The 114,869-nt window shown below is 33.6% G+C and overlaps 9 protein-coding genes across 16 annotated transcripts in view; 6 read left to right on the top strand and 3 right to left on the bottom strand.

Moving 5' to 3' along the window:
- The first annotated feature begins 14,819 nt into the window (after window positions 1-14,819).
- On the top strand, window positions 14,820-18,239 carry LOC133172564 (pantetheinase-like). The gene is made up of 2 exons (XM_061307480.1): window positions 14,820-15,128; window positions 16,819-18,239. The coding sequence occupies exons 1-2, from the start codon at window positions 14,913-14,915 to the stop codon at window positions 18,166-18,168; spliced, it is 1,566 nt and encodes a 521-aa protein (XP_061163464.1). The 5' UTR covers window positions 14,820-14,912; the 3' UTR covers window positions 18,169-18,239.
- A 2,301-nt stretch (window positions 18,240-20,540) lies between these two features.
- On the bottom strand, window positions 20,541-21,533 carry LOC133206206 (uncharacterized). The gene has a single exon (XM_061342149.1). It carries the CDS (start codon window positions 21,528-21,530, stop codon window positions 20,664-20,666), a length of 867 nt encoding a protein of 288 aa, XP_061198133.1. The 5' UTR covers window positions 21,531-21,533; the 3' UTR covers window positions 20,541-20,663.
- A 4,733-nt stretch (window positions 21,534-26,266) lies between these two features.
- On the top strand, window positions 26,267-31,330 carry LOC133172489 (pantetheinase-like). The gene is made up of 2 exons (XM_061307375.1): window positions 26,267-26,502; window positions 29,778-31,330. The coding sequence occupies exons 1-2, from the start codon at window positions 26,287-26,289 to the stop codon at window positions 31,119-31,121; spliced, it is 1,560 nt and encodes a 519-aa protein (XP_061163359.1). The 5' UTR covers window positions 26,267-26,286; the 3' UTR covers window positions 31,122-31,330.
- A 2,778-nt stretch (window positions 31,331-34,108) lies between these two features.
- On the bottom strand, window positions 34,109-57,919 carry LOC133205419 (eukaryotic translation initiation factor 4 gamma 1-like). 4 transcript variants are annotated; one of them, XM_061341230.1, is made up of 31 exons: window positions 57,805-57,919; window positions 55,843-55,991; window positions 53,961-54,001; window positions 53,709-53,761; window positions 53,403-53,576; window positions 53,097-53,285; window positions 52,647-52,976; window positions 51,595-52,222; window positions 47,703-47,788; window positions 47,205-47,412; window positions 46,942-47,075; window positions 45,419-45,520; window positions 44,997-45,182; window positions 44,421-44,558; window positions 44,182-44,241; window positions 41,973-42,116; window positions 41,310-41,392; window positions 40,880-41,036; window positions 40,249-40,353; window positions 39,862-40,015; window positions 38,762-38,880; window positions 38,408-38,544; window positions 38,091-38,264; window positions 37,486-37,681; window positions 37,228-37,400; window positions 36,868-37,072; window positions 36,356-36,451; window positions 36,029-36,169; window positions 35,833-35,914; window positions 35,599-35,745; window positions 34,109-35,467 (listed from the first exon to the last, which is right to left on the bottom strand). In XM_061341230.1, exons 1-31 carry the CDS (start codon window positions 57,832-57,834, stop codon window positions 35,289-35,291), a joined length of 4,800 nt encoding a protein of 1,599 aa, XP_061197214.1. In that variant the 5' UTR covers window positions 57,835-57,919; the 3' UTR covers window positions 34,109-35,288. The 4 variants fall into 4 exon arrangements, with proteins under 4 accessions (XP_061197214.1, XP_061197215.1, XP_061197217.1 ...); XM_061341231.1 differs by lacking the exon at window positions 57,805-57,919 and adding an exon at window positions 56,133-56,171; XM_061341233.1 differs by lacking the exons at window positions 53,961-54,001; window positions 55,843-55,991; window positions 57,805-57,919 and adding an exon at window positions 55,216-55,343 and having other exon boundaries at window positions 53,403-53,573.
- On the top strand, window positions 56,190-71,595 carry LOC133205420 (lysosomal amino acid transporter 1 homolog). Of its 5 annotated transcripts, none has more exons than XM_061341238.1 (9): window positions 56,190-56,285; window positions 61,338-61,469; window positions 62,973-63,183; window positions 65,948-66,077; window positions 66,822-66,912; window positions 68,323-68,519; window positions 68,964-69,050; window positions 69,401-69,571; window positions 70,035-71,595. In XM_061341238.1, the coding sequence occupies exons 3-9, from the start codon at window positions 62,981-62,983 to the stop codon at window positions 70,158-70,160; spliced, it is 1,005 nt and encodes a 334-aa protein (XP_061197222.1). In that variant the 5' UTR covers window positions 56,190-56,285; window positions 61,338-61,469; window positions 62,973-62,980; the 3' UTR covers window positions 70,161-71,595. The 5 variants fall into 5 exon arrangements, with proteins under 5 accessions (XP_061197222.1, XP_061197220.1, XP_061197218.1 ...); XM_061341236.1 differs by having other exon boundaries at window positions 56,191-56,285; window positions 61,338-61,512; window positions 68,314-68,519; XM_061341234.1 differs by having other exon boundaries at window positions 56,192-56,285; window positions 68,314-68,519.
- Window positions 71,596-75,973: 4,378 nt separating this feature from the next.
- On the top strand, window positions 75,974-94,324 carry LOC133206205 (uncharacterized). The gene is made up of 10 exons (XM_061342148.1): window positions 75,974-76,059; window positions 85,598-85,692; window positions 86,738-87,150; window positions 88,303-88,411; window positions 88,922-89,071; window positions 89,383-89,544; window positions 90,985-91,067; window positions 92,316-92,436; window positions 93,008-93,157; window positions 93,416-94,324. The coding sequence occupies exons 3-10, from the start codon at window positions 86,798-86,800 to the stop codon at window positions 93,515-93,517; spliced, it is 1,230 nt and encodes a 409-aa protein (XP_061198132.1). The 5' UTR covers window positions 75,974-76,059; window positions 85,598-85,692; window positions 86,738-86,797; the 3' UTR covers window positions 93,518-94,324.
- Window positions 94,325-95,943: 1,619 nt separating this feature from the next.
- Window positions 95,944-101,002, bottom strand: LOC133172300 (D-2-hydroxyglutarate dehydrogenase, mitochondrial-like). Its single transcript, XM_061307163.1, has 7 exons — window positions 100,677-101,002; window positions 100,157-100,354; window positions 98,673-98,866; window positions 97,906-98,074; window positions 97,095-97,381; window positions 96,508-96,679; window positions 95,944-96,350 (listed from the first exon to the last, which is right to left on the bottom strand). The coding sequence occupies exons 1-7, from the start codon at window positions 100,924-100,926 to the stop codon at window positions 96,100-96,102; spliced, it is 1,521 nt and encodes a 506-aa protein (XP_061163147.1). The 5' UTR covers window positions 100,927-101,002; the 3' UTR covers window positions 95,944-96,099.
- Window positions 101,003-107,169: 6,167 nt separating this feature from the next.
- Window positions 107,170-107,832, top strand: LOC133172298 (uncharacterized). The gene has a single exon (XM_061307160.1). The coding sequence runs from the start codon at window positions 107,170-107,172 to the stop codon at window positions 107,830-107,832; it is 663 nt and encodes a 220-aa protein (XP_061163144.1).
- Window positions 107,833-110,797: 2,965 nt separating this feature from the next.
- Window positions 110,798-114,869, top strand: part of LOC133205763 (E3 ubiquitin-protein ligase E3D-like) — a 10,014-nt gene continuing 5,942 nt past the window's right edge. The window contains exon 1 of the mRNA XM_061341630.1: window positions 110,798-110,960. Within this exon, the coding sequence (XP_061197614.1) occupies window positions 110,857-110,960 (104 nt within the window). The 5' untranslated portion in view covers window positions 110,798-110,856. The remainder of the gene's footprint in view (window positions 110,961-114,869) is intronic.

Raw genomic sequence — 114,869 nt, forward strand, 5'->3', positions numbered from 1 at the left:
TACATGTGAAATATGAAAGCCCTATTTCTTCTCATTCAAAAGTTATGAGCAAGGTAAATGTAATGTTAAAATTTTTTGAAAAGTATGTCAAACTTCAAGGTCATGGGGTCAATAATCATAGTGTATTTAGAAAGGTCTTGTCCCAAGTAATGATATGTCAAATATGAACACCATATCTTTTCTCATTCAAAAATTATGGCCAAGGTTAAAGTTTTTGTGACAAACAGTCAAACAGATTGAGGGACAAATGAGATTTAATGTCCCCACACTTTTGTGAAAGCAGAGGTCAATAACAAGACCAGATTTAGCAAATATGAGCATGAGCTGGATTAAGCAATATATCTTAATATCTGGATTGGATTGAAATAGGAAATATTTATTATATTACTGAGGGAGTTACCAGGACTTCTGTTCCATAGATCTGTTCTATTGACTTGAGGCCTAAGGAAATTGTTCTACTTTCGGAGAACTAGAGCAAGGCTTAATATTAACTTTTTAAAAAAATATCCACTTGTCCATCAGACAAGTTGCCAATAAATGTAACTTTTCTGAATGCCTTTTTTACTTGTCTGACTCAGGACAGTCAAGAGAATAAAAATTGTTTATTTTTATTTTTTTACTTTTCTAATGTGTTATCAATCTATTCTTCTTTAAATTTGTATTTATAGAAAAAAAATTATGATTTGCACACTTTTATAACTTGCTGAGCTACCTGATGGTTTACATGTACTTGTTCTATCCCCATAACCCTCGCAATACATTCAGATTTCCAACTTTCCTGTATAACAATCTTGATTGAATTTTTTACCATTGCCAAAATAACCATTGTTTTTATACATTGTAACTTAAACTTTGATACGTTCTGATGTCTTGATTATGGGACATTACCTGAGAGATGATTTTTGGTAGGTTTCATTCACATGCATTCAGTCTTTTAAGAATGAACATATGGTATGTGTATCTGAAGGACAATATCATTTTAACGATAGAAAATGCTCTCTAGTATTTTTTTTTTTCAAATTCAAACCATTCCTTAATGCTTAAAAAAGTACATGTAACTTGTCCAATCAGACAAATGTTTGTGGATATTGACTTATTGGAAGACAAAATGAACTGAACACGGACAATAAAACAAATCTTAATGTTGGGCCCTGATTAGAGTCTTCTAAATCTTTAAAACTCTCTTGAAGATATACTTTACCTGTAGGTACATATTATAATGTATATAGTACCAATTTATAAATAGAGGAATACATGCACATACGTGTATTTTTTTGTAATACACATCTCCAGGCATATACATGTGATAAGACATTAATGCATTTAATCTCTCTTTATACGTTAAGTACTGGAAAAATTTATGACTCAATTTCTCAATGATAATTCATAATGGGGACATTTTTAAAGTGCAGTGCTGGATTATTGAACTGTGCACAATAATAGAACTGACCATTAAAAAACTACCCAGCTGTCTCCTACCTTTGCTGCAATTTATAATAATCCTTGTGTCTAGACCTGAAGCTAGGCACTGTTTTACTGTTATACAATATCAAAATGGCATCAATATATCTACTCACTACCTAGCTCAGGTATACTGACAATATAAAGGGAATAGGCTGAAACATGACTCAGGCCTTTCTTACCCACTTATCTATATGTAAACCATTTGTTCTTAGTTAATACTCTCACACAAGTTCATCATTAGCTTAATTACAGACTGGAAACAGCTCATTGTTGCAATAAAAACACTGTATTCTCCCACCTTGTTGACAACATCATATTCATTGTTATATTGATTAGTAGCTATTGTTGAAAAATATACCCTCTACTTCGTTAATATTTAAAGTACCCTGTCTAGTAATATAGATGTGTACATTAAAATCAAAACTGTGTTACCATTACCTTTATTCAGCCATGGCATATTAATCATCAAGTTTGTTTAAAACAGGAATGTCTGCAGTATATATACATGTATACAGCAAAAGTATGCTCAGTGCTATTTTACAAAGAAATTTTCAAGTGAAAGGTCTCATTCTTTTGAAAAGTTTACATGGTTAAAAAAAAAAAAATTAACAATGAAGACCTTTAAAGATTGCAATTGTATTGTATGCTGTAGGATTATAGGAGGAGTATGTAAGCTAGTGATTTTAATCTTCAAATAGATAAATGTGAATTAGTAGATTTAGTTTTCAAAATGTAGTTTGTTAAGCCATTTAATATCATTAATCTCTAAAGATATGAAAGCTTGCCCCAGTCCGCTTTTCTACCCTTGAAAAGTCATGGATATCTACCTCTCTCACTCTCTCAAACAACAAAAGACCCTTGGTCCAAAATGCTCACATGAGTTAAAGTTGCTCATTAAGAAAAAATAATTTTAATAAAATTCCCTATCAGCCATTATACATATTGTACATTTATTGACTGGATTCAAGGACAACATGCGTTTTGTCAGACCCAAGAACCAAACTGTTTGCCTGAGGCCGTTGGTTTGAGGGTCAACAAAACGCATTTTGCCTGAGAACACAGACAATAAATGTTTTGTTATACCTTTTATTTTATTTACATACGTGTATCTTGTACTGGTTTTCATAATGTAAATTTCCTTTACCTGCACTTAAGCTCGGTCCCGCCTGCAGTGCAATGTAGCGGTCCAATATCTCATCGACAGGTCCAACATCTCACTCAGTGGTCAAACATCGATTTTCACATCGTCGGTAACCCACGGGTGATTCATATCGATTCTCTCTATCATTTGAGGTAGCTTGTGGACTCAAAACCGTGGTTTGCGACGATGCGATTTTCAATGGACCGCTCAGTAAAACATTGGAAATGTCAAACTTTTTTTAAATATAGATTTATATAGGAAACAAATTTTAAAGGTATAACAATATCTATCATAAAACTTTCCTGACACCTTCCTTGTTTCAACAGTGGTAGTTTGCATAAAACTTGTACCTAAATCACCTGAGGGTGATTTCATATTACTTTAACAAATGAAATTTTTTCCCCAAATTCTCTCTTGGAACTTGAGAAATACTAGCTCATTGACAAGCTTTTGGCTCAGATAAGCTAAAAATTAAAGCCAATCGGTTCAAGAAGCAATAATCTGAAATGCCCCAAATGTGTTTAAAAAGCATAGCAACTTTTTAACTTCATAATGCATTATTCATCTTCAAAGGCTTAGGCTTAAAATGTACAGAAATAAGTTTTCGATCATTTATATTCTTTGAAATGTCTGAAGTTACAAACTTACCTATGGCCTATTAACCTTGGTGAATTTTTCAATGAAAAATTGACCTGTGTCTGACATCACAAAAACTTTGACAGCCCCGTACTTGTACCTATTGTGAAAAGAAAGAACACAAATCCAGAGTATGAAAAATCAATGCTTCTGTTTACGTTTGCTCATTTACTATCAATTATGTACATGCCAAGCTGTGAGAAATAGGTGTTTATTGCTTCATTGATTTTTTTTCCATTTTAGAACCAGGAATCTGTTTACTTTCACATAGCTTGGTGATACCTTTGTTGTGAAAAATGTGAGCTCAGAATTCCTATGCTGATTTTACCTCCTTATTCATTTGCTTTTGCTATGCATTAATGCAAGAACAATAACTCTCAATGTAGTTTCATTTCATTAGTGGCCGATGGTTTTGCTTCTCACTTGATTCATATATATTTTTTTTTTTATCATTAAAGGAATTTTAATAAAAAAAAAAAAAAAAAAAATACTGGAATCTAAATAAAGGAGATTAGGTAAGCACCAGGAGCAGTTTAGTTTTAAACCCTACATCTTATAACTGCTTTCACAGTTTGACAAATTCCAAGTCTAACCATTTCTACATCTATAATACATGTATCTGCTTGCTGAGTTTGACATATTGCTTGTATTTTTTTAATAAAGTAACTAAAGAATATTTAAGAATACCGTAACCATTGTGAGATGCAAACACTCTGTAAAATCATCAATATCAATCAAAGAAACTGATCTTTTAACATTTATTTATTATATATTATAGTATACTGTATTTAGGGTAAATTGAACTTCAAGGGTCAAATTAGTTGTGTACTCACTCCTTTTCAACCCCAAGCAGAACCCTGAATCTCTAGCTGGCACAAAGCATGGTCCGTGTTGCTTTGTAGGGAGGCTGTACTTTTCATTGTTTGATTATGTCTATAAACATTTTATTATAAAGTGATCAGGTTTCTTGTTTTGGCCACAAGGAATTAAATATCTCAGTATAAATTAAATGTAATTTTGAGTGCTATTGTGATTTTTCTAAGGAGTGACTTTTGTCAAGTTTCTGACTAAATAAAATATTCAAAAACATTGTACATTTGCATAACTGTCCTTTACATGTATATTGAGATGTTAAGAATTTGAAATATCATACTTTATTTTTTGAATTTCTTTCCATCTTACTTACAAATGTACAACTTGACATAGAAATGGTAAACTAGCAGGGATTCACTATACTATAGTTTTGGTAGAACAGCAGGGTAGGAAAATATCATGTTCTGCTATTCAAATTTACAGAATAATGAATTTATGTAGCATTTTTAAACAATGATACAATCAAAGTCCTTATGGATATTCTGAACTAAATGAAATTTATATCTAAGGGTCTTATGTTTTAGAATATATCAAATAAATATTATTTTACACACAAACTAAAATCATGTTAGATTTTGTAAGCAATCAATTTATGAACAACTGTGAGTGAAAATTGGTAAAAACTGTTGACTTCTTCCCTTCTTATTAAACAGTCAACATTTTTTTGTTTTGATATACCATTTTGTGTCTCTATATACCTCTTCACCATATAGGAAAATAAGAAAAATTTAAATACATGAAACATAGATAAATAACATACAGTTGAACTTCGGTATCTCAAACACTGATATCTCAAATACCATGGATATGTCAAAGTGATTTGGTAGTCCCAACCACTTATTCTTTAAGTAATTTAATACCCCTGATATCTCGAATCCTTGGATATCGCGAAGTTTTTTCTCAGTCCCATCAAGTTTGAGATAATGAGGTTTGATTGTACTTCTTAAAAATTTAAGAAAAGCAGAGGAAATTTAGATTTGCCAATATCTTTTCATGTTAAATTATTTATTTCAATTTATTTTCAATTTAAAATATTTATTTCAAAAGTAGTATTACCTGATAGATCTTAATGTGTAAAAAACACATATAATTTATCATAAAAATAAGTATAAAGCTATAATAAGATACAGAAAAAAATAGTGACCTTGGCCTGACCTTGCTACTATTAAATTATAACAATCTAAGAAGATGGGCGTATTTGGCATGTAATCTGCAGGAGCTGTGTGTACAAATCATTCATAATTTAAATGTCTAGTCAAGAAGATGGTTTGGTCTTGATGACCACAACTGGACAGATTTTACATTTTAGTTAAGCACATAGGTAAATATTACATTGCACTGAAATACCTTGTCAAAAAATTGTAATATCGAAAACTGCTTAACAGTTACGATAGCATATAATAAACAGCTACATTATTATGTATAAGATTAATAGGGTATAGTTAAATTCAAATGTAACAAAGTTTCAATACTGTAGTGTAGGTGGGAAGAATTGTGTTTGCTCTCAAGGCAACAGAACCAAAATTTGACTTAGTAAATTAAATCAAACTGACAAACAATACTGGATTGTTTGTTTGAACAAAAAAAAATGAATGACATGATGTATATCCATGACATGAATGCCCCACCCAGGGTTCATAAATAATGCAACATGAAAATTTGTATTAGTGTATTAATTTTGATGAAAATATCTTGAAAAGTTTCTTTCAAACTAAGTTTTATACAAAATAAAAAGTAAAATCAAAGGTCATTGGAAAGGTCAAGGTATAGAAAAAGATAAGATAGTCTCACCAAATAATGTATCAGTGCATAACTAAGCTTACATAAAAATATCTAGAATAGTTTCTTGGAAACTGACCTAAACTTTGAGAAAAGTGAGGTCAAGGTCAAAGGAAAGGTCAAGGTCAAAAAATGTTGATGAAGTTGAATACCTATCCCCAATATGAATCAGCATATGAAGTTTGATAAAAAAAAAATCTTGATTTGTTTCTTTGAAATTTAGCAAAATACAAATTTGAGAAAAATGGGGCCAAAGGTAAAAGAAAATGTCAAGGTCAAAATGTTGATGCAATTAAATAGCTCTCATCATGCTCTTCAATATGTATAAGCATATGAAGTTTAATAAAATATCTTGAATAGTTTCTTTGAAATTTAGCTAAACACAAATTAGAAGTCAAGGTCAAAGGAAAGGTCAAAGTAAAAATGCTAATGCAGTTGAATAGCTCTCTTCAATATGTATCAGCAGATTAGGTTTTATGAAAATATCTTGAATAGTTTATTTAAAACTTAGCTTACTAGTAACACTAATTTCAGATAAGTGAGAACAAGGTCATAGGAAAGGTCAAGCTTTCATCAATATGCATAAGCATGTAAGATTTTATTCTAAAGAGTATCAAATGTTTCTTTGAGATAATATTTCATTCAAGAAAAGTTAGGTCAAGGGCAAAGAAAAGGACAAGAATCTGACATAAACACAAATTTCAGAAAAGTGAAGTCAAGGTCAAAGGAAAGGTCAAGGTCAAAAAATGTTGATGAAGTTGAATAGTTCTCATCAGTGTGTATATGCATATATGGTTTGATAAAAATATGTTGAATAATTTCTTTGAACTGAGCTAAACACTAATTGAAGAAAAGTGAGGTCAAGGTCAAAAGAAAAGTCAAGGTCAAAAAAATGTTGATGCAGAACTTTGAATAAATCTTATCAATATGTATCAGCATATGAAATTTGATAAAAATATCTTGAATAATTTCTTTGAAACCGAGCTAAACACTAACTGAAAAAAAGTGAGGTCAAGGTCAAAAGAAAGGTCAAGGTCAAAAAAAGTTGATGCAGTTGAATAGCTCTCATCAATATGTATCAGCATATGAAGTTTGATAAGAATATCTTGAATAGTTTTTTTTTTTTAAACTGAGCTAAACACAAAGTGTGACAGAATGACAGATGGAAGGACAGAATACAGACATGATAAAAACTATTATTCATGGCGGAGCATAAAAATAAATACTCCAGTCAAGGATTCAACTAAAACTTCTCGCTTCCTCGCTGCAATGGACAGGTAACACATACCACTGAGTTATCTTAGCTACATACTGAAAAAGTGGAACACACTGCGGCGGTTTTAATTTTGCTATATTCACGAATAAAGAATTTTCTGCGAACATTAAGCCATCGTGAATATTGTTGACAATGTAGCATTCAAAAGACATATATACAAATACATGCAATATCCTTTTAAACCCGGTTTCCTATACACTGTTTCATGGTAACTGCGGTACTGCTCTTTTGCAGGGCAAAATGATATAGTTTGTCGAAATATGACATAAAAGTAATTGTTAAATATATGTCATTCAATTATCTGTCAACGAAAACTTCACCAAATGTTATTATTTTGCCCTGCAAAAAGAGTAGTACCGCAGTTACCGTGAAGTGGCTAATTCCATAATGAGTAAATCATAAAATCCATAAGAAAAAATGAGGTTAATAACAACCGCATGTATATTTATTTTAATAATCTTATATTCTACCAAAACTTTGGTTGTTTTTAAAGAATAATCCTAAAATTGCAAATTTTCAAAAATGAGAAATTCAGTGACCGTGTTAGAATTTAAAACATACAATGGCCAATACATGTAATTAGACTCCCTGTCCAAGTATTTATCTGAACGCCTTATATCACGTGCCTAATTCTGAAAAAAAAGCTTAGGCCATTCTAGGTCCAAGGACTTTAAACAGGCAATGTTGTTTTGAAACAGACGCGGAGAGAGAGAGAGAGAGAGAGAGAGGGAGAGAGAGAGAGAAGAATAAAACATATTTTTTAACAACTACAGGATTTTTTTAAGACAAAAAGCATAATGAATTACGTTACATGTGGGCGTGCTTAACAGTAACACCACATCATGGCACATGCCACATCCTCTCCGACTTCTGCATCCTTTTCGTACAATCCGCCAATTTTTTGCATACCGAACCCGATAATTTTTTTTCTTGGACAGCTGACAAACGCTTTTTTCCCCAGATAATCCTTTGATAATCTGGAATCTACAATACGTATTAGTCATGAGGATATTTTCTTATATGTTTCACAATCGGTAGCGTTGCAGTTACTGAGATGATTTTTTCTTGAATTGAAATTATTGGTCTGGTGGTTTTTGCAAAGAAGTCTGGCTTTCCAGAAAGCCAAAAATGTCATCCCCTTGGCTTCATTAATGTCACAGAATAGACAGTGGAATGTAACAATTTTTCTCAGCTATTACAGGCAGAAGTTTTTTCAAGGGGGGGGGGGGGTAGTCAGAAAAGAATTACAACTTACCTGAATAATCTTTGACTTCGAAAAAAGGGGGTGTCAAAACTCGAAAATCTTATTTCGTGGATGGGGAGGGAAGATTTAAACTTTTTGACTTTCTCGAAAAACACACTGGGGGGATGTATATATACTTGCATTTAGGTAATGATCTTATAAATAGATACATATTTTGAAATGAATAAATATAAAAGTGCGCCTTAAAAATTTATCGTGCACAGTAAATTATTGAATTGTTTCAAAACGATTCTATCAAAAGAAATACATTTAACATTTAAGAGGTCATTACTCGTGGACTCTTGGAGTTTGCCTATGTTTACCAGCATGGAGAATGCATTATATACAATTTAGTATAGACGCATACTTGTAACAGTAACGTACATTTTTCATTCAGTTATCTCACATCAATACATGCAAGCACATGTCATCCCAAAATTATTTTTGGCTATCAAACTGTTGAAACGCTATTAAGATGGTTAAATAATTAATTAATGGAGAACTTTTATTCAAATACTGAAAATATTTGTATAGAAAAATATTGTTTTACAATGAAAAAAGAAATATTCCAGAAACTACATTTGAGGGGAGGTCTCACCATGAAGGGGGGTGGGAAGAGAATGGATATATAGTGAGACTTCCCCGGGAGATCTCACTCTATTGCCAGTCGATCTTCCGAAGGGAAGTCTCACTATATAGCCAGTCTTCCCGGCTGGGGGATACCTCACTATATAGCCAGCCTTCCGGGGGAAGTCTCACTATACGACACCGGCCCTCAATTGATTTCCAAAAATTTTCCACTTTTAAATATATGGTTTATCTAAAGATATAACCCTCACATGCATTTAGATATAGGTCAGTAATAAAATTTAAACGTTTTCAGCTAATATCAAGCATTTACAAATTATTTGAAAGAGTCCCAATTTACCAACCCTGATATTTAGGCTGTTCCAGGAAACAATCATTTTATATAATAATGTAGGATTTATTTCAAGAATAAGAGAAGTGATTTGATTACTTTTTTGCTAATGGCCAATAATGCAATTTAAAATTACACAAAGAAAATGATTGCAGGTGCTTTAATTATAAATCCTTAAAATACGAGTCGGATAAAGAATTGCGTCTTTTATGCAGAGGTAGCAATATTGTATTTCTGACATTTGTTTTTATAGAACAAAAAAGAATAGTGCAGACATGCGTGAAAATACTCACAATGATCTTTATGATCTTTCTTGCAATGTCTGCAGTTTCCTAAATCAGAGACATTTTTGTCTCTGCTTAACTTGTGCTTTTATTTCAGTTTTTTTCCTTTGGATAACATTCGCTGATTCAGAATAAGATTTGTTTTAAAAAATTATTTTTAAAATGGCACCAAGTTATTGAATGACTAGAGTACACATAAATGTAAAATTTTCGACATCAATTCATTTACACCAGTTGTATTTAAACTTAGTTAAAAGTATTTACTCTGATTTCGTTTTTCTGTAAATTTTAGGATCCACGCCTTGGCTGATCTAATCGATGTCATGTTTAGTGCATTTTAATACACACACACTGACAATCATTTACGCAATGGGTAGATTACTTCATGTTAAGAACCCCCCCCCCCCCACTTTGTTTTTCTGTAAATTCTTTGATCCACGCCTCGGCTGATCTAATCGATGCCATGTTTAGAGCATTCTGATACACACGCGCTGACCATTTCATTTACGCAATAGCCTAGATAACTGCATGTATTTTGAAGACCCACCATTACCCAAGTGATTCTGTCTCAGTCTGTGACTCTCTCTGATTCATGGGTAGTTTTTCTTTAAGACGGTCTGTTTTGTTTAACATCAAGACAGTCGCCCATTCTTTGAGCAGTATCTCTGTATTTAGAAATTGTGTCATCTGCCAGACCACCAGCTTATCAATGGCAGCTTACACTGGGACTTCATATCCGGGTAACAAACTTAATGTGTCATCTCTCGAGAGAGATGACAAAAAACAAGTTAATCACACTGAATACCAGAGTGCACCAGACAGACCGGACACGTGTATTTCACGGGGGTTCGGAATTATTTCAGATCGAATTTTAACATTCAAATTAAAATTTCAAAACTGTAAATCTATAGGGTTTAGTCTTAGTTGTTTTTGCTTTCTTTCCGAAAATTTGACAACTTGTATTATTCGTGTCTTTGGTGCCTTGTGTATATATACTTACTCAAATTTATTCGTTAAAAATGTCATACATTTGTTACATTCAATACATGGATACACTCTAGTAAAATATATACTTAAAATGGACAGAAAAGGAAAAGTCGGTGGTCTTTGAAACAAGGGATCCCTAAGCTAGAGGTGACCCTTACATCTCATTTATAATTAATTGTAGATGCAAAACTTTCCAGGTGCCTGTCCTACCCACAGTTTGCCTATATTATCTAAACAGATTCCTTGTGGGGGAAAAAGGTGAAAATAAAGAACAGTCATCAAACTCATAAATCCAGCAAAGAAGGATAACGAACAGTGATCCGTTGATCTAAAAACAAAAATCTACCAACAATACAAATCTGAGAACAGGACATAAAACATGAATTCCCGGAAATTCCAGGGGTGGGATCAGGTACCTATTATACGATCAATTTTTGAACCAAGGCAGACAACTGACAGATAAGTTGATGATACATGAATTTCAACAACTTCGTTTAAAGTCAGCATTTCGTAAATTCTATTGTTGTTATAAGGACCTTGTTAGCAAATATAACCTATTGTCCTTTATTTTGCATAGAAATATCAAGATTTTTGTAAAGGACACTATCATTGGGTCGTATTTCGGCTGTTGTTTTTATACTAAATTTGACTACGGAATATTCCGTCTATCTTATCAATGCATAGGGCTCACGGCGGGTATGTACGGTTGACAGGGGGTGCTTACTCCTCCTAGGCACATGATCCCACCCCTGGAATTTCCGGGGGTTCATGTTTTATGCCCTGTTCACAGATTTGTATTATTTGTAGATTTTTTTGAGATCAATCACTGTTCGTTATCCTCACCTTTTTCGCATTCTTTGATGGATTTATGAGTTTGATCACTTGTTTTCACTTTTTTTTGTTTTATGCCCTGATCACAAAGAGCTAGGTTCACTTTATGCATAAAATGGCCCTGTCCTTAGATCAATTAATTGACTATCACCCTCTGTCCCATATCATATATCAAAATAAAATAGAGACTTTGTTCTTTCATTTCCTATAACAAAATTTCCTTTTGAGGATCCAGGTATTGGATAACAGGCTTTGAGAAAATGCAATGTTCTTGAATTTTGCAGAAAACATGCGTATTTGACTATCTTCAGCAAAGAATTAAAATATGAGCACAGCCCACGATCCAAAAATTAAACATGTTTTATAATCTTCAGAAACAGATCTTTCTGTATGTAATTGCATATTTTGGATCAAAGGTTGTGCTCTATATGAAATATTGAAAAAAATAATTCAATTTTGGGCCATTTTTAAAGGAATTTACAGGATATGGGGAAAATGACGCATTTTATGACGTCATAATGCATTGACTAGAGAGAAAATTACGTCATGTTCAATAGATACACGGTCACCAAGGGTCCAAGTGATAAATACTGTATTTTCAACCAAAACTGAGCAGTTTTGATTTTTCAGAAATTCTCAGAGCCAAAAAAGGCCCTAAGTGGCTCTTGCTCTTTGTTTGTAGATTTTTTTTTACACCGGTCAATACTGTACGTGTACATAAATTGGCGTATTCAAAATTTAGCGCAATCACTGGGTATGGTGTTGTTTGCGAATTCATGAATTAGCGCTATACATCTCCTTGCCGTATATTGTATTTATAAATGATTTCTTAGCGGTATTCATGAATTAGCGCATCGTTGTCTGCACCAAAGCCGCTAAAATATGAAGCCCGCTTTTTAAAGTACACATACAGTATTCGTTCGTTTGCTTATCGCCCCTTTGGAGAATTTTTCATTCATATTGAGACGTCACCACTTGCTGGTTTAGGGATGCAAATTTAGACCTATACTCGACACTCAAGGCCATTGAGGAGTAAGGAATTTTTTCGTGCCAGCACCTGCTGCGACACGGGACCTCGGTTTATACGGTCTCATCAGAAGAACCGGTCTCCACGTCCCGCAGTGAGATTCGAACCCGCGAGGTAAAGATCACAAAGACCTAAAGACCTTACTACGCGACAGTGGACCGAACGCTCTAACCACTGCGCCATGCGGGCGTTAAATCACTGTTCGTTATCTCCGCCTTTTTCATATAACGGGTACCCCAAATATTATAGTAAACTGGTAGTGTCCATGTTTTGCTAATAGAAAACCCTGAATATGTGTCTCGTCAAACTCTAAATAGAAGATGAACAATGGCGCTATAGCTGTTCGATCAAATCGAAAATAGGAGGTTCACAATGAAATCAAGGTTCTGTGAAAGTCTCATTAAATTTTATCTAGTGGTATAGGAGGAGTTGCGGATAAGATATGGGTACCCCAAGCGTAACGGAATGACGTACGGACGGACATCCCCATCACTCTATACCCCCGCTTTTGAAGCGGGGGATATAAAAATTCTGTAAATTACAAGCGACATGAAATATGAAGATATCTTGATTGGTTCCCAAACTAGAATCATAATTGACAAGGCCAAAGGACAATAACAAACAATTATGTGTCAGTACCAAGTGTCAACTTGAGAGGGGTTCACATGACTAACAATGAAGTGTTACAAAGTATATACTACTTCGAGAATCTCCATAATTAATAAATGAATAGAGAACAAACAAAAACTATATGTACTATTTTGTGGTTTATTATTTATAATATCATTCATTTTTTTATCTTATCTCTGTCTTGTGTCTGTTCTTATTATACCCTGCTTGAAAAGTGGGGGCATATAGTGATGGGGTGTCCGTCTTGTCGTCTGGCTGTCCACCTGACAGTCTGTCTGTCACAAAAACTTTAACCTTGGTCATAACTTTTGAATGAGAAAAGATAAGGCTTTCATATTTCACATGTACATTACCTGTGACAAGACTTTTTTTAACTTTACTATGATTTTTGACAACATGACCTTGACCTTGAAGTTTGACATAATTTTTAAAAATTTTAAACATTACTTTTACCTGGTCATAACTTTTGAATAAGAAGAGATAGGACTTTCATGATTCACATTACTTGTGACAAGACCTTTCCAAATATATTATAATTTTTGATCCCATGACCTTGAAGTTTGACCTACTTTTCAAACTTTTTATTTTGGTTATAACTTTTGAATACAAGAAGATAGGGTGTTCATATTTGACACGTGCATTACCTGTGACAAGACGTTTCCGAACATGCTATGACTTTTTACCCCTTGACCTTGATCTTAAATTTACAGAGAACCTAGTCTTTTCATTTCTTTTTTTACATTGATAATAATTTGAATGAGAGAAGATAGGGATTTCATATTTTACAAGAACATTACCTATGACAACATCTATCTAAAAGATATATCATATCACTTTATTACCTTGACGTAGAAGTTTGACCTACTTATCAAAAAAACATTTGATATTGGTTATAACTTTTGAATAAGAGAAGACAGGGTGTTCATATTTGACACATACATTACCTATGACAAGAAGTTTCCGAATGTGCAATGATATTTGATCCCGTGACCTTGAAGTTTGACCATTTATATTTGACATTGCATTATCTGTTTCAAGACCTTTCCAGATGTACTCTGGTTTTTGACTTCGTGAAGTTTAACCTACTGTCTTTTTTCATTTTTTTTTTACATTGGAAACAATTTGAATGAGAGAAGTTAGGGCTTTCTTATTTTACACGTACATTACCTATGGCAACACCTTTCTGAAAGATATATCACTTCATCACCTTGACCTAGAAGTTTGACTTACTTATCAAAAATTTTAACTTTGGGCATAACATTTGCTCCAGAAGAGACAGGGCTTTCATTTTTTTTTTCACATGTGCATTACTTTTGACGACCTTTCGGATTGTATTATGATATATTTGACCTCATGACCTTGACCTTGAAGTTTGATGCCGTTTTGAGAAAGCTTTAATCTTTGCCATAAGTTTTATTAATTCAATAATTTATAACTTTCTGTATGATAGGACACTAAAACAAGACAGTTACAATATGCCATAAATAATTGCATCCCAACCACTTAGACCGAAAGCGGGGGACATTTCTTGTTGCTTTAAAAATACCAGTCTTTCTATGTCTTGAATCTCTCTAATAAACAAAACAGGTTGACAAGAAATTTAGTTTTACTGGATGCACATCTTTTTTTGTACAAATATTAAAGCGGCGCATCAAGGACAAACTGTATGAAAAACTGAGTCATGCTGTAGATAAAAAGCAGTTTATCGTCGCAGTGCTTATATAATCCATCACATCACTGGGGGTGAGAAAACAAATATTATTGATAAGAGCAAAGTACCTTATACGCTATAAAATTTGGCTACATAATTCTCAACAAAACGATGCTGCAGAGATCTTGGACGTTCGTCTTGGTTACTTTTTCGTTCCTGTATGTGAATACTGGAGGTTACGACGACAAAACATTTCGAGCAGCTGTATATGAACATGCTACTGTTCCACCTAACAGAGAAGTCGTGGTAACACGACAGGAGGCGCTAGAGTACATGACAAAAAACCTGGAGGTCTACAGAAAAGTTACGGAGGAGGCTCGTCTTCAGGTAAGCTGCGATGTTCAATTTCTTTTTCTAAAGCCTAAAAACTCTAAAATAAAACACAACCTCAATGTGAATACTTATTAATAAGATGATGGACAGATAAGATCAGTTACATATCAATTTTTTTCTGCTAAACTACTAGTATCATTTTCAAGTGATAAGCTTGCAGTTTTTTCAGCACGAATTAAATGAACCACCAATGACCAGCAATCTCACCACCAATGACCAGCAATCTCATCTCCTAAAACGTCGCGCACGTTATTGGTGTAAAAAGTTTTAGATACCATTGTGAAAGCATTTCCGCTATTTATATATTTCTGAATGAGAGAAGCAGGCCCGAAAATAATCTCGAATGAAGTTTGTCAAGGGTCCCACGGTTATGAGTCGACTCAGAACCCTTGACGTTTTAAGGATGCAAATTGGATGTGGATTGTTGCTTCATGTGCAAAGTGAGAAAGTATTTCCAGATTTATCTCGCAATTATATACCAATCAGAATCTTGGGGGAAAATCTTACAAAAGATACCACATGATTTTAAAAAAAGAATTTTAACTATTATAGGGTTCTCCATCGTTTCAAATTTAACTGTGGCGCAAGACTTAAGCGAAGTATTAATATTCGCGGTCATTTTGCGACCTAATTCGCCAAGGAACCACGAAATAAATGAAAAACTCACAACCCCATTAAATTAAAAGTTTAATACACAAATTGCATTTATTGTTTAGCAAATTGATTAATAAGTTTGATAATAAAAGCAATTAATCGATATCGATTTAACATAGTGTAAAACAAAGATTAGGATGTTTCCAAAATATACGCATCCTGTGAAAAAGACCCCCCCCCCCCCCGAAAAAAAAACAAAAACAAAAACACCAACGTAATTTTAAATTAACAAATATTAGCTTATAGGATCTGAAAATAAAGGTACCAGTAACAACACGTTTTGAGCATTAAACCTTTTCTTTAAAAAAATAATAATGATTTTGTTTACAAAAGGCAAATTATACAATGTACATTAAAAGACAGAGAAAATTCTGGTAAGACACCCAATCACGCTAACATTTAAATGCATATATATTTGTAGTTATCGCTCTGAAGACTGAAATATCTTAAAACTTGTGAATTTCAAAATACTTAAACAGTTTAGAGTCATAAAATAATATTTTGGTGGATCTATCGTTAATTTTTCAACATTACAAATATACATGATTGCGATACACGTACGATGTTTGACTCGCAGTGCCAATGCAAGTTTAGAGACTTGGTTATCTGAAAAACTATAAAAGCATGAATTAATGTTAAAAAAAAACATCATTTGCAATCATCGTGAAGTGTGAAAAAATGGCTTAATTCTCTCTTTTCATTCAACTGTCCAGCGAGGTTTAGAAGAATTGCTTGTGCAAGCCAAACATTGGGCCCTAATTAGAGTAAATTAACGGTTTAGCATTAGAAACTGAAAAATGGTACATAATTTGGAGGTTCATTTTGTTTATAAATTTATATATTTCTCTTACTGACGACGACGATCTTACTGTGGCGCTAATATTTTAACTGTGGCGGAACTATGGCGCTGATTTTTTAACTGTGGCGCAAAGAAATTTACTAGTAACTGTGGCGGGGCCGCCACGTTAAACGACCCATGGAGAACCCTGTATTACTAGTAAACCTGTAAACTTGTTCTATACCATTTCAGAGCGTTGACATAATTGTGTTTCCAGAGGATGGACTAACTTACTTGGGTCACTCAAGAAAATCCATTCAACCATATCTTGAATACATACCGGACCCTAATCGAGAACTATGGAATCCATGTGAGAACCCTAAAAAATATCCGAATACAGAGGTGCAGCACACTCTCAGCTGTCTGGCAAAGAACAACTCTCTATACATTGTCGCCAATATGGGAGACATTCAACCCTGTGATGCTGCAAACGACACTTGCCCGCCAGACCACCATTACCAATTCAATACGGACGTAGTGTACGACAGCTTTGGAACACTTATCGCCAAGTATCACAAAATCAACCTGTACTTTGAATTTAATTTCGACCCATCAACATCCAAAGAGGCTGTCACGTTCGAAACACCATTCGGAACCTTTGGTGTGTTCACTTGTTTCGATATTCTTTTTTGGAACCCAGTGGTTGTTTTGATGAAGGAGAGAGGGGTGAGTAACATTGCATTTCCCACTGCCTGGATAGACACTCCTCCATTTCTTGCGGCAGTCCAGTTCCATTCTGCGGTAGCTGCTGGTTTTGGAGTTAATTTTCTATCAGCCAATATGCATATTCCTCAAGACCGTTTCTTAGGAAGTGGAATATATTCACCAGAAGGAGCTAGAACCTATTACTATAACAACAGTGTTTCGAGTGGCGGGAAGCTACTAGTGTCAGACCTTAACATTTTGCCTAGAAAATCGCCTTGGAATACAATTTCCTTAAACAATGGAGAAACGTATAATGACCAACTAAACAATAGTTCTGGAAATCAAGAAGTGTTTCAAGCTGAAACCTTTGGAGACATGTTTAATTACGTCGCTCTTTCAAAGTCAAGTGGAAAAGCTCGAGTCTGTCATAATAAACTTTGTTGTACTGCATCTTATACTTCACGAGAAAATATCACAGAATTGTATGCCCTTGGAGCGTTTGATGGTTTGCATACAAAACAAGGGACTTTTTATATCCAGGTCTGCGGAATCGTTAGGTGCAAAACCAACAACAAATCATCGTGTGGTGAAGGGTCCGTTGTTTCGAACACGTATTTTACTCAACTCAAGCTTTTTGGTACTTTCAGGTCACCGTACATATTTCCAGAAATTCTTTTATTCGGCGATGACACTTATCAGCTGGCGCCACCAAACAACTGGTCGTACGCCAATGGGACGTTAGAAGCAAAGAGACTGGAACAGCCGCTGTTGGCATTCTCACTTTTCTCTCGCGATTACGACTATGATCCGACAAACTCATCCGCCGGACGAAGAGTTACAATTATTACATTTTCTTTGATTTTACTAACTTTTCTGTTGAAATACATGTATAAGTAGATTTCAGTATGTGACCAATGCCTTTGGCAACTCACCGTGACTATGCAATAAAATAACTGTTCCATTGTTAATTTAACATGCAATTTTATGTCTAAGTAATTAGCTCACCTGAGCTACAAGCTCAAGTGAGCTATTCTGATCACCCGTCCGTTGTCCAGCGCTGTTCCAAAGGGTTGTCATGTTCCTTTCCAAATGGAGAAAATCAAGAAAAATCAAACCATTTAAAACCAAGAGGTCATTGGACTTTACGGTCACCTGAATATCATGAGTTTTTCTTGGGTCCACCTCATGGAACGGGTTTGGACCTGTACGACACAAAGCTTTCCATATGGCGAAGACTCTATAATCACTATCATATTCAGGCAACTTTCCTCTTAGAAGTTCAGGAGTAAAGAAGATAAAACTAAAAGTACACTTTAAGTTATTTTTTTCAATATATCTCTAACTTGGCACCACCCTGAGCCTATTCCCTATTCTCAGGAGGCATCAATTTTAAATTTTGTAGATGGCTAGCTGCTCATTGTAATCATGCTAACAATTTGCCTGCTTCGAGTCTGCAAGTAAATATGATTTAAGATGTAATTTTTTTTTCAAAATATATCTAATATCTAATCTTAGTCTCATCTGATAGATAAGAAACCAGGGCCATGAATGCATAAAATTAAAATTTTGATAGAGGGTATATGTTAATTATAAACAAGCAAACAGTTTGCCAGATGTTCATGTGTAGATAAGATTTTCAATGGTATTATGCTGCCACAAAAGTCGAGGATACGACAGCTTGTTTAACATTTAACTGTAGATGCAGGCCCGTAAGAAGCAATTTCAGTTGGGGAGCACATTGTTTCACGGGGGGGGGGGATATGTTTACAGACAAAAACAGCAAAACTGGTCATTTTTTACCAATTTCGAATGAGATTACAAATTTAAAAAATGTACTTATCAATCATATATGTTGAATTTTACATAAGTCAAACATACGGGGAGATTTAAGGGTCATTTATCCATTTTCATGAGTATCTAAAAATCTGGTGATGTTAAAAAGCCCGATTTTAATGGATAAAATTTTCTACCCCCTTCTGAAAAGACTTGTAAATAAGAGCAATTAACTTTTTGACAGTTTTGAAAATTATTAATCAATTACTAATGAACTCTTCTTTGCATTCAAATAAGTTTTAAGGACCAAATTGCCATTTATATTGAATTAAATGGGTTTAAAATGTAGGCGGGAATCGAGAGTTAGCGTCCGTAGTTCTTTTACAAATATTCAAATTTTGCACCTAAGTGTATTTTAGCGTATGCGAACGGGGGGTTAGCAAGATTTGCCTGTGAATATTTTTACTCCTAGTGCAAAATTTACATCTAATGAGACTAGGTGCAAATAAGTAAATGTAAAGTGAACGCGTAGCAAAATTTACACAAGGATAGAAATATTGAAATTGTCCATAGATAAAATATTGCATCATCGATTTCACTAAAAAATCCATCTTTTTTTATATATAGACAGAACAGTGACTTTCTGTTGTATTAAGATTTTTTCTTATAATCACAAGTATTACAACACAAAATTGATATAATAAATACTAATGCAACGTTCTACAATCTATACTAAAAGTCATGAAATAGAGTTTGGTATCATTAGATGGTGAGCACAGAAAGAATCCCCCCATCTCTATATATCCCCTGCTTTTCAAGCGGGGGATATCACTAGAGGTACTGTGAGCAATGAGCTCACAAAATGATACCCCCGCTCTCATATGAGTATAATCGCAAAGTACATTTTTTGCTAGGGGAAACCCCAAATATCTGTCTGATCAGAACATAAAATAGGAGGTGCACAATGACACTATGTATAATAAAGATTCTGTGAAAGTCTCATTAAATTTTATTCACTGGTACAGGAGGAGTTCCAGATAAGAGATGACCCCGAACTATTACGGGCGGACGGACAACCCATTACTTTAAATCCCCTGCTTTTTTTAAGTGGGAATACAAAAATATACAACACGACTTATTATCCACAAAGGGGCACCACACATACTAATGGACAATTTATAAAGCATATAAGCCAATACACTATCACAGAGATGCAAGTAGGTTATAGTGAAACTCTGCAAAACCAATTTTTTGTTCTTCCCGAGTCGAATTTTATACCCTTGAGATACTAAAACTATAGCCTAGTTTTAAACGATTTTTTTTTCTACACAAGTACAATCTATTGATACGTACATATATATTTCAGTGGAATACTTATATATATTATAAGATTACACTCTAGTCTAAGGACCATTTCCCTGGACTTATGAATTGTATGACTTGAAATGATATATCTGAAGATACGCAAATTTATTTTTTTTTAAAGCATACATTTGTTTAAAATAAATAATAATGAATCAAGCATTTACTGCAGTAATACATTGTATTCTTAAAATCGCCAGAAAAAGAAAATAGTTGTAGTCTTTGAAACAAGGGATCGCTAAGCTATAAAGTGACCCTCAGCTCTCATTCAAATAATTGTAGATGCAAACCTTTCCAGATGCCTGTCCCACCCAGAGTTTTCCCTCACTATCTACACAAATTCCTAGTGGATTAGATATACCATCTATTTTAGTCACTACATACATTAAAAATAACCCGTCCTTGCTAAGAACATCAATGGTGTTCGGCTTAGTGTTTGATACGATAATTTCTTCTTTTGAATTTGCTGCAAGATCCCAGGGATCGAATTCGATCCCATTTTTTCGGCTTTCGAGGGATCCTTTGTAAATCCAGCGAAGGTTTCCCTCTTTGTTGACGCAGATGACAGATCTGAACATGATGTCTACGACTATGAGATCTTCATTTAGGTTATCCACGACTCTTCGAGGGAATTTAAAGAGAGGGTGACCACGTTCATCCTTTTGATACGTCTTCGTTCGGGATTTTCCATCATGCGTGTAACGCACAACTTTCCCACCACTGGTGCCTACCATGCAGACGACAAATCCTTGATCATTTGAAAATACTCGGATGCCATTAGGACTAAAAGGAGAGGTACTGACAAGTTTCGTAAGTTCTCCTTCATGCGACAATTTATAGATACACTTTCCACTGTAATCACTCAAAATGAAGTTCTTTCTATCAAAGACACCAAAACACTGGACTTTAAAACTAACTTCAATGTCTCTAACGCTCTCGCCATTGTCATTGTACAGAACTACCTTTCGGGCTGCGACAGGGGCGACCCAGGACTCGAATGGATTAACTGAGACGATTTCCGATGCTGATTCCTCGGCCTTGAATTCTGAAAACAGTTTGGCATGTTTTGACTTATCTTCTTCATCTAAACTGCTAGATCTCCGCACATCTTTTTGTTGTGCCATATCAAACCTAAAAAACAAATGGAAGAAATTGCATATGTTTGTTCAAATCCCTACGTTACATTTTTAACATGAATGACGCGAAGATTAGAACCTTTAGTATACAAATGATTTATTTGCATTTCTGATTGTCTTCTGCACAGCGCACACTTGGTGGTTAAATTTGATCCATCTATATTTACAATCCATTGATCAAGTGTATTGAGACCTGTGTTAAAAAAGCTAATTGAACATCGAATAAAGTTGTCAAGCTTATCTCTGGCAACACACTCGGTTAATAAATTCTGGCTCTTCAGACAATTCACACTGCAGAATCTCATGTATTTTAATAAAATTGCATAAATGACGTATTTGTTAGGTTTTTTTTTCAATAATAATAATAATAAAAATAATCACTGATTTATATTTGCTTGCATTTTATGCATGTTTATCATTATGGTGGTGGTGATGAGAGAGAGAGAGAGAGAGAGAAAGAAAGAACTTGAACTATTAGCATTAAGAATGAAAACTACTGAAATATTATAAAAAGCATATACTGAAACATGCGCACATGCACATCTAATCAATGCGAATATGTATGACTTCTCACTATCATACTGAAACCCCATTAAAACAATTCAAGATTAACTTATAAGCAGAGGAACAGTTGTTCAGCAAAAAAGTGCAGCATTATCAACGCAAAAAAATGTCGATTCAAAAGAGCCATGTACTAATAGCACATTAAAAATATTGAAACATATTGTAATTTTCCCTTTACCTTTTGTCGTGCTATGTATCCATTATGAGGGCCTCGAGAACTTTCGATCACGACATGACAGTCTCTGAAATAAGAATTTTGACAGTTTTGTCCAAAAGTTTCTATACTAACATAGCAAGGAACTGATAGCAGTAGTCGAAGGATTTCAAGAGGTGTGGATTTAAAGACCTTAATCTCATTTTTTGTTTTGTTTTAAATTTCCACTTTTCTTTATCACTGTCATGGGTCCCCGAACAGGCAATATAGGTGCTCAAAGCTGCGCTGTTGTTCTTCTAACATAACCTGAGTATTGGGCTAGATCAACACTGCGGATCAATCGTTCCATGAAGAATTTCCCTACCGGATTACTTACTCTCAATGACTATTCGGGACTTGATACTATTTGTTCAGCCACAAAGCTATTGTTGTTCATTCATATATGTGACAGTCACTTTGTAATGTAATTTACTAACTTATGTCATGGACTTTTAAACCAATTTGTAAAAAAAAAAAATGCAAGTTAATTTAACACAACAATTCATTTTTTTTTTTTATCGAAAGCTCCCCTATACTATGCAGTCAAATGCTGCGTTAGGTTCAAATTACAGGTCAACAGTGAAAAAAAAAAAACAGAGAAGAATTAATTTTGTTAATCAATGCATACCCGTTTGTAAGAAAAGTATCAGAATGTATTCAAAATCAGGACTTTTGGCGACTCCTGTAGGCTGTCCGTGCATGATAAGGAGAGTTAATAAATTTAGACTTAGTGGACTTTAATTTGGTAATGTTTGTGTACCTAACTCTTCATATTTCTGATAAAATCTCATTAAGTATCAATTTCAATCTCTTGATAACAACGGGCCAAATATTGCTTCAAAATTCTTATTACCTGTATAACTCTCTAGAATCAAACAAATGTTGTAAGAACGTCAAAAGTCAATAGTACTTTAAGGAGCTAATTCCGGTCAAAGGTCCATAAATTACGAGACGACACGAAATATGAAAACAATGTAAAACTTGTTGTCAATTCCCAGTGTATGAAATTTCGAATGTTTTGTCATTACACGTTTAGAGGGACCGTTAGTGTTCTATGCATACAATGTAATACATGTACATGTATTACCGTTTGACCACAATTTTTGACAAAACATTCCTTAATGATTTGTTAAAATTGCATTATTAACTATACGAAATGAAGTCCAATGTAATAAAGATAAACATCACTTAAGGTCTGACGACTGACACGTTGCTCGAATATCCGTGTTGTGTCTATTTGTAGTATACAACACATTAATCATAATTATAATTAGCTTGTGATTTTTATACTGTTTTCAAAATGTCTAAGTAGATAAAGACACCAAAAATTGTGATTTTGGCAATGCCAGTGATTTCCAATAGGATTATTTAAGTAAAGAACATCCCCCTGTATTTTGCACAAATGCCTGGTAAGGTACTTTAACTTTTTGTGAGGAAACTTGTTAAAGAAGCAATAGTTCAATGACAAATTCTTGGAAAAAATATATATTATTATTGAGGAACGCGTCGTCTGACCTTAAGGAGGGATTCTTGTCTGGTTTCTGACTAGATGAAATATTCGAAGTATATTTGCTTATATGCCTTATATATTTACATGTAAGTGATTTAAAAAATCATATTTTTCTTTCCTCATCATAGTTATACAACTTTAAATAGAAATGGTAAACTGAGTTTGAAATCTAGCAGGGACTATATTTTTGACGGAATGACGGCGTATGAAAAAATCTCCTTTTCTGCTTCTCAAAATTACTTATAGAACTACGAATTGAATTAAAATTTTCAAACAATCAAAGACTTAAAAAAATTCAAATGTAGGTAAAATTAATAATGGACTGAAGTTTTAAAATATATCAAATAAATATGATTTTGCAGACAAGCTACAATTTTATTAGCTTTTAAAAGCTTTCAATCTAATAAAGACTTGAGCAAAAAATCTGTAAAAAGTTTTTTTTCTCCCTTAGTAAACGGTTAAAACATTTTGTTTTTGTATCAGTCTGTATCTTTATATGACTGCTTTATCATATGTAAAAAAAAGAAAAAGAAAAAACTAAATATACGAAGCATATAAAATTGAATGAAATATCCTAAAAATTTAGGAAAAAATCGAGGAAATTCGGATTAGCCAATATCTATTTTAGTTGAATTATGCATGTCGATTTGGTAGTATCGTCTGAAAGACCCTTTATGGTAGTATCTTTTTACGCAAAAAGAAAAACATTTCAATTTTTGAAATAGAAGTAGGCATCGCATGATTGGAAAAAGTATTTTCTTTATTGTTAAGGTGAAGGAAAAAGATATGAGCTTGACCTGACCTTGGTTCTAAAATAAAACGGTCAAATTTAATCTTACTGATACCATTACTTAGTGATGATGTCTTCTTGATTCTATGAATTTCATAAATTTTTAAATACAAGAAATATGAGAAGAATCCCTCCTTAATTATGCGTGTTTTATCTACCACATTCTCAAATAGCACCATAACAATTAAAATGGACAAGGAGTATTGTGCGTCATTATTAAAGTTATTATGACTAACTAGGATGTTTCTGCAAAATATAATTATGTAAAATTTATTTCCCTACATCAAATCACTACGAATTATAGTCTGAAGGTAAGTACGTATTTACTTTTCCCCTTCTTTAACTCCTTTTCGCACAGACATTACCACTCCATATATGTCCGTAATCTTTCTGAAAACAATTTTTAAAATAACAAGATGTGTTTGTGAAACACTGATGCCCCCGTATGGCAGCTTATGGCGAAGGTTAAAGTTTCTTCAAATGCAAGTCAAAATCCAGGCCAAAAGATAAGAAATGTTGATACCCAAAGAAAGGTCTTGTCTCGAGGAATACATCTATGAAATTTGAAAGACCTAGATACAACTGTTCAGAAGTTATGGCGAAGGTTAAAGTTTTTTGAATAAAAGTCAAACGTCAAAGTCAAGGTCAAAGTGGTTGGTATCCAAAGGAAGATCTTGTCACAAGGATTACATATGTGAAGTATGGAAGCCCTAGCACCAACCATTCAAAAGTTATGGCCAAGGTTAAAGTTTTTCAAAAGTAGGTCAAACTCCTAGGTCAAGGTCAAAGGGTCAAATAGGTTGGTATCCAAAGGAAGGTCTTGTCACAAGGATTACATATGTGAAGTATGAAAGCCCTAGCATCAATCATTCAAAAGTTATGGCCAAGGTTAAAGTTTTTCAAAAGTAGGTCAAACTCCTAGGTCAAGGTCAAAGGGTCAAAGTGGTTGATATCCAGAGGAAGGTCTTGTCACAAGGAATACACATGTGAAGTTTGAAACCCTAAGCACCAACTGTTCAAAAGCTATGGCCAAGGTTAAAGTTTTTCAAAAGTAGGTCAAACTCCAAGGTCAAGGTCAAAAGGTCAAAGTTGTTGGTATCCAAAGGAAGGCCTTGTCACAAAGAATACACATGTGAAGTTTGAAACCCCAAGCACCAAGTGTTCAGAAGTTATGGCTAAGGTTAAAGTCTCATAAAATTTTGCAAAAGTAGGTCAAACTCCAAGGTCAAGGTCAAAAGGTCAAATATGATGGTACCCAAAGAAAGGTCTTGTCACAAGAAATACACATGTGAAATATGAAAGTCATAGCTCCAACCAATCAAAAGTTATGGGCAAGGTTAAAGTTGACAACAGACAGACAGACAAACAGACAAACGGACAAACAGACAAACGGACAAACAGACAAACAGACAGATAGGACAAAAACAATATACCCCCGGGATCTTTCGATCCGGGGGCATAAAAAAAGGTTGTCATGATAGTTAATCCTTGTTATTTACAAAATATTGCAGACGTGCTTCAAGGACGAGTTTCACGAAGACGTTAAGATAGCCAACATACAGGTCATCCCTGGCACTTGTTTATGATAGCAATTACTCATAGCAGCGCTTATGAAATCATTATCGCAGTATGGCTTTTGGGGAGCAAAGTCCAGAAACTGAAACGTTGCCTACAGAAAAACGGAACGATGTTGTCGAGATTTTTGAAGTTTGTCTTGGTTACTTTTTCGTTCCTGTATGTGAATACTGGAGGTTACGACGACAAAACATTTCGAGCAGCTGTATATGAACATGCTACTGTTCCACCTAACAGAGAAGTCGTGGTAACACGACAGGAGGCGCTAGAGTACATGACAAAAAACCTGGAGGTCTACAGAAAAGTTACAGAGGAGGCTCGTCTTCAGGTAAGCCGCGATATCAAACAACTTATCCACGACGTCAAAGTGATTAATAAATATTTACATATCAGAAATAAACTACAAATAAGGAAATAGCTTTATATCTTCAGAAAGCCATTTGCTCGTCACGTGACTACCTCCTCGCTGTGTGTGGCATAATGATACACTGGGCGGGGCTTGTAGCCTTAGATTTTGAATTATTGACTAAAAGAAAGCAAATATTTCATTTTTTCAAGGAACAATTAAAAATGTTAATATAAGGAAAATCTGTCTGTTTTAGCTCACCTGAGCCGAAGGCTCAATTAAGGGGATGAAGGACACATGGTCACATGACTCTGTTTAACTACATCATAGTCTCCGTTTATATAAGTGCAGAATGTGTAAAGCATCAGTTCTTGCATAATTTTTTGACAATTTTTTAACTTTAATTACCATCTTATATAAAAAAAAATTAAAAAGTTTTAACATTCTTGTAAACATCAACAAATTATGAAAAAGATTGATCCACTCCTCTGTTTCCCTAAACTGCGCGTCCAACAAGTCGGTGACGTCATACACGATCTGTTAGTACAAGATCATACTCGGTGAACACAGGGGCGGTATTATTATGTAAAAACAGGTCATAATCAGTATAAGATGAAATATTTTGAGAAACGGAACACAAAAATTATTTTTGCATGGCTGATGACGGAAATCTTATGTAGGTATATCTTATTTCGCTTATTTAGCTTTCGTGTGACGTCATAGTTGGTTTTTCCCGTACTCGAGAAATGTAACATGACACGTTTTTTGTCATGCTTATGTCCTCTTTAACGATGTCCTGTGCAATATTGAGGTCAGCTTCGCCATTCGAAATTTTTACAGTTAATCAATAATTTGAAGGATTTGCATTTCAACGTAAATTAAAAAATATTGAATGATAGAATTTTTTGTAAATTACGTTTTTTATTGTCTAAGTTGTCTTAAAAAGTGTGTAATTTTCCCTATCCAGATGTAGTGTGATAGACAAAACTTCCTTTTTCGAATTTTAAATCTTAGTTATACTCTGGAATATTTTAAAAGATACATGTCCACTTTGATATTTTTTATATATGCTTAAAAAATCCCATTATGGACAGAGTAATGAGCCCGGAAACATGGAGAATTAAAACTCCACTTAGATACTGTAGGGCATAGAATTTGTCAATCAATATCTCCAAAATAAGGTAAGAAACCTAATGATATAACTGCTTTAAGATATGTGGGACATACTTAATTAGATATATACAAAATATGAAAAAAATTGAATGACAAGTATTTTTTCAGCTCAAGGTCCTTCTCCTCCTTAAGTGAGCTTTTCTGATCAAAACTTTCTCCGTTTTCTGTCATCGTCGGCCGCGGCAGCGTTGTCCAAACTTGGCACAGGACAGCCCTTGGGTGAATAGGATTTAAGTTTGTTCAAATGAAGGGCCACACCCTTTTTCAAGGGGAGATTAATTAAGAATTAGTGAAAATATAATGGCATCTTTTTAAAATCTTCCTCTCAAGAACCACTGGGCTAGAAGCTGAAACTTATGCGAAAGTTTTATTACATAGCGTAGATTCAAAACTCAAATCCTGACACCCGGCATTGGATGGGGTCACAACAGGGGATCAAAGTTTTACATATAAATATATAGGGAAATCTTTTTTTAAAAATCGTCTTCTCAAGAATCAGTGGACCAGAAAAGATGAAATTTATGTGAAAGCTTCCTGACATAATGTAGATTCATTTTTATTTTTTTTTTTTTTTCAAATCTTGGTCCGAGAGGGTAGGGTGGAGCCACAATAGGAGATTTTTCTTAATGGGAAAATGTAGAAAAAACAATTTTAAAAACTTCTTGTCAAGAACAGCAAGGTCATGATTATATTCATATTAATATAGAAGCATCCTCAGGTGGTAGTGTAGAATCAAATTTGTTAAAATCATGTCCTACGGGGTTGGGCGGGGCCACGATAGGAGACCAAACTTTTACATCGGGTCATCATCAGTCAAATTAACAAGGAGGCATCCCCGGGTAGTGTATATAGATTCAAATTTGTTCAAGTTTTGTCACCCATCCCCACCCCCCAGAGATAGGACAAGTCCAAATTAGGAGATTAAACTTTTACATAGGAATATATAGAGAACAATCTTTAAAAATCTTCTTAAGAACAACAAATCCATGATTAATCATATTAATAGAGAAGCATCCTTATGTAGTGTAGATTCAATTTTGTTCAAATCATGACTCCCTGGGTGTAAGGTGAGGCCATAATAAGGTGATCAAAGTTTAACATAGGAATCTATAGGGAAAATATTTAATTTTTTTTTCTCAAGAACAGCAAAGCCATGATTAGTAATATTAAACATCCCCAGGTAGTGTACAAATCATGAAACACTGGAGATAGGATGGGGCATGTTGGGTGATCAAAGTTGCGCATAGGTATTTCTAAGAAAAAAATCTCTAAAAATGTTCTTCTCATGAAGGGCAAAGGGATGATTAGTTATATTTATATGGAAGTATCCTCAGGTAGTGTAGGTTAAAGTTTGTCAAAATCATGACTCTCAGGAGAAGAATGGGGCCACAATAAGTTATCAAATTTTTAAATAGGAATATGTAGGAACCAAATCTGCTGCTGAAGAACAGCAAAGCCTTAGTGACTCAGGTGAGCTTTGTGGCCCATGGGCCTGTTGTTTGGTTTTATGATGATGTTCAACAGTTTGCACTCGTGATTATTTTATGCATAAACGCCGAAGTTTATGCAAGCTATCAATGTTTGATCACATCAAAACCAAAAACAATTCCTTAAAAGAAGCAGATACATTGTGTCTACCGGTATTATCAACGTTTTTGTTAACTATTATTTTAGTTTTATTAACTATTATTATTTTACCATCTTCTGGTATGGATATGTACAATAGAGATGAACCGTCATGTTACAATGAAAATTCTGAAAAATTGTACACCGTATCTAGATAATGAATGAAAAAAAATGTGAAGTCAAAGTTACGTCATCTTAAATCTGAAAATGCCACAATTAAACATAAATTACTATGCTAAGTGTACAAAAACTGTTGGATATTTACTGTATTTAAGTAATACACTAGTTGTGCATAAAATTTATAATAAATTACTTCCAGATTACATTGCTAAGTTATTCTTCAACCAGAATCTTGCAAGAAAAAAAAACGTACCCTACGAATTAAAAGCAAAAATAATTATAAAATGCTTAAATTAACATGTAAGCTTGTACAAGCTAAATATTCTGTATCATTTCAGAGCGTTGACATAATTGTGTTTCCAGAGGATGGACTAACATATATGGGTCACACAAGAAAATCCATTCGACCATATCTGGAATACATACCAGACCCTAAAAGAGAACAGTGGAACCCATGCGAGAACCCCCAAAAATATCCAAACACGGAGGTGCAGCACACTCTCAGTTGTCTGGCAAAGAACAACTCTCTATACATTGTCGCGAATATGGGAGACATCCAACCCTGTGCTTCAAACGACACTTGCCCGCCAGACCACCATTACCAATTTAATACTGACGTAGTGTACGATAGCAGTGGAACACTTATCGCCAAGTATCACAAAATCAACTTGTTCTTTGAATTCATGTTCGACCCATCAACATCCGAAGAGGCCGTCTCGTTCGAAACACCATTCGGAACCTTTGGTGTGTTCACTTGTTTCGATATTCTTTTTCGGAACCCTGTGGTAGTTTTGATGAAAGAGAGAGGGGTGAGTAACATTGCATTTCCCACTGCCTGGATGGACACTCCTCCATTTCTTGCGGCAGTGCAGTTCCATTCCGCGGTAGCTGCTGCTTTTGGCGTTAATTTTCTGGCAGCCAACATGCACAATCCTCGATATCGTTTCCAAGGAAGTGGAATTTATTCACCAGAAGGAGCTAGAGCCTATTACTATAACAACAGTGTTTCGAGCGGCGGGAAGCTATTGGTGTCAGATCTTAATATTCTGCGCACAAATCTGCTGTCGGAAAAACATACTCTTAACGATGAAGCATCAGTTGTGGACCCGCTTATCAACGATTCTGAACAACAAGTGTTTCAAGATGAAACTTTTGGAGACGTGTTTAATTACGTCGTTCTTTCAAAGTCCAGTGGAAAAGCTCGGGTCTGTCATAATAAACTTTGTTGCACAGCATCTTACAAATCATTAGAAAATATTAAGGAATTGTTTGCTCTTGGTGCATTTGATGGTTTGCATACAAAAGAGGGGACTTACTATATCCAAGTCTGTGGAATCGTTAGGTGCAAAACCAACAATAAATCATCATGCGGTGAAGGTTCCGTTGTTTCGAACACGTATTTTACTCAACTCACACTTTCTGGTACTTTTAGGTCACCGTACATATTTCCAGAAATTCTTTTATTCGGCGAGGACACTTTTCAGCTGGCGCCACCAAACAACTGGTCGTACGCCAATGGGGTGTTAGAAGCAATGAATGGATTGGAACAGCCGCTGTTATCATTCTCACTTTTCTCTCGCGATTACGACTATGATCTTCTCCTGACGAGCTCATCCGCTAAACAGAAAGTCACAGAGATTGCATTTTCTTTGCTTTTACTAACTTTCCTGTTAAAATGCTAGGATTAACAGATTTCAATGTATGGCTATCGTCTCCATAGCAGCTCACCTTGACTGTGTAATTAAATAGTCAGTGTTCATTTATCATGCAAGTTGAAATCTATGTAGTTGTTTTATTACTTATGTACATGTAATTTTTTTACTAGTTTTTTGTAGTTGACATTATTGTGTTTCGTGAATACATGTATAAATAAATGTATCGCATTGAAAAAGTTCTTCAATTATTACAAACCAATCCTAACTGTTAGTCGATCATCACAACTTTTTTACTTCCACAGTCGCTCTCCCCGCAATTTGGGCGTATTCATTGGCTTCCCATCTTTAAAAGACTCAAGCTAACAAAACACGTCACTTCACAGTCTCAAACTTATACCAGCCAATCTGACAGATACTTTTAGTGCTGATTCTCTTGAAGACCGGAGCATCTGTGGTCGGTGTGATTCTATAGGTTCAGTTAATAATGTATAGAAGGCAGTGAATAATCTTAACCTGTATTTCTCTTTGTATAACTAGTCAGTCCACCTATAGATATAGCTAAGTCAACCTCTAGGTATATCTAACCAGTCCACCTCTAGGTATAGCTATGTCCGTCTCTAAGCTATTCAGTCAACGTCTAGGAATAGTTATTTACTCCTCCTCTATGTATAGCTATTCAGTCCACCTTTAGGCATAACTTATCAGTCCACCACTAGGTATAGCTAATCAGTCCACCTCTACGTATAGCTAGTTAATCAGTCCACCCCTAGGTATAGTTAATCAGTCAACCTCTAGGTATAGTTAATCAGTCAACCTCTAGGTATAGTTAATCCGTCCACCTCTAGGTATAGTTAATCAGTCAACCTCTAGGTATAGCTAATCCGTCGATCTCTAGGTATAGTTAATCAGTCCACCCCTAGGTATAGTTAATCAGTCAACCTCTACGTATAGCTAGTTAATCAGTCCATCCCTAGGTATAGTTAATCAGTCAACCTCTAGGTATAGTTAATCCGTCCACCTCTAGGTATAGTTAATCAGTCAACCTCTAGGTATAGCTAATCCGTCCATCTAAGCTAGGTAAAGCTAATCAATCCACCACTAAGCTAATCAGTCCACCTCTAGGTAAAGCGAATCAATCCACCACTAAGCTAATCAGTCCACCACTAGGCATAATTAATCAATCCATCACTAAGCTAATCAGTCCACCACTAGGCATAACTAATCAATCCATCACTAAGCTAATCAGTCCACCGCTAGGTATAACTAATCATTCCACCACTAGGTATAGCTAATCAATCCACCACTAAGCTAATCAGTCCATCTCTAGGTAAAGCTAATCATTCCACCACTAGGTATAGCTGATCAATCCACCACTAAGGTAATCAGTCCACCTCTAGGTATAGTTAATCATCAGTCCACCTCTAATTATAGCTAATCCACCCATCTCTAGGTATAGTTAATCCGTCCATCTCTAGGTATAGCTTATCAGTCCACCTCTAGGTATAGCTGTCCATCTCTAGGTATAACTAATCAATCCACCTCTAAGCTAATCAGTCCACCTCTAGGTAATTTCATCAAATTGACAATTATTTATGAGTCATTTTCAGATTATTAAATAAAACAATGAAAGCTGTTTTCGACTATGAAAGTGAAAATCTTGAAAATGTCCGCCAAAAATAATCACTCGGGATTCTACAAATGCAGAAATCTCTGGAAAGTGAAGATTGTATACATGTCATTAATGAGTTGAAATGTTGGCAATTTTCTGGTAATAAAAGATTTATTTTACCTACTTAGCTCAAAAAAGACAAGTTCAGTGAAGACTGACTTGATACTTGTACAATCAATTAATTCAACGAGAGTACTTTTGTCCTCCTTATTTTCTTTGAAGATTTTTCAAAAACAGTTTAATAGCAAAGGGTTCACTCCGCTTATAATCTTCTACTGAAACCATTTTAGTTAAGTTTCCAACATAGATTAATTGGAAAAAAAAACAACTTTATATTGTACGTAAATTACAATTATTTTATTTTACATGAAGCATTAATAAAGACCTTCGTACCTACTCAAAGAAACAACTTCTTCTTTTTTGAAAATATCAATTACAATTTAGGAAACTTCTAGCAAAGTGAAGTGGATAGGGAACGAAAGATCGATTTTCATTGAATATTTATGATCTTGATTGCAAAATAGATCATTACTTGCAGCCATTAATTTTAAAAGTTACCTCTCTTGTCCATTCTTTATTTCAAAGAGAAACTGGCCCAATCGAGATCGACAAGCAGAACCAGTCAGTGGTTCTTCAGGGCCGTCCTGCTTTTCCGCGAGTACTTTACATTGCTTTTCCACGATTTTTGAAAGACCATGCAGGGGTTGAGCTTAGCATCAAACGGTTGCCGATATTGTCCTGTATTTTCTTGTTATTTCCTCATGTTCTAGTCATTAGTATACTATTGTTTAATGTCTAATCAGTCAATATACCAGAATATTTTTCCCAAGGCACTGGGAACAGCTCGATGTGTTCTATTGCCCGAGGGCTACTTAATTGAAGGTCTTAGTAACATTCACTTCCTCCTACCTAAGATGCATTAATTGACCAAGTTTGATGATTCTACATTTATTAGTTTTCTAGTCGACAGGATTTTCCACATTTGGCCATAGCATCTTGATTAAAGGTCACAGCGACCTACTTAAATGTGTGACATGCCTTCTACCCAGGTGTATCATCTGATAAAATTTGATAATTCTAGACCTCCTAGTACTAAAGTTATTAGCTGGACACGAAAAGCTAACAGACAGGCAGACGGATGCACAAGAACACCATAACATGGTAAGTCTTAATATGGGGTATAAAAAGCTGAAAATCAGTTCCATTGTGTCCCAATCTCAAAGGTTGTCAAACTGTCCGGTGACATATTCATTTCTGATCTAGCTTTTTCTATAGATTAAAATTTGTTTTTGTAAGAAGTTTCAATCACTCCCATAATTCAGCTACTACAAAAGATCACACAAGAAACAATAGGTTTTTTTGCAATATCAATTTAATGTCTCTTCTATTTCATTACAACCCCTTCTTTTGGAAATCAGAAGCAATATCAATCACACATTAACAATGTGAAAGGAGACTCAAAGGAAAGATTTAAAATCAGACATTATTTCAACATGATGTACACTTGTCTGATAAACTATGTACACATCTCATCAGCAAAGAAAATGACAAGTCAGGTACTGGGGCATAATCTTTAAACAAACTCAATGAAAATATTGAATGTATCTTTTTTCAGAGACATACAGAAAACATTAACAGGAAATAACCATGTTTTTACTACTATATTCATCTATTAAAATTTACACAGAGTTAACAGAAAAAAAATTCCCAAAAGACACTTTGCTTAACATGGTGCTTATAAATCACATTAACAGAGAGATTTATATCATTATTATATCCGTAGATACTCTATTATCACATGAAATCAAAGACAGAAAAAATGTACAAAAATATTGACAAGAATAATTTACACTTGCATATTATTATAGGCAGTATGTCTCCAGAGGAAAATAAAATATATAAATTATAGCAATTGCACCAAAACAGCAACATTCAACATGCACACAACATACATTCTATGGTTTCTTATTGGCTATTACTGAATGGGTTTTTAACTTGTTCATTCTGGTAATGAAAAAAAAAGTCCAGCAAGGTTAAATAGCACCAGAGGTTTTCTTCTATCAGTAATAATGCAAAGAATCAAATACAATCATTTCATGATTCTCTCTTTCTGACAGCAAATTCACCATGTGGACACATAAATGAGCAATTGATGCAGTCCTATCTGCAGTAAAAAATGCACAGTTTTACACAGCCTTTTTAGTTCTGGTTTTAAACCATGGTTTATTCCGGATGAATTGGTTGGCATTCACACCAAACAGTAACTAAAATGCTCACATTAAGCATAGAAATTTATAAACATTCACTTGAAACAATCTGCAACAATATGATTTTCCATTAAGAATAGGGATCATGAATATGGCTTTAAATCACCTCACATGGAATATGGATAAACAAACACGATCCATTCCATTGAAATGTAATGAATGTTTTCACAAGAAGCAATCCTTTTCACTGAAAATCCACAGATAAATAGATATATATTCCCACCCCCAATTTCTTTAAGATCTACAATATGATTATTCTCAGCTATCACTCATATCTTCAGCTTCTCGTAGCCAAGTGAAGAACTGTACCACTTGTTTCATTGCCACTCCCTTTCCTTCTTGTTCATTAGGGTCCTTACTTTTCTCCCACTGATTAAATCCATCCTCAGAAATAATGTCCTCATCATACAAGGTATCAAACAGTGTTCGCAACACTCCTGTGGAATTAAAAAAAAAAAGCATTGGAAATGAACTGTCCGATCTCTCTCTCTCTCAAAATTCATCGTTATTTACCTATTCTTATCATTTGATGCATTACAATATTCAAACCATTCCAATTAGAATTTACCTTGTGGATGCTCCAATTTGTGTACCAGGACTTGTAAAGCATATAAAGCTTGCAATTCAGACTCTGCCCGGTGATCCAAGTATTTCTGAAGCAAATCTCCTCTGGTTTTGATAACCTCTGGATTCACACGTGCACTACTTCCAACCCCTATTAAACAAAAATCCATACATTAACATGCATATTTGTAATTACTTCCAAAAAGAAGATTCATTTAGTGACTGATTATCAACATACCAGATATTGCACTATCACAAACTGCAGTCATCAAGGCACGGATAAATTTGTTGCCCTTAACGGTTATCTCATCTACACTCTCCTATAAGCAAAACACAACACAATTATGACACTACGATAAATTTAAAACCTCCTTTCATGCAAGCAACTTATAATAATAAGCAATTTTTTTGATGCACTAGACATTTACACATACCTCAATCCAATCAAATATCGCTTCATTATCAGCCTTTTCCTTTGTGAGCAGCTGCTGCAGTTTCTCTAGGACTTTTTCTATGGGTATGGAGACTGTTGGTGTGCTTGGTTGACTGTCATCTCCAGCAGTAAATTCAAGCTTCTGTAAATTCAGCGAGAACAATATTACACACACAAAAAGCTTTCTAGCCATCTTGATAATACTTCAGGAAATGAAACAATTCGTAAGTAAATAATCAAAATGACAAGCATTTTTTGAAATATCTTACTAGCCAATTAAAAGTTTAATATGCTAAGAATATTTAATCAACTGTCCTGCCACACTTACTTGATCTTTGATGAACTTTTCAACATTATTTGCTGACATGAACTCATCCCACTGTAGACTAGACTGTCTCCATAGAGATCCAACCTTCTTGTGGCCCTTAAAAACAAATAAAATAAAATTACAGGACTGTTTAATGCAAAAAAGTTACAATGTTTTTTAAGTTTTATGAAACTTTTGATTAAGAATAGAAGAAAAAAAATTGTTCAAAGCCTTTTGTTTCAAATTTTTGTTATAATTCTCAATTGCAGCAAAAATAAAAGCAAATTGTAAAATGCAACTTCAGGAACGAGGAAAATGGTCTTCAGTTTTGTCAGAAGAATATAACAGTCATCACAAGTTGCATCTAAGTTTGCTTTTTCTAGAAAGTGGTCTGTAAATTTGCAACTACAGTCTAATTTGAGCCATGATAACTAGTAACAAGTAGGTCACTAAAAATCACATGATGCTTTACCAACTACAGTTTCAGGTAATGATAATTGAGTATTTTTTGTGGCACTGTACATATACAGTACCTCTCTATGACTAGCAGCATGTAGAACCTCAGCAACCAGAAGACCAGCTTTGTTGTTCTCTTTCAGAGGTTCAGCAGCTTTTCTGAGGAAGTTGAGGGGGACACTTCCATCTTGAACCATTGGACCGATGAGCTCACCGAAGTACTGCCATATTTTTGGAATGTCAATTTCCATGTCTTCAGCATACTGAAGAATTTCTGTAAGCCTACACGTGTAAAATAAAAAAAAAAAATTTAATGGATGAGAAAGGGGGTTACAAGTATATAAGGTAAAAACGGCTGAACTCATCTTTATATATAGTTATCAATATTACTTTAATTTTCAGATAATATTTTCTCCTATGTTTTGAAATAAACCTACCCTTGAATATATACAGGGACAGATAACACATTCTTTTTGACTAGATCATGTAAGAGATGGCCTGTCTGACTCCTTGCTATACTGGACCTCTCCAAGATGTAGTTCACAGCTGTGCTAACAAATGTATGCATAACAGTGGGAGACTTCAGCTCCTCCACACAAAGAATGGCCTCCTGCAGAAAATAATATCGAAGAAATTTACTCAGACTAAAATCATTATTAAAATTTTCCTCTACAATTATATGTGCTCCTCTCTACCTTGATATCCTGTACATGCAGATATTCATCCAGAATGGCCTTAGTTTTCTTCTCCATCTCTTCCTCTGTTAGCTCCTTAGCCACAGGAGGGGCTTGTTTGCTGCTCTTATCAATGTCCGCTCTGCGTGGTTCACGTCCTCTACTGCTCTCTCTACTCTGACCCTGGCGTGGCGTGGTCTGACCACCAACAACATCCCTAAAATCAAAGAACGGCAAACAATTGGAAAATGATTTTTAAAATATGCAATGTTTTTGGCCTCTTACTTCCTGACCTTAACTAGCCACATATAACTGATGAACTCTATTCATATACACTTCACTTTTCATAGTTTTAAAGTTGGAATATCCCCCCCTTCCAAGTGTGATATAATATTCATTGTTCCATCCCTGCTTAACGAATACTCTTTAAATACTTTCAATACTGAACTTTTGTCAATGAGACACTACCTAGCGTATAGAGGTAGGATTCCATTTCATGTGCCACAAATAATCCTATCTCTGAAATGGTACAGTTGTGTGGCGTGAAGTGGATCAAAAACTCTTAGCTTGGAAAGAGTATATTAATATTTCAATTTTACAGTAAACCTGTACAAAAGCTGTCTTACCTAACAGCAGCAAGAGCTCGCTCCTTCTCTTGCTCCATGGAAGATCTTGGAGTAATACCTCGACTCTGTGGACGACCAAATCCTCCACTGCCTCGTCCTCGGCTATCACCTCTGGCAGGGCTAGTTCCAAATCTTCCCCTGTTATCATCTTCAGGCTTACTGAGTGCAGAAAACCTATAGACAACAAAACAGTGTTCTTTTCTTCATTTTACAGCAAAAATCCCACTTCTTTGAAAATACTCAATGGTAACCGAGATTGAACTATTCAGGTTCATAGTAAAATGCTCAATGTTAAAAGGAGTTTGGACTATACTTGCCTGTTGGCTGGTGCATTGGGTTTTTCTTGTTCCTGGGAGTTTCTAGCTCCTCCACCAGTACTTCCTCGCTGCCAGCCAGAGAATCGGTTTGTTCCACCTCCAGGGCCAAGCTGAATATTGGACTCGTCAAGATTTTGCTGTAATTCAATGTAATGTTTTCAATATGACTTTTATACATTTTTAACATAAATTCTGTCGGAACATAATTTCATATTTGAATATTCAGATTTTTGTCAATACCATTTTTACTAATTTAAGCATAGGAAATTGCTGACATCCTTAAAATGATTTGTTTGCAAGAAATCTTAACTGAGTGTATTTTGACAATTAAAATGTGCACCTATAATTTATTACCTTGGTAATTTTGAGCCTTGATGGATCAATGGACTGTCTCTCCACTCTGATGTTAGGTTTGCCCACAGTATTCCAGCCATCACTTGACCCCATTCCTGGTCCAGGTGGGCCTCTTGATCCTGGGAACAAAATCAAGTTTTATGTTTCTTTATATGATCAAAAAACTTGCATTAAACAAGGGGCCCATGGGTCTTAATGGTCACTTGAGTATCATGAGTTTTTCAGGCTATGACCACTTTGGCCCACAAGGAACTGACCTCAGTATGCTGGCATATCATGGCCCTGCTGTTCTCATGAAGAATTTTAAAGATTTTTTCCTATATATTCTCATGTAAAAATTTTATCCCTAGATGTGGCTCCAATCCATCCCTGGTAGCCATGATTTGAACAAACTTGAATATGCGCTATCTGAGACATCCTTCCTTATAAATATGGCAATTCGAAACGACCGATCATTGGCCTGCTGTTTTTTGAGAAGATTTTAAATGTTTTCTTCCTATATATTTCCCTGTAAACTTTCATTCTCTTCAATGGCCCCACCCTCCCCCGGGGATCATGACTTAAACTTGTATCTACACTACATGAGGAAGCTTTCAAATAAGTTTCAACTTTTCTGGCCCAGTGATTCTTGACAAGAATATTTTTTAGTTGACACCTTATTTTTGCTTTTCTTGATTATCTCCCATTGGAAGGGGGCAATGCTCTTCATTTGAACAAACTGGAATCCCCCTCACCCAAGGATACTTTGTGGCAAGTTTGATTGAAATTAGTTTAATGGTTCTTGAGAAGTTGAAGATGTGAAAAGTTTAAGCCTGCCCACATGAAGATGGACAAAAACGGATAGAAATAGGTCACCTGAGTGACTCAGGTAAACTAATGAATATTAATGTATGAATTGCAACTTCAGGAACGAGGAAAATGGTCTTCATATATCTCAGAACAAATAAAACTCATCATAAGTTGCATAATTTACATTTTTTTCTGCTATATTTGGTGAAAGTAAGCTTAATACAAAACTAAAGGCATGTTTAATTTATCAAAGTTTTGCTATGTGTGTGATGTCAGTGTAACTACTGGTTATAAGAGTGCACTAGACTTACCCCTGGCTCCACCCCCTCCTCTTCCTTGAGCTTTCTCCTTTGCTGTGGCCTGCTGTAGAAAGATTTGTCTCTCTTGTTCTTCCTTTTGAGCCTCCTTGTGAATCTGGTCCAATGTTTTGGGATTATTGTCATCTCTTCTTGGAACCCATTTACACTAAAACAAATAACAAAGTTGAACAATTTGACCTTTTAATACAAACATTTCAGTAATTTAAAATAAAAGCAAAATAAAACTCATAGACTTTATATAGTACCAACGCAAGTTTTCATGTTCAAACATCCCCTCACCCCCACCAGCACATACACACATTTAACAAACATTAACAGAACAAAATCAAAATGAACAATGTATTGTAAAACAAAATTTTTTTTTTTTATTTCTCTCACCTTTCTGAGATCAATAACATCTTGCAACATGAATCTCACTCGGGAAGATGTCTTCTTTTCAATAACAATTTTATCCATTTGATTAAAATACTGATCCATTCTTGGCTGAAAAAAAAGAATAAACTTATGTTATCTGTAGTTGCAAAACTGTATACAATACAATGTTGGCCACTATGTTTGGATCACAATTTAAATTAAAAAGCCAAAACCTCAGAAACAAAAGCAGAATTAATAGCATATACATTTCTATGTACATGTAATTGAACAACAGAGATTATTGAATTTTGACGAAGTTCACTTTGCAAACTTCTTTACATGCTGCTTAACTGTACATGTATTTCCTATGTGCAGATTCACAAACTTTGAAAAACAGAGGAAAAAGTTGAGAGTAAATGTTAATTTTTTGATCCATAAATTTAATGAGGGTATCATGGTTACATGGAATATTCCTCATGATATTTGGATTTCATATTTTAATAGGCCGTAAATATGAGGAAAATAGTAGAACAACACAGCCTTTAAAAATCATCTACCCCTACGAAACAACAATACTCAGTCTACACTAAACATATAGGTTTCAGTGGCCTCTCTGCTAAAGACTTTATATTTATTTCAAGATACAAATAATTACCTTGGCTTTATCTGAATCCAATTCTTTTCCAATTGTTGAAAGGAGCCTGCACAGACATTCTAAACTTTCTTCATCCTTAGCTCTCAAAAGCTTAAACAAGCAATCGTGCATTATGTTTTCTGTTAACATCTTCAGGTTAAACAGCTCTCCAATGAACCTTCAATTCAAATAAAATTGTAAGTGAATACATACACTGTACAAGTAAACTGATAACTAAAACCATACTTCAACATCTAAATAATACATGTGGTTTATACAAAACAAGCATGAGATTGTGATAAAATTTGAGCTTGAAAATATTATACCATTGAATGAAACACAAAACCATGTTATTATGTGAATATTTCTTTTAAGATTTAATGTTTCTGATGAAACCATCTGAAGATATTTTCAATCTTTTTTGACATTTCTTCACTTGCATATTCTTTACCTGATATTTCCCAAAGAACGCCTTCTTGCTTTTGTTTCTGAATAATTCAATTCCTCTATTAACTCTTCCTTTTTCTTAGGATCCTTTACAAGATAAGAAAAATAACATTTTTTTTTTCAAATTCTTGTCTAGCATATCATTATGAATTCTATAATTATCAGGGTTCAAAATTAACGATTGTCTGTGTTCAGCTAGAGCATACAATTATATACAACTCTAACAGTACCAATATTTTATGCCTATGATTTGTTCAATTAGACCGCATGATTTTAATGACAAACAAATCTTACAAAGCAAGAGTAGCGTCATGGCAATTCTTCATACATTGTAGTTACTGTTAAGTGCTAATTTACCCATACCATAATAAATAATATAAAGCATTTACCATGTCTCTTTTTATTTTTTTACACTTAGCAAAAACTATTCGCAAACTGTACATGTACATATGCTCATATTTTTTTAAGGTTATGTCCTGAGGATTAAATAGGATTTTGGATAAATATTCTTTCAAAATGTACATGTAGTTATTCAAATAAACAATTTTTGAATAAGTTCAAAATCATCTGGTCAAATGAAATTTGCAGGAACTTATTAGATGGAGAACTTCATATTTTTCTCAATGTTGAGCCTTGATTACATTTGCATAGAATATCAATTACATACCTGTGTTTCATCGATGACTTTTCGTCTTTCTTCCATTTCTTTCTCTGAATCTTTATCTTTTTCAAACTCCTTCTGACATCTGGTCAACAATATTGCACGAAAATTGACAAATTCCCCTTGTTTAGAGGTGGAAGGTACTTTAATCTGCAAAAGGAAGTTAAACTTAATTTCGGAGTTCTAATCATATTGGAAAACTTAAGGACATACGCATTGTACCTTACCTACTGATAATTTTTCAAGATATTCATAAATTAAGATTAAGTGCCATCACATGTAGGGTTGGATACCGGTACATGGTACCAATACCGTACCGAGTAGTTGCTTCAAAAGTACCGGTAAAATACCGTTTCATTTAATACCGGTATTAATAACAGTATTTCTTAATCTTTGAAAGATTTTAATATATTCAAAATTATTTTAGAAAAACGATTCCAGTCTCGCCAAAATCAAATTCTCCGCGCATTGGAAGGGTAGGTTAATTCACGAAATGGATGCTTAGTATGACACTTGCTTTTGGTTGCCGATATTCGAGGTAAATCAATATGTTTTCTTTTTTTTTTAAATTAAAATACATTCACATTAATCATGTTTTAATTTTATTATCAAAAACTGATAATAAATGTAAATTAAAAAGGCAAAATTTCGCAAAAAAGTGATGTGCATCTCTATCCATTTTCTAATGTTTCGTTGTTTAGTGCGACCAAACAAAATGGGTCCTAGCCAACCAGGGAGGTTGTGTATAATAATGTGATTATGTATCTAGTCAAACTAATTCGTTTGAGATTCAATTTATTTGTTTTGTTGATCATTTATTAAAAGGTTGAAATATAAACATAGTTTATAAGCTTACTTATGATTATAGCATTGAAAGGTTGGTGACTGGTGAAAGCGCATTTGTTATAAAATGAACCCGCATTCTAATTCATCAAGGTATAGTACCGTACCGTTAAAAATATCATAACGTTTCAAAAATACCGGTATGGTATCGTACCATTTCATCCTTAACGGTATCTAACCCTAATCACATGTTCGTAGACAAAAAATCAGCATGCTTTACCAGGGCTTTTGAAAAGATATCAATTGATGAAAATTTTTATTTAATTCAAAGAAAAATATACAAAAAATACTAAACATATATTCTAGATGTTTTGTTTATCCAAACTTGTTTTAGAAGAAGTGTACAATAGCATATATAGACATTAAAATATAGCACACAGTTCCTTTAAGTATTGGAACTCTTTAACTCCAGGAAAAAAGACAATAAAGTTCAAACTATGTTGCATATGTCCTTAAACTAAAAATCACAGGGAAAACCTCTCGTTCTTCATCTTGCACATGTACAATATAATCAGTACAAAAAATTGGAGGATTAGACAAAGCATACAGGAGTGAAAAATATTTGAGTTCTCTTCTTCCCTTTACAATGGTGTATGTATTTTGTCTTTCATGGTCAAATACAGTCAAACCTTGTTATCTCAAACTCAATGAAACCAAGAAAAATCTCTGCAATATCCAATGATTCAAGATAAAGGAAGAGTAGCCATGGTTTCAGAGATATCAATGTTTGAGATACAAAAGTTAAGACTTGTCGAAATCCGTCGGTCCTGTCGGCAAGGCCGGTAAAAATTTGTCTGGACTGGACTGAAAACGTCAGTCCAAATGACCGTTTGAAAAAATCGAGCGTGAAACAAATTTAAAGAAGGTCAGGATCGGGATGCGCAACTGAAGGTCACAAACACAGAAGAGATGGCCGTGTGCGCAGCGTAGTGACGATGGTCAATTTAAATTGTTACAGGAAAGACATAAAATATGTTACTTATGTCTCTTATTAAAGACTCTCTATCCTAAGAAAAGAAATTTTTGAGATAAAGGCTGTTGAAGATATTAAACAGCATTTTGGTGCTGTTATTTATTTTCCTTTCTCAGCGTCAAAATTAGGTACATGTATCTGGTCTGACAAAACTTCGTCCAGTCTGACAGAATATTTGACTTTTTCAGACCAAATGTCTGACAGTGATTTCAAAATTTCGACAAGTCTAAAAGTTCAACTTATACATGTATATACATTCAATCCGTCCTCAGACCCAAATTTGGTCACTTTTCTGGTATTGTCCAAGAATGAAATTTTATACATGTATTTTTTTCAATAACTGCCACACTAATGGGGGATACTGAATGACAAATATCTTGTAATAAAAATACAACTCACCATAGCTAGATATCTACACATGCTGGCATATGCAACACTAAATGCAGGTTCACTTATAGCCTGAAAGAAAACACGATAAAATGAAACAATCAAGCCTTGTCTACAACGTCTCAAATCAAAGTACTATAGGTGCCAATCAGAATATGTTTATCACCAGCATCTATCAGACAGGGATAACTTTTAATCATCATTTACACTATACAATGCTGTCGACACATCCTTCCACTAAATGTACTCACTTTTTCAAATATAAGATCAGTTACACCCTTCAATCTTTCCTCTGTGTTAATTTCCATTTCAGAAACTTGCTTCACAAGTGTTTGGAATTTCTGTGGTGTCAATTTGTTGAGGATACTACGGACTCTCTTGTACAAATCCTGAAAAATATGTTAACCTGTAAGTGCCAAAGTCAACCTTTCTCACAAAATGCAGTGTTACATGTATACGACAATGAACTCCACAAAACTACAATCAGAACCAATGCTCTACATAATTTTTAAGACCTGGATAACTTTATGTAGTAATGCATCATGTTACAGTTTCTGTGGGTTCTCATTTCTTATTACAAACAATAAATAATGCTTTTTTCTTGTTTGCTAGAACACTCAGTAGGGCATAATTTAATCTTCCAAATATCACATTGGGTTTGAACATTACAAGGTTACTGAGAAGTGCCATTAAACTTTACTGGTAAATCTGAGTTGATTTCAGTGTTGGCTGTGTTAGAAGTACCTAGCAAACTTAAATCATTGCTGCTATTCATGATTAATATTTGTAAATGTTGTAACACCCTTCATACATATATGTAACTTCACCTCTGTTTTCTTTGTCTCTTCATCAATTTCTGACTGATCCTTCTTTCTTCCCGGCTTCCATGCAGACTCCGCTTTGTGGAGAGTAACTTCCTGTGAGATTGAACCAATAGAAATAACTTTACGAGGGGTGGCTCCTCCTCCTCGACTTCTCTGACTATTGCTTCCTCCTTTTGTCATGGGTGGACCCTGCAAAATTATTGACAGGATAAATTTAACATCTGTAAATTCAATTCTAAAATTTGTCTATTATTCTTTTCTTTTCTTCTTTCTTTTTTTAAAAATGAAGACCAATTTTCAGATAAAGTTTTCAGCAGAATTTCTCTGACAGGGATAACTTTAAATCATCATCTTTGGTTTGACATGGATATTGGTGCATATTTAATCAAAAATCTAAAATCTAAGGTAATTTTCGTTCTACTCACTCTTGATGGGCCTCTCACAAATCCTGGTGTGAAATCAAATGATCGTCCTGGATCCGTATTGAAACTTTGAAAGGATCTACCACCAGGCTGGGAACTATGAGGCTAAAAATGAATTTAAAAAAACATATTAGCAAACTAGAGGTAATGTGAGCATTGAGCTCATAAAATGATACCCCCACTGGCTCTCATATGAGTGTAATGGCAAAGTCCATTTTGCAATGGTTAAACCTCAAATATGTCCAATCAGAACATAATAACACTATGTAAACAAGAGGCCCATGGGCCATCGCTCACCTGAGTAACTTTGGCCATGCTGTTCATTACCAGACTTCCCCCTTGTAATATCTATTGTGGCCCCGCCCTATCCCCGGGGGTCATGATTTGAACAATTTAGAATCTACATTAACCCAGGATGCTTCCACATAAGTTTCAGTTTTTCTGGTCCAGTGGTTCTTGAGAAGAAGATTTTTAAAGATTTTTTCTATATATTTCAATGTAAAACTTGTATTCCCTATTGTGGCCCCGCCCTACCCCTGGGGGTCATGATTTGAACAATTCAGAATCTACACTACCCCAGGATGCTTCCACATAAGTTTCGGCTTTTCTGGCTCAGTGGTTCTTGAGAAGAAGATTTTTAAAGATTCTTCCTATATATTTCAATGTAAAACTTGGATTCCCTAGTGTGGCCCCGCCCTACCCCCGGGGGTCATGATTTGAACAATTTAGAATCTACACCATCCCAGGATGCTTCCACATAAGTTTCAGCTTTTCTGGCTCAGTGGTTCTTGAGAAGAAGATTTTTAAAGATTTTTCCTATATATTTCAATGTACAACTTGTATTCCCTATTGTGGCCCTGCCCTACCCCTGGGGGTCATGATTTGAACAATTTAGAATCTACACTACCCCAAGATGCTTCCACATAAGTTTCAGCTTTTCTGGCCCAGTGGTTCTTGAGAAGATTTTTTAATGACCCCACCCTATATTTGTCTTTTCTTGATTATCTCCCCTTGTAAGGGGACTTGGCCCTTTATTTTAACAATTTAAACTCCCCTTTACCCAAGGGTACTTTGTACAAAGTTTGGTTAAAATTGGCCCAGTGGTTCTTGAGAAGAAGTTGAAAATGTGAAAAGTTTACAGACGGACGGACGACGGACAACGGGTGATCAGATAAGCTCACTTGAGCTTTCAGCTCAGGTGAGCTAAAAAGATTCTGTGAAAGTCTCATTAAATTTGATTCATGGGTATAGGAGTTTCGGATGAAATGGGCATCTCTAATATTATATAAAGAATGACAGTGTCCATGTTTTGCTATGGAAAACCCCAAATATATATCCGATCATAACGAAAAAGAGGAGGTGCACAATGGCACTATGTAATACATGTAAAGATTCTGTGAAAATTTCATTAAATTTTATTCAGTGGTATAGGCGGAGTTGCAGATAAGAGATGGGCATCCCCAAGCGTTATAGAATTATGGAAGGCAATAAATTTGCTAACTCTTTTCAGTAATTTTTTATCGTACCTTGTCCAAGATAATTTCAGGAAGATCTGGTAGACCTGCAGGTTTCTGTGTGGACTCTGAAGAATACTGGATACTGAGAAGGAAATCTCTGTCATATAAGCGCTTTCCCTCGGGATTAAGAGGACTCCACTGGTCTAAAAAGACAAAATCTCCATTAATAGAATTCCTTCTACCAATATCTAATACAAGACAGAAAAGAACCAAAAACAAATGAAAGTCCCTTAACTACACAATAAAAAGAATTCAATTTCTTATAAATGTACCTTCTTTGTACTTATATTTGAGTTCCAGAGTTGCTTTCTCTTCCTCATCAGAAAGATTTGCTTGTTTGTCCTTCTCTTGGTTTTTCTCATTTTCCTCCTGGACCACTTTGTCCTCAATCTTAATTTCTATTTTTGGCACATCTGCTTGGACAGACTCCACATTTTCCTTCTGTTCTACGACATCAGGTGTGGGCTTCATTTCAGGAGGCTGTAAACATAATGATTCACCATTATTACAAGGATTTAAGAAGTTAAATCAAAACTTTTTAAACTGGATGCTTCCATTCCTGAGTTAAACTGGATGCTTCCATTCCCGAGAAAATTGTCTGAATGAAGAGTCTGGATAACTGAAACATTCTTGGTTATGAATGAATATAAATTGTTCCCCATAAATATTTTACAGAAGGTGAAACATCCGAATTATTTGCTTCCGGATAAGAGAGGCTCCAATGTACTATATCACATTTTATTTACACATATTAAAAACATTTAACCTACCAAGCTATCCATGAATGCATCCATGTCAGTTCCTGACATATCTTTCTTGTTCAAATCTTTGGCCTTCTTTTTACTCTTCTTCACATCTAAATAAGAATATTCAAATCATCAATAACATTCCTGCTTATTCATTAAATTTAAGATTACGAGTCTTCTACAAGTTCATTTATACAGTTTGACAGCTTTTAAATAGTTAAACAAGAAAAAAAAAATTCAGAAAGGAAACCAATATGATAAAGTTTCTTTTCTTTTATTGCACTCCATTTTTCATAATCTGAATCTCACTAATGCAAGAATTTGTGTTCTTAATAAGGCAACACTGATTAGAACACAACTTGTTTTCAACCCTCTAGCTCAGAAAATTTTGGCTATTAAAACTGTGCAAAGATTTTTCTGACACACGTTGCAGGTTAACTTATGGCCATCACTTTGGAATCAAATTTCAATGAAAATGTTTCATTCATTTAGAGCATCCACAGTAGGAGTGTTAATTGTAACATGTACATATGTACATTATTAATAAACTTTATTCACATCTGCCTGTAGATGTAAAGACAATCTTAGCACTATGGGTTATTTGCATGTCTAACATCAGCAGCTAATCGAACTTGTTCACTAGGGTACTGTAAGGACTTCCCAATACTTGCATGCATTCATATAATGCGGCATGATTGTCTTGTGAATTTCAGTGACAGTAAACAATGGATAGGGTCAGTAATGCTGCACAAAATAATTACATTACTCTTATATGGATATGTTGTTACTGTACAGAAAGCTACATGTATGTTGATAACTTTTTTTAAATTTTGGATCATTAAGTTTGTATTATGAAATTTGAAATCCAATCTAGTTAAAATTGGATGTTCTGAATCTGCCATCACTTTTCCAACATTTGACAACATCCCATTCAGGGTCAGGGCTATTCCAGCAAAAAATGTACGGGAGGGTTGGACGGCACTTCATATATTTTTGTATGGGTAGTGGGTCTGGAGCAATTAAATTTGTATGGGTGGTTGTCCTCACTTGATATATTTTTAGATGGGTGGTTGTATTTACCCTCACAAATAATCAAGTGCAAAGTACTTCTTTCCTCTCATTTTGTATAAATCGGTAAATACTGATATTTTCGTCCTAAACAGTTGTAAAGTGTGTTTACATTGAAAGTGAAAGTAGAATCGAACGAAACGAAAACAAGGGCAGATAACTATACAAGCATGTGCAACTATGACTGCAATGACTGTATGACAGTGGGTGATTGGAAAACGGATTAGTTGTGCTTTGGACTCCCTGTTCCAGTTTCTTTTCGCTGGTTTAATCAAACATGATTAAATTGGTAAATTAAATGATATTAGAAACAATCAGAAAGATCGTTTTATTTTAAACCGAAAGTAGAAAAAAGACGTTTCTGATAATGAACGTTTTAGAGCATGACTACGGAGTTTGCAAGTCAAATATTTTACTTTATACCACATACAGAGTAAAAGGAAGATGAGATATGAGTTTGAAAACAAAATGAAGTATATTATGTCAAAAACATGCCAGTCCTTAACCATGTTAACCTGTTAAGTGTTAACTTGTCGAACTTGTATGCACCAATGGTCTAAGTTGTTAGATAGGATTTAGAATTCATTAAATATATTTTTTTTAATCAAAGTTTTCACTTCACAGACACTGCCTACAGAAGTTTAGTCCCCCTCCGCCCCCCCCCCCCCAAAAAAAAAGCAGGAATCATTTTGTTATGAACAAGGTGAACAACAATTGTTAAGGATAGCTAGGCTATAATTTACAATATTAATTTTAGTTAATTGTAGGAATGTCATTTCTACTAGGACATGTGTATACATACTTGTAAAAGCTTAATTACCTAAGCTTTACAGACTACAAAGTCATGCATCAGAAGAGATATACAAATCACTATAATAATTAAGGCTTTCAGTGGTGTGTATCATAGGCCTAAAGGAACATATTTTTTTAAGCTGTAGCAGGAACATGGGGAACTGTTTTACAAAAAAACTTATGACTAAGACTAAAAACTTTAGTTGTTCATAAAATCTTACAGAATTTATGTTTCTGTTAAAAATTGTTGGCATAAAACTATCTTATTTTTTTTTTCAAAAAGATTTAAAACATTTTTAAAGTAATGCAAAAAGAAATTTATTTGCATAATAACATTTTGATCTTAGTCATAAATTCTTTTGTAAAACGGGCTTTGGATGGATAGATGTCAAAACCCAACACTCATTCGAAGTCAGATAAATTACAGTACCTGAAAAAGTACATAAAATTTTATTGCATATATATATGTGACACAATTTTTTTTTTTAATTTAGATGGGTGGTTGTATCAAAAGCAATTTTAAATTGATGGGGGGTGGGGTAGAAGGTAATTAAAAATGTATGGGTGGTGGGGTAAAAATAAAAGTGCCTTCCAACCCCCCCATACAATTTTTCCTGGAATAGCCCTCACATCAGAGCGACCTTTTGATTAGCCATGAAATCGCCGTCTCCGATATCTTGGCCTGCAGTTGGGATGCATTTCTTTTTCACAGGCAAACCTAAATGCTCTTAGAGTTTCTTAGTAAACAAAACTATTCATGGCAAAGGCCATGCTATGTAGGAATATGAAGTGTGCGATATCTTGTATAGTTTGTGCATTTTCATTTGCATTATTCAGATAAGAATGGCAGATGGGCAGACCATTAATTCAATTTATACCACAATTAACTTAAATCAACATAAGACAGAATACTGAGCATCAGAAATGTTAAGATGCAGATGCGAACTATTTTTAGAATCATATACAGAAGTGGCCAAAATTTTCATGTTTATTCATAACTGAAGGGTCATGCTGACATGACCCTTTATGGGATGTTGTTTGATGTTTGAAAAGCAGTAGCAGATTCAGAACATCTAATAAATTAATTTCAATTAGATTATGTGAAATCAATTTCTGTTACTTGATGCACAGACAATGTAATGTGATGATCTATGCTATTTAGAATTGTAACTACTTTATGTACTGTGAAATCACTAATTTTCGCAAGGGTTTAATTTTCATTATTTTCGTGGTATGAAGAGACCCACGAATTCATATCCCCAACAAAATGTTAAGATTTTGTACAACAGTACAGTGGTTTCCATTTAAACACGAATTCAAATATCCTCAAACCAGTAACTTTTCCTCAAACCACGAAAATCTGGCCCCTTGTAAATAAGTGATTTTTAAAGTATCATTATCAAAAGCTGAAAACAAATCTTTCTGAAATATTGTTAATGAACAGTTCAAATTCTGACAATAGCTTAATCTTAAATCTTTGGAATCTTTGAATAACTACAGTTAATTTGTAGATTTAGTGATTTACCCAGATACATCTAATATAAGTTGTTCATTTCTTCTAATGATAAAGAATGCTATTTTGCAATCATTTCCAGAATTACATCTCTTAATTCTTCAAGTGATTCAATGTAATTCTTTACCAAAATGAAATTCTGGTGGCAATGGTAGTTGTCAGGCAACAAGTGAAAAACAAATTCTTAAAGTATCAGTTAATGTGGGTCAGATTATACACCCAGAAACTCATTTATTTTTATTACTTTCTTGGATGATTAACTTCATTTAGTTGCCATAAAATAACAAAGCCTTATTTTGCTAGTTACTGCTTAAAATGCCACAACTTTTAAGCCTAAGGTATTTTGTATCTGTGTTTTCCTTAGGCCTTATACATGCATTTCCAATACAGAAGCACGCTACTTTAAAAAGGCAGTACTTGTCTGCAGAAAGTAAGTGTTAGGAGAGGGGCTTAAAACTTGCCTAAATGTTTACTGTGTATTGTGTCTGACGTGACATTTGCATGATTTTTAAAGGTCAATTCTTTTTTAGAAATACTACATACCAACTGGAGCTTCAGTATCTTTGACAGGTGGTTCTGGTTTCACTTCTTCCGAGACCTTTTCTTCTACACTAACTTTCTCTCTTGGTTGTTCCACTTGTTCTTCAGGTTTCACCTCTGAGGTGGCTTGGGTAACATCTTCCTGTTGGGGAGCCTCAGTGGCTGCTGTCACCTCCTCATCACTTCTGGAGGGTGTCACATCTGAGGCTGTTTCTGCTGAGGTAGATAATGATGGAGGCTCATTTCCTGTGATGGGAACAGATGTCTCACTTTTCTCTACCGGTACAGAGTCCTGCTGCTCTACAGAGCTTTCATCTCTTATTGAGTCTGACACACTGTTTGAAAGATTTTGGGCATTACTACCAGCTTCTGCTATATTATCAGTATCACTAGCAATTTCTTGTGAAGGTGAACTATCTACTTGATCATTAACAGGTAATGTCAGAGTTTCACTTTCTGCAATGGTTCCTGGAACCTCACTAGCTAATGCAGAGGAATCAACCTGTGGCTCCTCTGAATGTTCTCGCATATCAACATGATCTGCTGTTCGTGCTTCTGATCGAAGTGTGGCAGCCACTTGAGCAGCAAACTGGGCTGCAATGTCACTATTTTGTGTAGGTTGAGGAGCAGACTGAAAAATGATTTCATGTGTTCTTAACAAATAATTTCTACATTAAAATCAAAGGAAAACATGTATTTAATTTATCATTCTAATGCAACTGTTTTGTAAAATGCATTTTGATTGGAAAATACACTGATGTTTGAGGCAGCTAAATGAGCATTAACGAGAATGAAAGCTTTTGTGACGTCATAATATAACAATATAAAAACAAAATGCTTTGTGACATATTTCAAGTAACAAAACTTAACAAACATCCATTTTGCCACCTCCGCTTATGAGTCACCAGTAAAACTAAATTTGTGGCTGTTAAATCAGTGTTAGTGACCGCAGATAACAAATGAGAAGACAGTTATTCCCTAATTACAGGCTAAAGTTAAAACATATTGGTACTGAGAATACTTTGAAATCTATAGCGGGAAGCAATGATGATTACCGTATCTGGAGTCCCTCTGGACCCTGAGCTTGGACCACTTGGTGGGGTGGACCTATGTGACGACCCTTCCTTAGCTTCCTTTGTATGCAAGATTTCACTTGTCAGGTCTTTGCCTGTGTTGGGATCTACAATGCTTAGTGTTTTCTTCACCCTCTTTTCAGGCTGGGCTGGTGGATTAGATGGGGGACGATTTGGCTGGGTAGGAAACATCATTGTTGGATTGTTGTAATATTGAGTGCTAGTGGGTTGCCCCATTGTTGTGAAATGCATACTTTGCTGATTACCCATATTTGGGTACTGTGAATTGTTCATCCTTGAAGCCTGCATGTTCTACAAGAAGAAACATGATTTTTACAACTGCAACCAAAATCTACAGGAATCAAATACAAGAAGACTGCATAAAGATTTTACAAATTGACACAATTTAAAGTTTTTAAATAATCCATTTACCATATGACTAGGCTGCATGATAATTTGTGCTCCATAGTTTTGCCCTGTAATATTCATATTACTTGGGGTCATTATCTGGTATGTCATGCCTTGCTGTGTAAACTGCTGAGGAGTTTGTTGCTGTGGAATCTGTGTATATTGGTTGTTAGGCATCACATTACTAGGAGGAGCACTTTGTCTGAAAAAAGGCTAAGGGAAAAAAAAAATAATTACAAAAATGTTTGAAATCTATTCCACGGAATATATTTATAACATAACATTTCCCTGCATTATCAATTACTGTGATTTTCTACAAAGGTTACTTACAATTGAAGCTTGTGGTCTCATACTTTGTTGTTGCTGATACATGGTTGTTGGTTGTACCAGCCCAGCACCAGGTGCTGGAAGTCTATTGGGCACTTGAGACTGCTTGTTCAGTTCATGAGTGTACACTGTGCCCTGCCCTTGGGGCTGTGGTGGTGGAATATTAAAAAGCTGCTGCTAAAACAAGTGTAATCAAGTGAATAGGTTGTATGTAATAATTGAACACACATAAATACATAAAAATATGACAAGGTCTGTTATTATGCATATTTATAAAATGGAATAGTTCTTGTGTGGAGATCAAGTTACCTGCTTTAAAGAAGGTTGAGAATAATACTGTTGCTGGACTTCTTCTGGACCTCCTGGTGTCGAGAAAAAATAAACAATTAACAATATCCTGCTAAATATAAATCTTCATTCTTTTCTTATGATTTTGCTTGCTTACTTTGGAGTTTTAAAGAACTTACTCTTCGAGAAACAAATTTAAAATGTTTCCATGATTATGCAATTTTAAGTAATTATTCCAATATATGTTTTGTCTCATCCCATCCTGAAACTTACTACCAGTAAACTGTGGGGGAGTCTGTCCTCTTTGGTGAGGTCTAGTTCTATGTTAAGGAAATGCTCCAATAAAATGTTACAAAAACCTGATAAGCATTTAAAAGCTAAAAAAAGTTCAATAAAATTCAAATGTTCAACATAAAAAAAGACATAAAATAGGGTATAACAGAGAAAGAAGCATGTCAAACCTGAAGTGCATGTACATTGTCCCATTTCTATAAATAACTTCTTTTACATATTATTGTCAGTACATCAGGCCATTAATCATGGAGGACGTGTCATATGGCAATATTCACACCACTCAGATAGACTTACTATGAATGGATACAAACTAGCTTTATCTATAATACAACTGTGTCATTGTGACACTGAAATGGTAAGCAATGTTTCCGATGAATGAAATTTACACTCACTTGTAACTACTGTATATACCAATATCTCACATAAAAAATATTCTTGGTATTTCTACACACTGATTCCAACACTATTACAATATCAGCTGGGTTGACAAGACTGGGATTAATATCAAACAGTCACATTTCATCACTACAGTTTCTGTCACTAGCTTTTATCATATTATTAATCCATTTTACTATAAAAGTAAAAGTAGTGCAGCTGTTTGCATTAATACCAAAGTGTTAACAAGAACAACTTTGTATTCATATGAATGCATGTCCATCCTACTGTGGCAGTCACCCCCTGCTGTGTAAGTGTACAAAAGAAACATCAATAACTCGCTGTAGGTTGAATCTGCATTCATAACATGCTGTTCTACTTGCATATACTGTACTGGCATATTCATCTACTACAGTCTGACTTTTAAAAAACCATGTCTTGTGTAATTTTCAATGAACATAAAAAAATAATTTAAAAAATACAAATATTGCCACCATTTTTCAAAGTAAATATGATACACTCAGTCCATCATACAGATGTTTCTTCTCCATATACAGGAAATTGAAGCAATAATCAGAACACTGCCTGAATTGCAATCTGTTAAAAGAATGTGCAACCTAACTCACTGAAAACAAACGATTCATTGAGGTAGTCTAGCAACTCACATTTTGCTAAAGAAAGACTACATTCATTCATTAAACCATTTAAGGAGTGATTGTAATTTCTCATTTTCTTTTATACACATTTTAAGAGTTCAAGAGGTTTTTTTGTTTGTAAACAAAGACAAGAACATCAACTTCATTGAGATCCAGAAACTTCCTAATAAAGGTCAGACATTATTTATCTATTTTCAGCATACCTTCATTCAGTTTGTTCCACTGAAGATTTCTGAACATAATTCCCTAAATATTCACCATCACCTCAAACAAGTAAGTCGTAATATCCCTTCATCAACCACATACCATGACAATGGCATTGTATCATATGGCCATGACAAACCGTATTACGCATGCACCAAAATGCTTTTTCCTGTAAAATTTTCGGTCCACGTGTTCTAAATTTATCTGAGAATCCATGTGAAAAACCAAATAAAAAATGCAAATGAAAGTTTTCCCGTAACACAAAACAAAATCACTCATACCAAGATACAGTAATAGGCGAATGAATTCCTATCCGTCATGAGAACACGATCGTGAAATGTGATCGCAGTCTGCCATGACCCCGCCTACAAAATCATGCTTCAACTGACGCTAAACCGGACGATAGAAATAAACAAAAGTATAAGTCAAAGCAGAAAACTTCGTTATGATCCTCCATATAAAATACTCTTAAATATCTGCACATTATATTGCGTGACATACAATTATTTTGCTATGGAGATTTTTGCAGTTCCGTTTCTACCCGGCATCTGGTCCCCATTTCGAAACGATTTAAGAGAAAAAGTATAGAGTTTTGTCCAAATATAACAAGGAAAATAAAAGGATACGTAATAGATCTTTGCTGGGAATGTCCTTGGTGATGTCCGGTTGCTGAATTTGGTGACTTTACCTTCCGTTCATTCATTTCAACGTAACTTCGCAATGATGGAGTCCTTGGAAAAGGACCGATTTGGGGCTTGTTTCCAAGCTCTATCTCCTAAATGGATGGAATATAATATGTGGCAATTAATGTTTTATGTTTCATCTTTATACTTACAAAACGATTTTACGATTAATTCCGTAATAACAATGAGATGGATTGAGATTGTATCTAATTATCAAAAAATGGCTACCTTACTTAGTCTGCAAGGAGACGGCTGTTCGGTAATTTCCGTAAACCGAACAATAGCGATACGTTAAAGGTCAAAGGTCTTTTGCGACATTATACATATCATCACCTGACTTTAAAGTGAATTAAATGCTGTAAAAGGATAACAGAAAGGAACTAAAGGTTAAGATTTCATTGTGCTTTTTTAATATGGAGTTTTTTTAACATCGTTTCTCTTAATTCCTTTTGTAGCAAATAAACCTCTTTTTGGTAAGACTAAAATAAGAAAAAACCCGCTTGTACATGAGAGAAATGTCTTTGGTTACTACGTTTGTGTATAGGGTATGTATTATAAAATCTTTGACAGTACTGTTTGATGAGTACGAAATAAGTGATTTGAACACACTTATTCATGCATATATTTTAATCGCTGAAGTGTTAGTAGGCCCGTAGAAACCCGTGGGGGTGGGGGTGCTAATGACAGTTTCTTTTAGGTAGTTCCTTCCGCTAAGTTGCCCCCTCCCTTGCGCCCTACCGTTGACATAACAAATATAGCTGAATTTGAAATCTTAGGCAACGTTCCTTTGAGCTGAAGGGAAATTTCACATAGCAGAGGTGGAAGTAGCAAAACCAAACTAGTTTCTTTTAGCATTTATTGCTGAGGTTAAACTTACAAAGGTGTAAGCTTAAAAAAAAAATATTAAAATAATTATGTATTTAGTTATGCCACAGACTCAGATAATGCAGATTAATTAATGTCAATTGCATGAAAATTCATAGTATGTAATTAGGCATCTGTTAGAGATTTAGTTTATGAATATCAGAAGACTAAATGTATATACAAATTCTTGGAAATTAAAATTAATTTGCAGTAGTTTAGCATTGACACAGAATTAAATATATTAAATGAAATATAAAATTCTGAAGATTTGATTGATTTTGCTTTTCTACAAGCAATTTAAGGTAGCTATCATTATGATGCTTCTCTTTAGTTGTTCAGAACTGCACCAATGCATGTTCATACATATTGATTTGACATCATAAAAATGATGGAATTTAAAATTTATGATTCATGCAGTGAAGAGTATATTTTCAATCCCTGTAATTCAATCTAACTGTTGTAACATTTTGAGTTCTGCTCTATGTTACAGTACGTTCTGGAATTTAAATTATACATATAAAAATAGAAACTTGTACAGTACAGTTAAAGCTATATATGGCATATCTGAGCTTGAAAAATAACAATACGAGATTGAGTGTAAATATACATGAATTGATATATGTTATGTTCAAATTAAAATTTTCGCCGATTTTGAGCTTGAATAACCTCACGTTTCTATAGTTGAATTGACTTTAAATTTGTCTGTTATTTAAATGTGGAGTTGGCAAATAAATCGGTTCTTGTTTTAAATTTTTAATATCTTTGAAACACGATTGATTTAAATTGTGTAATTTACAGGAGAGTCCTATCTTTACATCAAGTAATAAAACAAATAGAAAGATCTTTTCATTTTTGGGTTACCTGAACTTATCAAAAATTAGCCATATATGACTTTTTAAGTTTAATATAACTAGTTGCCATCATTAATATCGGGATATCAGACTGTCATTGACAATTAAATCACTCACAATTTGATAAAAGGTAATATTAAAACATGAGTAAAATATGAAATGTATTTGTTTATTATTTACATCATCTTACATGAGAATTATAGCAGCCTCTTGGATACATTGTTGTACATCCCCAAATCAATATTTCCAATAAGTCTCTTTTAGGTTGTTTATATTTTGTTCTGAGCTCACAAGAGTCATAGCAGTATACTGTGCTATCTAAGAGAAAATTTCACATTTTTGTTGAAGTTTAATCATTAAGATCACAGTTTAAGCACAAAAACATATATATCTAATATGAAACATATATACACTGTATTATATATCTATATTAAATTGTTTTAAATATGTACTTCGATCAAAAGATTTTTTTTTTTGTAATGCAGTTAAAAATGAATTAATAAAATAATTGTTTAATAATGTTAATCTGTAATAAATTGTACAGTTAATGATTAAAAAGGTACCCTGTATTCTCACCTGATTGACAAATGATTTTTTTTAAAGCTCACTGGCTGTCATTTGTAGGTCTATCGATCTGTACAATATTTGTAACTTTCAACTTCTTCTGAAAAACCATTCTATTTTCCTTTATTTTAATTTGGGAGGGGACCAGGGGAATTTTGGGAAAAACCAGTATACATTAAAAAAAAAAACATCATCAACTAGTGTGCTTCATGAAATATACCTAGGTGACTAGACTTTGTGATAAACTTACAATAAAATACTTTCTTTGTTAATGCAGGAATTAACAGTTGCAGCCATTGCAGTAAAATTACATATATATATATATTACCAGCATAAGTGAGGTATGTAAAATTTTTTCTGCAATGGTTGCACTCTTATAATAAAAAACAAAGAAAGGCATTTTTTTTATTTATACGTGTATTTATGTGTGTATGGATAATCATGAAAAGTAGGTTTAAGTATGTAATGTATAAATTTATTGATCATTGTTTCATAGATGGAAGAGTCTACTGCCTAATTAAGAAATCTTTCAAACAGGTGACTTTAAGAACTGCTTCTAATTACAGTCAAACCTCATTATCTTGGACTTGATGGGATAAAAAAAAAACCTTTTAGATATCTGAGGATTCTAGATGTAGAGGTTAAAACACATAAAAAAAAGAGTTGTTTGGACTTCCAACTCAATTCGACATATCCATGGTATTCGAGAAATTGATTGTCAAGATACTGAATTCAAACTGTAGTTTAGAGTTAATGGATTGAATAAAGGAAGTGGTTTTCATAAGAATTAAAGGAGAAAATATTCATTGGATGTAAATATACATGAATAAGGGAATCACAAAAATATAAAAAAAAAAAATTCTTATATTGTTTAAAACCAACATAAACACACTCCAGCTTGATTTGGAGTTTTTGCTGCCCTAGTGTATCATTATATATTTTCATTGTCATCTAAGTAGCCTCATGATGATGTTATTTTAGCATGAATTTCTCTGTATATCTACTTGTTAATTTTTTTTTGGGGGGGGGGGGGGGGTAGTGGCTAATAGGAAAATTAAATGTTGCAGTGGTTATAGTTAAAAAAGTTGCTCTAGAGTCGTTGAGTAAAGAATTTATCCTTATGTTACGGGTTTAAATTCCACTGGAGGACGTGGAGACTGGTCCTTGGGATCAGACTGTAGAAAAAGGGGTCCCATGTTGCAGTAGGTGCTGGCACGAAAAAGATCCCTCACTGCTCAAAGGCTGTAAGTGCTAGGTACAGATCAAAATTTGCAGCCTTCTCAATTATGAGTGAAAAATTCTTGAAGGGATGTTAAACAAACAAGAAACAAACATTCATTTTGGAAAAAAGGTACCTTTTTTGAATTTGGTTGTTTTTAACAGCCCCAATTATAGACAATCAAGACTTACTGATTTAAACCATTATAATTCAGAGATTAAAAATGTAGGGCTTCTATAAAGGGGATTTAAATCTGTTCAAATGAAAGTTTGACATATTGGCTGTAGAGGGAAAGCCCTAGTAAGCTCAATTAATTGTCAGTGAGCTTTTTTTTTTAAGCTAGCCAGGTGTCATTTGTTGAACAATCTGTACAGTTTTTATAACTTCATTTTCAACTTCTTAGGAACTGTTAGCTATGGTAAACCAGAGTTTCAAGATAGAGGTCTTCCATAAAGGGAATTTAAAATCTGTATCTGGTCAAAATAGAATCAACATATTGTCCTAACAGGGCAAAGCCCCTGGAAGCTCCTGAATTTTAGAGATTTCGTGGGTAAAATGTCAAGTAAAATAAGCCTTCAGATGCAGAGTCTCAGCAGGTATCCCCTCCCCTCCCCACCCTGAGGCCAGGCCTACCCTTTTAAATACATGTATCAAATATCAAACTACCGGTATGCAAAATTTCTTATGGTCTGACGACATGTTGCTCGAATATGTGTTCTGTATCTCTTTGTAATATACAACAATTTAATCATAATTATCATTATCTTATGAAATTTGAACTGTTTTCAAAATCTCTAAAGAAGATAAAGACACCAAAAAATTGTGATATTGGCAATGCTGGTGATTTCCAATAGGATTATATAGTAAATAATATCCTATGGTATCTTGCACAAATGCTTAGTAAGGTACCTCAATTTTTTGTGAGGAAACTTGTTAAAATAGCAATACTTCAATGACAAATTCTTGGAAAAAAACTATATAATATCGAGGAATGTGTCATCTGAACTTTTTTTAAAGCTTTTCTTTATTTTAATTTAGTTTTGTTTGAGCCCTTCTACTTATATATTTCTTGAATTTGAGCTCCTGTCACCTTATCATGTGCGGGGATGCGTCTTGCTCCAATATCTGTATTCTCAGTTTTTGTGTAGAATCAAATAAATATAATTTGCAAAGATTTTGTGGAAATTTTAGGGGAAAAAATGCATTCTAAAACCTTTTTGAGTCGGAGCTTAGAAAGACCATTCTGTGCAAATGATAAAGATATGTTTAAAAATAAATAAATTTAAAAAAAGAGGCAAATTACTTTTATTAATCTTTAAATTTCATAAAAATGTGTAAATTTAAACTTTACAATCCAAATTTGGGTAGAGGACCCTGTGTATTTATGAGGGTTGATAATTAAGCCCTGGAATACTGTGTAAGGAATGATAATAGAGTTTGAAAAACAATATTTCAGTATACTTTTTATATCTGGTAAGTGATTACATTATTGTATTTATTTTCCATGTGTTAATTTTAAAGTTTTATTGCAAACACATAATTTAATGGCTAGTACAATTGAAGTTTTGAAAGTGAAACTAAAGGAAAATTCCAGTCAGTTTGAAATCGATCGTAAATATTAATGAGGGCAATCTTAATTAATTTTTGTTTTGAATAATTTGGTTCACATGTGGGTGTCTGTGAATGCAGTTTTTAGCCTTTTGTATTTAAAATCAGTGGAAGGTACAAATAGAAATATACTTGACTTTGTTCATGAAAAAACATAAATTAACTTCCTCCATTCATGATTATAACCAGTTCCTATCTATATAAAAGGAATGTATAAACTGCCCCAATTAGTGTGTAACAGGACTTCATTAGTTGATTGTGATTAATTATAATTCTTATGTGTGATATCCACATATAAAACATATCACCTTACCTTTCTTTTTTCACATCAGGAAGGAAAATCCATTCAGTAAATAAAGTGTATATTTCAAAGGAGGTCAGTACACCTGGACGTCTCTCAAACAGGAAGTAACCGGAGCAGGTTTTTTTCTTCGAACTCGCTGAACTGTGCACTCCTTGAACAGGTATTTCCATTCATCAGATTAAAATGAAACTAGATTGTTGCAGGTTTGAATATTATTATGTTAAATGAAATTAATTAAACCTGCAATTCCAGTTTTTGTTTAATGTTTGTGATATAGTTATGAACATTATAGACTTCTTGCTTGACAAGTTTAGGGTGGTAAGATTCTAAATTACTTGTTTTTATGTTTCCTTTGGGTTAAATTAACACTAGGAAAAAAAAAACATATTTGCCCTTAAGTCACATGTATAGTCCTCTGCATGTGCACTTTAAGTTGTCATTATCTTCTAGTTCAATTTCATAATAAATCAACAGATTGACACTTTGACAGAATTTGTAAACATTATCTGGAAAACTTAGCAATTTATGCATAATTAATCTGACAATTTGTTATTATTTGAACATAAAACACCAAAGAAGATAAGCAATCATATAATAAACATTTTGGAGTACACATTTGGAATTATTCTTTTGATGACCCCAGATGATATAATCGGTAAAACTTGATTAATAAATTTTAGATATGTAGAAAAGCTGTGGAAAATTACAGAAAGTCATGGAATTTATGGTTGGTTCAAAACAGAATGGTAGTCATACACAGTTTTTGAAATTCTCTATGTTAATATTTTCAGGAATACAAGGAAACATTATTACTATAGTCCCTGGGAAGAAAAAAAAACAACAACCATAAAATCAATAAATTTCAGGGTACGTGTAGGAAGTGTTACCCTGTCTATCTTGTTTGTTTCTGAGAAGCATGTTGGGTCATAATTTATTTTTTAATGGAGAAACATCTAGAGCATATTTTTAGGACAAATCTCCTTATAACCTCAGGTAAAAGGTAATTATGAAACAAACAACAACACAACAAAAGAAAAACAACCAAGACACATTGGTAGTTCATTTGACAAAACTTATTTACAATGTGAGAATCTGATCCAAGGTTAATTACAAAGGGTCAAAATCACTTGTAGGGAAAAAGTTTAGCAGCTGGGGCAATCATATTTTGAGCTTTAATATTATCATTAGTAGATTGAAATGAAAATTGTTAATTAATCAAAAATTTATTTGAATTTTGTAAAGGCTGCTTTATTTAAATTGTCAAGTTGCCTGAATGTCTATAAAATATTCAGGTTTAAGATTTATATATGTTTATGTGATGAACTTTTTCCAATACATGTAGTTAGTGCTTTAAATACCTTTATTCTTACTTTCTACAAATATTTAAGTTTTCCCCAGTTGAAAAAAAATTCATACATGTATGTACAGTTGAACTTTGGTATCTTGAACTGTAGAAGTGATTTTGAAGTGCCAATCACTTTTTCTATATATATTTTACCTCAATATCTCGAATCCTTAGATATCTCAAAAGTTTTTTTTTTAGTCCATCAAATTCGAGATAAAGAGGTTTGACTGTATATGTTATCTTGAATTTACTCCTAGATTTCCTCTTCCCAATTCAGGCTCATGTGCATTTAAGTCTTTTACCTTTTTTTTTTTGCAGTAAGTGATATGCCTGCAGGGCTTTACCCGTTCGGGGAGAAATACTTCTTTAGACTGACTGATGATATAAGTAATGTGACAGACACAAACTGCAGTACTGGAATCCAATGGATCTACAAAGTCCTAGGAGATTGTGTGTGGGATACCAGAGGGATAGTCTCCGTGGCGCTGGGTGTGGCCTCCATTTTGTTTTGGCTGGTTGTCAGCATTCCGTACGTAATTGAAAATGTTTGCTGTATTAGAATGGGCTCAATAATCTAGTCTTTCAGACAGGTTAAATTACTTGCAAGACATTTTTGGAAGAAAACAGTTAGCTACATGTTTAATAAAGAAAAATTAAATCCAATATCTTTCTAACTATTATGATTGCTCATTGCAATATATTTAGACAATTAAGTCATATATGTATAGAATATAATATATGCAAAAAAAAAATCTATTCATTGGTCATATATTTGAGATCACTGTAACAGCTTTATCATATATCATCTAAACAAGTCAGTATACATACAGTATCTTAATTATGCAGAACGAATTGCCAGGACCCTATTCATGCATTGTACATTATAATATTGCTATAATCGTAAGGACTGACTGCATAAATCATAGGCATAAAATATTTGGATAGTTAACATGAGAGAGGAAATATGTGTTAGACAAAGATATTCCTAGTGAATGAAAAAATTAGGGCAAAAAGTTTTATCTTAGACACTGTGACCTTTTTATCAGACAAAGAGGGATTATCACTATTACATTTTATTGCCAAGGAAATGTGATTTCCAGTTGCATCTAAAAATTTAAATTCGATTAACTTTTTTTTTTTGAAAAAAGCAAGATGTAATGAGTTAGATAATATTTTTTTTAGACTAAATAAGAGAGAAATATTGATTAAAGAAAATAAAAACTAAATACGTATAGGGATGAAGTGAAACATTACAAATAATAAATTTGTCAACCTGATGTCTGGTAGTTATGACAGGCTACTAAGTCTATCTGATGATAAAGGCTAAGCAATCAAAATAATTAGCATTTTGATGGTTTTTAGCTCACCTCAACAAATAAATTTTGGCATCAAATATGTTGAATACATGTAATATAAAGTATTAGCATAATACAATGAGTATTGCAATTTATGTGTATGAAGAAGAATGATAACTTGTCTGATCGGACAAGCATCAAGGAAAGACCATATTGTTTGAGAAGCAAACCAGCTGCAAACAGACAATCAGACAAACAATGCTGAGCCCTGTAGATTCTTGAAATTTGTTTCCACATACCAATACCCTTTTCATTCTAGTAAGTACCTATGCCCCTATAAGCAATCTTCTGTTATTTTTGATGTGATAAAAACAAACAATAAGGACCTTCTCTTGCATGTGAATTACAAAAAAAGTCAGATTGATGACACTTAAATCCTTTGAGCACTTTGTTAAAAGATTATGCATTATTAAAAGATTTTTTTAAGGAAAACCCTCTCTAAATGCAAATTTTGAAGTGCTGAATGTAAACTTTTCCTTTAATATAGAAATATAAAAGTTCTATAAAGCCTTATCACAGAAGACCCCTTTATCCAATTTTGTGAGTGTAATTATTGATGTTTATCAGGATGTACTTCCCCATTCATAATTAACTTTCTGAAGTCATGAACAAGTACTTCTGTGCCCTATATTGATCCGAGATGCATGGATTATACTTCTAATATGTTCCATTGTACCAGTCAAGGTTCAGATACTGTATTTTCAGCCAAAGAATGACCAGGGTAATGTTTAAGTTAAATTTTTGGAGCAGGTTAAAGTTTTTGGAGCAGATCTCATTTCCAAGTAACTATAAACCCTCTACTGACTAAACTTGCATGGATGATACATCTAATGATGCACTCAGTCTTGTTTTGGATGCTGGATCTGACATGTATTTTCAGGTTGAGTGATCAGGTTAAAGTTTTTGGAGCATGTTCATTCAAAAGAAACTATGAGCCCTATGTTGACCAAACTTGCATAAATGATATGTCTATTGATGCAGACTACCAGACTTTCTAAGATTGATGGATTTGACCTACATTTTCTGGATGAGTGAACAGGTTAAAGTTTTGGGAGTGGGTCCTTTTTTGAAGAAACCATAAGGATTACCTGAACCAAACTTGTATGGATGACGCATGAAGGGATGCACACTACCAGACTTGTTTTGGATGCTGGATTTGACCTACATTTTCTAGATGAGTGACCGGTTAAAGTTTTTGGAGCAGGCTAATTCCAGTGTAGCTTCAAGCCCTATCTGGACCAAACTTGCATGGATGGTGCATCTATGGATGCACACTACCAGACTTGCTTAGAACTGATAATGGATTTGACCTTCATTTTTTAGGCCAATGACCAGGTTAAAGTTTTTAGAGCAGGTTCCTTCCAGTTTTATTTTAAGCTCTTAAATTCTTAGAGCAAACTTGCATGGATGTACATCTAGGGATGCATACTACTGGACTTGCTTAGGATGATGGATCTTATCTACATTTTCCATATGAACGACATTAATTCCAGGTTAATTCATTCCTAAGTAACTATAAGGCCTACCTGTACCAAACATGTAAGGATGATGCATCAAGGGAAATTTGTTTGTGATGCTAGATCTGACCTGCTTTTTCTGGATGAGTGACCAGATAAAAGTTTTAGAGTAAGTCTATTCCCAAGTAACTGCAAGCTCTACCTGGACCAAACTTGCATAGATGTTGCATCTAAAGATGCACACTACTAGATTATTTGTTTTAGTGTGGGACTTTGCCTTACTTAAAGATAACATTCGTTGAGGTTAGCTATGTAATCCTTGATTACTTATGCTAACTTTGTATTTTATTTTTCATACATGCCTCATCTATTAATCATCTGTATTATCTGTATTGATACTGGTCAGGAAAAGGGTGTAAGATTCAGATAAATGAATTGAAGTGGTCAAATTAAAATTAATTACCGTAAATTGCTTTTACAGTCAGATGGTAAAGAATTGTCGAAATATTGCTGGTGTAGAGGGCATTTCAATACTTCTGATTCTCCAGTGGACGTTAGGTGATGCCACAAATCTAGTGGGAGCTATTCTCACAAAACAGCTACCTTTACAGGTAAAAGGATTTTCCAGTAGTCAGAATGTCATGGAAGACAGTTTTCTTTTATGAGGGCTTTGGATTAAGGTTCCCTGAAATAATCATATTGTCATTTTTTGAGGTCATGCAAGGTCAAAGACACAAGATCAACATTTTATTTTAAAGCAATGCACTAATAGAAATTTCATATTCACTGCATATTCGTGTATGTAAATTGCAGTTAAGGAGTTAAAAAAACAAATTAAAATAAAACAAAGCAAAAACAAAAGACATCATTTATTATTTTGCTTGAAACTGTAATATGTTTCTTTTCTTTCACTGAAAAAATAATATCTCCATTTCAATATCTATTTAAGGAATGTATTTAAAAAAAATTAAAAAAGCGTAAACTGTTCCAGCTCAGGTTATACAAGTATAACTTGGCTAGCTTTTGAATTTATTCCTTATAATAATTTAATTTTCTATCATTAAGTGTAAAAAATAAGACAATTAACCTTCAAAAAGTGCCTTCAGATCGTACAAAAATTGTACAAGATTAATACACTTTTGACACAAGTCATATAGTGATGAGGTAGCACTGGTTATACAAAAAATAAATTTTTCTATCCAATGAAATGGAACAACTAGAATTGAATTATTATATGATGTAAACAAGTAATGAAGTTTGAAGGCTGCATACATGTATTAAATGTACAATGAAGATAAATTCAAGAGCAATTTGAAATTTTGACACTATTAAATGCTTTATTTTATTTTTTCCAGATCTACCTTGCCATTTACTTTGTATTTGCTGACCTTGTTCTTTTTTCTCAGTATATTTATTATCAAATCTGGAAGCGTAAACAGGCCAAGGGTGAGTACATAAAGGTCAATCTCATTACTGTCTGGACTCAAATAGAAATCAATCAGCACATCAGGATGATTGGACTGTTTGATCAATTAATTAATGCACATATTCCATGCAATACATCTGACAACAGGAATCTGTTATGTAAACATCACCTTTAATTAGATTCCACCTAAAGTAAATAATTGCAACTTCATACACGTAATGGAATTGGTTTAATCTACTACATGTAGAATTGATTAAAAGGAAGACTGTATTACTACCTATCCAATTAAATAATATAATATGCTGATAGATTTACATGTATTGCGAAAATAATAATATATACTAAGTACAGTCAAACCTCATTATATTGAACTCAATAGGACCAAGAAAAAAACTTCGAGATATCTGAAGATTCGAGATATCCAAGTAAAATACTTGAAGAATAAGTGGATGGGACTTCCAAATCACTTCGACATATCCATGATATTTGATATATCGTATAAGCAGAATTTTTAGGGAGGATTCAATTTTGGCATTATTAACGAAGATGCTGAGATCGCTAAAATTGTATCGCTAACAATTTATTCAGCACTATGGAGATAAGGCTACCTTGCAAAATATTGTTGAATTGCTAAAATTACTTCTTGCTAAAGTTATATACAGATTTTTACGGCTAAATCACTAAATTTGCGTCTCGCTAAAAATTCAACTTATACGGTATTAGTGTTTGAGATGACGAAGTTCAACTGAAATAGTTATTTTCTATATCATATATACGGTACCTGGGATGGGTAAAATGTTTGCAATTTTAAAATGACCTTGAGTCACAGTTTAGATGAATCAATTCATAAGTAAACTTTCATTAAATGCAGACACATGCTATGTTTAGGACCAGTCCACACTGTTAACTGTTAAGTTGAGGTAGATCAACTAACCCAGATTAAAGTTAATCCTCTTAAACCCAATGTGGACAAATAGTGAATTAAGCCACCATCAACTGAATTAACCTTGGTTAACTAGACTAATCTTTTACCTTATAACAAATATGGAAATGATGTAATAGTCGATTCTGGTCTTAGTTAACCACAATATTGTCATGGGCATCTTCGCTTGCCAAGAGTTTTTGGTCCACTCCGCTTCCCATTAAGGGTTTATGGGAGTGGACCAAAAACCTTTGGCTAGCAAAGATGCGTCATGGGTTAATTTTACCAAGTATTGATGCAATGTGAAATAACCCACTTTTTTAGAGTGCACCTAAGTTAATTCTTTAGAGTGGATTGATCCTTAAAAATTTTGACAACACCAGAAATGAGTGAAAATGATATATATCTCCTTCCAACTTTGTGAACAGAGGTAATAATTCTTTCTTTTATATAAAAGAACATAATTATTGTACTTTAAAAAATTACTTATTATTTGTAGACCAAGTAGGAAACAGACCTGGAGCTGTGCCAAAAATAATCTTGTGTTTTACTGGTGCATTTCTGGGAACCAATTTATTTGGAGCTATTTTTTATAAAACATCTTTACCATTTATAAATCAAGACCAAAATATATATATAATACACCATCCAGCTGGTAGGAGTTTAATGGGAACAAATCTACAACACAATGCTGTGATATTTCATGTGAGTGTCACTAAAAAGTTCTTATTAATCAGATTATCTATAATCATTACTGTAAATACAACTTTAATTTAATTCATTTGTAAAATAATTGTGCTCATATTGATATCTCTTTCAAGGAAAAGTTACTTTACAATAAAGTTTAAGGTTCATTGACCCTCTGAAAAGAGAAATAACTCTCACTAGGGTTAATAACTATTATTCTATTGAAAATTTGTCATGTTAGTTAGTGATTTCTGTCAAATTTTATGCTGCAATTTATGTTAAAATTATCCACACTTCAGTTAAAATTTTGATTTCCTTTAGCAACTGAGTAGCTATATAAGGTAACCTTTAGCTATCAACATTGAAGATGGACCTGTTTTGTAGACACTGACAGAATTTGCACTGTTCTTAAATAGTCAGTTCATTTCAAGTGATGTGTTGTTGGTTTTTTTTTTTACCCAGGGTTTTATAGATGAGATAGGATATGCTATAGGAGTAGTTTCCAGTATATTTTACATAGGATCTAGGTCAGCTCAATTGTATAAAAATGTGAGTATATTTTTAATGACCATATGCATGCAGTATTTTGATCATTTATATTTCATTTTTATGAAAGAGCAAGGCAGGTATAAAAAAAAAAAATGCTGTGTTTCAAGAGCTTTGTCCTAAAATGACTACTTCCATCAGAAATTTCAAAAAATGTACCGCTAGTAACTGTGAATATAGCATATCAGTGCTTGTTTCTTTTGTTACAGAGTCTCCGGGAATATGTATCATTTCTATTCTTGTTTCTTTATTAATGTGAAACAAAATATAATGATTATATTTTGAGATGTCGAATTTACTTTTTAAAAAATGACAGCATTAATGCCTCAACTAAGAATTTCTGCCTTTTACAGTATAAAAGACAATCAACAGATGGACTTTCCATGCTAATGTTCTGGATTGCTATTTTTGGGAATCTTACATATGGGCTGGCTATTATTGTGCGACAGTTGGATGTAGTGTATATTATACGACATATCCCCTGGCTAGTGGGGAGTCTAGGAGTTATTTTCCTTGATGCTTCTGTATCCTTTAAACCAAATAATCTGGATTTGTGGATATGTAGCTTTTCTCTCTCCAGAAATTAGGAAGAAAAAGAAATAGTCATGCATATTGGAGATAGGCAGTAATTAAATAGTTTCACTGTTGCATGGTGGTTTATAGAAAGAGGGATATAACTAATACATGTACCAACTCTCATATATTTTCAGAATGTTTCAAAATTAACCTTTGTGGGACCAGAGTGTTTAAAATATCAAGAAAGCTTCTTTTTGAAGTTGGTTAATGTTTATCTGTTATAATTGTGAATTTAAGTGTCCACTTGTTACTAGAATTTTAAGAATGTAACCCAGTTCCAGAAGTTAAGAGCTTTGTAATGCTTAGAATACATTTTTATCCACAAAATCATGAAAACAACAACTGAATTTTAGATTTCATTCCATGTTATTCAGATATGTAAGTAAAGTATTTTCCTTAACCAAGTTCTAGTTATTGGTACAGTTTAAATATTATGGATCGAGGGAAGACTTTGACAGACTTTCTCAGGAACCATTACTTCAAGATCAGGAAGTTGTTGTCGAAGTAGAACGTAACAAGTATGGTACCATCAACTGATACTACAACTGATACTACATGGGGTCAGCATCAGAAGAGACACTGCATTCTTTGTGGAATATCAAATATTGTGAAAATCAGTATTTTGTCTCAAGAGAATCAAACAATTTTTCATCAGGAAAATTAATGTATTTGTACTCCAGTCATGCCAATAGCAAAGGAGGAAGTGTATTAATTTACCTCTTTCCATATCTTTTAATTTTATGAATGTATTGTGTTCTCGTTCCATGTCTTGTGATTTTATGAATGTATTGTGCTTTTATTAAAAAAATATATAAATATTGCATGTAGTTGAGTGTAACATTGAAAATTTTCACCCAATGAAAACCATTGTCAACCGAGGCGCATGCAATATTTATTATATTATACTGAATGTTTTATATAAATACATATAACAGTGAACCTTGCGCACATAAATTCTGCGCAGTCACTATTTTTTGGAATATCACCCATTGTCATGCAATGCTGACTTGCTTCACTGGAGGGCGTGGCTTCATTATTCGGCGGGTAATAGTGTTTTTTAACAAATGTTTCTCGACAAATCAGATTCAACTAAATTTACATGAAAGTATAATATTAGAGGATATTCAATGTTTTGTAGTTGGATATGGAATTTATTTCACGAGTGGGACAGGATGTTTTGATATTTTCATGAGTGCGAAGCACGAGTGAAAACATAAAAAATCCTGTCTCAAGAGTGAAATAAATTCCATATCCAACTACAAAACATTGAATTTTCTGTTTATGACATTTTCTTTGATTTTCCCTTTGCCTTTGTCTTTCCTTAACACAGTGTCATAGTCTGTGATGTCATAGTTGAGCAGTTGAGACATCATGAATAGCCTAGCAGTTGTGAGATTGAAAACTTTTAGCAACATACAGTGAAACTTGTCTAATCTGGATGTTGTGGAATCCGAAACCTTGTTTAATACGGTGTAAACTTCAAGTCCCTTACAGTAAATTCAATAGTTTTAAATGTTGTCTAATCCGAAATGTAATCTAATCCGGCCAATTTCTTTGGAACCAATTGTGTCCGGATTAGACAAGTTTTACTGTATTTTGGAAGAAATTGGCAGTTTTATGACAGGCCAGAAATTATTTTTTACTTTGATATCCTTTCACACTGTGAGAGAATATCACTTTGGTATCCTTTCACACCGTGAGAGAATATAACTTTTATTCAGTAAATAAATCACAGTATTTCACTGTTGAAAATGTAATGAAATAATTTAATTTATTTCTGCCCATTTGGTACCATACTTTGTCTTTTAGTCTGACTGTACAATACTCTATTTGTAATATGACTGTACAATAGTTTATTCTTATTTTGACTGTACAATATTTTATGCCCATTGCTAGTCATTAATTGTTCTCCTTGTTTATTATTAAAATACATCTAAATTAAATGAATGTACTGAATAAAAAATAAAAATAGTTTTTTCTCCTTTTTCACAGCAATTAGAACTCAAAACCACTTATGCTTGGCACCAAACTTCCTCTTGGTGTGAAATATAGATACAAAAATTATTTAATTTTCCGATTTCTAACACAATTACATCCTGATTGCAGTTTATGTATGTTTATGCCATTAATTGATGCATAAGTAGTTTCCTAAGACTTTGCAAAATGCGTGCTGTGAATTGAAATTAATGAACAGAAATTTTATTTGCTATTTCCTCCACTTGTTGAACACCAACAGAGTTTACAAACTGGTAAAGTGGTCATCTTCTGTCCGTCTGTCTACCGAAAAACCTGAAGACTTGGGTTAAGGTATATGGTACACATGTAAAAACAGTTTCTCCCTTCAAGAAAAATAACAGTAAATTTTGCGAAGGCTCAAAGACATTTTTTTCTATTGTAGAGTGTTCCAACAACATTTCTCTGTCTTGAAAATGGAAAACGTTTTGATAACACTGCACCAAAAATTGATGCTGGAAAATTCAAATAAACAAAGAATTATCGTAAATCCTTTTTAAAATATTTTTTAAATGTGTCTGTGTCTTACACAGTTTACAAGTATGGCACGCCAAATTCACAAAAATGAGATAATCATAGTTTCACAATCGATAAACTAGGTTTATCGGTTGTAAACTATAGTTTACGAATTGTAAACTATAATTAACAACGTTAATCTATATTTCACATCTGTAAACCATAGTTAACGCGATAATCTATGTTTCACAACCGTAAACTATACTTAACACCGAAAACAATCATTTGCGATTGCAAAACATAGATTTTCTGATAAATACAGTTTCACGATTTGTAAACTATAGTTTACAAACCGTTAACTATAGTTAACGATCTGATAAATATAGTTTCACGATTTGTGAAACTATGATTAACAACCGTTAACTATAGTTTACGATTGTAAACTATAGTTTACGATTGTAAACTATAGTTTACAAACGTGAATCTATGTTTATCAACAAAATCTATTGTTAACGCTTATTACAGACAGATAAACTTAGATTAGCATTCGTAAACTATAGTTAACAACCGTTAAATATAGTTTTACAGATGAAAACTATACTTAACGAATCGTTAACTATAGTTTACGATTTGTAAACTATAGTTTACAGTCGATAAACCTAGTTTATCAATTGTGAAACTAGGTTTTACTCATTTTTGTAAATTTGGCGTGCCATATACAAGGTATTAGCAACCGGTTAATCAGCTGTTAATCGAACAGACAAGACTTGTTTGTAATTTTACTACATGTATATTTTTTCCCCGACTTATATTCTAAGAAAACAACCGAGTAACCGGTTAATCAAACAGACAAGACTTGTTTGTAATTTTACTATGATAATTTTCGATTTATATTCTAAGAAAACAATATGTATAAAAAAAAATAAAAAATAAAAAAAAAAGAAGCTAAATTATGATAATCAGAATTATTTACTTTCTAATAAAAGTAGAAGAAAAAAAATAAACATGAACGTTTATATCGCTATTTATTGCAGTCAGAGCTAACCATATTTTGTGTCTTGAGCTACAAGCTTGAACAAAAATTCGTGCAAAATTTTAAAAGTTGAATCAGATAATGCCTACATGTGCATGATGTTTTCACGCATACTTTTTATGTTTCTGTACCTTCCTGTACTAGCTCTTGTAGTTAATCGGAAAAGGGCAATTGTTCCATTTTGGGGGGGGGGGGGGGTCAAAGAATGAACAATTAACAACTACCAGTTTACAAGGTATTAGCAAACGGTTAATCAGTTGTTAATCGAACAGACAAGACTTGTTTGTAATTTTACTATGATTTTTTTCCGATTTATATTCTAAGAAAACAATATGTAAAAAAAAAAAAAAAAAAAAAAAAAAAGCTAAACTATGATAATCAGAATTATTTACTTTCTAATAAAAGTAGGGAAAAAAAATAAACATGAACGTTTATATCGCTATTTATTGCAGTCATATTTTCACCGAAATTCAAATTTAATATGCTTCTCCACCTTTATTCCTTTTTTTTTTTAAATAATTTCATTAATCACTGACGATGAATGGAAACTTTGCAACTTACCCCCCCCCCCACCCCACCCCAATTAATAATAAAATCGCCATGACGGCACGATCTTCCTGATATTTTGAAAGTTGTTGGGAGGTGAAGGTGGAGGAATCGGGTACATACTTATCGATCATCGATTTTTTTTTAAATTAATCGTTGGTTGTAAAAGAAAAAGCGAGGAAGTGTAAAGATTGTTTGGTCTCTTAGGTTTTTGAACTATTTTGCTGTCCTGGTCTCTCTTAAAGACAAGCTGTCGATTGTGGAGAATAAATTTGAAATTGCGTGTTGCATTGAGGTAAAGGGTAAAGATAACGAACAGAAAAATCTACAGACAATACAAATCTGTGAACAGGGCATAAAACACGGATCCCCGGAAATTCCAGAGGTGGGATAAGGTGCCTAGGAGGAGTAAGCATCCTCTGTCGACCGGTCACGCCCCATGAGCCGTATTCTGGTAAACGGAATAATCCGCAGTCGAATTTAGTACAAAATAAGGGCCTAACAAATGGTATGAAATATGTCAGTCAAAATAACAAGCCAATGATAGGTTATGTTCGCTTATAAGGTCATCATTAGTTAACGACCATAGAATTTACGAAATCCCGACTTTAAACGAAGTTGTTGATATCCCTGTAACATAAATTATCTGTTAGTAGCCTTCCTCGGCTTAAGAATTGATTCTAAAACGTCAAATGTGAGATCAGGTGCCATGGAGGAGTAAGCATGCCCTGTTAATCGATCACATCCGCCGTGTGCTCCTTGTCATGATCGGGTAAACGGAAAAATCCGTAGTCAATTTTGAATTTAGTGTGAAAATTTGTACATGTATGAAAGACATCAGTCAACAATCAACACAACGACATAAATGTATATATAATAATAAAGTCAGTGTATCAGCCACAGCATTTGCAAAATGTTGACTTTAAATGAAATTGTTGATATCCTTTTATCATCAACCCTTTTGTCAATAGCTTGCCTCGTGTTATAATTTGTTCATACATAGGACATGACATGCTCTTGCATATCGAATTAATCAACTGGGAGACGTAAACTCAATATGCAAGTGGTAATGATGTATTGCTACATAAGTAAGGTAAGTTGAAGACAAATATTTAATTCACTATCATAAAGTTTAGTTGTCAGTTTGGAAAAAAAAAGTTGAGGCGTTCATACGTTACCATGAAGGGGGCACTTGTAAATTATGCTTTGTTTTCTACTGTGTGGTATATGCTGGCAAAATTATTTGGGGATCTTTCTCCCACCCCATCCGCTGGTTCCTACACGGGTCTGGTATATAAAGCCCCCTTTCGTATGTTTAACATTTCCTACAGATATTGGAATTACCGATTTTCATTTTCCCTCATTTTATTTGCCTTCATATAAGGTGTATCCCACCCCCTTAAAAAGGTATTGGTTATTTTGTTTGTCAGGAAATTTTGCAGTTTTTGTATTGTTGCCTTCGTAGAGTTATAATATTCGTCCATGTGTTTTAAAATCATCCGTAAGCAGCACTTGCCAGTGAACAATTGAAAGTTGGCAGCTTATCGCGGTTGGCATTGTAGCAGTGTCAGGGGCGGGTGGGTTGGGGGGGGGGGGGTTACTTGATTTGGAAGGAAATGAAGGCCTCCTTGAGGTCCCCAATGGGATCAGGGCGAAGTCCTGGTGGGGGTTCGTTAGGTGAAGCTCTCAGAAGCTGATGAGTTTTTCAGCATTTCTAACAGCTAAATTTGAGTGTCAGAAAATGTCTCAGTTTCAATGTTTAAAATTTGACTTGCTGGTGGTGGACTGGGCCGCACAGCCCCAAGCAACTGGTGAATTTTGAGTTCTTTCTATCATTAGTATAAAGTTAAGGTATATCAAAGAGGGAGTTAGCAAGATCCAGTTCCCAAAGCCAAGAAGTAAGCCGGTCCCGTGCTTCCATTCAGGCCCGTAGGAGGCAATTTCAGTTGGGGGGGGGGGGCACAGCCATACATTTTCAGTTGAGGGGGCACTATCAACTACCAAAATTTCTTGACAAGCAAAAAAAAAAAAGCTCACGTTTTTATTGAGGGGGCACAAGCATATAGTATCTATGTTTTCTATAGAAATCTATATATCGGCAAAATTATTGGGGGCACGGCCCCCCCCGTGCCCCCCCCCCCCCGGTTCCAACGGCCATGGTCCATAGATGTTGAACGGTCCCATAGGAGATATTTGAAGGAACCTTGTTATTCCGGATTTTAATGATCCTACCATTCACTCGAGGCAAGTAGGGAAATCTTTGCATTTCCTGTTTGAGCTCCTAGGAAGAAAAACGAGTGATTGCACACGACATTTGCAACCACAAGTTCGATACATACAACACTAGTTAAAAACCGAGCCCTGGCAGTTTTTGTGCAAAGAGTTGAGGTATTTAATAGTCATTATGAGATGTAGTTTGTACATTTTGCCTCCTAGAAGGGCTTGAGAAAGTGCCTCAGGGATAGAATTCACTTAAGTAACAAGTAATCTCAAACGTTGACTTGCCCGAATGCAAAGCTTGGTTGCCCCAAATTAAGAATGAAGAAAATAACTTAATTCATAACTGTAAATGTTTATATGATAAGAAAAGGTGTGATCAGATACACTACTGTCTATTTGGCAAGTTGAGCTACAAGAAAAATAATGCGATGGTACGTTTGTCTAGGAGTGTTTATCAATGTCCTTGTCAATTTAATCTGTAAACACACACTGTTATGCAGCAACACCTCCCCCCCCTTCCCATTTGTTGCCTTTATAATGAAGTTTATCTTTTTAGAATTATTTTCGGTTAGATCATCCTTCTGTGAATTTTTATTTTTCAAGATAACTCACAGTGAAGCACCGCTAAAGGAAGGCAGTTGCTACGAAACATATATTGAATAAGATAATCTAATTTCCTAATAAGCGTGATAAGTAGGCAACAAAATTGTTAGATGTAGAGTGTAATTACCATGAAAGAAAAAAGGAATAATGAAGCTGATTTTTAATTAACAGTATAATTTTGAAATCCTTCTGAGGAATTCCGAATGCAAAAACAATGTCAGTCAAGTACCCGGGAGAAATCAAGTGTTACAAGTGTTTCAATTTTTATTTTTTTTAATTTATAAACTAATGTAAACTAGATATAACAGTACACATTTCTATCAGAAAAATTCAGTTGCCCAATCGGACAAGTACGTTGACAGTTTCACTTGCCCAAACTGAGAATTTACTTGCCCCAGCCAATCGGACAAACGTTAATGTCGATCCCTGCTGCCTTTGACCATTAAAGTCTATTTTCAACATTCCCAGTCTATTGCAGCTGTATACAGTCTGGTCGAACCCTTAAACAGGGGTATACCTTCAAACAGGGGTTTTCCGTTCCGAAATGCAATGCACAAGAACAGTAACTCTTAACGTAGCCAATTTAAACAAACTTGCCTATGCCATCTATCTTAGGAAAAAAAAAGATCGATATGGTATTGTTATTTCTACTATGAACTTGGTAAAATGTCAACAGAAAAAATCAACATGTTAAGTTTTCCATAATTTGAATTTATACTGTAGGAATAACAAAATATTTTCTGTCATCTCATCAAATAATTTAATAATCCCCAGAATAATTTTTTTTAAATTATGGAATTTAGAACACAAAAATATTCTAAGAATGAGAAAAATATTAATTTAGAATCTAGATTGAAATAAAATAATATAAAATATAATTGTGTTTTCCCCCAAATTATTGTATTTATTAAAGAACAGGTAGACTTTACTTTACCGGTCCCCAGATCCTCAAGATATGTGCGCTCGTTGCACTATGACCTAAGATTTACGTCACTTAACTGATAAAGGTTAGTCTTGCACACCACTTGACTGGTTAGAGTTGATCTTGCACCCAGCTGAGAGATTAGGGTTAGTCCTTGATAAGTTTTCGACTGTTTTGGGTTAGTCTCGCATCCGTCCGAGAGATTAGGGTTAGTCCTCGCACATTATTTGACTAATTAGGGTTAGTCTAGCATCTGCCTGTGAGATTATGGTCCTCCCATACCATCCGAGAACTCATTCTTTCAGATAAATAAGAAATTCAGTTGCTTCTGTATTTTATGCAAGATCTTAACTCAGCTTCAACGGCATCTCGTCGGTTTGTTTGCATGAAAAAATGGCTAAGTATGAAAAGAAACGACACTGAGCATGCGCTGCACGTGCTTAGTTGTCAATTATTTTTTGTTGATTTTTCAATGAACAATATTTATTAATTTTCTTTCAGAGAATGAGGATAACCTTAGAATTCCATTTTGGGGTCAAAAAGGCCAAAAACTTTGTACTTTTCACTTTTTTGATCACTCACGCGATCTCATATATATTGAAGTTGCCTTCTTTCGAACCCTGTTAGTTGAACTATATTTTAGCTCATTTTTCTAAGGGCTGGTAAAGTCGTTCCTTAAGGAACAAACTGCCAAACATTTTATTTAATTCTTATAAGATATAGAAGACAATAAATATGATAAATTGCATTTGAATTTTATTTTCAACTATAAGTTTGTTACACTTTCTGAGCCTGATTACATGTATCAATAGTAAAGATCGATTGCTAGTACATGAAACTTTTAGATGCACAAAATTGGAGCAACTTATTCAATCAACCTGGCTTTGTTGTAAGCACAATTATATTTTTGTAAATATATAAACAAAAGGGCTGGACACAAGTTCATTCAACTAAGTGAATCCTTTCCTTGTAATAAATATAAAATTGATATGATGATTTAATACAATGATTGTCACATATTCAGTGCCTGGGGAGGTCAAACAACAGGTGGGGCCACCACTGTATTTATGTATATATTAAAGCACTAATATTAGTGAAAAACTTTATCAACTATAGAATTCATGATCATATGTTAATCTAAAAACTTTAATTTTAATTGCACTTTCTAATGAAAGTTCATGTATATTGTTGTTGTCCCCCATTGTCTTGTCAGAACTCCAACATTTTTTATTACCCTGTATAAGTAGACAAAGAGGTTGAGTCTAAAATAAAATAAGCTTTCATCAGCACCCTTATATTTTAAGAAACATAAAAGTCCTCTGTGTATTTATGACCATGGCATTAGTGTCAAAATTTTAATCTCTGCAGTGGGGCTCCATAGAGACTGAAAAAAGTTGTGGCTCCTTTTTAAAGTTTATCATCAAATCTCATTCTTCATTTTTAGCTCTACTGGTCAGAGACCAGAAGATCTTATGCGATAGTAAGGTGTCGGTCGTCCATCTGTCTGTCCGTCTGTCTGTAAACAATTTTTCAAAATGCTACTCCTCCTACAGTTTTGGTCCGATTTCAATGTAACTTGGCACACAAGTAGACTACACTAAGATACGTAATTGAATGCATCGGTTTTTGATTTCGATTGACGGTGTTGCCATGGTTACTAAAAATAGAAATTTCTGTGAAATTCCTTTAAAACGCTACTCCTGCTACAGTTTTAGTCTGCTTTTAATATAATTAGGCATACAAGAAGACTATACTAAGATACATAACTTAATGCATCGGTTTTTGAATTTGATGAACAGTGTTGCCATGGTTACTTAAAATAGAAATTTTTGTGAAATTTCCATAAAACGTTACTCCTCCTACAATTTTGGTCTGATTTCAATCTAATTTGGCACACAGTTAGAATACACTACGATACATAATATGTATTTCTGTTTTTTTTATTTCGGTGAATGGTGTTGTCATGGTTACTAAAAATAGAAATTTCGGTGAAATACTTTCAAAAGGCTACTCTTCCTACAGTTTTCGTTTGATTTCAATATAACTTGGCACAGAAGTAGACTACATTAAGATACATAATTCTATTTATTGTTGCATGTTGAAAAGTTTCAAATCCAAGTGTTTCTTTTCTTTTGTTATACATACAGACCAGTAGAGCTACAGTCTCATCAGAGACTTCTGGTTCGAATGTAAGATTGACATTTTATTATGAAATAGTCATGCTAAGATTGTAGATTTGCTAGGTTGTAGATGTTGCAAGTGACCTGGATGAGTGATCAGGTAAAGTTCTTTTAGCAGATTTATTTCTGAGGAGCAATTATTAAGATGTTTTTTTTTTTTTTTTTTTTATTTTTTTTTTTTTTATTAGAAAAAAGAGATATATCAAGTAACATACTGAAACTTTTTTTCACATTCTCTCACACATTCACACTTCCCCTTCTGACTTTAAACAAGAATGAAATAAAAAAAAATTATTAACAATGAGGTACAAGTATTCCATTTGAAAAAATAATTATTGTTGGTGCTTTAATAAATGTTTATAACTCAAAAATATTAATCCATGGTGACCATAAGTTTTCAAAATTGTTCATTTCAAATTGTTGAATTGATATGCATTTTTCTATTTTGTACTTAAGAGTTAAAAAATGTAGCAGCCCATTAATCATAGGTATTTTGTTTTGCTTCAAGCAGGAAAATATATATTGCTTTGTATAAAGAATAATGAAATTCATCACCCTGTTATGATAAAATAATGGAGTTTCACCAAAAATAATATTACACATGTTAAACCCAACTCTTTTAGAAGTTTTTGTAAAAATGTGCATACTAAGATTACTCCATAATGAAGAGATTTTTGTGCAATTCAAAAATATATGTTGTATTGTTTCTATCTCCTGTTTACAAAAAGTACAGTGGTCATCAGATAAAATATTTATTTTCTTCAAATAATACTTCACTGGAAGGATTCTATGAAGGATTCTATACTGTAACCATTGAACAGAAGTATCCATAGTTGTTCTAAAACAAACCTTAAAAACATCTTGAACACAAATATCAGATTCCAAAAACACTGACAGTTCCTGGTTCCATCTAAATATTGATGTAGGAGTGACAAGGTTACTATTCAAATATTTGTAAATTATTTTTGTGCACTTCTCGTATACAATAATATTTTCAAAATAAAAAGGAATAAAAGGTGTACATTGTCTCTTAACAGATGATTTGTCTATAGACATTGTTTTTAAATACCTGGATATAGCACAGATAATACTGTTGTATTGCATAATGCAAACATTAAACAAATGAAATCTATTTTCAAAGTCAGTGAGAGTTAAAAAATTTCCTTCATTGTTTAAGAAATCACAAACACTTTTAACACCATTTTTATACCAGGCAATTATTAAGATGTTGATTAAATTTGTGTAACAGGTGTTACATTCCAAGTACTCAGCTGTAACTGTTGATAAAACTTCAATAGATGATGGCACTGAGGATGCATCATGCAATCTTAAATCTTATGGATGTGTGCTATTAAACATGTCTGGGTGTTGCATGTAATCTATATTTTCTAAATGAATGATCAAATAAAAGCTGTTAGAGCAGGCCAGTTTCCAAGTGAACCAACATTGTTTGGACATCCTAGGTGATGTGATTTCATGACATTTTTAGGTCACCTGAGTAAACTCAGGTGACCTATTGCTATCCGTTTTTGTCCGTCGTCGTGTGTCGTACGTCGGTCGTAAACTTTTGAACATTTTTAGATTCTTCTCTGGAACCGCTCAACCAATTTCAACCAAATTTGGTATGTAGCATCTATGGGTGAAGGGGAACAAAAATTGTGAATTTCATGGTCCCTGCCCCCCTGGGGCCTGAGGGGTGGGGCTAAAACCACCAAAAATAATGCAATCTTTAAAAATCTTCTTCTTTACTCCTGGACATCAAGCAGTCAAACTGTTGGCATCATTGTAATAAGCATGGAGCCCTCTACCAAAATTGTGAAATTCATGGCCCCAGGGTCAGGGGTTCTGGCCCCAGGGTGGGGCTATATAGATCATATAGTGAAAGTGCATTATTTCTTTGAAAATCTTCTTCTCTGCTCCTGGGTATTAAATAAAATTACTAAGTACATAGTTATGATGAGCAAGAGTGCCTCTTCCAAAATTGTGAAATTCATGGCCCCAGGGTCAGGGGTTCTGGTGTTAGGGTGGGGCTCTATTGATTATATAGTGAAAATGCATTATTTCGTTGAAAATCTTCTTCTCTGCTCCTGGGTATTAAATAAAGGAACTAAGTACATAGTTATGATGAGCAAGAGTGCCTCTTCCAAAATTGTGAATTTCATGGCCCCAGGGTCAGGGGTTCTGGTGTTAGGGCGGGGCTTTATAGATTATATAGTGAAAAAGCATTAATTCTTTGAAAATCTTCTTCTTTGCTCTTGGGTATTAAATAAAGTAACTAAGTACATAGTTATGATGAGCAAAAGTGCCTTTTCAAAAATTGTGAATTTCATCAGCCCCAGGGTCAGGGGTTCTGGTGTTAGGGTGGGGCTCTATAGATTATATAGTGAAAATGCATTAATTCTTTGAAAATCTTCTTCTCTGCTTCTGGATATTAAATAAAGTAACTAAGTACATAGTTATGATGAGCAAGAGTACCTCTTCCAAAATTGTGAATTTCATGGCCCTAGGGTCAGGGGTTCTGGTGTTAGGGCAGGGCTATATCGACTATATGGTGAAAATGCATTAATTCTTTGAAAATCTTCTCCTCTGCTCCTGGGCATTAAGGTGATAAACTAAGTACATAGATATGAGGAGGAGGTGGGCCTCTTCCAGAATTGTGAAAGCCATGGCCCCTGGGACAGGGGTTCTGGTGTTAGGGTGGGGCTCTATTGATTATATAGTGAAAATGCTTTAATTCTTTGAAAATCTTCTTCTCTGCTCCTGGGTATTATTTAAACAAACTAAGTACATGGTTATGATGCATAAGGATGCTTTTTCAAAAATTGTGAATTTCTTGGCCCCAGGGTCAAGGGTTCTGGTGTTAGGGCGGGGCTCTATTGATTATATAGTGAAAATGCATTGATTCTTTGAAAATCTTCTTCTCTGCTACTGGAGATTTTATAAACAAACTAAGTGCATGATTATGATAGACAAGGATGCCTCTTCCAAAATTTTTAAATATATGGCCTCAGTTTTTGGGGTTCTTGAGGAGGGGGGGGGGGGGGCTCTATTGATTATATAGTGAAAAAGCATTAATTCTATTAATCATTAATTAATCCTGTCTGCTCCTTAGTGTTGAGCTGATAAATAAATTGCTTAGCTGTGTTGAAAATGGGAGCTTCGAATAGAATTTTTAAATCTTGTGGTCCTAGGGTCAGGGGTTCTGGCATACGGGGGGGGGGGGGGGGGGGGGGGGGGGGCTTTTGATAATATAGTGGAAAAGTGTTAATTCTTTGAAGTCCATAGTTATGATGATGAGGGTAACTCTTCCAAATTTGTAAATTTCTTGACCCTTGGTCTTGGGTTCTGGTGTTAGGGTAAGGCTTTGTTGAATCTGTAGTGAAAATGCATTGTACCTGTGAAATTCTTCTCTGCTTCTGGGCATATTGGAAGCAAACTGAGTAAAAGTTTAAATGATATGAGTAAGCGTATTTCTACCAGATTTTTAAACATCTGGACCATTGGTCTAAGCATTCTGGTCCTGGGCAGGGCTCTATTAATTTGTATTCTACTGAGAGAAGTTATTCCCCTTTTCCATTCACCTTTGATAATTAATCACTGTAAATAATGTATTTGAAAGGTTAATAGAATAAGATAATTATGCAAGAATGTTTATCATATAATTAAAAAAGTACTTTCTTAGTTTTAATAAACAGGTAGACATGTAAGTAATAGATAAATAAAAATGAGACAAAAATAACTTATCTTATTAAAAGTTCTTCAAAGACCATAAGAGAGGTCAATGCTAGAGGTCTTAATATGGGTTTATAAATAGTACAGAAGCACTAATAGTTTGTTAATAGTCTGCACAGTGTTAAGTTGGGGACAGATTAGAACTTAATTTATGAGTTGATACTGAATACTAGACTAATTATTTTGTTGATCCTGATCTTCCTACTTCTCTTGCTTTAGGGCAACAAAGCTTCAACTATCAGTGTATTTAACTTCTGAATTGTTGTATTATACTCAGGTGACCATTAAGGCCCTTGGGCCTCTTGTTATTAATATTTTAGTTTAAATAAAGAGTGAATTTCTGGGTTGTCTGTTAGTATTTTTTACCATTATCTCTGACCAGAATCTTTGAACTTCAAAGTATTAACATTTATCAAAAAACAAAGTTGGAAAAATAAACATACATGTAGTCACTCTTTTCAGCTATGGTTTGTTTTTAAAATATCTGTAAAAGTGATGAAAATATTTGGGTTCATTTTAGGAAAAACTGTGCCCCACTGGTTAATACTGCAATAGAATTCAGTTTAAGTTCTAAGTCAAATCAATTTGCAAGATTTAGTTTTAAGCTCACCTGAGTTGAAGTTGAACTGTGAACATTTCTGATCAAAATTGATCTGTTATCTGTTGCTGTCATCATTGTTGTTATGAACTTCAGAATTTCATCTTCTTCTCCGGAACCACTGGGCCATTTTCAGCCAAACTTGGCACAGAGCATCCTTGGATTAAAGGGATTCAAGTTTGTCCAAATGAAGGCCCAAACCCCTTTCCAAGGGGAGATAATTAAGAATTAGTGAAAATTTAATGGTATCTTGTGTATTTTTGATCTTTAGAACTTAACTTTAGAGTTTGACCCATTTTAAAAAATTTTTAACCTTGGCCATACCTCTTGAACAGTGAGTGCTGGGTCTTTTGTATTTGACAGGTGTATTTCTTGTGACAAGACCTTCCCTTACCAACAGTTTTGACCCTATGACCTTAGAATTTTACCTAATTTTCAAAAAACTTTAGCCTTGGCCATAATTTTTGAACAGTTGGTGCTAGGGCTTCCATAGTTCGTATGTATATTTTTTGTGACTAGACCTTCCCTTTTGTACCAAAAGATTTTACTTTTTATCCTTGATATTGGAGTTTGACCAACTTTTGAAAAACTTAAACCTTAATTGGCCATCTTTTGAATGGTTGGTGCTAGGACTTTCTTATTTCACGTGCATTTCTTGTGACAAGACCTTTTCTTTGGCACCATTCATTTTGACCATTTGACCTTGACCTTGAAGTTTGATCTACATTTGAAAAACTTTAACCTTCGCCACAACTTTTCAACGCTTAGTGTTAGTGTTAGGGCTTTCATATTTCACAGGTTTATTCCTTGAGACAAGACCTTTCTTTGAGTACCAACATTTTTGATCTTTTGACCTTAACCTTGGAGTTTTACTTGCATTTGAGAAATTTTCACCATGAGATACCATACTAGGGCAACAGTGTTTCACAAACACATCTAGTTTAAACTATGAGCTTTGGGGTTAGGGTTAGGCCATAATTAGAGATTCAAATTCAACATAATACATGTGTAAAGGAAAAAAATTTCTCCAGGGAAGAAGGGCCATATTGATCATATCAATATTGAAACATCTCAGTATTGTGTGGTTTTAACTTTGATTAAATCATAGTTCTCTTGGGGTAGATATTGGTCCACAATTTGGAGTCAATTTTTTTTATGAAATTAAAGAGGGAAATTTAAAAATAAATATGATGAAAAAACAGCAGGGCCAAATTGACTTAGGTGAGCATTATGGCCCATGAGCTTCTTGTTTTGTTAGCATTGCTACAAGATTATATGCTGTTAACTGATGAGGGATAAAAGTTGCATTCATTGCTGGAACTGTAATGCTTTGATCTCTGTCATCATAGTTTGAAAATACAAATTATCACCAGGATCTCAAAGTGTTTGACAATGTTTTTAAAAATGTTTTTGCTTGAATTCAGCATTTCAAATAGACCATCCTTTTGAAAATAAAAATCTGCAAATGATGATGCTGAAGATCAATGATTTTGAAATCTTTTTTAAATGTGTATAGTCATTGAACATATTGAAGGCTTAAAATATTAATGAATCAAAACCTGTCTTCAGTGTAGCGTATTGTTGATGTTCACAGCAGAGAGAAGTGTTTGTGGGAATGAGAATGGCTTACCGGTATTGATTAGATTTGTAAACTTAATTTATAATTTACAGGTGCGACATTGACACAAGTATTGATGACAAGTTGCAACATAGATTTAGATGTTATTCTGCAGAAGAACTTACTCAAGGAATGCTGTTTTCTGACTGTAAGACTTTAATTTGAATTTTTATTGCTCTGTTTTAATTCAATCTTAGTGTCAACTGAATGTTGGATATTTGTTTCATTGCATTTTTCATCTTATTTGTGATATATTTTCAAGGTCAAAATGTTTTTATATATTTAAGTTGGTGGAATAGCACCAGTGTTAGTAGGTTAGAATTGAATTTTGAATTTAAATCAATATTTTGATTTTTTTCTTTATTTTTAAAGCATTAGTTGTTCTTTCTAATTCTAAGATAATTTTAAGGGATTTTATCTTTTCTTTTATTAAAAAAAAATGCATGAAGAACTGGAGATAGCAAACATGCAGTTTGTTTACTCTTTGAAAAGTGTGTTGTGATTCTGATAAGGATGACTCAAACATTGAAGGAATGAATTTAATAGCTGCCAAAGTTATACTGTATAACCTAGATCAGGACAGTTTTGCTTTATAAACAGTGAAATGCGAAGCAGTTTATAAAAAAACCTTGAACTTTTTCAACCCAGGTTATAAAGAATTATTACTTGGGTAGTTATTAAATTCATTCCTTAATTTAATTTTCTATCATTAAGTGTTAAAAATATGACAATTTCCCTTCAAAAATGACCAAGTTGTTTAAAATTTAAGAGTAATGTCAAGTGGATTAATTGATATGTTTTTGACTTGTCATGTTGTTATGTAGGCAATACAGGTTATACATTTCTATCTAGTCAGATCACATGTTACCATCAGAATTAAACTACCGGTATATTGATATAAACAATTTTTGAAAATATGTATTAAATATAACAGAGTTATTAAAATATTGGTAGACTAATTGATCTATTATTCAACAAATATGAATAAAAGTTTTTCTTTGTTGACATTAGTTTTCCAAAATGGAATAATATTTGTTTAAGATTGAAGAACAATGGTAGATTGATTAGTGTGCTGCAAATAATTTCAATAAAACTACTTGTTTTGAAAATATAAACCTGCATATATTTACAAAGATGTCAAAGATGAGAAATAAAATGCTGTTTGATATTATGTGAGGTTCATCTTTTAACAGTTTTTGTACAAGCTGTATAGGCAGCACACATAAAGGCTAGAATTGATCTGGATCTCAAAAATGAAGAAGTTCTACTCTCGACCTCCCAGTGTCAAGGCAAAGAAACTCGCAGATGAGTACTCCACGGGAGAATTGGTGACACCATGTCGTCTGCTGCTGGTTCTGGTTCTTTCCTGTATAATGATTGCTGCGATATCTGTTAGTGTTAGTAAAAAGAAGATAGAGCTAGAGGAAAACGTCATTAAAAGGGGGATAAATCTAGTGGACTTTCCATATCAATTTGACTTTAATGCAGCTTTAAAAACAAGAGAGGAGAATTTGGAGTCATACAAGAGACCCCTAAATTCATGGTCTGTTGACAAAAGATTCACACTTACACTAGAGGAATTCTGGGATATATATGATGGAAAATGGTAAGATTAATTTAATAAATTATAATGAATCTGTTTGGGGTTTTTTTTCCATGCCTGGTGAAAAAGAATTTCTAAAACACAGAATCACTTACTAGATGACCTATTGCTTTCAGTTTTTGTCTGTAATCATGTATAGTCCACTGTGCAAAAAAAGTTACTTTTTGTATAATTGGCCTCTTCTCAAGAACCTTTGGGCCAGTTTCAACCAAACTTGCTACAAAGCATCCTTAGGTGATGGAAATTTAAATGTCCATGCCCTTTACTAAAGGGGAAATAATTAACGAATAGTGAAAATGCAGAGGAATAATTCAAAAGACATCTTGTCAAGACCTGCTGAGTCCGAAATGATAAAACTTCTGTAGAAGCTAATTCTTATATGGTGAAGGTGCCAGATACAGAAGAGTTCAGTTTCATGTAGAAATTACTGCAAAATTACTTATTTTCGTGGGGTTAAATTTTCATGGTTTATAAAAAAAATACTGGTTCAAGGGGATTTGATTTTGTGGATAAAGGAGAGACATCATACTGCAGTATGGAATTTAACATTTCATGGAGGATATAAATTTGTGGGTCTTTTCATAGCAGAAAAACAACGAAAATTACCGGTAAACCCCCAGGAAAATTAAAGATTTCACAGTATAGAAAAAAATTATACATTTACTGTAAATCTTCTTCTCAAAAACTTCAAAGCTAATAATTGTCAAATCTTTATGCTAGCATCTTTAAGCAGTGTAAATTCAAGTATGTTCCTACCAAGCCCACATGGGGACTATTTTAAAGGCTACAATTTTTCAAATTTAGATGCAAGTATGCTATGTAGATTCAAGATTGTACAATATTCAGCCCTGAGGGCAAGGATGAGGAAAGTAAAGAAACTAAGTATAGGAGCAATTTATAAAAAAAAAAATAACAATCTATAAAGAGATCATTCTCAAGAATACAGTGATACGAATGTGCAAATTTATATGCTTTTAACTGTGAAAATTAAAAGAGTTGTGTTACGATGTTCAGGTGCCACTTGGGTCTGTGGGCTTCTTTAAAATCTATAGATAGAACCCATATTTCAGTAAGTTAAAAATTATAAAAATGGCTTACAAAGTAACACTCTCCATTAGATAATGTTAATTTATTCTCTTTTACTTTGTAATGCAGGCCAGTTATTATTACTGATGTTGTACAACATTGGCCAGCCTTCAACTGGACAAAAGATTTTTTCATTAAAAAGTATGGAAGACAGAGGATTACATTCAAAGCTATAGTAGTAAGTAAAAAAAAAAATATATGTTAATGATCATGATGTTGGATTTAGATTTAGAATCTGTATTGAGTTTAAACATCTCAGAACAGATGCCATAGAAAATAGGTATCTGACACATGGATTTACAGAATACACAGCCCATTGATCATCAGGTGCTTCAAAATGAATCGGCAGTTCTGATCTTATCATACATAAAAATCTCAATCTTGTTATCTCAAATTCTTGTGCAGTTTTTTTTTTAAATCAGTCCCCACCATGTTTGAGATTTTGAGATTTGACTACTGTAAATCATTTTTTAATTGTGAGAACTCTTTTTCGCATAATTACGCATGTCTGTCTGTTCGCAAAAATTTTATTCTCGTGTACATTTGTATTGTTAAGGGTTATATACAACAAAAACCATAGCTCATGAAAATTTTGTCTAGCTAATAAATATCAAATAGCTATTTCATGAAAATAAGGTGTCGCGAAAATATAGATCTACAGTATATGTGATTTTTGCTATTATTTTAGGATGGCATCCAGCATGTGACAGGATATGTGCGATCTTTGGAGGATTTTATCAGTACACTCCACCAATCTAATGTGAACACATGGAACTACCTGGAGGATGAAATGTTTATACTACAGAGACCAGAGCTGAGAGAGGACATAAGAGAACATGTAATATGAACCTCTTATATTTGTCCTTATATGTCAGCATTCACATGGATATTATATTACATGTATCATAATTACATATACAGTCGAACCTCGTCTCAAACTCAATGGAACCAAGAAAAAACTTCAAGATATCTGAGGGTTTGAAATATCGAGGGTAAAATACATAAGAAATACGTGGTAGGCACTTTCCAATCACTTAGACATATGTTCGAGATAATGATCAACTGTATTATGACTGTATGTAAACCTTTTTGATAAAATTGTTCTTTTTTTTTTTCAATATCCGTCTATATGTATTTTAAATGTTTCAGATTTATGCATCAGAAAATTTTTTCTCTTTCTTCCCTTCTGAAATTCGCCCCTGGGATGCAGCTTTTTTGTGGGGATCTAAACATTCTCGTTCCACCCTGCACATGGACCCGTACAACTGGACAGCCATCAGTTCAGTCCTCAGTGGGGTGAAAAAGTGGAAGGTGGGTGACATATTAACTGATCATGAATCAACATTTAATTTTCAGGACTATGGACAAAAATTCTTGCAATATGTGTGCTGTTTACTTTAACACAAGGGAAAAAATGGTAATTTTCGGCTGAATCAAAATGGGGATGAATGATTCTAATTAACATACTGTGGAAATTTTGTTATGCATATATTTAATCTACCAATCTTCTAGTGCATTTACATAGTTGTAATATTTTGGTAAAGGTGTATAATAATATTAGAATACAAAAAATTGTGGGCCTACATAATATACTTACCAGGGGTAGTTTTTAGCTCTACTGGTCAGAGACCAGAAGAGCTTATGCGATAGTAAGGTGTCCATCCATCTGTCTGTCTAGCTGTCTGTCTGTCCATCTGTCTGTAAACAATTTTTCAAAACGCTACTCCTCCTACAGTTTTGGTCTGATTTCAATATAACTTGGCACACAAGTAGACTACACTAAGATACATAATTTAGTGCATCTGTTTTTGATTTCAATGAGCGGTGTTGCCATGGTTACTAAAAATAGAAATATCTGTGAAATTCCGTTAAAACGCTACTCCTCCTACAGTTTTGGTCTGATTTTAATATAACTTGGCACACAAGTAGACTACACAAGATATATAATTCAGTGCATCGGTTTTTGATTTTGATGAATGGTGTTGCCATGGTTACTAAAAATAGAAATTTCTGTGAAATTCATTTAAAATGCTACTCCTCCTACAGTTTTGGTCTGATTTCAATATTATTTTGGATACATGTAGACTACATTAAGATACATAATTTAGTGCATCAGTTTTTGATTTTGATGAGCTGTGTTGCCATGGTTACTAAAAATAGAAATTTCTGTGAAATTCCTTTAAAACTTTACTCCTCCTACAGTTTTGGTTCAGATTTCAATATGATTTGGCACACAAGTAGACTACACTAAGATACATAATTGAATGCATTGGTTTTTGATTTCGATGAAGGTGTTGCCATGGTTACTAAAAATAGAAATTTCTGTGAAATTCCTTTAAAACTCTATTCCTCCTACAGTTTTTGTTTGATTTCAATATAACTTGGCACATAAATAGACTACATTAAGATACATAATTCTATTTATTGCTGCATGTTGCAAAGTTTCAAATCCAATTGCTACTTTTTCTTTGTTATATGTACAGACCAGTAGAGCTACAGTCTCATCAGAGACTTCTGGTTACTAATGGTAAATTTTAAATAGTAGTGGTCACAAAGTTAAAGTTAGATATAAAATGAATTCATAAAGTAAATTAAGCTGGCAAAGTTCATTTTAATCAGTATTTTATTCATATGCCTGGTAAATAAATAGGGTTATCAACTGCAAAGCCTATAAATACTGTACCCCCCTTGATACAAAAGACTAAAGGGATACAAGTCAATTTTGTCAAGCTGTTTTGTTCTTTTTACAAGCTTTTCCTTCCTGGTCAGGACCATCTTTTGTATGTAGAAAAAAGTTCTTGTGGATTTCCCCTAGAGTGTATAAGATACAATAGGTATCCATTCACTTCTATGAATTTATCTACATGTTTTATATGAATTGTGTAGCTGCACTTTTGTGTCTTTTCCTGCATTTACATTTGTAGGTCATCCAAGTCACTCATTTGTTGTTCTGTTATTTATTTTCATTCAATGTTGTGCATTGTCTAGTATTGAAAAACTTGAAATATTTTCAGATTTTATTCTGAAAGCACTTTTGATAAATAGCAAAATGGTAAATGAAAAGTTTTGTACATGTCCATGAGTCAGACTGAGTGGTCATTAAATAATCCTCAAAAATGTAATTATTAAATTCATCTTTGAAAATTCTCAGCTACACTCCTACACTTCTAGCATACAAATGCTGCTAATATGATAAATGGGCAAAAAATTCTCTTCCAGAACTAACTACGAAATTCAAAGTCCCTAGGATCCAGAGTTGGGATCTAGGTTGATTATTTGTTGAGTTTGGGAGACTCCGATGATTGTCAAGGCCTGGGGCTTATTAAATGTATAGAATACAGTGTTGTACAATGGAAAGTAGTTTAACATTCTTTGCAGCTTTAAATATGCATCAACTCCATTCTGTTTTTTTGTTGAATGGGTTTTTATTTTGTCATATCTGCATAATGGCTCATTTAGCATCAAGAACATTTTTTTTGTACCCTGAATAGTGATACAGTGTTTCTGAATACTGTAGTTAGAATAAATGAGCAAATTACAAACATGAATCCTCTGTTTCATAGCAAGATATTTTTTGTGTGTGAGTATTTAAGGGCATCAAGTTCTTGATTATTATTTATTTTTCAAGATCAATATTGCAATTATCAGATGCATCATTAATTCCACCTTAGTTGGTCGAATCTCTAGCTGATACATATAGAGGACTGTTGTAAAATTATTACTAGTATTTGATTTTTACTCATCTCAGTTTTGATTTAAATCTATAAGTGTGTTTTACCTAGCTTTGTTGAGTCTCATGTGTAAAATAGAAAAATGTTTTATTTTACATAATGATATTGATCATTAAAAAGCAAATTCTGGTACATGCACTTAAATCAATTGTCATGGAAGACAAAATTAATCTTCTAGATCTATAAATCTCCCCTTCACAAAAGTGATTGCATAACTTTATGTCAATGAAAATATTCCTGTTCTGTAACTCCTTTTTCAAACCCATTCCAAGATACAGACTTCAATGCAAATGTAAACTTGCATCATTCAGTATTGTAACAATCTTTATGATATCTATTTTTTTTATTCAGCCCTCTTGATGCTTTTGACCCAGATCTGAGACAATATCCCAAGTTTAGCCAGGCTCAGTATGTGGAGACAGAGGTATATCCAGGAGAGATGCTCATTATTCCTACAGGCTGGTTCCACCAGGTGAGTACATAGGATCTAAAGATTCCTACAGGCTGGTTCCACCAGGTAAGTACATAGAATCTAATGATTCCTACAGGCTGGTTCCACCAGGTAAGTACATAGGATCTAATGATTCCTACAGGCTGGTTCCACCAGGTAAGTTCATAGAGTCTAATGATTCCTACAGGCTGATTCCACCAGGTAAGTACACAGGATCTAATGATTCCTACAGGCTGGTTCCACTAGGTAAGTACACAGGATCTAATGATTCCCACAGGCTGGTTCCACTAGGTAAGTACACGGGATCTAATGATTCCTACAGGCTGGTTCCACCAGGTAAGTACACTTGTACACAGGATCTAATGATTACTGGTTACTAGGTTAGTAAACACGATGTTAGGTTGTGCCTGTCACTTATTTGATATACATGTATTTGATACATGAATGCTAATTGATATGTCCATAATATTCATAACTGTTATTGGAAAATTTTTTGATCACAAACACAGTTAAATTTAAGAATATATGTGTTTTACAGTATGTAATAGTGTTTGAGAGATGTGTTTTTCATTTCTTACATTTTTCTCTACAGGCATATAATGTTGAAGAAACTATGGCAATATCCAGTCAGCTGATGAACAGAAATAATTATCTTGTAGTTCTAGAAGAAATTATAAAAGGAGGTGGTGTTAAACGGAAGAAATTGCCGGCTCATTTTGACACTTTGTTACCCCCTGATCAGGTATATGATAAACGTTATCAGAATTTTTAGTTGGTGGGTCTTATATGATAAACGTTATCAGTGAGAATTTTTAGTTGGTGGGTCATCTTTTTGATATGTCTATCAGTCTACAATTTTGATATGTCTATCTGTCTTTCAGTCTACAATTTTGATATGTCTATCTGTCTTTCTGTCTACAATTTGGACTAAGAGCATAACTTTTTAAATTATATAAGGCATTGACTTTCAAAAATATAATACATTTGATATGATTTATAGGTGAAACTTTTTCTATCTCTCATTTCCAAGAAGATATTACAAAAAGGGAAAGAACTTACAGAGATGGTGTCCAGAATGGTGTATGAAGTCCCAGTTTCTTAGATTTAACAAGTATATAAAATATAAAGATTTTAACAATAGTGAAAATAATGCCATTCATATTTAACATGTATGCCTTTTTTATAATTTAAACCTTTAAAGCAATATTATACTTAATCCATTATATTAATTAGTATGATTTATGTCCCTATTTTATGCAAAGCTCTCTTTCTCTATAAATAGAGCAATGTTCATAAAAATAATCAATCAATCTTCAGTGATCATGAGCCCATATGAACAGGTGTATTTATTTAAAAGGGAAGAAGTTGCAAATCAGATGACATATTATGTATCCTTGTTTGTGCTGTCTGCAAAGCAGAAAGCACTTCTTGATAATTTTGTCTGCCTGATGGCCAGTTGTTCCCAATGTTATGTTAACCTCATTAGAATGGTCTTTGAATTGACAGACCCTTCATGAAAATGCTGAAATTTTGACATCGAATTTATGACAATAAACTACTTTATTAAAGAAGAAGTTAGTCTTTGTGATGCATGTGTATGTAGGACTCTCACATATACACAATCAAATTTGTCAGGGTTGTATTCTTCATATTTTTTTTTTCAATTTTGATGTACTATTTTGAGCATTGCATACTTTTACTATATATAGGTTAGGAGAAGGATGTAAGAAGACTATATACTTCTTTTTACATGTTCTTTTTAATTTTTTTTTTTTTTTTGTGAAAGTTGTTTATCAATTTTTTCTATCAATGGCATTATGAATTACTCTATAGGACTATTTATGACCAACTTGAAAAAAATGGAATATTTATTATCTATTTTAATTATGATATATAGGCTGTTTTTATATACTAAACATTATGTACATATCTTGGAATTATGAATTTTATACTTAATAAAAAAGTTGAAACTCTTTCTTTATTCTTTAGCTATAATAGCTAAAGAATAGCTATAATATAGAATATTGCAATCTCAATGAAATATGCTATTTTTGTAAACAAAAAAGTGCAGATATGTATACAAAGTAACGTTTTTTTTTTTTTTTGGCATCATTATATGTATATTTTAACAAATGTTTAGGAACAATAATATAAAGAGTAAGCATTCCTGAAATATGAAAGCCTTAGCTCCAACCAATCAAAAGTTATGGGAAAAATTAAAAAAAAATTAGGAGAAAAAGACAGACAAACGGACAGAAGGAGCAAAAACTATATGCCCCCGAATCCTTGATTTTTTATAATAACAGACATATGCATACCTATCAAGTTTGATCCACAGGATGAGATATGGTAACTGTGAGGCCAAGATGTAAATACATGTATAAGTGTTGGTGTGTATAAATCTATATCAGTGGAACACTTGATAATTCTTGCATAGCAACTTATGCAAACTATCATTTGCTTCACTGTCACTTAGCATCTCATACATATAAAAAAAAAATAGAAACTTATTCCATATCTACAATGCATTTGCATTACTTTCTTAGTAGATAGAAAACTTTAATTAATACTGCAAAGATTACTTAATTTTTTAAGTAGGAATATGCAGCATCTCATGCAGAAAGGGGGGGGGGCATTATTTATCTTCAATTTTCAGGTACATGTATACGTACATCATGGACATTATTCAACACTGTGCAGTAAATAAACAATTGCAAAACCACCTAACCCCAATCCAGTTGATATTAGATGTTAGAGCTGCTCGTATTCTTGCTACACAATCAAGCAAGGGAGTAGATCTTACATCAGATTTTAATTAGATTGCTATAGTGCAGATAGGATGTTTTAATAAAATTAAAATGCAAGCACCCCCTGTAGTATACAGATTCAAATTAATTCAAGCCAAAAATTCTTTGGTTGATTAAATGATAAACATAAGATCTCAAGGAAGAATTATCATCCACAGTGAATTACTGATCTTAACCTAATGACATAACTTGTGTCTCACTTGTACATACATTAAGTACTGTGGACACATTAGACTTCGTGGTGGCTCAATATTCGTGGAATTTGTGGGTACCTTGCATGCACGAATTCACATCCTCAACAAATTAATAATTGTGGTTTTAAGAGTCATCTTTCCTTCTGTAGATATGATTGAATACACAAAATTATGTCCCATTGAACCTGTACAATCCATGGAAATTAGCCCCATGAATGTTAATGATTTCACAGTATATCCCATCATTTCATCATTATTACAAATTCAACATCACAATGATATGTAGCCTGCATAATCCAGATGTTTGCATTTACCTCCTACTTTATGGAGCATTACGTCTACTACAAATTTTGAAAAAAAAAATCCTAGAGCTATTGTTTTAAATAAAACAAAAACTGTTTCATCTACTGAATTATTATACTTACAAAGTCTCATAAACCTTTGACACATGTACATCTTTATCAAAATAGATCAATTTTGATGACATGAATTTATAATTACTATACTTACATGTATGAGTAAAACTGTTTGCAGGTTCAGTGATTTTATTATAACAATTATAATCACAAAACAATCTTAAGGATTATTAATAATTCACTGAAAATCAAAATATTGCAGAAAGTAATCACAGTTACTGTAAAGCAATGATGAATGCCATTCAATTATTATAAGTTACTATTTTTTCAAAAGTCAGGTAATACTTTATAGGGGTTTAAAATCATGTTTGGGTCAAAAGTCTTTTTAATTTCTTTCATTAAGACTACTGCTGACTTAGATTTACTGTGGTATATAAAGTCTCTTTTCTTAAATCCCAGGCCATGCTCGGCACTGATGCTGCCCTTTTTGTCTGCGACCCAGTCATACAGATAGGGTTCTATTTTAGCCATCACTTCTGTACTGTATTCAGGTGACGTCATGTTCAAATGAAGATTTCCTGAAATGGAAACAAAACATCAATATGCCAGGTAGTTCAATTATTTTGTTATTTTTGGCAGTTTTCAATTTAAAGTGCAATGCTGATTGAAAATCTTAGTTTTAAAATCTTTCAAATAAACAGGTAATCAATTACACAGCAGTTTCCCCCCCCTTACCATCACCAACATGTCCATAACCTACGACCCTGGTTACCATGGTACCCAGCCTCTCTCTCATTGCTTCCACTAAATCATAGAAAGAAGGGAGGGGTAGAGATACATCATACTTGTAGCAATATCCATCATGTAGGAGTCCCTCTGCAAGTCTCTCTCTCAAAGACCAAATATTCTACAAAATAATAAACTTTAGAAGTAAATGTCTGTCTCATACACTTTTATCTATATAATTGCAATTTTGCTATCTTGAATCAATTTATGACTGTATGAAATCCAAAAATTCCTACGGATTAATCAATTCATCCCTTAACTTTAGTCTAAATAGTATTACTATAAGTTTACTTGATAGGTTAAGCAAAATTAAATACTTTCATTTACAAGTGTAATACTTCATAACATGAACACTGATGTAATAGAACTGAATGTGACAGATGAAAAAGATAGTCAAAATTTTGAGGACTTAAATTTGTTACTTGGTTTAATTGTAGTTTTGAGACCTCACCAACAAATCCCTGGTATTCCACATATCCATTTTTCAAGACAGATCAGTTGGATAAGTAAACTAATCATTCATTAAATATGCTCACTTGAATTTTTGTAGGTTCTGTTGCCACTGTTCCATCCTGAACTAGACCAGAACTCATAACATTCTCTAAAAATTGATTGAGTTTTTCTTCATCATGCTTTCCAATAGATCCTGATGTTTCAATCAAGACATAGAAAGGGAAGTCTGTGATGGGACTGTTCAGCCTGAGGTTGTCTTTAGCAACAGTCATTGACTGAGTGTCCATGAATTCAAAGGCTGATAAAACCTCTCCAAGTTGATGTCTGCTCTCTTTGAATATATCTAACACTGTTTGAAAGGATTCACATCCTACAGAGAGAAATTAGATATATTTAGTTATCATTTATTTTTGTTTTAAAAAAGTGTTAAAAATTCAAAGTACAGTCAAACCTCATTATTTCAAAGACAAAGGGACCAAAAAAAGACTTCAAGATATACGAGGATTCAAGATATCCAGAGTAAAATATCTTAAGAATAAGGGGTTGGGACTTCCAAATCACTTTGACATATCTATGGTATTTGAGATATTGGTGTTTGAGATATTGAAGTTCAACTGTATCAATAACATTTTGGGGAACTTAACAAGTTATTTTGTGATTAATCAAAAGATTATACATGTGTATAAGAAGAAGTACACTGTACTCGGACATGAAGGGATGGGTCCAAAGAAATATTTCTAAGAACTTCAGAATCTTTATCTTGGGATAATATACAGAACAAGGTCATTTTTCTTCTGTCTAATTTGTCTCTTTCTATAAATATACATTTATTATGATGAAGATATGCATGCAAATGGAGAGAAAAAATAGTATTCACAGAGTCTTGTACAGTACCTAAAAATGCTACTGAGACAGCTTGAGGTTTCTGAGGACAATTGAGGGACACTGCTGTGATAATTCCCAGAGTTCCCTCTGATCCAACGAACAACTGCTTAAGGTCATATCCTGTGTTATCCTTCCGCAGTGTAGAGAGACAGTCAACCACTTCACCACTAGCCAAAACCTACAATGAATAAATAACAAGTTCAAGTTGTGCTGGCATACTAGCATTTCACGTAAAATTTTTAGCAGTGCAGTGCCTATGTATATAGATCACAGAAAATTTTTATCAACAGTTTGCTTCCTAGCTCAGATAATTACTCAAGTGCAAGGTTTCTTACTCCTCAAACAATAAAAGCTTCCCCAAAATCACAAAGAATTAAAACAATATTTTTAAAATACATGTATTTCAACACCCATGTCATGATTGTATACTTCACTTATCCAAGAGTTTTAATTTTCTCAAACAACTTCTCTGTCTTGGACTTTGAAATCAAAAACCTGACTACACATATGGTTCATGTAGTCGGTAAAGTAAATTTTCAAGTACTCAGTGTAGAATCATCATTCATGAGGAATCAATATTTGTGGATTTTGTAGGTCACCCTTAGCAACAAATTTACATCCCCACAAACGATTATTTTATCAACATACATGTATTGTTTCATTGTATTAACCATATAAATGAGTAACCCATGAATTTATGTCCCCATGAACCAGTAGAATTTTGCTTGCCCACAAACACTGACCCCAAAAAATTAAAATGATTCCACAGTACTCACTGCTTCCAGTCCCAAAACATTGCCATGTAGTGAGCCATATCTTAGTAGTCTTATCCCTCCAGCATTGGTTGCTACATTGCCTCCAATATGACAGCTTCCTTTTGCACCAAGATCAACAGGAATGGTAAGTTTGTAGTTGGATAAATAGTCTTCTACTGTAGCTAGTACACATCCAGCCTGGCAAACCAATGTCCCTGAGAACATAAATACAATGTGGTACAACTACAAGTATGCAATGAATTCTGAGCATAAATCATTTAATGAGGCTGAGTCTAATTACTTCTATCCTAGATATTTTGATAAAATTTCTTGAATGAATTTTTACTATTATACTAATTATTTTAAGATATAAAAATCATATGTTTACCTTCCCGATTTCTTGAAGGCCATCTCAAAAGTTGTCAAATTTTACTATTGGACCCTATGGGAATTTGTTGGAAAAGCGCCAAATTATCATATTTTCCCCATATTTTTTGTATTTCTGCCCTAGGGATTTCCTTTTCAGTCAAATACATGAAAGTTATTGTAAAAAGGCACCAAATTGTGAAAACTCAAAAAAGTTTACCATCTGGTTTGGTCTAGGAATTATTACAAAGTTAATTTTTTTCCAATGCCCAATACCTCTAAATTTGCCATATTACGAATTATGTATCATTCTTCAGCGTCATGCATTGCTTACAGAACCAGAAAACAGTGACGTCGTGAAAGCCATTTCAGCGTTTATTCCTAATTATTGTCTTAAAAACACATTTTAAGACCCATAAAAGTCACAGATAATGTAATATAATGTTAATTTGTATTAAAATTACAATACTTAGGATAGATGTTATGTTGCATCTATGACTGCATGAAACTAAAAAGCTGCGCAAAGACATGCGCACTGGAATTAGACTCTGCCTCGTTAATCTAATACTCAGTATATCATTTGAATATCCAATAACTACATTGTCAGGACAAAGGTACAGTCAAACCTTGTTATCTTGAACTCGATGGGACAAAGAAGAAACTTCGAGATTTCCAAGAATTCAAGATATCTAGGGTAAAATACTGAAAGAATAAGCATTTGGGACTTAATCACTTCGACATGGTATTCGAGGTATCAGTGTTCAAGATGCCGAAGTTCAACTGTATATGCATGTTCTACACCTTGCAAGATATCATTCATTCTTGTTTTTTGTGTACAGTAAGTGAATGAGTAATGTTTCATTTCCATTAACCTAAGATAAGGAAAATACTGTAAGAAAAGTTGATCATAGATTTATGAAACAAGAACACTGGATTTTTTCCATGCATGTTGAAAAAATACTAAGAATGCTTGATAAACCACTCCTTCCTACATATTATATAACTATATAATAAGAGGAATAATTAGAAATGAAAAGCACTGCATGTCTTTTGTACAATATGATTCCTCAAAACTTACTAGCAAATATGAAACATAAATCTCAAATGTAGACATCACAAGTTTAGAAAATTTTACGAACCTGATGTTTCATCAAGACTGATGATCTTATTCATCAGTTGTGTAGAGATCACAATTTCATCAAACACAGGTACACTTCCACCAACAAGACCAGTGTTCCCTCCCTGGGGTACAACTGCAAGCTTCCTCTCATTGCAATATTTCAATATGGCCGAGACTTCCTCAGTGGACTTTGGTCTCAACACAACTTGACTAGCACCTAACAGTGAAGAAAGAGTTGCTAAAAAGATAATGGAATTTCCAATACCATAAATATATTTTTCCACTGGATTAGGACTATTGAATTTGTATACATATTCTCAGCATTTTACATGGGAATGCCAACAGCTGCTCTTTTGGGGGTAAACTGCATATACTCTACCAGTGTGAACATAATCAGTGCGTTACAGAAAGGGATAAAAAAGATTTTTTCCATGGTATCTTTTTCATAAATTTACGATCGTTTAAAAAACATGACTATCAGCATGATCAGTATTCGAGAATTTGACACGAGGCAGAATGTAGGTCACAGATACTATCACCTCTGCATGTTTTCAACCAGTCTATATTGTATCCTTCTAGAGAATCTGTTAACACTCTTCCTGGAATTAGTCGTTCAAACTCAGAAACGTCACTATCCTTAACAATGCCATAGTTTCCCCTTTTCACATTTGGATAACGAACACTTGTAAGTTCCAATAACCTTCTCGTTGTAGTCTGAAATTGTCTATTTAAAACTGTTCGATGAAACTTTGTTCTGTTCAACGCACAGCATCGTGTAAATGTATTCATTTTTTGCGCAACTAAACTGCTGACAACGTGTTACATCTCAACTAAACTGACAACAAGTTTCTACAGTCACAGTGTCAACTGTTACGTCCTAGAAATATATCGGAAACTTACTGAAGACACTACTTTTAAGTTTTCTTGATCGGAACAGGAAAAACCGTAATTTAATTACAAGCGGTTCGATCTAATAAAAAGTACTAAAAATATCCATGAAGATTTCTGAAATAAACTACAAGTATCTGAAAAAATGCTATTGTAGGACCTGTGAAATTCAGGACCTTAACTTCTAGGGACTTTCAGTCTCACCCAGAAGCGCTAGGCTAGCGCTTAACACTTAAAAAAAAAAAAAAGAAACTTGTTCGTTTCTCATATTTCCTTTTATATATATTATATTTATACCTTTTTCGATTCACTTTATATGAAAGGATATAAATGATGTTGATTTTTTTTTAAATTTTTATTTTTTATTATTATTACTTCACTGAGTTTTTTTTTTTTGGACAAGAACTCCACCAAGATATATATTGAATTCAGATGTGACAAGACCTTTCCTTTGGTACAATATCTTTGACATCATGGCCATCAGTTGACCTTGGAGTATGAACTACTTTTGAAAACCACTTTAACCTTTGCTATATTAATTGAATTGGTGCTAGGACTTTCATAGAGATGCTTTCATAGTTCATACGGTGTATTCTACGGAAGCCGGTAGTTTTTTTTTTATCTGGCGACCGCTAGATAATTTTCTTGCTGTCGCCACATAAACAACTGGCGACCGCCACATGATAGCTGGCGGCTGCCAGAAAATTATCTGGCGGTCGCTAGTTAACTTCCTGGCGGCCGCCAGATCTATTTATCTGAAAATTATATTGCGGCCGATAAGTTATCTAGGGACCGCCAGATCTTTTTATCTGGCGGCCGCCAGATAAAGTATTTTTTCTATGTGGTACCTACCGGCTTCCGTAGTATTCCTTGTGAAAAGACCTTTCTTTGGGTACCAACATTTTTTAATTCTTGACCTTAACCTTGGTATTTGACCTACATTTTGGAAAAAAAAACACTTTAACCTCGGCCTTGAGTTGTCTTACGGGGGCATCAGTGTCTCAGAAGCGCATCTCTTTTTTTAACTTTTAGGCCCGTTGCCATGGAAACAGAAATCACAAAAGAAGCAAATCATCATTGGGTTAAGTATGAAAGATAAAGGCAAACATATGCATGAAGTTTCAAAAAAGTCCGATTTAATATAAACCAAAAACTTTTAAGTGCTTACAGAGAATGACTGAATTCTTAAATTGATTCTTTCACTAGTTCAGTATGATGAAAGCAATGTTTTATTGGATGTATTTCCTTTCTTTTTTTCATACCATGTATTCATATGATTTCCTGCAGGTTAATAAGTGTTACAAAATATTCACTGCAAAAAAAAAATTCATTCCAAACCTATGAAAAAAAAATGCTAAAACTTTCATTCTCCCGCATTTTCGTGCCATAGAGAGCTCCATATATACTTAGCGTCTCTGGCATCCAAACATATATCCTGTATATAATGTGATAACTTCAACTTATCATAAATCTATCCTGATTATTTCACAAGATTGTGGGAAATTGACAATAAGCAATTCCTTTTCTTTCCATTTAATTTCCCAAATCGCATGGTCTGTAACTTACTCATCCATCTGTTGACATTGAGTTCACACAAATAAAATTCCATAGATGCTGTAGAATATTTTAAGGAAAGCAAGATTATATATATGTGAACTATAAATACAATTTGATGACTTAGAAAAGTAAAATTATAATTGAATTTTATAAATGTTTTTGCATTTTCATTAAACACAAAGCTTTATATGCAACTGAATAAAAATATGTAATAAATCAAAAATACTCAAAAGTTGAGTGTTACAATTGTCTGGAATGAAGAACTCTATTTTAAAACGTCCCAAAACTTAGAACCTACCGAGCTGTAAAGAGTGATTTTCAAACAGAGAAATATGTAACTATGGATATTCCAAAGTGTCATCGTTCTATACTTCCGCAATTTATATGTGGTGTGTTACCTATAAGAATTGACACAGGACGGTATAAGGGGAGGCTTTATCTGATGGAACATGTACTTTATGTTGTTCTTCAAATAGTGTAGAAGATGAATCCTTGTACCTCATATTCAAATCTTAGAGGAATCTTTTTAACCAGTATTGGATTTAAACCAACTACAATCAATATATGTCAGATTTAAACAAAACCAATTTTCTTTTAATAAATTTTCCTAGATAAACCGCAGATTTCCTGTACTCAGCATATACTTACAGACAGTCTATTATATACATTGTATAATGAACGCAATGCGTAATACCACTGTATTTTAATTGAATGTTGTATTGTTAAAAGTGACATATATAGGCCCGATGGGCCGGGTGTTTAAATTTTATGTATATTTACTGTTGTAATTGTTCATAACACATGTCACTATAATAAACCATTTACTTACTTACCTTGGGGGTAATCTGGTTATAAAGGGGGGGGGGGGGTACATAGTCGACTTTCCGTAGGGATCAGTCGGTGTTTGAATAAGAAAACTTTACTGAATCTGCAGTGATGTTCACTGTGCTATATTAATTCTTTTCCTCAACTTACTAAAACAGTTTCAACTAAATGGAAACTTTTTTCACTGTCGTGCATTGCAAACATGCATACGTCTCTCTATAGCTCACTCGCTTTAATATTTCAGATTTAATTAGGAATTTTGGATTAGGTTCTCATCGACAAGATAGAGTGTTATTGAAAGAAATTAAAATGCTTTTTAAAAAGCTCTTTAAAAGTAAAGAATAAGAATGTTTCATTGAATTTCTACCCAAAACTGCAATATGATTGCAAAATACGTTACTTAATATATTTTTCTTACTTTTTTAAAGTACTATATTCGATTCCTTTCTTGTATAGAAAAATAGAATTTATTTACTTCTCTTATTTCCGATAGATTGAAAGGCATAGTTGTTGCCAATCTGATTAAAATCATTTCTTTGATTCGCTCCGAAATTTTGATGATCCTTTCGGAGTTAAACAAAGATCGGATTTTTAAATCAGATTGTATTGTTGCATAAGCAATAGGTAAAACCTGTTATTTTAAGTTTTTAAAGTTTTGGACACACTGCCTAATTGTGAACCCAGAGCAATAAATTGTTGCAGTATATCGTCTTATATAAAATAAGTAGTTTGATTTTGTTTGCCTTTAAAAATAATTATAGAATTCACCATATAAGGAAGAGTTTCACCCTAATCTGATTCTCCCATTAAAAGTTTGGGCCAACCCTCTACGAGTGTAGAATAGACTCTTCCATTCAAAGCCAACTTATCACGAGATACGCTTAAAATACATAGTAAAAAGTTAAAGAAAACGACACCGCTAATATTCTATACTCAAATATCCAATCCCAGCTAAGTACGTAGGAAATTGGAAACTTCATGGTAAAAGTTAATGAAAATGTTACAGACTGTGGCCTAAATGATGTATTGTAATATTAGTTATATTGCTTATAACTTTGAAAAAAAAAAAGCGCCAGACAAACTACACCCCTTGCGACTGTCATATATAGAAAAAAATTGAATTCTTTATTTCATTTTCTAAACAGAAAGATAGATTTATTAAGGTATGTAATTTCTTATTTTATTTCTGAAGAAATTTTCTTTTTATAAAGAACATTTTATAAGAAATTTTTAAATAAAAAAAATCATCACTTTCATGATGCTTTGTGCTTACAAAAAATAGGTGTTATTTAAAAGCAGATATTATTTATCTACTTCTTTTCTCCTTTGATGACAGTGGTCTGTTATTAAAGGCTACTGTCTTGTCATGCAAAGCCTTTCCTTTTAAAAAGTACAAACGGATAGACGACGAGCAATCGACCCCCCGGGTGACAATCAGAATTTCTGGATCTTATTGCACATCTACAGCACACTACCAATCAAAAGATGACCCGGTTACTATGAAAAAAAGTGAAAAAAAAATTACTAACTGTTGTTCACACAAACCTGGTAAATACTTTCTATAATTACTTATTTTCATTCTAGGATGAAACCAGTCTGTATTTGTTACTTACTAACTGTTGTTCACATAATTGTGACGTCAGCTGAAATATGGAAGGCTTCTGATGAATTCGAAAAAGAACTTGCCAAGAAAAAAACTGAAATTTCATTAATCTTTCCTGCAAAGAAACAAAGCATGGAAGACAGGAATATGATGATTTTTGGAGTTACGACCTACAAGAAAAAATCTTTTGAGGGCGCTGCCTGTAGGGGGATATGTAACCTCTGTGGTAATCATGAAAATGGAGGCCTATCGATCGGCGACAAGTGTCAGTTGTACTGTAGTACTTACGGGGGACGGAATAGATATTTTTACTATCAGTGTCGGTACATAGTGCAACACAGATAAAGATTTTAAAACCATACAGTCAAAGGAAAGAGACTGCTGAACATCTGTATTGCCAAACAGTAACTATTATACTTATTTAAGCAAAAATGGAATACAATATCGTATGCTTGGCTGCAATGTTCACAAAGGTGTAAATTGAAATTGAAATTTTTCTTGCAATTTTTTTTTATTTACATGTATTAATTGCTTAAAATTGCATTTTACATTGTATTTATAAAAATATTACAAAGATATACCCATTAAAAACAAATTTAAAAGCAAAAGATCTTAAGATAAAAAAAATCTTCTAAATAAATGTAAACTCAGTGATGTTTTATTGGTCAATTTTTAGAAATTATAAAGATTTGTGAAATTTTGTGAAATCATCGAAATCGAGAATTTACCCTCTATTGCCATATTTAATTGCACTTTAGAATAATAATGGTGGTAATTCTGAACACGGAGAAGCAATGCTGCAAGTTCGAAATTATAGCAGTTTTTTGAAAATTTACAGTAAACTTGTTACACTTTTTTACTGTCAGGAAAACTTTTAAATGAATATTTACTTGTTTCTGTTTTTCTTTAGAAAATCCTTTGTTTGGTTTCCAGAACGTAATGTACAATTAAGTATTGTCTGCATTTTCTCTGCATCTCAAACCAGTGAAAGTATCATATTGAAGGTAAATTTGCAGTGGTTGCGTGAAAACTTCATATAAACTTATTAAATTGTTCTTTCTGGACAAAATAAGCATAACTTACTATATAGATGCTATATTTTATCCAACATTTTGTTTTTGATATTTATCTGTTTGTCTGTGTGACTGTGCCTGGATAGTGAAATTTTTTTTGTCACACTTTTGGTAGAATGGTAACCATTTCTTTTTTTATCATATGATCGCCCTTTATTCTCAAAGTATATTTTTAAAAAAATATCAAGTCATTTAATATGGCACAAATAAACATTTACAAACTTTGCTTGTGAACCGGGTGTGCGTTTTATCTCAAAATTCATGTAAATTAATTTTTCTCATTAGGGACACTCTGTACTAGAATACATGGCTTGCTGTGATGTTTTAATACGGTTATGATAGAAAAGATACATAAAGCAAGAAATGCATTTAATTAATTCTTCAGTTTCTCACACACAAGAAATTTAAAGCTTCGAAAGAACAAGAATCTATGTTAATCAAACAACAAAACAAAGCAAACCATTATCAACATATGTTTGTTTTCTGGTTTTGAAATCGAACTGTCAACGTGAGATTGTGAAAAGTGTCTGAAAAGGAAACGTAGCCCTGGTCCACCTTATAGTATACCGGAAGTGTGCTTTACAATGCATCATACGAACAATTATTTAATAAGTTAGATTTTTTCAAAGCGAAACTGGATCGCTTTGTATTCTGTTCTTTAACTTTCAGCCTCTCTTAAAGTCAATATTGGCCTACGATGTTTAAATATTGACAATAGAAAGTTTACTCGTGCAAACATACACTAAAAACATTTTTTAAAAGACGCATTGTGTGGAAACCTGGTTTTAAGTCGTGTAATTGAGTTGTACTTCACAAATCTAAGTCTAGCGACAATTCGTTTGTTCAAAAGATCGGAAATAATGGAAGCCAAGAGGCCTGAATATCACTACATGATTAAGATATATATGTGCAATCCGAGAGAATTTTTTCAACTTTAAAGTTCGGTATTATTTCAATAGCAATCATCTATAGGATACCACTTATTTTGTGTGCAATTAATTTTTTCTTTTACGCGCAGTCAGTGTAACTGTGTCTTATAGATAGGATATTTCCATTTTCTGACAGAGGAAAATACTTTTTAAAATCATGCCACAAACATTAAATAAAAGAATTGTATTAGAAAACAAATTAATGCCATGTGGAAAGGGCTCTGCTAGGAATGCTTTGTGGAAGCTGGACTTCGAAACTCGGAGACGAGCTATGAAATTAAACGAACAACAGGAGCAACGCCTATCACTTTTGTGCAAAATTCTGGATCGCCAGAAAAATTACAACGAAGCTAAAGCAAATCGTGCAATGGAAGAACTGGTTGAGAGGGGTGTAGAGTTAGAAAAGGAATGTAAAATCAGGCGATTATTGGTGGAGAGAAACCTAACGGACTCTGAAACAAATAGGGCAGCTGTAGAAAGATTAGCGCGTCGTCGCCCAAAGAACATACTTCCCTCCATCCAAAAGAATATTTCCGAAAACAACGATGATCACGTTTGGATCAGTCGAATGCCTGGAAAAACACGTAGTGAAGATCATAAAAACAGAAATGTAACTTTTGATATCAATTCTAAAAGTAAAGAAACACAAGCATCTTTTCAAAGACTTGCTGACCCATCAGAGCAAATATTTGAAGTTTCCTTGGAAACTGGAGCCACTCAAAGGTGGCATGTACCCGTGCAGTCCCTTTTCTCTAGATTTACAGCAAATCTTCGATCTTCTCATTATTCAAAAACTGTTCGGTGGGAGAGAGAGACATAACTACTAAAATCTAATGAATCAAGCTGTTTTAAAATTAAAAATAACGTGTATGTTTTTACAAAGACAACAACTTACATGTATTTATATCTGTGGTACTTGGAATATAAAACGAGAAAGATTGCATATTTTTGTGATTATTTACAGCTGCCTGTTTCTCAAAAAATAAATTAATTTCCATTCTTATTAATAATAAGAATGCCTACTGCAGCACTATCCTCGACCCCGACGGAGTCGTAACTTGAACAAGTTTTAAATCTATACTACATAGGGTGCTTAGTTCAAAATTTGGAAATCATCAGCCTTGCTTCACTGCTGAGAAGATTTAATGCATTTTCCAACATATCTCTATTAAGATTTAAATTCCCACACCCAAGTATTAGGGATTTCTGTACATTTGAATCTACAATGTATTCTAACAGACGACAGACAAAGAAACAGTTTGATCAGAAAAGCTTAAGTAAGCCTAAGGCACGGATGATGCTGATTTCCATGTAAGATATAAAAAAAAATCAAAGTTTATAATCTATGATACTATAGTATAGAACATCCTAGCTATCTAAAATTTAATCACGGTATATGCTGTGGTTTCATAAAATGTGCTGTGGTTTTGCAATTATATGCAGTGATTTAATAATTATATTCTATGGTTTCTCGTAATTGTATACTGTAGTTTCATACTTACGTATATGTGGATTTTAAAACATTATATGTTGTGGTTCTGCTATTATATGTTTTGGTTCTGTTATTATATGTTTTAGTTCTATTATTATTATATGCTGTGGTTCTGTTATTATATGTTGTGGTTCTGTTATTATATGTTTTAGTTCTATTATTATTATATGCTGTGGTTCTGTTATTATATGTTGTGGTTCTGTTATTATATAATGTGGTTCTGTTTTTATATGCTGTGGTTCTGTTATTATATAATGTGGTTCTGTTTTTATATGCTGTGGTTCTGTTATTATATGTTGTGGTTCTGTTATTATATGTTGTGGTTCTGTTATTATATGTTGTGGTTTTGTTATTATATGTTGTGGTTCTGTTATCATATGTTGTGGTTCTGTTATCATATGTTGTGGTTCTGTTATTATATGCTGTGGTTCTGTTATTATATGCTGTGGTTCTGTTATTATATGTTGTGGTTCTGTTATTATATAATGTGGTTCTGTTATTATATGTTGTGGTTCTGTTATTATATGTTGTGGTTCTGTTATTATATGCTGTGGTTCTGTTATTATATGCTGTGGTTCTGTTACTACATGCTGTGGTTCGGTTATTATATGTTGTGGTTCGGTTATTATATGTTGTGGTTCTGTTATAATATGTTGTGGTTCTGTTACTACATGCTGTGGTTCTGTTATTATATGTTGTGGTTCTGTTATTATATGCTGTGGTTCTGTTACTACATGCTGTGGTTCTGTTATTATATGTTGTGGTTCTGTTATTATATATTGTGGTTCTGTTATTATATGTTTGGTTCTGTTATTATATGCTGTGGTTCTGTTATTATATGTTGTGGTTCGGTTATTATATGTTGTGGTTCTGTTATTATATGTTGTGGTTCTGTTATAATATGTTGTGGTTCTGTTATTACATGTTGTGGTTCTGTTATTACATGTTGTGGTTCTGTTATTATATGTTGTGGTTCCGTTACTACATGCTGTGGTTCTGTTTTATTCTGTGGTTCTGTTATTATATGCAGCTCTGGTATTATATGCGTAGTTCTATATTTATTTGTAGTGGTGGTTGCATAAAAGTTGCTTTTTACGTTAATTTTTAATAATTCTAGAGTATTTTTTATCAGGAGTTGGAGCCATGAAGAGCGTGGTGTAGATTAAGCTAACGCAAGTCCGCATTTCTCTCCGAATCAGCAAAAATAAAAGAAGAAAGAAAAGAAAACTTTAATTGAATAAAAAGAAAAAGAGGATATCATTTCCTATATGTGAAACAACAGTATATTAAATTACATCACATAAGACAGCTATAGCAATTCCTATGTAAAACTTTGATTCCCCATTGTAGCCCCATCCTACCCCTGGGGGTCATGAATTGAACAAATTTGAATCTGCACTACCTGAGGATGCTTCCAATTTAATATATATCATGGCTTCGATTATGCACATTATTCTGTTTTAATTTGTTTCTATTTGAACTTTTTTGGTTATCGAGTAAATTTAATTTTATATTCATATGCATGTTTTTAATTATTTGCGTTACAGATTCTTTTTCCGTAAAAACTATCACTTTCTTTTTCTTGCCATCATTGAATGCAAAATCGTTAACGACATCACAAACGACAAATGGATTGTTCCTGATTTGTGAGAAAATGAGAACTGTAGATTCATTTTCGAACACTCTACCCAAGAAAAATTCGCGCTCCTGTTTAAAAACTGTCACGCGTTACACGCATGAAATATCTTTAATTTGTGCTATAAAATTCTACATTTTGTATGAAATCTATTTACAGTGTAAATGTTATTTTCTGACTGGAATCGGATAGTTCTATTCAAAACCTATTGATTCATACCAAAATTATCCATATTGCGAGTATATATTGTTTTGAAATCACCGATGGGTTTAATAGATCAGGCCCCAAGACCATAAACTTAAATTGTAAAATGGCCCCAACATCGCGCGTGACTTCATTACAGTAAGTACGCAGTCGTTCACTAAGTCATGTATGTCATTTTTTTTTTTTCGAAATTGTGACCTAGAAGTCCGTTAACCATGTGTATGCCTGGTCTTCTCTTACGAGGATTTCTTTAAAATTTGAATATGTATCCTAAATACTACATAACTCAATTGTTTGATTGTTAGATCGATATATTTTTTATTAAGGGAAGGGGGGTGCACCCAGCTGAACTTATTCCGGATATATGGGGGCTAAACGTGAACGGTTTTAAAAGCTTTTCAAAGTTTGTAGTTCCCGTTGTAGGAAACACATGAAATTTTCAACGTGTGTGCTTGATTATTAATAAACTGTACTATTGCTCAATTTTCTGAATTAGATGTTATATAATAATAATGGAGCGGATGGAAAATGAACTGCTGGAGTGTCGGGATGTCAGACTTTTTGCAGAATATAAACAGACAATGGGATATTTGAACATTCATCTCTTATCTCATAGGTAAATCTCAAAGTCAAAATTGCCAACAAAGGATAGTTAATCGATATATTTATCTTTTGTTTTACTGTTTTATCTTGAATAATATCCTCATTTTCTAAATGAATTGCTAAAATAAAAATTCTTGTGTTGCTTGGTCATGTTTTCTTATTAAACTTTATGGAATACAGGATGTCCTTTTACAAATTGAACTTCAGAACAGTCCTTAGAATCTTAGTGCCTTAAGTATCTTACAATTTAAGTTACTGTACTTGTTTATAGCTACATGCATTTTTTTGTATGACGTTTTTTTTTTTTGGAGTTATTCTTGACCTCCATGTTAATACATGGGGAAATTATTTACGATATAAAATTTTTGAATATTTTGCATAATATTTTGAACCCAGGTTCACTTTTTGGCTGTGATATAATGCTCTCCCTATGAAATGCTGAACCTCGGGTTTAAAATATTATGGTTATAGCTTTAAAACATTGACCTTGTATTCAATTTTTCACAAAAACATATCAAATCCTTTCAAATATTTTTTATGGGGGGAGGGGAGGGGGATGTGGAGTGGATTACTCTGATTAGAAGGGGGTTGGGGTTCAAAACATTCAACACTCATTAGAATTCTACAGGAATTAAAGATATAATAATGGTTGAGAAATATTTATCCTCCTCCAGAATTTTTTTTGGGGGGGTGTCAAGATATTGGGGTTGTAAAATATAGAACCCATAGAATTTATATTATTTTAATTAAGGTGGGTGTAAAGATATTATGACTGTGAATATTGACACCCCATAAGATTTTTACAGTTAAAAGGAGGGGTTCAAAATATTATGACTGTGAAATATGGTCATTTGAACCCACATTAGCATTTTATAGTTAAGAGGAGGGGGTTCAAGATATTATGGCCGTGAAATACTAAATCTCCATTAATTTTAATATCCCCCTCTTGAATAGTGGGGGATGTATAGTGATGGGGTGTCCATCCTTCCATATGTCCTTTCATACGTCTTTCCATACATCCATTACACTTGGGGTACCCATATCTTATCCACAATTCCTCCTATACCACTGAATGAAATTTAATGAGACTTCATAGAATCATTATTACATACTGCCATTGTGTACTTTCTATTTTATTTTTCAATCGAACAGATATTTGGGGTTTCCAATAGCAAAACATGGACACTGCCATTCTTTCTACAGCACGGGGGTACCCATCTTTTATCCCAAACTCCTTCTATACCACCAAATAAAATTTTATGAAACTTTCACAGAATCTTTATTACCTAGTCCCATTGTGCACCTCTATTTTTCGTTTGTATTGGAGAGATAGTTTGGGTTTCCCATCCCTTAGCAATACACAGACTTTGCCATTATACATGTACTCAAATGGGAGTATCATTTTGGGTATCATTTTGTGAGCTCAGTGCTCACAGTACCTCTCAGTTTTTTTTATAGTTAAAAGGAGAGAGTTCAAGATATGGTTGCAAAATTAACCCCCCTCTACATTTTAATTTTATTGTAATGAGGTGGTTGGATCAAGTTTATATGACTGTGAAATATTGAACTCCCATTAGAGATTAGAGGGGTTCAAGATATTATGGCTTGGAAATATTGAATCCCTATAAAAGTATTATAGTAAAGAGGAGGGGGTTCAAAGTATTTTTTTACCACTCTCCTTTCCCATGCCCTGGAAGTGAAAAATTAAGTGAAAGATATGTCAGGGAGGAGGCTATAGCAGCTGTCTAGAGTTCAGGGGGCCTAGGTTCAAATCCTGGTCTGGTCCATATTTTCTCCCTTCCTGTTACAATAATTTCTGAGAACATTTTTTTTATTATTCACAAAAAGATACCCTGGTGGGTATAGCAACTAGTCTAATGAGTTTAATGTAGAATGTGACTTTTTTATTCAGAGAAAGGAAAGGACAGAGATCTGAGTGATCTGAGTGCTGTTTAGCTATATGTTTGTATTTAATTTGAAAAATAACATTATATTTATTATCTTAGAAGAAGTTGCTATGAGATATCAGATATTGCATAATACAATTAAAAAAATTCACTAACATTTAGTACGATAAATATAAAAAAATATTACTTCAGAAAAAGAATCCTATGGACCTTAACACTCACCCAAGTCACCTTAGCCTTCCTATTTTCTTTACAATATTTTATCAAGATGTTTTCCCTCTTCATTCCCACTGAAATTTTTTGACCCTATACTCCTAGCCAGAAGTAATGTTGATGTTACTGAATATGTTCCACACAACACAGGGATGCATATGACCATCAAACCTTAGTCAACCAGATGCGGATGGCAGTCTCTGTAAACTCCGACAAGCAGCAAACTCTGCTCGTTGGAGTCTATGGAGACAGCTAAGCATCTGGTTGAACGAGACTAACAAAGCCTCGTTGTTCTTGAGAAGTTTTTCCATAAAAGATTTTTTTTCCTGTTGAACAGTATACCCCAGGGTATGCATTGTGAAAAACATGATCATAACCCCACATCCATAATTTGAACATGAAACTTGAACCCAAACTACTTGGGAATGATGATTTAGTGTGGCACTGTAATACCTGATTTTTTTTTTTTTTTTTTTTGGTTAATTTTTTGTGAATCCCTTGTAAAAATCTCATCCTGTACTATGACCCCACCCTAACCCAGGGGCCAAGTTTTGAACAAACTTGAATTTGCACTAGCTGGGGATACTTGCATATTAATATGACTATATGTCATAGATGCCCAGGATCTTGAGGAGAATTTTTAAGACTGTCCTTCATATTCCAGTGTAAATTTTCAACTCTGATCCCCTTTTGACTCAACCCTTCTTCCTGAGGGGCCATAATTTGAACAAATTTGAATTTGCACTACCAGGGGATGCTTGTCTATCATCATATGACTAATCATGGCCTAGTATCTTGAGAAGATTTTTAAAGATTTCCTATAATATTCACATGTAAACCTTTGATCCCTTATTTGCAGTTGTTTTGCAAGCAGATGACCTTTGAGAAATGATTTATGGATAAAACTATGAATAAAAGAAAATTAATTATTGAAGTCACATATAAATCATGGTAACGTATCATCTAAAAACAAATATTCCCACATGCTAGTGTGGAAATTTCAGTTTGAGAGTATGATGGACTACAAATGTTATCTGAGATAACCATCCCCTATGAATGACTAAGACCTGTAAAACTCTACTATGTAGATTCATTTTTAATCTCCATGGAATCTAGACCCACTCACTTATAAGCCTAAAATATATTCAGACAAATTTAGATTTCTTTTCATTCTTGGTGAGAATACATTATTAGTAACTTAATGATATTATATTCTCACTGAGGATGTAAAGGAATCTACTAATAACTGAATGTAGTGTCAAGTGCATATTTTTTAAAAACAAAGTTTACTACAAGGGATGTCCCTAAGACCCGGGGGCCGGGGAATTTCCCCACCTATAATTACATAATCCCCAGTTACTTTGGTATTCCTCCTCAATCCCCTGTTCACAGAGGAACCCCAGATCCCCTTCTACCCTTTTAATGTCCCCTGCTATTTTAATTCTTAGGGACAACCCTGTTACTATAATTGTCATGAATGTTACTGGGTGATTGCAATGTTAACAGTAATAATGCCAGAGTAGTTTTTTTTAGCTTATCTGAGCCAAAGGCTCAAGTGAGTTTTTTTAATCAAAAAGTGTGCATTATCCATCTGTATGTCTAGCATGTGTCATCTGTAATCTTTTCCCAGTTTTTGACTTCTCCAATGCCACAGGGGAAATTTAGGCCATTATAAAGAGACAAAGTTTTATATACACTAATACAGTTAAACTTCAGTATCTTGAACTCTGGTATTTCGAATACCACAGATAATTCAAAGTGATTTGAAAGTCCCAACCACTATTTTCTTTTGTAGTTTAACC

This window comes from Saccostrea echinata, unplaced genomic scaffold (assembly GCF_033153115.1).
Source record: "Saccostrea echinata isolate AGI-Se365-2 ecotype Australia unplaced genomic scaffold, CSIRO_AGI_Sech_v1 ptg000054l, whole genome shotgun sequence".
Classification (NCBI taxonomy): Eukaryota; Metazoa; Mollusca; class Bivalvia; order Ostreida; family Ostreidae; genus Saccostrea; species Saccostrea echinata.

What these genes read in the sequence shown, in the direction of transcription:
- LOC133172564 (XM_061307480.1), top strand. Translation starts at nt 14,913, where the DNA reads ATGCTGCAGAGATCTTGGACGTTCGTCTTGGTTACTTTTTCGTTCCTG. An exon ending in CGGAGGAGGCTCGTCTTCAG is followed by an intron (nt 15,129 to 16,818) that starts GTAAGCTGCGAT and finishes ATACCATTTCAG; the next exon opens with AGCGTTGACATAATTGTGTT.
- LOC133172489 (XM_061307375.1), top strand. Translation starts at nt 26,287, where the DNA reads ATGTTGTCGAGATTTTTGAAGTTTGTCTTGGTTACTTTTTCGTTCCTG. An exon ending in CAGAGGAGGCTCGTCTTCAG is followed by an intron (nt 26,503 to 29,777) that starts GTAAGCCGCGAT and finishes GTATCATTTCAG; the next exon opens with AGCGTTGACATAATTGTGTT.
- LOC133206206 (XM_061342149.1), bottom strand. Translation starts at nt 21,530, where the DNA reads ATGGCACAACAAAAAGATGTGCGGAGATCTAGCAGTTTAGATGAAGAA.
- LOC133205419 (XM_061341230.1), bottom strand. Translation starts at nt 57,834, where the DNA reads ATGTATCCAAGAGGCTGCTATAATTCTCAT. An exon ending in TGTGTAGATATCTAGCTATG is followed by an intron (nt 42,117 to 44,181) that starts GTGAGTTGTATT and finishes TTCCTTTTGCAG; the next exon opens with ATTAAAGTACCTTCCACCTC. An exon ending in CGAGCTCTTGCTGCTGTTAG is followed by an intron (nt 37,682 to 38,090) that starts GTAAGACAGCTT and finishes CTTTGATTTTAG; the next exon opens with GGATGTTGTTGGTGGTCAGA.
- LOC133172298 (XM_061307160.1), top strand. Translation starts at nt 107,170, where the DNA reads ATGCCACAAACATTAAATAAAAGAATTGTATTAGAAAACAAATTAATG.
- LOC133205420 (XM_061341236.1), top strand. Translation starts at nt 62,981, where the DNA reads ATGCCTGCAGGGCTTTACCCGTTCGGGGAGAAATACTTCTTTAGACTG. An exon ending in TGGCTGGTTGTCAGCATTCC is followed by an intron (nt 63,184 to 65,947) that starts GTACGTAATTGA and finishes TTGCTTTTACAG; the next exon opens with TCAGATGGTAAAGAATTGTC. An exon ending in ACAATGCTGTGATATTTCAT is followed by an intron (nt 68,520 to 68,963) that starts GTGAGTGTCACT and finishes TTTTTTACCCAG; the next exon opens with GGTTTTATAGATGAGATAGG.
- LOC133172300 (XM_061307163.1), bottom strand. Translation starts at nt 100,926, where the DNA reads ATGAATACATTTACACGATGCTGTGCGTTGAACAGAACAAAGTTTCAT. An exon ending in CAGTCTTGATGAAACATCAG is followed by an intron (nt 98,867 to 100,156) that starts GTTCGTAAAATT and finishes TTATGTTCTCAG; the next exon opens with GGACATTGGTTTGCCAGGCT. An exon ending in TGTCTCAGTAGCATTTTTAG is followed by an intron (nt 97,382 to 97,905) that starts GTACTGTACAAG and finishes TTCTCTCTGTAG; the next exon opens with GATGTGAATCCTTTCAAACA.
- LOC133206205 (XM_061342148.1), top strand. Translation starts at nt 86,798, where the DNA reads ATGAAGAAGTTCTACTCTCGACCTCCCAGTGTCAAGGCAAAGAAACTC. An exon ending in GATATATATGATGGAAAATG is followed by an intron (nt 87,151 to 88,302) that starts GTAAGATTAATT and finishes TTTGTAATGCAG; the next exon opens with GCCAGTTATTATTACTGATG. An exon ending in CTTTGTTACCCCCTGATCAG is followed by an intron (nt 93,158 to 93,415) that starts GTATATGATAAA and finishes TATGATTTATAG; the next exon opens with GTGAAACTTTTTCTATCTCT.